The sequence below is a fragment of the Electrophorus electricus genome, chromosome 10 (genome assembly GCF_013358815.1).
Source record: "Electrophorus electricus isolate fEleEle1 chromosome 10, fEleEle1.pri, whole genome shotgun sequence".
NCBI lineage: Eukaryota > Metazoa > Chordata > Actinopteri > Gymnotiformes > Gymnotidae > Electrophorus > Electrophorus electricus.
In genome coordinates this window covers 19,406,781-19,550,959 of record NC_049544.1, presented here as the reverse complement: position 1 = coordinate 19,550,959, position 144,179 = coordinate 19,406,781, and the positions used below count along the sequence as shown (strand labels likewise).

The window sequence follows — 144,179 nt, the reverse complement described above, 5'->3', positions numbered from 1 at the left end:
CAACAAAAAAAAAATTAAATACATACATCTATCTCCTGCATTTATTAAGAACACAGCAGTGTCTGGACGTCTCTTGGTGATAATCCATAAAGCCTTCCATAATACCATCCAATTAGGTTAAACATAATATTTAAAAATATACATGCTCTAATTTGGAGATCATGGGTTTTCTTACAACAGATTGTTGATGGATCTAGCAACAGAAGTACTATTCCTATGAAGAAATGTAGCATTATGGAAGTCTGTGAGCACTCAGAAGTGTGTATGTGTGTCTACAAGTATATGACAGAACAATCACTCCGAGTAGTATAAGTGAGGAACACTTTTGTTTGTTTGTGTGTGTGTGTGTGCGTGTGTGTGTGTGTGTGTGTGTGTGTGTGTGTGTGTGTGTGTGTGTAACTGAGGAATAGGAAAACAGCCCACATCTCTTCCTCTCTGTGCTGATGAATACGTTTTGATAGTGGCCCTGATATGAGTACAAAGTGGAGAGTTCTTATCTTTTCTGTAAAGGAAGTTCAGAATTTGTAAATTATTCCAGTTCTGACAAAGAACCTTAAACATTTTGGTAAAATCTGAAATTGGGAACATGCACAGAGTTATGCCTCACTCTATTTTGTGTGTGTCTGTCATGCAAGGCAAACCTCTACAAAACTGACTCCCATTAACTCATTTTACTTACTATCTCCAATCACAAATAATGTTGACACTGTGACCCACTTCTATAATTAGAGTCACATATACATATCCTGACATCCACCTTTGTGATGTTTGTCATGTTAAAGCTGCCCTGTGATAATTTCATTAGGGGATGAATGACATAGATCATCTCCAGCTCTTGCAATGAACACATTGAAACTACCCTGTTTGGTTTAGTGTTTTCTCTGCTTAGTCAAAAATTACAACAAACCTGTAACAATCCACAGAGCTGTCATAAGTCTTTTCTTCATTGAGACATGTTATACTTTATGACACACTTGTTTTAACCTACTTCAGCTTGTCCTCAACTTGTTGGGTGTTCAAATGTATAACCTGTCTAAGGACAGTCAATTTATAACCTGTCTAAGGACAGTCAATTTAACTTTGACTGGCAATCTGTTTTCCTTGTGAAATAAATACATAGCTTGATATAAATGAATGAAACAGACCCTGCGATTGGCTGTATTAGGTAAAGTTTCACATAAACCTTTTTTTGCCTGTTTAAATAAAATGTCAGATATGTTTGCGTATAAAGATTTACATATCATTACACACAAAAGACCACAATTGCCATCACAATTACCTATGAACAAAATGCAATCTTCAGGTCAGAAATGAAGAATCCAATTCTGTTTTCTGAATGGGTGCAGTACAAAGTGTACAATCACTGAAATTCAGCATACATACAGAGAAAAATGCAATGTGTAAATACAAGTTGCATACACAGATTTAGAATTATTTCTGAAGATGCATAGTTGCATAGTTATTATGCTTAAATGGTATATGGTAATAATTTGCCATTCATTAAAAACCCATTACATTAATTAAAACCTGAGTGTGCATTGTTCATGTTGCTATTTGGAAAGGAGTGTGTGGCATTTGACACAAACCTCCTAACCACAATCCAATCAAAACAAAATGGAGACAGTGAGAGAGAGAGAGAGAGAGAGAGAGAGAGAGAGAGAGAGAGAGAATGCTTAGAATGATGCATTTTCCCATCTTTTGAGTGTTTGGTCACCATTCTAACACACAGGGCTGAGAAAGAGAGAGGTATGCCTACTTGTAAACAAATTCTCTTTCAGACACACACACTCACACAGATTAAGAGACGGCTAACCACACTGATACATGCTATGGCGGATCTGAACAGATTTTGTAACCATCCACACATGCATATGCACCAACATAAACTTACAATGAAAAACAAAATGAATTCAAAACATTCAAGTTGGAAGACATGCCTCAGGTTAAGGAGAGGTCATTTCTATAGCACTAAACCCAGTGTGACCCCACAGCATACACCCTGTCAACAGTATGCCAACCACAGGCACAAAAAGCCACCTGCACAGAAACCGTGGTAAACCCAGTGCAACCTCTTTCTGGCCTGAGCACCCACCCAGTATCATGAACCCGTAACCAAAATCTTCATCCTGTTTCACATTTGCATAGCATATTCAGGGCATTATTCAGTGTCACAGCTTTTCAACGTGTACAACCCCTGCCCCTGAGGTAAAGAACTTTGACTTGAACTCATGAACCTACAATCCCCACCTCAGATGCCACCTCCAAAAAAAAAACAAACCAAGTAACAGAAAAACAACACCCTTGCAAAAAGAAGCTGCTTCTCATGGTTAAATCAGCTTGTGGTCAGGGTGTTTTTTATTTCAAAAGGTTTCATGCTAGGCCAGCTGTGATAGGATGAGAAGAACAGCATATACCTTATGTAAACTTGGGGTACAGAGACCAGACAATCAAAAACAGCGCATGCACTGAATAACCTTGGCACTGCTACTGCAATAATCTACGAACTACTGTACACAGAGGTGAGTCACACCAGTCTCCCAAGAAACTTTGCTTTATGTAATATTATATATGAAATATGACATGTAATATTATATGTAAACATGCATTTATGTAATATTTTATATAAAACTATCTATTACTAAATTGTCTGAAAAGTAATGAATGTTTTTGTACACATTCACAGTAAACATGATGTATATTTTATTGACTGCATGTTGGCAGCAAACTTAAATGTTAGGTAAACATAACTATATAGCACAACGTGTAATCTGAAAAATAAATATTTTGACCAGTAACTTGTGTTTCTGTGGACAGACTCCCTGGATTCAATTTTAGTCGTTTGTTTAAAATATATGCAAAAAGGTGTACAAAGTCTAGATAGTAGCAGAGCTTTATTGATTAATGTTTGATTATTAATGACCTATATTGAAAACCATTCAATGGTGCATGCAGGTGCATGTGCTTCAGCTCATAAAGAAACTGATAAATTAAGCTGTTTAAGATAATGTTTAATATTTAGTGTAACAGCACTAGATATGCATGTTGTGACATTACTGAGTAATAATAGTACATTACAGTCCAATATAATGAAACAGAATCTCCTCCTCCAAGCTTAGCTGTCAATGGTTTGCTTGTCGAATGTAAATGTAAATTTAAAATGAAATCATAAATGTAAATTCAAATTAGCGCGCACAGAAAAATACATTTGATCCTTTGACCAACAATCGAGCCATTCATCTTTATTTGTTACCGTCGGTAGTTCCAGGCAGTTGTTTCTGCGGATGCTACACAAACAGGTTCCTCACTGCTAGAAGTGACGTTAAAGCTAGCTTGCTGCTCCTGGGCCTGCATTTAGTTCTGGATCTAGTTGAAGCTCTGTTGTGTGACCTACGCTTTGCCTTTGTGCACTTTTGGAGCCATCGTTATTTAGCCTTAGAGTCTTAGAGAACGGGAACAGGTGAGCCGCAAGTAGTGCCGCCTGGGTAATGTAGTTTATATATTCGTGATATGGCGGGGGCAGAGAAGAGTACGGGCAGTTGGTGAAAAGTGCCGAAACACAACGACAGGTCACGGTACGCGAACGAATAAAATGTAGAAGTGCTGGTACTGCGTATCCGTGAGTACCGGCCCCCTTCAAGCACTGTATACGTGGCTCGATTACTGCTGATTAACATTTTACTCTTAGGAAAGTTGATCATTCTCATTTTCAGTTCAATTAATTAAATTATAACTGAATCTACAATGTATTTTATTACTGTGTGCTAAAAACGTCTGTGGTCATAAACCTTGTGCTAAAAAATAAAAGCATATTTAATTTTGCGCTTCAGCTGTTTTGGGTACTAAAAAAACCCCCTGTAACAGTCATATTAGAAAATAAGCAAACAAATAAAGAAACAAACAATATTAATATGATAATAATAATAATGATAATAACAATAATAATAAAGACATTTTATGGAATTAATCACCTGACAAAATCCAAAGCACACATTTGAAGAATAAGTCTGGTATTGTTATGTGTTTGGTTTTCAGTAACTGGGGCTTTATTTATTTAATGTTATATACAACAATTATTTCTTTCCAGGAGACTTAAAATGTTAACTTGTCGTGACTGTTTAACCGTACAAAGGGAAAAAAAAAACAGGCAAACCAACCACCTAAGAACTAAATACGTGTATGTAGTCTAAAGTTATGTCACTCGCCTTTGTAGTGACTCTTTGGAAGCTTGTCACGGAACGCTCGCCTCCCGCGAGTCACGAAGTTTGGCCTGCCACGTGCAGTGGGAGGATCTTCGTTTGTGGCCACGCCTGCACCTCGTTTTGTCTATAAGTATCCAAATCCTCGTCAGTGTGTGACCTCTCGTTGGTCATTGATGATGTAGCGGTGTCGTTGTTACATGTATTCGTGTTTATCGTTTTTGCTCCATGTTCACGGTTTCGTGTTTATGTTCATTTGTTGTGTTACGTGTGAGTGCCGCTGTCTTCATGTAACAATAAATGTTCGTCCTCGTCGCTGGAGCCTGTGCGTCCTGTCCCTCACTCTTCGGCACTTGGGCCACACACGTTACAAAGCCTGTATTAACTTCCTTTGATCTGAGTAATTTATTGGTTTAGAGGTCTATTTTAATACAATATAATATAATTTGAAATTTATATTAATAGAATAGAATAGAATGGAATGTAAATTAGTAGTCTGAGGCATTATTCCAGTAGTTTATGCGCATTCATACCTACGTGAGCACCTTCTAAGCAGTTTGGCTGTATTTGATGCTGGTAGTAACGCCACCGCTGTCGGTAAAGCAGTTTACTTTTGCAGGTTTGCTATCGAGTTAGTCTTTAAAAATGGTATTGTATTGTTCGGCATATTAAAATCAAATATAACAGATTCCAACAGTAAAAATCCGATTTGCTATAAACTAGTGTGTTTGTTCTCATAGATGCGATATGTTTTTGATTATCTAGCCTACTACGTGGGATAGCATCCAATCTGAAAGCCTCTCTACTCTAACTCGTTTAAGTTAATAATTTAACTGTTCAATACCTCGCAATCATATTTTGGCAAAGTTTAAGAATTTAATGGAAAGCAGCTTTAATTTCCAACATCCGCAATCTAAGCAATCTAAATTCGTAAGCGAATTTACCTTTCTCGCTACAGATGTGGTCCCGTCGGCGATGTATTAGCCTATGTACACTCCATGGGAATGCAAATATCCAAAGGAGACGACGTAGTATGGTTGGTGTATTTCTCAACAAAAATAACACTGTTAGACGTGAAACTGTTCTTAAAGTTCTGTCGCACGCAATGATGACTGATTTCTGAAGCTATAAGTCATCTCACTGGACACTTCATTTAAAGCAACGGAGCGGTGGCACGCAATGTGTCTCCTTATGAATAAACCTTTTTGCCAAGAGTGCTCAAAGAGTTCCATGTTATCTCTATTTTCGCGTAATTGTAAACCGCAAAACATGTCTAAGAATCACGATAACGATTAACCGTGGTGAGTGTTACCACCATTTTTTTGGATTAGTGTTTTTAATTCTTACAACACTTCTTTTTTATTTTATTTTATTTCATTTTATTTTATACATCTGTATACTATAGTGGTATCGTTTGCTTTAGACATAATAACGCTGTAAGACTGAATACCCGTTTTAAATATAGTTGAATGGTCGAATCACCTTTAAAAAGAAGTTTTACAGACATGTAGATTGAGAGATTGGAAAAAAGAAGAAAAGATAAGACCTTCATGTATACTCTAGTAGTATGATACATCTGCATCACAGAACAGATGCAGAACAGAACAGAACTGCATCACAGAACAGATGCAGATATTGAGATCATAGAACATACTTTTATATATATATATATATATATATATATATATATATATAGTCAGTTCCAGATGAAAAAAAAGTACCACGAATGTGAACAAAGATAACTGAAGAATACAGGCATAGATTGAACATGTAGATAACAACCCAACTTGGCACCAAGGCAAACAGCAGTATGTAATCTGGGCAGATCACAGAGCTCTAAGTGGATAAACAGTGTTATTATGTGACAGCCTATCTAAGTATGTCCACAAATCTAAATTCTGTAACGTATTTTTACACATTTTATGGGTTGTCAGGTCTTGCCTGCAAAGGCTTAGAAAACACTGCTTTTCTCATGGAGGTTTTGGGTTTGAACCTCTTCTGGGTAAGTGCTCTATGCTATACCAATAATAGTCCTTGGGCAAGACTCCTAACACTATATACACTTACCTCTAAAATAGTTAATTGAAGTGAACCAACAAAGAAGAACTTACTAGAATAAATTATGTTTACAATTTCAAAATGATATTCCCTATTTTAAACTATATTTATTAGTTTGTTGGACAGTCTCGCCATCCAAGCCACAGTTACAAAGGACAGATGGTTTCACGGCTTGGGCAGCGCCCAGCCAAAGAGACATGCCCTCACACACACACATGCATACACATTGCTCCAGTTTGCAGCCAATCCCCCTAATCTCAATCATTTAGTTTATTACCTGTTGTCATGCACACCTACTTCTTGTTTCACTTTCATTTAACCCACAGTATTTCAGTCCACAGTTACATGTCTCCAGTGCTTTACATTGCACATAATAATAAATAAACCACCCAAACGCTGAAAGGGTTGCTAAGGGCTTGATTTATTACTGTTTGTTTTTTGAGCCTTTTGCTTTGTTTTGTGAGCATCAATAAAGATACTCTACCACACTCAAGCCTTAAGATGTCACAGATGGCACAACTGAAACAACTGAATGGTACTTTTGTACATGTATATTGAAAAATGGTCATTGGGTATCTGATGCAGTCTGCTGAGCAATAACGTGACTACACTTTTAACAGCTCCTAGCTATGGTTTTAACACATTTCTCAAAGGAGAAATGGGGAGAACTTTGACATTCTCTGTAAGCATTATTACACTCGCTGACACATTTTGCCAGTTTTCTTGTTTACATAGAATGTCTTGATAGACTGGATATGAGTTACTCTATCTTCAACGCCTCATGATTTTACAGGTAGCATTTTAGCCAAGATCTCAGGTATAATAGTTTAAACAGAAGACCAATAAGAAAGGATGTATCGGATTTATAGTCTATACCACGTTTTTTAGTTTGAAAGGGCTTTTATCGTGTATTGGCAATACCTCTCAGCCTACACCAATTTGTACCCCGCTATTGAACTTAGATCATCATGGGTACGTCAATAATCAAAAGATCGTCTAGCCTGGAAGAGCTTTGACAACTGTCTCACTTCAGATATATGTCAGAAGAGCTGGTGCTTTGACAAAGGTAGAGAGGAATATTAGGTAGAGAGGACTTGTATTACCCAATATTACCCATTAGCTGTGATGCACACTGTCATTATTTCAATATAGTTAAAGGCTCCTGGAATGCTTTGAGAGTTTTCTTTCCTACTGAGAATGTGATGGAAGAATGATGCTGTTCCACATTTAAAAATGTACTGGAAACCCCTCTGGAGGTCCACTAATTTGGACCATTCCACATCATGACATAGATCACCTTGTGAACTTCACATGTAACTAATTCATATCTGATTCTCTCTTTCTTTCTCTAAGCAGAGCAATGACAAGCTACAGAAACTCTACGATCCATACCGATGGCAAGTTCCCCAATGATGACAGTTCCACAGGTGATACACAGAGTGACATCATCAGTTTATGGTCAGCAGGGAGTAGTAGTTAATCATCAGTTACTTATTTTCTTTCACATTTAAGTAAAACTTTTAACATCACTTGTTTTTGTATGCTATTTATTTATCCCAATATTCATACATACCATGCAGACTTACAGTGTAATCTTTTATGTGTACAATCTGTAGCACAGTATTTGAAGCATGCCCTGAATTATAGCTACAACACGATGCCCGATGACATCATTTAACATCTGCCATTGAAGTTTAATCAGTAAATAGTAAACAGTAAAAATATTAAGGGAACATATTACATTATGTTCATTTGTCTTAATACACTCCTTCACAAAATGTGACACATATATTCCTTGTAGGTGTTGCAATTCACAACACATAACTGATACCTGGTCTTTGTAACAGTTTAGGCTCCATCTGTACATTTGAGATACACATTCATCTTTATGGTACATGTTTCCCAGTAGCAGATTATCTGAACCATGCTGGGAGTCTTAAGGATCCCAGTACAATGGTCCTTATCCTCTGCCTAGTTGCCCTCCAAGCACTGCAGCATCAGGGCATTTTAGGATGTCAAGGGTATATTATATATACCTCTATATATACCTCCTCTACCATTGTCTCTGCCCTAAAGTGATTCTAAAAATGTATCACTGTGATACAGGATTTCTGGCCTTGCTCATTACGACAGATGACTTCTCTGGTGGTTACACGTATATTTCAAATTCTACGGACGATCTGAATCTGATTGAGATGTGTGAACCCAGCAATAAGCAGGAGGTGACCAATGTGGCCATCCAGGTTGCCCTTTTCTTCATCATCTTCTTCCTCGGTGTGACCGGCAACGGACTGGTCATTGCCACTTTCGGCCAGTACCGCCGCCTGCGTCTGCGCTGCATGACCGACGTCTTCCTCTTCCACCTAGCACTGTCCGACTTGCTGCTCCTGCTGACCCTGCCGCTACGCACAGGTGAGGCCCTCGCTGGCGGCTGGTTCTTTGGAGAGGGTCTGTGCAAGCTGAACCATGGCGTGCACGCGATCAACACATACAGCGGCCTGCTGCTGCTGGCATGCATCAGCGCTGACCGCTACCTAGTGGTGGTCCGCGCGCGGGCGGCACAGAAGCTGCGGCCGGCCATGCTGTGCTACGGTGGGCTGTGTGCCATTGCTGTGGCGATCGCCTCAGTGCTGCTGAGCCTGCCGGAGCTCATCTTCTCCTCTGTGAAGCAGGAAGCTGGCGAAGTGGCACAACGCTGTGGCATGAACATCTGGATGGAGGCCGACAGTGGCTGGGTGAAGAAGTTGGCAAATGTGGCTAAGATTGTGGGCTTCTGTGTGCCCTGCGTGGCCATGCTGGTGTTTTACGGTGCCATCGGGCATGTGCTCCTGCAGGGTAAGGCCAAATGCTGGCGCAGACAGAGGACACTGCGTCTCATGTTGGCATTAGTGCTGCTCTTCCTGCTCTTCCAGCTGCCATACACCCTGGTGCTGTCTTTCCGAGTGTTTATAGCTATGAGTACTTGCGACGAGTGGGGCAGGGCCCACCTGAGCGAGGACGTTACCCGCAGCCTGGCATACGTGCGTTGCTGTCTCAACCCTGTGCTCTATGCCTTCGTGGCCGTGCGCTTCCGTAATGATGTGCTGAGGTTGCTGCAGGACAGGGGATGCATGTGTGCATATCTCTCACATCTGGTGCCACATCCAGAGCCTGGAAGTATGACCACACCTCCTCCCACAACTCTCAAAGCTGTCTCCTCTGTTCACGGACCCCCTAAAAGCCCACCTGTCACCGCCTCACCCCTCATGCCACAGGATAACAAAAGAATCTTGCCTGCCCAATTTGATCTTTTCTGTCCCCAATCCATACAAAGACACTGCGCTCGTGAGCTGCGGACAGCAATGATTCTGCCTACACCTGCCAGCAAATTTTAGATTAGTACCACCTGCAGTTGATTTATGAATTGCATCACTGTCATTTAAATGAGTTTTCTAGGCCGAATTTATGCATGCCTTCTTCAATTGCATATGTGCATTTTTACAGTACCTTTCCTGACTGTATGTTCTGTCTTGATTTAGATTGGTTTAAATGTGTAAAAGATTTAAATGAGTCACCTGATATTATCAAGATGCGAGACCACAGCAAGACCACAGTGAATTTGCCACACATAAAAGTCATACCCATAATGTAAAATTCATCTGAAATGGTTGTAATTTTTGAAGATATTTGTTTTGGGAATTTCATTTTAAAAACAAATGTCTGATTTGTTTTCCCATTATACTGTACAAAACCTTTTTCATCTTCATTTTAATAAGACAGCAGCTCTTGTGAAATAGTTCCCTAAAGAAATGTTTCATAAAGCTGAGATTCTTGTGTGTCTGGTTTGTATTTGGAAAACCATTGTTGATGAGGGGAACCACGCTCAGCCCTGCACTGCCACACCTACTTCTAGTACACACCTCCGATCTGATTCGCCAGAGTACTAGTACATACCTCCGATCTGATTCGCCAGAGTACATACCTGATCATCGTTCTCCTCATCATTGCCCCCCTACTTAAGCTCCCCTCCCTCGCATTCATGTCGCAAAGTATTGCCAACTCAATTCCAGATTCGAGCATACCTCGTCTCCTGCCTGATGCCTGGACACCCCCGTGTTATCGACCTTAGAACAACCTGACTACGAATACCTGCCTGACCCCACTGATCTGTTTGATTTAAAAAATAAAACCTCTTGCGATTGGATCCTCTTCGTTTGTGTGTGCAATCTTTACAGTCAGTTCCCTATTACAGTAAATAACACTGAAAACAGAATTGAAATTCTTACTGTTAAGCAATTCTGAATTAAGGGTTAGACTGTAAGGAGGAGGCTTTAAGGAGGATGCGGGGACGAGTAGCGTGGAACACCAACACACGTTTATTTGACATTCAGACACGCACACTAACAGAAGCGAAAACCGTAAAGGACAGACCTTTATACATATGATAATGACACAATAAGGAGCAGGTGTGAGACACAAGGAGGCCATGGCCACATTGACAAACACACATAGACACGCACGGAGACGTTTGGGGGGAGAGGGGCCATACCGTGACATAGACATATATAACCCCCTCCTGAACAGGCTGGTTTTCAGTATTGCCCGTTTCCCACAGATACAGTGTGTTGCAATCTTTAATCACTTAATTAATTTTAACTTAAATAGTCTCTTTTTTTAATGCCAGGCACACATCTCCCACCCCCAAAAATGTTCAAGGGAATGGAAGGGCTACTTAAAAGGAGCTTGAAACAAGGAACAGGTGAAACACATTAGAACAGGGCTGAGGATGGGAGTGTGACAGGTGAAACACATTAGGGTAGGGCTCAGGATGGAAGTGTTGGTCCAGGGTTCATAGTGCGGGATGACTGCCCGTGGCAATCACCGCCCGTGCAACTCTTAAATGATGTCTCAGGCAGGGATCCAGGATGGATTCACAGTGAACAGAGGTCATTTATCTACTATTTCAGTTAAAGGCGTAGAAACGGCCTGTTTAAAAGGTTGGAAAGAGAAGTTGGAAAATGAATTATGACTGGAACATAAAACCACACAAACATTGTAAGTGGACATCAAGGAAGAATATAAAATCAAGGAAAAATGTAGGATATAGACGATATAAATAAATAATTTAAAGAAAGAAATCACATTACATAATCACATCATTACACCATCTTAATAAATCTCGCTCCTCTCAGTGTACGAGTCTGCCTCAGGATCTCTCCACATTACAGAAAGACCAGTTTACCATGAACGCAGAAAGAGAGAGGGCCTCTGTTAGCTAATGCGCTTCAGTGGTAGCTCAGCAGTTAAGGTACTTGACTTATAATCAGAAGGTTGCTGGTTAAAGCCCCACCACGGCCCCCCAACTGTTGGGCCACTGAGCAAGGCCCTTAACCCTCAATTGCTCAAGTTGTACTCAGTCATAATTGTAAGCAGCTTTACATAAAGGTGTCAGGTAAATGGGACAAAATACTAGCCTTTTCCACACACTCCGAGTATGCTGCGTCTCAGCACCACCAGAGGCTGCAAATCCCCTGCCACTGCAGATATAAGGGCGTCTTGTCAGTCATAGAAAACTCTGCAAGTACTTTCATTTTCAGCTGCTTTTTGTGATGAGACTGCAGGTAAACACTATCTGAGTGTTTTTATCAACACTGGAGGAAGGAGCGACCTGAAGCACAAGACGTGAGTAGGTGGAGTGAATGTACAGATAATCTTTGGTATGATACTTGGTGTGCTCTCAACTGCAAGCTTCCTATAGCTCACATGAGGCTTGGGAGCTGCCGAGTTGCTTCTGTGTCTGTGTTTTCCTCCAGGGTCACCGCACTTGTACCAGTGGCTGTCCTGCAAGCCACTTTGCAAGTTTGTGTTCCCAGCATTGAAGATGCCACCCAGCGAGTTCCTGTTCCCAGCATTAAAGATGCCACTCTACTTGTTACCGGGTCTGTTCCTTGTTTTTGCCTTCACATATGATTTAGTTTTTGCCCCTGTTGTGGTGTCTGATCCTGTGCCTGTTTCTGTGCCCATTCCAGTTCCTTGGTCTCCGTTTGTTTCTGTTTCTGTGCCCATCCGTGTATCTGTGCCTGTTTTTGTTCCTGTCCCATTGTCCTGGCCCAGTCTGTATGGTATTTTTATTTTGCTCATAATTTTGTGTGTGCGGTTTGACATTTCTCATCTTTTGCTGTGTGTCCACATCCTCCCTTTTGTCACCTTCAGTCTGTTGCTATTCAGTGTCCTGTTCCCGCTCCTGCGTTTGTGTCTGTTCCTGGTTGTTGTGCCTGCTCCTGTTGACCCGATTTGTCTGTTTCTGCATCTGTTTTCTTGTCTGCTCCTGTAGTGTCTCCGGTCTCTGTCTCTTCTGCTCCTGTACCTGCTCCTCGTTGTGTCCTATGTTCTGCTCATGTTTCCGATCTGTCTGTTCCTGTGTCTCATCCAGTTTCCATTCCTGCTCCTTTTCTTGCCCAGTTGTTTCTGTCTGTGTCTAGTCTTGGGGCTTGCTGTCATGATTGGCCCTCCCTAGCATCCTAGCTCATGTCTTTGTTTTGGCTGCATTCCTTAATTTCATCTCCTACCGTTCCTGTTCTGGTGCTCATTTTGGTTTTCACAAGTTATCACCTGTTCCTTGTAAGCCCTCATCAGTCCGTTTATTTAAACCCTGTGTCTTTCCCTGCCCTGTTAGTTGCAATCCATGCCTGTTATATTGTGATTCCATGCCTCTATCATGTTTCTGCTGCCTGTTATTGTTATGCATGCCTCTGTAGTTGGATGTATTAAGCTCCGTCATGTTTACTCTTCCCATGATTCTTAACCTGTTCATGTAGTTTGTGTTTTGTATTGTAGCCCATTTCCCTATTCTGTTATTGCGTGTTTGTCTCCTGTAGCATTGAGCGGTAAGGAGGCGGATGCATGTGCTGAGAGGAGCAAGATTTAATAGGGGCAAATCCAAAATCAGAGTCGTTTATACGGTCCAGGCTCACAGAGCCGACACGGAGAGTACTGAGAAACATTACAAAATAAAAACACACGAAGGCTAACTAGGGAAGCAGGCTAGGAACTAACGCTAGGGAACACTCAGGACTAGGAAACACGAAGGCTAAGAAACAAACACAGAGCACAAAGAAATAACCCTCAACCATTAACTCAAACCATGAAACAGCAAAACAAATAGTGAAAAGCCACGACCAAGGCACACAGCAGGGTTTAAATACATGAACTAGAAACGAGTGACAGGTGTACGCAATCAATGTGAGGACAAAACGAAACAATGGAACGGAACCCCACACAAGACATGGAAAACACGGAACATGGAAGGGACTGATCGTGACAACTCCTTTGTCTACTGTGTATTCCTGGACTCTCCATGTTGACTTACTGACCCTGGACCGTACTAACGACTCTGAATATGGATTTGCCCTTAATAAATCTCACTCTTCTCAGCGTATGCCTCCTCCTCGTGATTGCTCCACATTACAGCAACTTCATTATTTTCTCACCACTTTGCCAGGATCTCACTTTAATTTTGGAAAGTAGAAGTATGTATCACACAAAAAATAGGAAGAAATATTTACCTGTAAATTTCCTTTTTTTTTTTTCTACAGCAAAATGGTTTGGGGCAGTAGAATATTAGTATTTCTGTTAGTGAGTGCTGATTGGTTGGTGAGATTACACTGGATTTATGACCATTTACAACACAAGTTTTATTTGGTGGCAACTACAGTTGGCAGCTACATGCCAGCCGGCTACTGCTAAGGCTACGGCTCTGTTCATAATAGCCTACTATAGACCGTATACTGCACTCAGTATACTGCATACGGGTCCCTGTAGTGGTATGCAGTATAGTACCTAGTATCTGCCACATGCAAACCATACTATGTAAATATATGAAGGTTCTGGGAAAGCTTTTCTGCCACCGTTACATCATGGGATACAGTACGCCCTGAAGATAGCTCTAGATTGCATAATGGAAAATTTTATTTTGGTCGCATATTGCATATGGCATACTGATTTAGGGCCCAATCAGTACGTGAATAGTATGTAGTAGGCTATTTCGAACACAGCCTTTGTTAATGTGACTACACGTGCAATGTTAAACATATGTTGCTACATCAGCAAATAAGGATTTAGGACATCAGATTATCATCATTTATTGAACAGCCAACATAAAATAATGATACATAAAATGTTACACAATATTAATTATGTGTATGGTCCATTAATATACAGGTTTTATTACAGTATTATTAGCTACAGGTTTGATTTGTGGCAAAGTGATGTGATATAGTGAAAACAGAACAGGATTAAGCAAGCGACTGATGGAAAGGCGCGTGCACAGAGCCCGCGTAATTAAGGAAAGGGGGAACCCCGTTCCTTATAAGCGCATGTATTTAAATGCGACGAATTGAGCGGTATTGCACATATGTGATGGTAACCATGTTAAATGTTAGTGAAGCCCTTTTGTGCCTAAACTCAGAACCAGATTCTCCACTCGGTGTGTCATAGTTTTTAAATTTTATTAAAGTTGTCTGCGCTGGTACTGGTGGCCTTGCTTTTTAAAGTAGACCTAAGGTGGTGTGTGTTAGGTAGCTAACTAAATCATCAGACATTAACTATTTGGGATCAAAATCCCAAAAATTATATTAATATATCGCCTCTCTGCAAATTCTCTTCTCCATCGTCTCTACATGTATTTGCACAACTTGCATGTGGAATGACTACATACCACGTACCTGTTTCTTAAATACTTCTGTTGTGTTAACAAGGCAGGTGTCTGCAAAATCAGCCGACACAAAATGGTGGCAAAACTGAAAATGACCTCAACTTCCTAATCAGGAATGCTGATGTGTTTCTGATCCAAAAATCTTTGCTCTCTGATCACAGCAGAGGCCGTTAAGTGATTTGCACTCACGAATCACTTGCAGAATCTTAAACTTGGGTTTAAAAAAGCTTTTAAAGTCAGCTGTCACGTCTGTAGCCTGCCTCAGGTGGACTACACTCCCCATAATCCCTCTGTCCGTTCCCGAACCCCAGTTTTAGTGTTACCTGTGTCTAGTTTACTTTAATGTCTTTGTATAATTAAACCTACTTGTGTCTGCTGATTATTGCGAAGTCTCGCTCAGCATTTTCCCAGACTTTGTAAGCCATTCCTTTGTACTGACCTGGTTTTTGAGGTTTTGATCGGTTTTACTCGTTCTCCCTGTTTTTACCCTTTGTCTTGCTCACTGTCGATTTTGTCAGCTTTATTGTTTGCCTACTAGCCCCGCTGGCTGAGTGCCTGAGGTTTTTCTTTTTTTTTTAAAATTGTATTTTACGAAAAATATTAATGTTTGTTCATGTACATACTTTTGTAAATAAATTGGACAACAAAACTGATTGTGTCTGTTTTTATTCTTTCTCTAAAGTAAAACATAGGCATTTACAGATTTTTTTTTAATGGTTGCCATAAATACATACAACCTGCATTACTTTTATCATTATAGACATGTGACTGTCTACGATCGAACTTGAAATGGCGTAACATTCATACCTGAACTGTAACTCTTCAAGCACGCCTTGAAGCTGTGCACAAAAACTTCCCTTGTCTTGCCCTGCAGGCATCGTTAGCTATTTTCAGTATGGTAACTACAAGCTTTCTGTGAATGTGGAAGTCAGAGCTTCTAACACACTTGAACATGTAAGCCAAAAACAAATGAATAAATAAGCGAAATTACTACACTAACCAAGAGTCAAGACTAAACCAATATTTTAAATTTAGAATTTCAGAAAATGCAACTGGAAAAAAAAAACAAAAAAAAAAAAAACGGAGAGTGAGGAAACTACTGAAGAACATGACACTGCGCCAGATCCTAAAAAGTAAATTAGTTGCATTAGGTTGCGTTCATTTATTGTGTTAATTTATTTGCGTGAAGTGCAAATGTCACCATTTGAATTTTTGTCTGCGCCCCGTACCGCTCTTTGTGCAAGAGACACCTGTCGCGATCACTGTCAGTATCAGCTTCCTTTTGTAAAGACTTTTGGTGCAATTTTAAATACGTCAAACCAACACTGTAGTAAAAGCGGCTTTGGCGCCCCGTAAGCAACTAATCAGGGCAAACAAACCAACCAAACGTTCCGAATTACAATTAGAATTCCAGATAGCTATCTAGTAATGCTTAGCTTACCATGATGTCAGACTATAGGTGAAATTGTTTATTATAATTATAAACCACATACCTTACTTTATTAGTGGATTTTGGCCCAAGACGTGTAGCCTGGTTAACGAACAGATGGAGGGTGAGTTGAGTCTAGCTGTGAGTCAAGCATGCTAGCAATGATTAAAGAAATAGGTGATGTACTCAAGACCTAATAATGTGAGTGTGCACTCGGAAAATATGTATCAGATTCTGTACTAAATCTGCTTTAAACATGTGGGAGACCTCCTCTATGGGAAAAAAACTGGTTCATTTCAGGACTACAGAGCAATTTGAGTCATCTTGTGTGAGCAGCACTTTGTAGAAAAATAATCACGCATCATACATGTTTGCTACCTTTTGGTGGTAAAAATAATTTATTGCTCCTTGAAAGTTGATCAGTGGGGCTGTAAGAAACCTGTGCTCTTGATATGTTACGAGCACTAGATGGCACCAAAATATCACAAATATATCAATATCATGATTCAGCCTATTTCATGGGTATGCAGTTTTGGGAAGCTGTTACACTGCAGTTTAGTTTTCAACTAATCTTACAATCTAACTCACCTAATCTAACTCACCAAGGCCTTCAGTAGTGCCTCAATATTAGAGCTAGAAAAATGCATTATATAAGACCAATTTGAGATGTTAATTATAACATGCAATACTAATTTTTGTAATATTTTACTGTAAAAACTAAAACTGGGGTCAAGGTTGAGCTTAAGGTTATACCCTCCTGACTACCAGGGGGGAAAAAGTGTCTCCCAATTAATCTTTTTTAAAATTTCCCCAACTGTTTGGAAGGCAGTGAGCATACAGAAAACAAACACTGTAAAATTCTTTTTTTTTCCCCTCCCCAAAATATGTCCATACAGTGGATATCTGAACACTATGAAACTAAATCATAAAACCTACTGTACAACTCACAGGAATACACATTCAGATGTCTCCAATCACCCCATGCTACATTAGTCATTCCAAAACTCTAATCCCACACAAAAGCATCAATAACTACAGACCAGGGGCAGTCACAACAGTAGTCATAAGGGGCAGCAACAAGCTGGAGTTGTGTGAATAATGACCTCTGCCTCTTTGCAACTGGACTACATCACGCCAATAGAGCAGTGGATGATGCAGCTTTTCTTTAGTCCCTCGAGTTCTCACATAAATGCAATACCTACATAGAGTTGCTTGTCCTAGACTACTGTTCGGTCTTTAATCTAGTTATGCCTACAAGTAACAGCATTTAGGATATCCAGTCTGCAAGATCTCAGGTGGTGGATGTGGACAGTGGAGTTTCTGATGGAATAATCAGCACTGGCCCTTCTCAGCCTCCAGTGCCTAGAGCAATACTTGGTCTGAAAAAGCCAACTAAGTAAAGAAAAGGAGAGTTTAAAGATCACCAGAGGTCCCTTGAAAGAAGTAAACCGAAATAACAGAATGCAGCAACACTGGAAATACTCAGATGTTTTATTGGCATTTCCACACAGGTTTAGTCATGCAACATTAATTGCAAAGGTTATGTTTAACAGAACTAGGAAAACTAGAGTGAAGATAACCAGAAGTAAATGACAGTTTTGACAAAAGGTTTGCCAGCCATTTGTTACTCCCGACAAGCCTCACTGCATGGGACAGTGGTTCTCTCACACACAGCTGCACTGTGTGTGAAACAAACGTGGATGTTCACTTGCAACAGCTAGAATCACAGGCCTCATCCTTGCACACACATCCAGAAGCACACTTGCTGCACCCAGGTGGACAGCAACAGCAGCAGCCTATGAATGAGAAAACAGCAGTATTGGTGAGAAGGTACTTATGGTCAAGGCTTATGCTTGTACTCCAAATGAAGATATTGTGAGCACATATAGATGAACTGAACATACTTTTCTGGCAAGTTGGACACTTGCAATTTTTGCATTTGCAGTTGACACCACACCTGCAAGTTCCAGCTGAAATGTTATGGAAAATAGGTTTAATAGAATGATTAATGAATCATTATTTCAGTTTAATTAAAAGAAATAGGATTAATCACAGATTTATCCCATAACATACCTAATCAGAGACTACAATAAACATGAGATTTAAAAAACAAGAGTAACATTCGATATTATCTTACTGCTGTTGCAATCACAGGGATCCATTTTTTTTTTTCCAGTTGGTCTTTTCAGTTGTGGAGAAATCGGTTCTCTCGAGTGAAAGATAAATATAAACTATTTCTGCATGTGGTTAATTTATAAGGGTGTGGGGAAATTTGGCAACGGGTGCAAAATCACTGACTCCACCTCTACTTGCCTGCACACGGTTTACATTGTTGAATTACAAAATTACACCGCCAATACTGAGTGCAAAGCCTAAAACAAGGACCAACTCTAACGCCTCTCACACACAAATCTTGGAATTTGTATTTACATTTACTGCATCTTTTTGAATTACCTTCAACAGAAGTAACGTGCAGACAAAAAGGAAAAAAGGAAAGCAAACGCGAGTCTCCAACTGGAATGTTTCATGAAAGTAACGAAAACGACACCAAACATAAAAGCGTGCTAACTACGGCAAAAATGAATGATAACAGTAATAATAATAAAAAAACGTAACATTGACAACAACAGTCATGAATACAAATCAAGATTAAAGAAAGCGTATCATAATGGGATAATAACCTCCAGGTGGTGTGACTGACCACTAATGGACGACACACACCACCTGACGTGGATTAACACAAATTAGTGAGAATCAGCACAGGAACAACATAAAGACAAGTCCGCGTGTAGCACCGCCGCTGAGCACAGTGACATGACGGATTTGATTGTTGACGTACTGTAATGGGCTTGGCTATAAAGAAAGGTTCTCTGAAGCAGTGCTAACTGTGAAATGAAATTAAACTATCAAATCCAACATTTCATGATATTTCAAAAGTTTCAAATCTGTGGTAATTATTACCTACCGCAACTTCTCATTGAATTTCATTTTTCATTATTACTTATTTTTTTCGGTTCTGTTTCTTTTTCTTACGCACTATTGTACTGTTTATTTTATTGATTTCTTATCTTAGATTCCACACTACCCTGTAATCTTATTTCCTATTGCAGACGGCACTTTGTGTGATCCACTTACGTCAGCGCCGTATAGTGAACAAGATCATGTGCTCTTAAACCGTGTGCACGGTTGATAGTTACAGGATAGGTTTTTCCAATCACTCCAGTTTGAATTAGCTTTGCGTTAACCGGTTTGACTGTTTGCTTCGAAAGGAGCCACCACTGACCGTAATACTATATAGTAGGGGTGGGACTTGATTAAAACAAATCTAATTAATTAGAAGCTTTGTAATTAATTAATCGAAATTAATCACATTTTAATCACATTTCAATATTTAACATAAGAAATATTAATTTAAGTTTGGATGATGAATGAATCAATGAACATAAGCTTAAACTTCAAAATCTCGTTTATTTTCCCACCAGTCTACTACACAGACCAATAGATGAGTGCAGAAAACACAGAGTAAATACTTTTCAGAACACCGGAAATTCTGACCAAAAATGCCAAAGTACTGATTGACTTCAACTGCTCCCATTATAAATAAAATAAAATAGATAAAATATTGTCTATCATCATCTAAAATGGTATTAAAAACATCCTCTGACTGTTTGCTGCTGATGTAGATCCTCTGTATTGGCAGGGCTATGTTTGAAGTGACCCACTATCTTACGACACTGCTGGATTTTTTTTCGACATCGTCTTTCTGGACGGCAGTTCGTAACTTGCATCAGCTGACGCAATTTGCAGCGTGTCTTGTAACCCTTTATCTTCGACCACAGAGAGCGGTCTACAGTCCACAGCAATCCATCTCGCCAGTGAATTGGTCAATTTGTCTGACGTGGACTTTGACATGTGGTCGAGTGTTGACTGGCGACACTGTTTGCTCGTACTAGGAATACTATCACATTTAGCAGCTAAGTTAACATTACTGACCTGCACGCTAGCCCCAACATGTTTTACGTTGAGGTGGTAGCAAACTCCTTCCTGCATAAAGTGCAAATAACAACATTTTTGTTTGTACTTCCATCTGGAAGTTTCTTGTATTTAAATTTCCCATCCACCAGCGTAGCCTCTTCCGTCATCTGCATCATGCTCATCACATTGTGCGTCAATATAATCTGTATGCCTGGAACTCGTGCACTGAGAAACGTTCCACGGTGCAAAAGTGTGATTAAAATGCGTTATTTTTTTAATTTCGTTATTTTCCCTGTAATTAGTTAATCGAAATTAACGCGTTAAAGTCCCACCCCTAATATATAGATTTTTGAGCACTACAACTAATGGAAAGATCTAATGCTTTGTCATTTTGTCAGTACATGTTAGTGGGAAGGAAAGTTTATTTCTATTGATTTGTATAGCACATTTGATATTTCAGTGTATTTAAAGGTGCTTTACATACAAGAATATGTGCTTATAGAGCATACAAGGATAAAATAACTTCAATATGCATTAACATAAAAAGATAAAAAGGAATAAATATAGATGAACCTCACAGTGGTAATGTCTGATGTGACACTGTCACAAACTATAGATTGAACAAAACCATCCTAATGGACATTGATGTCAGTTTATCTGACAAGTTACATTGTTTTAAAGTCAATTCTAATGCCAACAACTATGACATTACCCTTGAACTCCCTAGCTTTTCATATTTCCTCTTCCTTGAGAAATCCCTCTAGTGTAAACAAAATCCCAGCATGTGTGGGTTGTGCGACTCTTGGGTAGGTTCGGAAAGTGGATTCACTAGAGACGGCCTCTCCAAGTATGTACCAGTGTTATTTTATTGGCATGGACAATAGTTAGAAACTTTTCCCAATCCTGGGGAAATGACAAAAATTATTCACAGCATAGGCCCTGAGTGACTCCATTAGCCACATGGCTAACTTTTAGCAGTCACTGAATTATGCTAGCTCAACTGGAGCATAGGAGATAAGTCCATGGTCAATAAAGTCATAGCTGCCATACATGTTGAGGTTCAGTCTAAAAATACCCCCTCAAACAAACCATGTACCTGTGCTTAGACACAAAAAGCCTCTGATTACCACATATCCTTCTGACGCCTGGAAGATGATGTCCTCGCCAGTACCATCCTTCCTATATGTAAACAAATACTCTGAGGACAGCAAAGGTTTCAGATTTTTTATGAGAAAAGAGGATTTCAAGGAAATATTACAAGAACAGTCTTAGTTCCCACTTTGAAAGTCTTGAGCCACTTTATGGTTAACACTTCCTTGTGTATCAAATATGTATATACTGTATAAGACAAAGAACCCAAAGAAATTAAAACAAATACAATACCAAACAAATAATTCAGTAATGGAAATGTTCAGAGAAAAAAAGAAGCTCTCTGCCTTGTGGATTGTCAAAATTAAAATCTATTGCATTGTCTAATCACATAGGGATGCTGCTTATTTGTGTGTGAAAGGTACTGACGGCGTGTGATAGAGTCACGGATGGTCCCTCCTTGCTTCCATGGTTTCCCTGTCTTGTGTGTTTTGGTTCCATTCCTTTGTTTTGTTTTCTCCACCTCTCGTTTGTTTTCCATGCCTGTCATTACTTTCACGTGTTCCTCGTTTCTAGTTTTGTTAGGTTCATGTATTTAAACCCTGTCTTGGGCCTTTTGTCTTGGCTGTTCATTGAATGTTTGACTTTCTGAAAGCCTGTCTGTATTCTGAAGCCTTCCTTTGTTAGCCTGTTTTGTGATTGTAGCTGTTTGTTTTTCCTTACTTCCGTGTGTTTTTTTTTCCTATCTTCTTTGTTATAGCCTACTTCCCGTTTGCCTTCGTGTACTTTTGTTTTTGGTTCCTCTTTTATCTCTGTACTCTACGTATTGGCTCAATGACCCTGGACCGTTATAACGACTACGCCTCTGGGTTTGCCCCTAATAAATCTCGCCCTTCTCCGCACGTGTTCGCCTCCTTACCACTCACCGTTACAGATAGCATGTTTGTGATTTTGGTTGCATAAGGGTTCCATATCACCCTAATAGCTTCTATAGCAGATGATAACGATTTACCACACATATGCAACAGCAGATGATATGCATGTGGAACAGTAGATGATGGGGGTTTTTCACATGTGTAAGCAAATGTTATCCTGGTTCTTATGCTTTGTTAATGGCGCATGGCCAGCTGTTCTATAACATTCTCACCTCTTATTGCTATGGCCTCAGCATATATTGTATGTGATGGGTCATATTCTGCTTTGAATATTGTATGGGTGCTTGCGATCGCCTCACGGGGGCCCACTCACCTTGAGGGCCCCCACAGCGTGGTCCTGCGTGCTCCTCCACCACAAGTTACTTTTGCAATTAAACGTTGATAAAAAGCCATGCACCTCACACTATAATAGAGATATTCAAAACTGTAGTGAAGTATACAAAGGTTCCAGAGAAACAGGACATTGCAAAGAATACACCGTCTGAGTTTTTGCTTGTCCTCACAATCCCTACCATGAATTACACCCATGCACCTTTAAGAAGCATGACTACTGCCAAATTTTAATACATTTTAATTTTTTATTAGTCAAGTGGCATTAATGGCAATGGTTAAGATTAACAGGACAAGGAAATCTAATTTTAAGATGACCAGAGGTATTTCAGAAGAACCACATAACGCTAAGACAATGGAAGAGTAATGGGATGGAATATTTTTGACAAAATGGTCACCAATAATTTATTACCATTCACTGCATGCGACAATGGCAAAACAGTTCACACACGTTGTTATACTGTGTGTGAAACAATGTATGCTTCTTCACTAGAAACAGCTAGAACCACAGGTTCAGAACTTCAAAAGTAACATTCAATATTGTCTTACTGCTGTTGCAATCACAGAAATCACTGGATGTTTGGTCCTGGATGTTTGGTGAACAAATATGTTCTCCTAAGAAAAAGGTGAACTATTTTTACATGAATGTAGACTAAGGCTGTGGGAAACATTTTAGGAACGGGTGCAAAACAACTGACTCCTCCTCTACTTGCCTGCACCACAGTTTACATTATTGAATTATTAAATTACACCACCAATACTTGGTGCAAAGCCAAAAACAAACAGACATCAATCTACTCCCCCCCCCACACACACACATATTTTAACATTAATGTGAATTCAACAATGAGTTTTCCAATGTAATTCCTAAAATTTTTTCAAAAAGACTTTTGTTGCATTTTATTTCCATTTATTTATGTATTTTTACATTTGATTGGTTTACCCACTTACTCTATCTTATTATTGTAAAGATAGGGGGCTACGCAAGATGCAGGGATGAGTTACAGAAAACAAAAACACATGTTTATTTACACCAAGAACAAGGATTACGTAGCCATTGAGCTAGCGTAACATCAAACACCGACAACAGACAACAGAACCATATGGGTTTATAAACATACATTAATGAAAAGCAATTACAAACAGGTGTGACACACGGGGGGCATGGCCACAAGGACGAACACACACACACACACACACACACACACACACACAGGGAGACACTTGGGAGGAGGCGCCGTCCGTGACAATCATGTAAATGCCAATTTCACCAAAACAAATTCCTTCTACATATATGGATAATAAATTGAATGTAAAATGTAAGTTCTGGCTCTTATATTATTGTTGGTTTAAGATGTCAGTAGAATGTTGTTGTTGTTTTTTTCTATTGTGTCAATGTCTTATTTCATAAAATATAAACAATACCATATTATTGTTGATTGGTTTATTTAAACAATCAATTTTAATAAATTCTCCAACATTTATTTATAAATACAACAATTTGGACCTACAATCTCAACACTCACATGTTGACAACCCCCCCAACTGCACGGTGTCTGTTTTCATATATGATTCCATTGCTAAAATTTCTGCCAATTAGCTGATAGCTTGAATTGTGTGTGACAGCACCAAGAAATAACGAAGAAAAAGACATGAGGGGCCCAGGATTAGGAATACGCCCCCACCCCCATTAACTGTAGTAGCAGAACACAAGTTTACATTTACATGTACATTTATGGTATTTAGCTGATGCTTTTATCCAAAGCGACTTATAATTATGACTGAGTACAACTTGAGTTAATATTATTTTCTGCCACTAACATTTCATTGCAACAATATTGCAAAAGTAATCACATAATCTGTAAAGAAGTCAGAATAAAGGGACAGGGACTGATGCATAACACACATTCTGCTTGTGTAAAAGGTGCAAACACAATATATTAGTAACTGAATGCTGCTGCCATTGGAAAAGAGGAACATGCCAGAGTGTCCAATGTCTAAAGTTTTTATCAAAAAGCAGCATTTAAGCAATAACAAACAAGCCAAGTTATCTGTAACATACTGCTTAGGTTGCTGGCAGGTCTTATTTTCCTGCATAGTAGGGGTACGATGACTAAAAAGAGGTAATAATAAAGTATGTCTCTGCATCCTCAGAATGTATCTCAGTGTAAGATCCAGGGAACACTTGTTTGGAGTTGACTTCCATTTGTTCCTGAATGCTGGGTAATCTAGACTGGAAGAGGGACATTTCTGGTGTACTTATAAAAGAAAAGTACTTTTATTGTTATGGCATATCCAAAGGAAAATGCTTTGGCAATAAAGCAGGAAGCTGCTTCTTCTGGGCTCTGCTTCTTTTCTTTCCAATACATTGTATTGAGGTTACAGTATCACTGTTAACATTGGAGGCGCATGTACTATATTTATAATTTCTATAAATAAATGTATTTAAAAACAAGTGCTTTTTAATCTGATTCAATCCATGAATCCATCCATGAATACATTTCGTTCTTACCCAAGAGAAAATCGTAAGTACAGTTAAACTGGCAAAAATATTTGTATGAGTGATTTATAATCAAATATGCTTTGTAGCAGTGGTTCTTGCTTGATGTATATTGTGTGGTATCGTATCATGTTTTGTACTCAAGGCTGTTTAAGGCTGGATTATGATTGGCTTTTCTTGATCACTTTATGTTGATATATGCAGCACTAGCAATGACCTGGAAATTTAAAAAAAGACCAGTAATTGATTTCTTTATGTTGCCCAAAGTAATCCAAAATAAATGGGGATATGAACGAACAAACAAAGAAAGCTATATTACCAAACATCCAAACTTCCAGAGATGAGTCCTGCCTAAAAGACTATATTAGTCTATATTACTCCTAAATTAATTTAAATTCCAGATTCAAGTGAATTCAAGGAGTTTGTTTATTAATATATGTCATGAGTCATGTAAGCAATACCACAAATGAAATTGAGAGAAACAAAATTACTAGGTATAGGAATGCTGATAGTATGGGACTATTGGGACTATTCAAAATAAAAGCCTCATTCTGAACAACAATATGTAAACTTATGACGCTACAACTTATACGTGAATGTGACAAGTTGTTCTACTTGCTATACTTCCATAAACATAATTATTATACAATTTTGGCTTAATTTTTTAAACAAATGCTCCCAGCTAATGCTGATACCATAGAACCACCATTATTTAGCTAATACAGTTCTACATCTACGCATATAATCTTGACAAGCAATTTAATTTTGACCATTAGTATTTTCAGAAGGCTTTTATATGTTAGCTCAGATCTCTAACAAACATGTAATTTTATGTTCACTAGTTAATTTAATGCTTAAAATTCTTGTACATTATGTCAGCGTTTGACTAGTACTGTAATGAAACTCTGCGTGGTGTTGCACAGTAACCTATTAGATCAGTGTTGTAGCTTTAAGATTAAATCACATGGTTAAGTTTATCTATAAAATGTTATTTAGATCTTGATCCCAATTTCAGTTTTTTTTCCCCAACATCAACATTTACTATCCTAGTGATTTTCTAGTTAAATCAAGTCTTCTCTCTAACTAGATACTCTGTATGTAAAACATTTTAAAAACTATTCTAAAATTCCCATGCTGGAGGAAGAAAAAATGGTTAATTTTAAAAATGCATATTTGATTTAAGATGGAACTTTGATTAAAGTGTAACATTGATCATTTTGGCTCATTTTCAATAAAATAGCACCTTGTTTACACCTGCTATTGTTATTTCAAACATTCCTGAAATATTAAAGATCAGCATCGGTCCTTTAGACAGGTTCCCAGCTTCTGCCAGAAGGTTCTGATCTGGTGCATTGCTTGTGGAAGACGCCAACCGGCACTCCATACCTCTGCGTCAGGTACATTTCCAGGGCGGACAGGGCCATGGTCCGCACGTCATAGCCGAGCTCGGCCTTCTTCCGGCATCGGTCAACCGGCACGATCTCCTCTGAGCTGTCAGGGTCATTCCTCCCGATGGCAGCGAACGATGGGTACATGTTCGCCAGGCTCTTAGGGAGGTCCTGCGTATAGTTCCAGCAGCAGTATGCTGACCACAGGTACTCAGGTACAGCCACCCTGTTCTCATCCTTCAGCCAACGCTCGCTCATGTACGGGATCACCCCTGTCACCACATGGGCGTCGCCCAGACAGTGCGCTGCCAGGCTCTTGCTGACTTTGGCCTCTAGCCTGGCCCAGGGACCATCATTGGAGCCGGCCCTCTGCGGCACAATGTTGGTGAGGGTGAAGGTGGCATTCCGACTCTCACTATCCCTGTGGTGCAGGCTCGGGCTCAGGTGCCCGCGTGTGTAGGTGGAGTTGATGTAGTCCTGCTGCATGGCTTGGCTCTCCACTACATTCTGGTCCACTTTTTCCGGCAGTGGTGGGAACGGGACCATGTTGCCGTCCGAATGAGAGTTAGCCAACTGGAGGGGCAAGAGAGGTGGACATAATCTTATAGGATTGTTTATGATATTTTTGCAAGCAATCTTTATGTGTGCAAGAGAGAGAGAGAGAGAGAGAGAGAGAGAGAGAGAGAGAGAGAGAGAGAGAGAGAGAGAATACCCTGGGGCTACAGGTATGCAATTTCTGGTTGAGTTATGGAGGAATGGAGGAAGTCTTGTCTCTGATGGGAACCATACAGAGAGTGAGCGAACAAGTACATTAACGCAGCATTATTCCTCTCTGTGTCAAACCACAGCAGAGTTCTACTTCTCTCTCAGAGCTGCTTCTTCTCCATTTTGCGTGCTGTTCGATGCTTAAACTCATTAAAACTGCTGACCATTATGTAGTCTGTGTTGGTGCACAACTGTATGAGTAATATTGTCACATGTAGTGGTGATTTGTCTGCATGTATGCATTTATTAAAGGAGTATTCCCTGCAATATCAACACAAAAAGTCAAAAGGGATGCAAAATATACCATTTGTAAATTGTCACCACAGTACTGTTGCCTTCACAGTATTGTCTAATCTGAAGTTGATAAGCATTCCAGATGAATGATCACTATGGCTTTGGTGCCTTCAGGCATTCCTGTAATTTGGCCTAATCACATAATGATACTTTTGTCCATATGTGCCCATCTCAAAGCAGATTCTCCCCAAAAAAAAGATACACCAACTGTCATTAAAACTTTCAAGACAATGAATGAGTGTGGTTAGGTTGCTTGATCAGTCAAAGATAACCCGCTACAATGTCAGTTAATATCACTTTCAATGTCATTAACAAGGTATAGTCCATGGACAACCCCTTAGTAGCTGTGAGATGACATCCTTTCTGGTAAGATTCAGATGGATTTCCATCCAATGTGTTTCCCCTCTTTCCATCTTGGTTACTTTCAAGGTTTCTTTCTAGAGATCTCACCAGGGATGGCATGCCCATTCAAGGGGTGTCATGAGCTTGTGAAATCCACCAGATTTTATATTATATATACATATGAGAGAGAGTGAGAGAGAGAGAGAGAGAGAGAGAGAGAGAGAGAGAGAGAGAGAGAGAGAGGTCACAAACGTATTGCTCAGTTTCTTTCCGAGACCTATTCACAAGTCCTACTCATTATGCCTTTAATGAAACTAATGATAACGTTCGATAAAAGGTACGGTTCTCAAGTACGACTCAGCTCATTTCCTTCTTACCGAAGAGACATTTCAAAGTACTTGTTGCTTAAGTGGTTGGTTAGAGCATCAATCCTGTTTTCAAACGTGTGAAAATGAAATGCAGTTTGTTATACACACTTTGTGCAAATTGCACTTGAAAAATATAGGTATAATTTGTTTTGCAAGGTAGCTGGCTATGGTATCAGCTAAATTTCATTCAGTCCAGTTGTTTAGCCATATATGTATATTATTAAATTTATCCTAATTTAATAAATGTATACAGTATTTATCCTAATATAAAGTGGGACATTACTGAGGTACAGAAATTTTAAAATACCACCCCCTCCCCAAAGACTGAACATATGTCAACTGCAAAAATTGCACTATAATTTTCTCTTTCCCTGCTCTGATTGTGCTCCTGATCTACTGTATAATAAAGAACGTTAAAAAGTTATATTGTATATTATCCATGGTTTAGCTGTGTTGTCACACTACTGACTATAAAGGGCTGACAATATTAACTAACGTGGCTGCGCATGCCTGTAATTGAGTTTACTCATTATTTTTTATTTGCGATAGAAAGTAGGACGTTGTTTTTAAGCTTTTTCTGTCGTTAGTTTCACGTGGACTACCAGTCCAATTTACTAGCACGTAATACTTTTCTTTATTAACAACCGGTAATACGGCAAATAAGTGTCATCCCTGCCCAATAGATGGTCCAGGTGTTATACTCACCTGTGGTTCATATTTCCAGACGCTCTTGGGTCTCTTGTCCTTTGGCGGCGAGTAGACGTACGCCGAAAACCATGGCGTGCGACGCTCATGACTGTACAGTGTCGCGAAGTGATATCGGTTCTCATAGCGTTGACAGATCGGAATTCCTGAGATGCCTCGAGGAGGCCAAGCTCGGCAGAAATAATTTAAACAGGGCGAGAAATCGCCAACATCCCCGCCACAAATACTTAATAATTCGCTTCGGAGCGGCAAAATAAACGTAAAAGAGCGCATTTTTAAACACTCGAGAGTAACGAGTTCTTGTACCGGACAGATCTCTGCAGAAGTGCGGTTGTACGGCCTTGACTCGTTAAATGTTCATCCGTGCACCCTCCTCCTCCATTATCGAACTGGGAAAGGAAAGCAAATTTTGACTTTCATTTCGAACGTTGACGAGTAATTACGCAAAGATCCATGACTGTAGGTCAAGTGTGAAACTGCTGTCATTGGTTTTACCGTAATATCGGGGATATTAACTGTAAACGTAAAACAAACAGCTCTGTGTGACACATCTATGAGTTTCTGCTCGAAGGTCACATTTGTGATCAACATTTGTCATCATTGTAACTTGGACATGTGCTTCAATGATAAGTGATAAAATTAAAATTTTCATGTATATGATATTTTCTCTATATTATCAAGCAATTTGAATCTCTAACATCGTCATTGCAATTAATAAGAAGCACAGGCAGGCTGCATGTACAAAAATGACCTCTCTGCTCTGTTGTCCAGACACAATCCCTCACGGTGGCTCTGGTCTGCCGATGCTCAAGTGGGCTGTTCCTCCTGCCAAACTACACACGTATGGTGATAGTCCTTTTAGCGTTGCAGTCCCAAAGCTCTGGAACTCCGTCCCCTTGCACCGCCACCTCTGCTCAACACTATCCGCCCTCAAAAAGCATTTAAAACTTTTCTCTTTCAGACTGCCTTTCCTGATCTGTAAATCCTTTTTATTTCTATTGCCTCACAGCTTTGTTATTTTATCATAGTGGTGTTTTTGTCCAGTCACTCATTACTGTAACTTTTACCATGTCTTAATCTCTATTTTAATTTTCATTTATCTATTGGGTTGTCATTTTTTTTTATTCTTGTGTTTTACCCTGTTATTTTTTCTTATAATTCTTATCATGTTTTCATTTGCTATTGTGAAATGTCATTGAGTATCCTGAAAGGCGCTTATAAATAAAATGTATTATTATTATTATTATTATTATTATTATTATTATTATCATTATTATTATTATTGTTGTTGTTGTTGTTAGATTACCTATGAACTAAACTCAGTTGGGTCAAGGAATTTATTTTTCCTGTGTCTTACACTGACAAATACATACACACACAAATATATTTGCAGCCATTATAAAAAGTTCGTATTTGTCCATTCTCAGTCTCTCTCTCCCAAATATCGTGGTAATTGCAGGACTTGGGGTCTGTGCCGCTCTCTGGAAACTACCAGTAGAGAGAAAAAACAGAGGGGTGGGGCTACACATAGTTCACTGCACAGCACAGTGGGACTGAGATGCAGGGTAAAATAACAAAACATTATTTTCCTTTGTTCTGATATAAGTTACAGAATATAAACCCTTTCCAAACTGTTTCTGCATTTGTGAAATTGTCTGTTGTATAAACTAAAGCTAACAAGAATATGCATGAAATGAAATGTGGTGTTTTCATATCCTGGAAGAATGCTTCAGTGCATGGTCATGTGTGTCTAGTGTGTAAAACTCAAACTTCAGGGTGTTGTGTTGTGATGTGTTTTGGAACAATGAATTATCGAAGTGAATGCACTATGGATTACGTCTATTACGGTTTCCCTTCACGAGGGCGTAATCATCGAGCACCAAGACTTTTTTGTCTCCTTCCTTAGCAAGATGCTGGAAATTCAGTGAGGAGGGGGCTCTCCTCTGGCATTCATGAAATTCTACTGGCAGATGTTAACCACACTGTCAGAAATTCACTGACAGGCGAGTCAAATGGTAGTGGAGATGTTTGAAAACAAGACCCTGATGGAGCAGAAAAAATCTGCATACTATGATGTTGTTCTGATTGACCCTGGAATTCCTGTGGGGGCGCTCGTGGCCCACAGACTGGGTTTACCTGTAAGGGTTGGTGCCAGGCCGAGACCCCCTCCGGCCACCAGAGGGAGGCATCGAGTCAGGCACGCCACTAATCAGGCTTAACACAGGATGGGCTAGACCTTATATAAGCCCAGTGACCCAGTCATTCAGTGCTGGGTTTTTGCCAAAGTTCTGGGTCAAGCGCCTCAGGTATTGAGGTCTATGTGCCTTCGTGCTACACCTCACTTCTTGTCTGTGAGGGTGTCTGTGTTTTTACATGTCCCCTCCTCTCTCCAGTTTTCCCTCTCGAGTCTGTCTCTCTCCTGAGGCTTCCCTTAGCCATTCAAGTTCCTCCCTGTTTTCTGGTTTTGTTTTGGAAAAACAATTTCTTCCTGTGGCATTCTTTGTTCTCCCTTTTTCCACACTCGGTGTGGTGTTTAGTTTTTTTCATTTTGTTTTACTTGATCCAAGAGCTAACTGTTTTGCACATGGGCCCACCATTGTTAGAGTGTGGTTGCTCACCCAGTAGGCTGTTGGTGTCATCACTTAGCTGACCTGGGTTCGAGCCAATCTTACACTACCGATTGTGTTTAATGTACAGTGGCTCACCAGTGGAGAGGGGCACTTTGTTGCTCATTATCCCAAAGTCAGGCTGTGTCTTCTCAGAACACATGACATTCAGTGAAAGGCTGAAGAACGCATTTCATTATGCTCTGAACGTGTGCATTGACCGCTTCATTGTGAGTTCTCACTATGCTGCACTGATGACATGTTACTTTGGACCCGACACCAGTTTTTATCATTTCCTTCAGGGCGTTGGCATCTGGCTGATGAGGTTGGACTTTATCTTTGAATTCCCTTGGCTCACCATGCCCAATATCATCTACATTGGGGGTTCCAGTGCAAAACTGCAATGCAATTATCAGTGGAGCTGCAGGAGTTTGTGGATGGGTCTGGAGAGTACGGTATCATCATTATGTCATTAGGTACGTGATTGCTGCTGCATTTGCTCAGTTACCCCAGAGGGTGATCTGGGGACATCTGGGTAAGCGCCCCAATAATCCAGGCAACAACACCCTGCTGATTAAATGGCTTCCCCAGAATGACTTGCTTGGTCACCCCAGAACCCGAGTGTTTGTCAGCCATGGTGGGACTAATGGAGTTTGAGTCTATCTACCATGGTGTTCCAGTGCTAGGTCTCCCATTACCATTTGACCAGTTTGAGAACTTACTACATCTTCAGGTATGAGGAGCTGCTGTTGTTCTTGATGTCGTTAAATTGAAAAGCTAGGACTTCCTGAAAGCAGTACAAATTGTCCTACAGCAGCCATCATACAGAGACAATATGCAAAGACTATCTAGACTGCACCAGGACAGGCCCATGCATCCTCTCAACAGGATAAAGTTATAAAGTTATAAAGGGGCTGCACACCAAGTCCTATAAGATGCCCTGGTACTCTTACCACTCTCTGGATGTTGTAAGCTTTCTCTCGGCTTTAATACTAACACTAATGGCTGCTCTAGTATTAATAATCAATTTATTATGCAGGCAACAAAAATCTAAATTGGAATGATGAGAACTACATTTACATTTACATTTACATTTACGGTATTCAGCAGACGCTCTTATCCAGAGGGACTTACAAAAGTGCTTTGTCATTTACTCATAGAATATATCCAAGTACAGTACAGTAGGTTAGAATTAACATACCAATGAACTAGAATACTGTAGAATACAGGAATGAATGCTGATACCTAGAAGTGCAAAATACATAAGGTCTATCTTAAACAGTGATAAGTGCTATAAACAATAAGTGCTAGAGTTTGTTAAACAAGATAAACAGTGCCCTACAATAAGAACTACATAAAAGACTATCTGAAATGAATGCTGTAATAAACTGCTATTGAAGGTGTTTAAATACAACGAGAGGCAACAGTATATTTTGTTATATACATGAATTTTTATATACACAACAAAAGCCTATGATATATTAAATTTCCATATGTACACTTACTTTCTTATGCTGAATACCATATGTTCCTGCTGAATGCTGCATCAGTTGACCAGTTTCATGGAATGTCATTGTCACTGTTTTGTCTTCATATAGTTCATTATTTAATTCTGTGACTGACTCACAAAATTAAATGTTTACAAATACCCCAACACCCTAGCCTCTTCATCCGTACACCCTATCTCCTTTATCCCTACACCTCAGTTTGCACACTCAGGACTTCAAGTACAAGGCTTCTCGTGCTGATGTGGTGGTAGGGTATTCAGTGTCAAACCTCCCAAACCTTGGAACACTGGAGGAAGGAGGAAGAGGAAATGTGCGCACGCACACTCACACACACACACAAACCATCAGAGCATATCTCTTATCTACAAAAAGACAGAAATTCCTGTCCAAAAATCAGAAAAGGCCACTAGTTCCCTGAGTAAATATAATTAGTGATAAGGAACACATTTTAAATTTCAGCCCTTTCTTTACGGGAATGTGACAAGGCTTGCGATGGGACTGGCAATGAACTGCTGTGGGATTTAAAACATTAGGCTGAAGAAAGCAAGTGCTCAAAGAATAAAGCTATGTGTTTTAGTGGTAGAGTTTAGACTTACCATTACCAAGTTTTTATTTTTACAATTACAATTTGAGAGGAAATGTGCCTGTAGTTATTTTTAAATAAATTCAAATGGAAGTTGATTCAAATCTAATGGAATAATTCAAACGAATTTTTCCTTTGACAGGAAAAATGTAAGCAATTAGTGCTTGTCACACAAGTATTTCTACTATTATTTATAATAATTCATTTACATTAAAGCACACTTATATTTTCACTATTTTTGGAGTGTTTTAGTAAAAATGTAGTAAACAACTAGTAAAAATTAAACTTCACAAATCTCCAAACGCTTGTCATGTGTAGCAAATCAATCCAGATCCAGCTGGTTTAAAGCTATATAGCTATAATTTACTCTAAGAAAAAGAGAAAACAATTACAAGAATGATGACAAACACTGATTGATGTATAACTTCCAGTGTTAATCTAGCAGGTTCCAGAAGGAGGAAAAAGTAAAAAAACAAAAAACAATTATATATATATATACCACTTCTGCCATCCCAGTTCCACCATGGACTTATTAAATTTACTCCAGCAGAATGGCTTGATAGCCTTCACCAGTAGCAATACATTGCAACTCTTATAGTGATGATTTTGCTCTTGATCCTGGAAACTCTCTAGGAGAGAAAAAAAGTTTAAGACCTACATAGCAAGTAGTAGTAAGAATAAATCTGTACAACCACATACACACATTTTGCAGCATCATCACTAAACTCAATGTACATACACTACACACACAAATATTTTATACTTTAAAACCAAGCAAACAATATTTAAAAGCCTGTTTAAAAGTTATCACTAACCTCAATGTACACACACACACAAACACAGTCCTACCTTGATCTTCATAAGTCACATTCTGGTTAGTCTCTTCTGAAAAATGGTTAAAAAAAACAAACAAACAAAAAAAAAACATTAATAAAAACAATTCATATTAATCTCCCCCTATCCCTAGTTCTCATTCTATCTTTTGTACCTTAAATATTTGGCGGAATGATAAAATTTCTCTACCACAATATGGAGTCCAATAAGTCTAAAAGAATTTGGTTGGATCTAAGCAGTCTTAACTTTAGAATGATTCATCTTACTGCTGTTGTTGGCTGTTACTTCATCAATATAGCTAGGAAGACAAGGATACATACATGCAGCCATGTTCCCCAGATGACACCATCTGCTTCAGTCCATAATTAGTTCCCTTTTTTCATTCACACTGTCTGCTTTTCCCATTACTTTGGTACAGAAGACCAAAGCTGTTTGTTTTTGCTAAGCTCAACAGGGTATGCTTATTACTAGCAAGGCACCAAACAATCAGTTCTGACACATTCAGTGCTCGAAGACCTCTTTAGTTCTCATGCTTGAAGATAGCAGCAACAGAGTCAAAATGTAAATGGCACATGTGGAATTAACTCGGTACCCTATTTTAGCTCACCTGTGGATCCAATAAAATGGATAGCTCATTTGATCCAATAAAATGTAAGGACAATGTATAACACTGGCTGTATTTGCAACATAGTTTACCTGATGTAGACATACATATCCTTGAACTGAAAGCTTTTATACTGTCCAAAGGTTTTACTAAAGCACATAAATATAACTGAACACTATTGGTCTTAAAGAGAGTGCATTGGTAAATAGAAAAAAAAAGTTAGTGAAGCGTTCATAAACATTTTAAAATTGCTTACCTACAATTGTTTTATTTGGACTAAAATGAAAAGATCTGTGAAGTTGAGCTGTGTTGTTCTCAGTCAGATCTATGCACAAAAAATGTTATTTCAATTTCTACCCCCCACCACACACACCCCAAACAACCTTTTTGCTATCTGCCACATGTTAAGATTATTTTAACTTTAACCTTTGATAGCAGTGTTATTTCCATTCAGAGTTAGAGAATCATTGTGTAAGGGAATTCCTTCTGAAAAAGACATAGTGAGGTTTCATTTTAGACCCAACTGCAAATGAAATTTTAATTGAAATAAAAACAACATAATTAAATAATAGGAGTAACTCTGAGCATGGAATAAAATCATCTTAGTTATAATCAAAATGCATTTAACTGAATTTAAACATTTGTTGATAAGCAGACCACATCTATGACTGGTTTTCAGTAATTTTCTTACCTTTATCTCCCAAAAAGGTGCCTTCCACTGTTTGACCTGAAAAAACAGCCACAGTACCTTCTTTAACAACAACAAAAAAAAATTTAAATACATACATCTATCTCCTGCATTTATTAAGAACACAGCAGTGTCTGGACGTCTCTTGGTGATAATCCATAAAGCCTTCCATAATACCATCCAATTAGGTTAAACATAATATTTAAAAATATACATGCTCTAATTTGGAGATCATGGGTTTTCTTACAACAGATTGTTGATGGATCTAGCAACAGAAGTACTATTCCTATGAAGAAATGTAGCATTATGGAAGTCTGTGAGCACTCAGAAGTGTGTATGTGTGTCTACAAGTATATGACAGAACAATCACTCCGAGTAGTATAAGTGAGGAACACTTTTGTTTGTTTGTGTGTGTGTGTGTGCGTGTGTGTGTGTGTGTGTGTGTGTGTGTGTGTGTGTGTGTGTAACTGAGGAATAGGAAAACAGCCCACATCTCTTCCTCTCTGTGCTGATGAATACGTTTTGATAGTGGCCCTGATATGAGTACAAAGTGGAGAGTTCTTATCTTTTCTGTAAAGGAAGTTCAGAATTTGTAAATTATTCCAGTTCTGACAAAGAACCTTAAACATTTTGGTAAAATCTGAAATTGGGAACATGCACAGAGTTATGCCTCACTCTATTTTGTGTGTGTCTGTCATGCAAGGCAAACCTCTACAAAACTGACTCCCATTAACTCATTTTACTTACTATCTCCAATCACAAATAATGTTGACACTGTGACCCACTTCTATAATTAGAGTCACATATACATATCCTGACATCCACCTTTGTGATGTTTGTCATGTTAAAGCTGCCCTGTGATAATTTCATTAGGGGATGAATGACATAGATCATCTCCAGCTCTTGCAATGAACACATTGAAACTACCCTGTTTGGTTTAGTGTTTTCTCTGCTTAGTCAAAAATTACAACAAACCTGTAACAATCCACAGAGCTGTCATAAGTCTTTTCTTCATTGAGACATGTTATACTTTATGACACACTTGTTTTAACCTACTTCAGCTTGTCCTCAACTTGTTGGGTGTTCAAATGTATAACCTGTCTAAGGACAGTCAATTTATAACCTGTCTAAGGACAGTCAATTTAACTTTGACTGGCAATCTGTTTTCCTTGTGAAATAAATACATAGCTTGATATAAATGAATGAAACAGACCCTGCGATTGGCTGTATTAGGTAAAGTTTCACATAAACCTTTTTTTGCCTGTTTAAATAAAATGTCAGATATGTTTGCGTATAAAGATTTACATATCATTACACACAAAAGACCACAATTGCCATCACAATTACCTATGAACAAAATGCAATCTTCAGGTCAGAAATGAAGAATCCAATTCTGTTTTCTGAATGGGTGCAGTACAAAGTGTACAATCACTGAAATTCAGCATACATACAGAGAAAAATGCAATGTGTAAATACAAGTTGCATACACAGATTTAGAATTATTTCTGAAGATGCATAGTTGCATAGTTATTATGCTTAAATGGTATATGGTAATAATTTGCCATTCATTAAAAACCCATTACATTAATTAAAACCTGAGTGTGCATTGTTCATGTTGCTATTTGGAAAGGAGTGTGTGGCATTTGACACAAACCTCCTAACCACAATCCAATCAAAACAAAATGGAGACAGTGAGAGAGAGAGAGAGAGAGAGAGAGAGAGAGAGAGAGAGAGAGAGAGAGAGAGAGAGAGAGAGAGAGAGAGAGAGAATGCTTAGAATGATGCATTTTCCCATCTTTTGAGTGTTTGGTCACCATTCTAACACACAGGGCTGAGAAAGAGAGAGGTATGCCTACTTGTAAACAAATTCTCTTTCAGACACACACACTCACACAGATTAAGAGACGGCTAACCACACTGATACATGCTATGGCGGATCTGAACAGATTTTGTAACCATCCACACATGCATATGCACCAACATAAACTTACAATGATGAATATGCAAAAAACAAAATGAATTCAAAACATTCAAGTTGGAAGACATGCCTCAGGTTAAGGAGAGGTCATTTCTATAGCACTAAACCCAGTGTGACCCCACAGCATACACCCTGTCAACAGTATGCCAACCACAGGCACAAAAAGCCACCTGCACAGAAACCATGGTAAACCCAGTGCAACCTCTTTCTGGCCTGAGCACCCACCCAGTATCATGAACCCGTAACCAAAATGTTCATCCTGTTTCACATTTGCATAGCATATTCAGGGCATTATTCAGTGTCACAGCATTTCAACGTGTACAACCCCTGCCCCTGAGGTAAAGAACTTTGACTTAAACTCATGAACCTACAATCCCCAACTCAGATGCCACCTCCAAAAAAAAAAAAAACAAGTAACAGAAAAACAACACCCTTGCAAAAAGAAACTGCTTCTCATGGTTAAATCAGCTTGTGGTCAGGGTGTTTTTGATTTTGGTTTCATGCTAGGGCAGCTGTGATAGGATGAGAAAAACAGCATGCCACATATATCTTATGTACATTTCGGGTAGAGAGACCAGACAATCAAAAACAGCGCATGCACTGAATAACCTTGGCACTGCTACTGCAAAAATCTACCAACTACTGTACACAGAGGTGAGTCACACCAGTCTCCCAAGAAACTGTTTTATGTAATATTATATATGAAATATGATAAATGATATTATATGTAAACATGCATGTATGTAATATTTTATATAAAACTATCTATTACTAAATTGTCTGAAAAGTAATTAACGTTTTTGTACACATTCACAGTAAACATGATGTATATTTTATTGACTGCATGTTGGCAGCAAACTTAAATGTTAGGTAAACATAACTATATAGCACAACGTGTAATCTGAAAAATAAATGCTTTGACCAGCAACTTGTGTTTCTGTGGACAGATTCCCTGGATACAATTTTAGTCGTTTGTTTAAAATATATGCAAAAAGGTGTACAAAGTCTAGATAGTAGCAGAGCTTTATTGATTAATGTTTGATTATTAATGACCTATATTGAAAACCATTCAATGGTGCATGCAGGTGCATGTGCTTCAACTCATAAAGAAACTGATAAATTAAGCAAAGTTGCATTAGTGTCGAAAACTAATGCGACAGAATAGATGAAAAAATCACACAAATCACAGACACGAATCAATGGACATAACGGCGACTGTAAATATTCGTTCGGTGACTGTGAATGTTTATGGTTAAGATAATGTTTAATATTTAGTGTAACAGCACTAGTGTAACAGCACTAGATATGCATGTTGTAACATTACTGAGTAATAATAGTACATTACAGTCCAATATAAAGAAACTGAATCTCCTCCTCCAAGCTTAGCTGTCAATGGTTTGCTTGTCGAATGTAAATGTAAATTTAAAATGAAATCATAAATGTAAATTCAAATTAGCGAGCACAGAAAAATACATTTGATCCTTTGACCAACAATCGAGCCATTCATCTTTATTTGTTACCGTCGGTAGTTCCAGGCGGTTGTTTCTGCGGATGCTACACAAACAGGTTCCTCACTGCTAGAAGTGACGTTAAAGCTAGCTTGCTGCTCCTGGGCCTGCATTTAGTTCTGGATCTAGTTGAAGCTCTGTTGTGTGACCTACGCTTTGTCTTTGTGCACTTTTGGAGCCATCGTTATTTAGCCTTAGAGTCTTAGAGAACGGGAACAGGTGATCCGCACGTAGTGCTGCCTGGGTAATTAGTTTTTATATTCCTGATATGGCGGGGCCAGAGAAGAGTACGGGCAGTTGGTGAAAAGTGCCGAAACGCAACGAAAGGTCACGGTACGCGAACGAACAAAATGTAGAAGTGCTGGTACTGCGTATCCGTGAGTACCGGCCCCCTTCAAGCACTGTATACGTGGCTCGATTACTGCTGATTAACATTTTACTCTTAGGAAAGTTGATCATTCTCATTTTCAGTTCAATTAATTAAATTATAACTGAATCTACAATGTAATTTATTACTGTGTGCTCAAAAGGTCTGTGGTCATAAACCTTGTGCTCATAAATAAAAGCATATTTTTATTTTGCGCTTCAGGTGTTTTGGGTACTAAAAGAAAACCCCGTAAATAAGCAAGCAAGCAAACAAAGAAAGAAACAAACAACAACGATATTAATGGGATAATAATAATAATGATAATAACAATAATAATAAAAAAGACATTTTATGGAATTAATCACCTGAAAAAATCCAAAGCACACATTTAAAGAATAAGTCTGGTATTGGTATGTGTTTGGGTTTTACCCAGACACTTATTTCAGCAAATGGTGCTTTATTTATTTAATGTTATATACAACAACTAATCTTTCCAGGAGACTTAAAATGTTAACATTTCGTGACTGTTTAACCGTACAAAGGAAAAAAAAACAGGCAAACCAACCACCTAAGAACTAAATACATGTATGTAGTCTAAACCTATAAGTCTCTCGCTTTTGTAATGTCCACGGTTTCGTGTTTATGTTCATTTCTTGTTTTACGTGTGAGTGCCGCTGTCTTCATGTAACAATAAATGTTCGTCCTCGTCGCTGGAGCCTGTGCGTCCTGTACCTCACCCTTCGGCACTCGGGCCACACACGTTACAAAGCCCGTATTAACTTCCTTTGATCTGAGTAATTTATTTGTTTAGAGGTCTATTTTAATACAATATAATTTAATATGAAATTTATATTAATAGAATAGAATAGAATGGAATGTAAATTAGTAGTCTGAGGCATTATTCCAGTAGTTTATGCGCATTCATACCTACGTGAGCACCTTCTAAGCAGTTTGGCTGTATTTGATGCTGGTAGTAACGCCACCGCTGTCAGTAAAGCAGTTTACTTTTGCAGGTTTGCTATCGAGTTAGTCTTTAAAAATGGTATTGTATTGTTCGGCATATTAAAATCAAATATAACAGATTCCAACAGTAAAAAATCCGATTTGCTATAAACTAGTGTGTTTGTTCTCATAGATGCGATATGTTTTTGATTATCTAGCCTACTACCTGGGATAGCATCCAATCTGAAAGCCTCTCTACTCTAACTCGTTTAAGTTAATAATTTAACTGTTCAATACCTCGCAATCATATTTTGGCAAAGTTTAAGAATTTAATGGAAAGCAGCTTTAATTTCCAACAATTTTCCGCAATCTAAGCAATCTAAATTCGTAAGCGAATTTACCTTTCACGCTACAGATGTGGTCCCGTCGGCGATGTATTAGCCTCTGTACACTCCAAGGGAATGCAAATATCCAAAGGAGACGACGTAGTATGGTTGGTGTATTTCTCAACAAAAATAACACTGTTAGACGTGAAACTGTTCTTAAAGTTCTGTCGCACGCAATGATGACTGATTTCTGAAGCTATAAGTCATCTCACTGGACACGTCATTTAAAGCAACGGAGCGGTGGCACGCGATGAGTCTCCTTATGAATAAACCTTCTTGCCAAGAGTGTTCAAAGAGTTCCATGTTATCTCTATTTTCGTGTAATTGTAAATCGCAAAACATGTCTAAGAATCACGATAAAGATTAACCGTGGTGAGTGTTACCACCATTTTTTTGGATTAGTGTTTTTAATTCTTACAACACTTCTTTTTTATTTTATTTTATTTCATTTTATTTTATACATCTGTATACTATAGTGGTATCGTTTGCTTTAGACATAATAACGCTGTAAGACTGAATACCCGTTTTAAATATAGTTGAATGGTCGAATCACCTTTAAAAAGAAGTTTTACAAACATGCAGATCGAGAGATTGGAAAAAAGAAGAAAAGATAAGACCTTCTTGTATACTCTAGTAGTATGATACATCTGCATCACAGAACAGATGCAGAACAGAACAGAACTGCATCACAGAACAGATGCAGATACTGAGATCATAGAACATACTTTTATATATATATATATATATATATATATATATATATAGTCAGTTCCAGATGAAAAAAAAAGTACCACGAATGTGAACAAAGATAACTGAAGAATACAGGCATAGATTGAATATGTAGATAACAACCCAACTTGGCACCAAGGCAAACAGCAGTATGTAATCTGGGCAGATCACAGAGCTCTAAGTGGATAAACAGTGTTATTATGTGACAGCCTATCTAAGTATGTCCACAAATCTAAATTCTGTAACGTATTTTTACACATTTTATGGGTTGTCAGGTCTTGCCTGCAAAGGCTTAGAAAACACTGCTTTTCTCATGGAGGTTTTGGGTTTGAACCTCTTCTGGGTAAGTGCTCTATGCTATACCAATAATAGTCCTTGGGCAAGACTCCTAACACTATATACACTTACCTCTAAAATAGTTAATTGAAGTGAACCAACAAAGAAGAACTTACTAGAATAAATGATGTTTACAATTTCAAAATGATATTCCCTATTTTAAACTATATTTATTAGTTTGTTGGACAGTCTCGCCATCCAAGCCACAGTTACAAAGGACAGATGGTTTCACGGCTTGGGCAGCGCCCAGCCAAAGAGACATGCCCTCACACACACACATGCATACACATTGCTCCAGTTTGCAGCCAATCCCCCTAATCTCAATCATTTAGTTTATTACCTGTTATCATGCACACCTACTTCTTGTTTCACTTTCATTTAACCCACAGTATTTCAGTCCACAGTTACATGTCTCCAGTGCTTTACATTGCACATAATAATAAATAAACCACCCAAACGCTTAAAGGGTTGCTAAGGGCTTGATTTATTACTGTTTGTTTTTTGAGCCTTTTGCTTTGTTTTGTGAGCATCAATAAAGATACTCTACCACACTCAAGCCTTAAGATGTCACAGATGGCACAACTGAAACAACTGAATGGTACTTTTGTACATGTATATTGAAAAATGGTCATTGGGTATCTGATGCAGTCTGCTGAGCAATAACGTGACTACACTTTTAACAGCTCCTAGCTATGGTTTTAACACATTTCTCAAAGGAGAAATGGGGGAGAACTTTGACATTCTCTGTAAGCATTATTACACTCGCTGACACATTTTGCCAGTTTTCTTGTTTACATAGAATGTCTTGATAGACTGGATATGAGTTACTCTATCTTCAACGCCTCATGATTTTACAGGTAGCATTTTAGCCAAGATCTCAGGTATAATAGTTTAAACAGAAGACTAATAAGAAAGGATGTATCGGATTTATAGTCTATACCACGTTTTTTAGTTTGAAAGGGCTTTTATCGTGTATTGGCAATACCTCTCAGCCTACACCAATTTGTACCCCGCTATTGAACTTAGATCATCATGGGTACGTCAATAATCAAAAGATCGTCTAGCCTGGAAGAGCTTTGACAACTGTCTCACTTCAGATATATGTCAGAAGAGCTGGTGCTTTGACAAAGGTAGAGAGGAATATTAGGTAGAGAGGACTTGTATTACCCAATATTACCCATTAGCTGTGATGCACACTGTCATTATTTCAATATAGTTAAAGGCTCCTGGAATGCTTTGAGAGTTTTCTTTCCTACTGAGAATGTGATGGAAGAATGATGCTGTTCCACATTTAAAAATGTACTGGAAACCCCTCTGGAGGTCCACTAATTTGGACCATTCCACATCATGACATAGATCACCTTGTGAACTTCACATGTAACTAATTCATATCTGATTCTCTCTTTCTTTCTCTAAGCAGAGCAATGACAAGCTACAGAAACTCTACGATCCATACCGATGGCAAGTTCCCCAATGATGACAGTTCCACAGGTGATACACAGAGTGACATCATCTGTCTAGGCAGTTTATGGTCAGCAGGGAGTAGTAGTTAATCATCAGTTACTTATTTTTTTCACATTTAAGTAAAACTTTTAACATTACTTGTTTTTGTATGCTATTTATTTATCCCAATATTCATACATACCATGCAGAATAACAGTGTAATCTTTTATGTGTACAATCTGTAGCACAGTATTTGAAGCATGCCCTGAATTATAGTTACAACACGATGCCCGATGACATGATTTAACATTTGCCATTGGAGTTTAATCAGTAAATAGTAAACAGTAAAAATATTAAGGGAACATATTACATTATGTTCATTTGTCTTAATACACTCCTCCACAAAATGTGACACATATATTCCTTGTAGGTGTTGCAATTCACAGCACATAACTGATACCTGGTCTTTGTAACAGTTTAGGCTCCATCTGTACATTTGAGATACATATTCATCTTTATGGTACATGTTTCCCAGTAGCAGATTATCTGAACCATGCTGGGAGTCTTAAGCATCCCAGTACAATGGTCCTTATCCTCTGCCTAGTTGCCCTCCAAGCACTGCAGCATCAGGGCTAGTCATCATTTTAGGATGTCAAGGGTATATTATATATACCTCCTCTACCATTGTCTCTGCCCTAAAGTGATTCTAAAAATGTATCACTGTGATACAGGATTTCTGGCCTTGCTCATTACGACAGATGACTTCTCTGGTGATTACACGTATATTTCAAATTCTACGGACGATCTGAATCTGATTGAGATGTGTGAACCCAGCAATAAGCAGGAGGTGACCAATGTGGCCATCCAGGTTGCCCTTTTCTTCATCATCTTCTTCCTCGGTGTAACCGGCAACGGACTGGTCATTGCCACTTTCGGCCAGTACCGCCGCCTGCGTCTGCGCTGCATGACCGACGTCTTCCTCTTCCACCTAGCACTGTCCGACTTGCTGCTCCTGCTGACCCTGCCGCTACGCACAGGTGAGGCCCTCGCTGGCGGCTGGTTCTTTGGAGAGGGTCTGTGCAAGCTGAACCATGGCGTGCACGCGATCAACACATACAGCGGCCTGCTGCTGCTGGCGTGCATCAGTGCGGACCGCTACCTAGTGGTGGTCCGCGCGCGGGCGGCACAGAAGCTGCGGCCGGCCATGCTGTGCTACGGTGGGCTGTGTGCCATTGCTGTGGCGATCGCCTCAGTGCTGCTGAGCCTGCCGGAGCTCATCTTCTCCTCTGTGAAGCAGGAAGCTGGCAACGTGGCGCAACGCTGTGGCATGAACATCTGGATGGAGGCCGACAGTGGCTGGGTGAAGAAGTTGGCAAATGTGGCTAAGATTGTGGGCTTCTGTGTGCCCTGCGTGGCCATGCTGGTGTTTTACGGTGCCATCGGGCATGTGCTCCTGCAGGGTAAGGCCAAATGCTGGCGCAGACAGAGGACACTGCGTCTCATGTTGGCATTGGTGCTGCTCTTCCTGCTCTTCCAGCTGCCATACACCCTGGTGCTGTCTTTCCGAGTGTTTATAGCTATGAGTACTTGCGACGAGTGGGGCAGGGCCCACCTGAGCGAGGACGTTACCCGCAGCCTGGCATACGTGCGTTGCTGTCTCAACCCTGTGCTCTATGCCTTCGTGGCCGTGCGCTTCCGTAATGATGTGCTGAGGTTGCTGCAGGACAGGGGATGTATGTGTGCATATCTCTCACATCTGTTGCCACATCCAGAGCCTGGAGGTATGACCACACCTCCTCCCACAACTCTCACAGCTGTCTCCTCTGTTCACGGACCCCCTAAAAGCCCACCTGTCACCGCCTCACCCCTCATGCCACAGGATAACAGCAAAGAATCAGGCCTGCCCAACTTGCTTTTCTGTCCCCAATCCATACAAAGACACTGCGCTCGTGAGCTGCGGACAGCAATGATTCTGCCTACACCTGCCAGCAAATTTTAGATTAGTACCACCTGCAGTTGATTTATGAATTGCATCACTGTCAAATGTGTTTCCTCGGCAGAATTTATGCATGCCTTCTTCTTGCATATGTGCATTTTTACTGTACCTTTCCTGACTGTATGTTCTGTCTTGCTTTAGATTGATTTAAATGTGTAAAAGATTTAAATGAGTCACCTGACATTATCAAGATGCGAGACCACAGCAAGACCACAGTGAATTTGCCACACATAAAAGTCATACCCATAATGTAAAATTCATCTGAAATGGTTGTAATTTTTGAAGATATTTGTTTTGGGAATTTCATTTTAAAAACAAATGTCTGATTTGTTTTCCCATTATACTGTACAAAACCTTTTTCTAAAAAAAAAACAAAAAAACAAAAACTTTGAAATTTTAATATGTGACTCAATAACTGATGTACAGCCGTTCAATTCATTTTTATCAGGAGTAATATTCATTTTGGAGCTGACTGTAATTACTGCGCTATAAATAAAAAAGATTTATTTAATCTTCATTTTAATAAGACAGCAGCTCTTGTGAAATAGTTCCCTAAAGAAATGTTTCATAAAGCTGAGATTCTTGTGTGTCTGGTTTGTATTTGGAAAACCATTGTTGATGAGGGGAACCACGCTCAGCCCTGCACTGCCACACCTACTTCTAGTACACACCTCCGATCTGATTCGCCAGAGTACTAGTACATACCTCCGATCTGATTCGCCAGAGTACATACCTGATCATCGTTCTCCTCATCATTGCCCCCCTACTTAAGCTCCCCTCCCTCGCATTCATGTCGCAAAGTATTGCCAACTCAATTCCAGATTCGAGCATACCTCGTCTCCTGCCTGATGCCTGGACACCGTGTTATCGACCTTAGAACAACCTGACTACGAATACCTGCCTGACCCCACTGATCTGTTTGATTTAAAAAATAAAACCTCTTGCGATTGGATCCTCTTCGTTTGTGTGTGCAATCTTTACAGTCAGTTCCCTATTACAGTAAATAACACTGAAAACAGAATTGAAATTCTTACTGTTAAGCAATTCTGAATTAAGGGTTAGACTGTAAGGAGGAGGCTTTAAGGAGGATGCGGGGACGAGTAGCGTGGAACACCAACACACGTTTATTTGACATTCAGACACGCACACTAACAGAAGCGAAAACCGTAAAGGACAGACCTTTATACATATGATAATGACACAATAAGGAGCAGGTGTGAGACACAAGGAGGCCATGGCCACATTGACAAACACACATAGACACGCACGGAGACGTTTGGGGGGAGAGGGGCCATACCGTGACATAGACATATATAACCCCCTCCTGAACAGGCTGGTTTTCAGTATTGCCCGTTTCCCACAGATACAGTGTGTTGCAATCTTTAATCACTTAATTAATTTTAACTTAAATAGTCTCTTTTTTTAATGCCAGGCACACATCTCCCACCCCCAAAAATGTTCAAGGGAATGGAAGGGCTACTTAAAAGGAGCTTGAAACAAGGAACAGGTGAAACACATTAGAACAGGGCTGAGGATGGGAGTGTGACAGGTGAAACACATTAGGGTAGGGCTCAGGATGGAAGTGTTGGTCCAGGGTTCATAGTGCAGGATGACTGCCCGTGGCGATCACCGCCCGTGGAACTCTTAAATGATGTCTCAGGCAGGGATCCAGGATGGATTCACAGTGAACAGAGGTCATTTATCTACTATTTCAGTTAAAGGCGTAGAAACGGCCTGTTTAAAAGGTTGGAAAGAGAAGTTGGAAAATGAATTATGACTGGAACATAAAACCACACAAACATTGTAAGTGGACATCAAGGAAGAATATAAAATCAAGGAAAAATGTAGGATATAGACGATATAAATAAATAATTTAAAGAAAGAAATCACATTACATAATCACATCATTACACCATCTTAATAAATCTCGCTCCTCTCAGTGTACGAGTCTGCCTCAGGATCTCTCCACATTACAGAAAGACCAGTTTACCATGAACGCAGAAAGAGAGAGGGCCTCTGTTAGCTAATGCTCTTCAGGGCAGTGGTAGCTCAGCAGTTAAGGTACTTGACTTATAATCAGAAGGTTGCTGGTTAAAGCCCCACCACGGCCCCCCAACTGTTGGGCCACTGAGCAAGGCCCTTAACCCTCAATTGCTCAAGTTGTACTCAGTCATAATTGTAAGCAGCTTTACATAAAGGTGTCAGGTAAATGGGACAAAATACTAGCCTTTTCCACACACTCCGAGTATGCTGCGTCTCAGCACCACCAGAGGCTGCAAATCCCCTGCCACCGCAGATATAAGGGCGTCTTGTCAGTCATAGAAAACTCTGCAAGTACTTTCATTTTCAGCTGCTTTTTGTGATGAGACTGCAGGTAAACACTATCTGAGTGTTTTTATCAACACTGGAGGAAGGAGCGACCTGAAGCACAAGACGTGAGTAGGTGGAGTGAATGTACAGATAATCTTTGGTATGATACTTGGTGTGCTCTCAACTGCAAGCTTCCTATAGCTCACATGAGGCTTGGGAGCTGCCGAGTTGCTTCTGTGCCTGTGTTTTCCTCCAGGGTCACCGCACTTGTACCAGTGGCTGTCCTGCAAGCCACTTTGCAAGTTTGTGTTCCCAGCATTGAAGATGCCACCCAGCGAGTTCCTGTTCCCAGCATTAAAGATGCCACTCTACTTGTTACCGGGTCTGTTCCTTGTTTTTGCCTTCACATATGATTTAGTTTTTGCCCCTGTTGTGGTGTCTGATCCTGTGCCTGTTTCTGTGCCCATTCCAGTTCCTTGGTCTCCGTTTGTTTCTGTTTCTGTGCCCATCCGTGTATCTGTGCCTGTTTTTGTTCCTGTCCCATTGTCCTGGCCCAGTCTGTATGGTATTTTTATTTTGCTCATAATTTTGTGTGTGCGGTTTGACATTTCTCATCTTTTGCTGTGTGTCCACATCCTCCCTTTTGTCACCTTCAGTCTGTTGCTATTCAGTGTCCTGTTCCCGCTCCTGCGTTTGTGTCTGTTCCTGGTTGTTGTGCCTGCTCCTGTTGACCCGATTTGTCTGTTTCTGCATCTGTTTTCTTGTCTGCTCCTGTAGTGTCTCCGGTCTCTGTCTCTTCTGCTCCTGTACCTGCTCCTCGTTGTGTCCTATGTTCTGCTCATGTTTCCGATCTGTCTGTTCCTGTGTCTCATCCAGTTTCCATTCCTGCTCCTTTTCTTGCCCAGTTGTTTCTGTCTGTGTCTAGTCTTGGGGCTTGCTGTCATGATTGGCCCTCCCTAGCATCCTAGCTCATGTCTTTGTTTTGGCTGCATTCCTTAATTTCATCTCCTACCGTTCCTGTTCTGGTGCTCATTTTGGTTTTCACAAGTTATCACCTGTTCCTTGTAAGCCCTCATCAGTCCGTTTATTTAAACCCTGTGTCTTTCCCTGCCCTGTTAGTTGCAATCCATGCCTGTTATATTGTGATTCCATGCCTCTATCATGTTTCTGCTGCCTGTTATTGTTATGCATGCCTCTGTAGTTGGATGTATTAAGCTCCGTCATGTTTACTCTTCCCATGATTCTTAACCTGTTCATGTAGTTTGTGTTTTGTATTGTAGCCCATTTCCCTATTCTGTTATTGCGTGTTTGTCTCCTGTAGCATTGAGCGGTAAGGAGGCGGATGCATGTGCTGAGAGGAGCAAGATTTAATAGGGGCAAATCCAAAATCAGAGTCGTTTATACGGTCCAGGCTCACAGAGCCGACACGGAGAGTACTGAGAAACATTACAAAATAAAAACACACGAAGGCTAACTAGGGAAGCAGGCTAGGAACTAACGCTAGGGAACACTCAGGACTAGGAAACACGAAGGCTAAGAAACAAACACAGAGCACAAAGAAATAACCCTCAACCATTAACTCAAACCATGAAACAGCAAAACAAATAGTGAAAAGCCACGACCAAGGCACACAGCAGGGTTTAAATACATGAACTAGAAACGAGTGACAGGTGTACGCAATCAATGTGAGGACAAAACGAAACAATGGAACGGAACCCCACACAAGACATGGAAAACACGGAACATGGAAGGGACTGATCGTGACAACTCCTTTGTCTACTGTGTATTCCTGGACTCTCCATGTTGACTTACTGACCCTGGACCGTACTAACGACTCTGAATATGGATTTGCCCTTAATAAATCTCACTCTTCTCAGCGTATGCCTCCTCCTCGTGATTGCTCCACATTACAGCAACTTCATTATTTTCTCACCACTTTGCCAGGATCTCACTTTAATTTTGGAAAGTAGAAGTATGTATCACACAAAAAATAGGAAGAAATATTTACCTGTAAATTTCCTTTTTTTTTTTTCTACAGCAAAATGGTTTGGGGCAGTAGAATATTAGTATTTCTGTTAGTGAGTGCTGATTGGTTGGTGAGATTACACTGGATTTATGACCATTTACAACACAAGTTTTATTTGGTGGCAACTACAGTTGGCAGCTACATGCCAGCCGGCTACTGCTAAAGCTACGGCTCTGTTCATAATAGCCTACTATAGACCGTATACTGCACTCAGTATACTGCATACGGGTCCCTGTAGTGGTATGCAGTATAGTACCTAGTATCTGCCACATGCAAACCATACTATGTAAATATATGAAGGTTCTGGGAAAGCTTTTCTGCCACCGTTACATCATGGGATACAGTACGCCCTGAAGATAGCTCTAGATTGCATAATGGAAAATTTTATTTTGGTCGCATATTGCATATGGCATACTGATTTAGGGCCCAATCAGTACGTGAATAGTATGTAGTAGGCTATTTCGAACACAGCCTTTGTTAATGTGACTACACGTGCAATGTTAAACATATGTTGCTACATCAGCAAATAAGGATTTAGGACATCAGATTATCATCATTTATTGAACAGCCAACATAAAATAATGATACATAAAATGTTACACAATATTAATTATGTGTATGGTCCATTAATATACAGGTTTTATTACAGTATTATTAGCTACAGGTTTGATTTGTGGCAAAGTGATGTGATATAGTGAAAACAGAACAGGATTAAGCAAGCGACTGATGGAAAGGCGCGTGCACAGAGCCCGCGTAATTAAGGAAAGGGGGAACCCCGTTCCTTATAAGCGCATGTATTTAAATGCGACGAATTGAGCGGTATTGCACATATGTGATGGTAACCATGTTAAATGTTAGTGAAGCCCTTTTGTGCCTAAACTCAGAACCAGATTCTCCACTCGGTGTGTCATAGTTTTTAAATTTTATTAAAGTTGTCTGCGCTGGTACTGGTGGCCTTGCTTTTTAAAGTAGACCTAAGGTGGTGTGTGTTAGGTAGCTAACTAAATCATCAGACATTAACTATTTGGGATCAAAATCCCAAAAATTATATTAATATATCGCCTCTCTGCAAATTCTCTTCTCCATCGTCTCTACATGTATTTGCACAACTTGCATGTGGAATGACTACATACCACGTACCTGTTTCTTAAATACTTCTGTTGTGTTAACAAGGCAGGTGTCTGCAAAATCAGCCGACACAAAATGGTGGCAAAACTGAAAATGACCTCAACTTCCTAATCAGGAATGCTGATGTGTTTCTGATCCAAAAATCTTTGCTCTCTGATCACAGCAGAGGCCGTTAAGTGATTTGCACTCACGAATCACTTGCAGAATCTTAAACTTGGGTTTAAAAAAGCTTTTAAAGTCAGCTGTCACGTTAAGTGTGATTAAAATGCGTTATTTTTTTTTTATTTCGTTATTTTCCCTGTAATTAGTTAATCGAAATTAACGCGTTAAAGTCCCACCCCTAATATATAGATTTTTGAGCACTACAACTAATGGAAAGATCTAATGCTTTGTCATTTTGTCAATACATGTTAGTGAGAAGGAAAGTTTATTTCTATTGAGTTGTATAGCACATTTGATATTTCAGTGTATTTAAAGGTGCTTTACATACAAGAATATGTGCTTATAGAGCATACAAGGATAAAATAACTTCAATATGCATTAACATAAAAAGATAAAAAGGAATAAATATAGATGAACCTCACAGTGGTAATGTCTGATGTGACACTGTCACAAACTATAGATTGAACAAAACCATCATAATGGACATTGATGTCAGTTTATCTGACAAGTTACATTATTTTAAAGTCAATTCTAATGCCAACAACTATGACATTACCCTTGAACTCCCTAGCTTTTCATATTTCCTCTTCCTTGAGAAATCCCTCTAGTGTAAACAAAATCCCAGCATGTGTGGGTTGTGCGACTCTTGGGTAGGTTCGGAAAGTGGATTCACTAGAGACGACCTCTCCAAGTATGTACCAGTGTTATTTTATTGGCATGGACAATAGTTAGAAACTTTTCCCAATCCTGGGGAAATGACAAAAATTATTCACAGCATAGGCCCTGAGTGACTCCATTAGCCACATGGCTAACTTTTAGCAGTCACTGAATTATGCTAGCTCAACTGGAGCATAGGAGATAAGTCCATGGTCAATAAAGTCATAGCTGCCATACATGTTGAGGTTCAGTCTAAAAATACCCCCTCAAACAAACCATGTACCTGTGCTTAGACACAAAAAGCCTCTGATTACCACATATCCTTCTGACGCCTGGAAGATGATGTCCTCGCCAGTACCATCCTTCCTATATGTAAACAAATACTCTGAGGACAGCAAAGGTTTCAGATTTTTTATGAGAAAAGAGGATTTCAAGGAAATATTACAAGAACAGTCTTAGTTCCCACTTTGAAAGTCTTGAGCCACTTTATGGTTAACACTTCCTTGTGTATCAAATATGTATATACTGTATAAGACAAAGAACCCAAAGAAATTAAAACAAATACAATACCAAACAAATAATTCAGTAATGGAAATGTTCAGAGAAAAAAAGAAGCTCTCTGCCTTGTGGATTGTCAAAATTAAAATCTATTGCATTGTCTAATCACATAGGGATGCTGCTTATTTGTGTGTGAAAGGTACTGACGGCGTGTGATAGAGTCACGGATGGTCCCTCCTTGCTTCCATGGTTTCTCTGTCTTGTGTGTTTTGGTTCCATTCCTTTGTTTTGTTTTTGCCACCTCTCGTTTGTTTTCCATGCCTGTCATTACTTTCACGTGTTCCTCGTTTCTAGTTTTGTTAAGTTCATGTATTTAATCCCTGTCTTGGGCCTTTTGTCTTGGCTGTTCGTTGAATGTTTGACTTTCTGAAAGCCTGTCTGTATTCTGAAGCCTTCCTTTGTTAGCCTGTTTTGTGATTGTAGCCGTTTGTTTTTCCTTACTTCTGTGTGTTTTTTTCCTATCTTCTTTGTTATAGCCTACTTCCCGTTTGCCTTCGTGTACTTTTGTTTTTGGTTCCTCTTTCTGTGATATTAACTAAACGTAAAACAAACAGCTCTGTGTCACACATCTATGAGTTTCTGCTCGAAGGTCACATTTGTGATCAACATTTGTGATCATTGTAACTTGGACATGTGCTTCAATGATAAGTGATAAAATTAAAATTTTCATGTATATGACATTTTCTCTATATTATCAAGCAATTTGAATCTCTAACATCATCATTGCAATTAATAAGAAGCACAGGCAGGCTGCATGTACAAAAATGACCCCTCTGCTCTGTTGTCCAGACACAATCCCTCACGGTGGCTCTGGTCTGCCGATGCTCAAGTGGGCTGTTCCTCCTGCCAAACTACACACGTATGGTGATAGTCCTTTTAGCGTTGCAGTCCCAAAGCTCTGGAACTCCGTCCCCTTGCACCGCCACCTCTGCTCATCACTATCCGCCCTCAAAAAGCATTTAAAACTTTTCTCTTTCAGACTGCCTTTCCTGATCTGTAAATCCTTTTTATTTCTATTGCCTCACAGCTTTGTTATTTTATCATAGTGGTGTTTTTGTCCAGTCACTCATTACTGTAACTTTTACCATGTCTTAATCTCTATTTTAATTTTCATTTATCTATTGGGTTATTTTTTTTATTCTTGTGTTTTACCCTGTTATTTTTTTCTTATAATTCTTATCATGTTTTCATTTGCTATTGTGAAGTATCATTGAGTATCCTGAAAGGCGCTTATAAATAAAATGCCATTTCCAAACTGTTTCTGTTGTATAAACTATAGCTAACAAGAATATGCATGAAATGAAATGTGGTGTTTTCATATCCTGGAGTTGTCTGCGCTGGTACTGGTGGCCTTGCTTTTTAAAGTAGACCTAAGGTGGTGTGTGTTAGGTAGCTAACTAAATCATCAGACATTAACTATTTGGGATCAAAATCCCAAAAATTATATTAATATATCGCCTCTCTGCAAATTCTCTTCTCCATCGTCTCTACATGCATTTGCACAACTTGCATGTGGAATGACTACATACCACGTACCTGTTTCTTAAATACTTCTGTTGTGTTAACAAGGCAGGTGTCTGCAAAATCAGCCGACACAAAATGGTGGCAAAACTGAAAATGACCTCAACTTCCTAATCAGGAATGCTGATGTGTTTCTGATCCAAAAATCTTTGCTCTCTGATCACAGCAGAGGCCGTTAAGTGATTTGCACTCACGAATCACTTGCAGAATCTTAAACTTGGGTTTAAAAAAGCTTTTAAAGTCAGCTGTCACGTCTGTAGCCTGCCTCAGGTGGACTACACTCCCCATAATCCCTCTGTCCGTTCCCGAACCCCAGTTTTAGTGTTACCTGTGTCTAGTTTACTTTAATGTCTTTGTATAATTAAACCTACTTGTGTCTGCTGATTATTGCGAAGTCTCGCTCAGCATTTTCCCAGACTTTGTAAGCCATTCCTTTGTACTGACCTGGTTTTTGAGGTTTTGATCGGTTTTACTCGTTCTCCCTGTTTTTACCCTTTGTCTTGCTCACTGTCGATTTTGTCAGCTTTATTGTTTGCCTACTAGCCCCGCTGGCTGAGTGCCTGAGGTTTTTCTTTTTTTTTTTAAATTGTATTTTACGAAAAATATTAATGTTTGTTCATGTACATACTTTTGTAAATAAATTGGACAACAAAACTGATTGTGTCTGTTTTTATTCTTTCTCTAAAGTAAAACATAGGCATTTACAGATTTTTTTTTAATGGTTGCCATAAATACATACAACCTGCATTACTTTTATCATTATAGACATGTGACTGTCTACGATCGAACTTGAAATGGCGTAACATTCATACCTGAACTGTAACTCTTCAAGCACGCCTTGAAGCTGTGCACAAAAACTTCCCTTGTCTTGCCCTGCAGGCATCGTTAGCTATTTTCAGTATGGTAACTACAAGCTTTCTGTGAATGTGGAAGTCAGAGCTTCTAACACACTTGAACATGTAAGCCAAAAACAAATGAATAAATAAGCGAAATTACTACACTAACCAAGAGTCAAGACTAAACCAATATTTTAAATTTAGAATTTCAGAAAATGCAACTGGAAAAAAAAAACAAAAAAAAAAAACGGAGAGTGAGGAAACTACTGAAGAACATGACACAGTGCGCCAGATCCTAAAAAGTAAATTAGTTGCATTAGGTTGCGTTCATTTATTGTGTTAATTTATTTGCGTGAAGTGCAAATGTCACCATTTGAATTTTTGTCTGCGCCCCGTACCGCTCTTTGTGCAAGAGACACCTGTCGCGATCACTGTCAGTATCAGCTTCCTTTTGTAAAGACTTTTGGTGCAATTTTAAATACGTCAAACCAACACTGTAGTAAAAGCGGCTTTGGCGCCCCGTAAGCAACTAATCAGGGCAAACAAACCAACCAAACGTTCCGAATTACAATTAGAATTCCAGATAGCTATCTAGTAATGCTTAGCTTACCATGATGTCAGACTATAGGTGAAATTGTTTATTATAATTATAAACCACATACCTTACTTTATTAGTGGATTTTGGCCCAAGACGTGTAGCCTGGTTAACGAACAGATGGAGGGTGAGTTGAGTCTAGCTGTGAGTCAAGCATGCTAGCAATGATTAAAGAAATAGGTGATGTACTCAAGACCTAATAATGTGAGTGTGCACTCGGAAAATATGTATCAGATTCTGTACTAAATCTGCTTTAAACATGTGGGAGACCTCCTCTATGGGAAAAAAACTGGTTCATTTCAGGACTACAGAGCAATTTGAGTCATCTTGTGTGAGCAGCACTTTGTAGAAAAATAATCACGCATCATACATGTTTGCTACCTTTTGGTGGTAAAAATAATTTATTGCTCCTTGAAAGTTGATCAGTGGGGCTGTAAGAAACCTGTGCTCTTGATATGTTACGAGCACTAGATGGCACCAAAATATCACAAATATCACAAATATATCAATATCATGATTCAGCCTATTTCATGGGTATGCAGTTTTGGGAAGCTGTTACACTGCAGTTTAGTTTTCAACTAATCTTACAATCTAACTCACCTAATCTAACTCACCAAGGCCTTCAGTAGTGCCTCAATATTAGAGCTAGAAAAATGCATTATATAAGACCAATTTGAGATGTTAATTATAACATGCAATACTAATTTTTGTAATATTTTACTGTAAAAACTAAAACTGGGGTCAAGGTTGAGCTTAAGGTTATACCCTCCTGACTACCAGGGGGGAAAAAAGTGTCTCCCAATTAATCTTTTTTAAAATTTCCCCAACTGTTTGGAAGGCAGTGAGCATACAGAAAACAAACACTGTAAAATTCTTTTTTTTTCCCCTCCCCAAAATATGTCCATACAGTGGATATCTGAACACTATGAAACTAAATCATAAAACCTACTGTACAACTCACAGGAATACACATTCAGATGTCTCCAATCACCCCATGCTACATTAGTCATTCCAAAACTCTAATCCCACACAAAAGCATCAATAACTACAGACCAGGGGCAGTCACAACAGTAGTCATAAGGGGCAGCAACAAGCTGGAGTTGTGTGAATAATGACCTCTGCCTCTTTGCAACTGGACTACATCACGCCAATAGAGCAGTGGATGATGCAGCTTTTCTTTAGTCCCTCGAGTTCTCACATAAATGCAATACCTACATAGAGTTGCTTGTCCTAGACTACTGTTCGGTCTTTAATCTAGTTATGCCTACAAGTAACAGCATTTAGGATATCCAGTCTGCAAGATCTCAGGTGGTGGATGTGGACAGTGGAGTTTCTGATGGAATAATCAGCACTGCCCCTCTCAGCCTCCAGTGCCTAGAGCAATACTTGGTCTGAAAAAGCCAACTAAGTAAAGAAAAGGAGAGTTTAAAGATCACCAGAGGTCCCTTGAAAGAAGTAAACCGAAATAACAGAATGCAGCAACACTGGAAATACTCAGATGTTTTATTGGCATTTCCACACAGGTTTAGTCATGCAACATTAATTGCAAAGGTTATGTTTAACAGAACTAGGAAAACTAGAGTGAAGATAACCAGAAGTAAATGACAGTTTTGACAAAAGGTTTGCCAGCCATTTGTTACTCCCGACAAGCCTCACTGCATGGGACAGTGGTTCTCTCACACACAGCTGCACTGTGTGTGAAACAAACGTGGATGTTCACTTGCAACAGCTAGAATCACAGGCCTCATCCTTGCACACACATCCAGAAGCACACTTGCTGCACCCAGGTGGACAGCAACAGCAGCAGCCTATGAATGAGAAAACAGCAGTATTGGTGAGAAGGTACTTATGGTCAAGGCTTATGCTTGTACTCCAAATGAAGATATTGTGAGCACATATAGATGAACTGAACATACTTTTCTGGCAAGTTGGACACTTGCAATTTTTGCATTTGCAGTTGACACCACACCTGCAAGTTCCAGCTGAAATGTTATGGAAAATAGGTTTAATAGAATGATTAATGAATCATTATTTCAGTTTAATTAAAAGAAATAGGATTAATCACAGATTTATCCCATAACATACCTAATCAGAGACTACAATAAACATGAGATTTAAAAAACAAGAGTAACATTCGATATTATCTTACTGCTGTTGCAATCACAGGGATCCATTTTTTTTTTTCCAGTTGGTCTTTTCAGTTGTGGAGAAATCGGTTCTCTCGAGTGAAAGATAAATATAAACTATTTCTGCATGTGGTTAATTTATAAGGGTGTGGGGAAATTTGGCAACGGGTGCAAAATCACTGACTCCACCTCTACTTGCCTGCACACGGTTTACATTGTTGAATTACAAAATTACACCGCCAATACTGAGTGCAAAGCCTAAAACAAGGACCAACTCTAACGCCTCTCACACACAAATCTTGGAATTTGTATTTACATTTACTGCATCTTTTTGAATTACCTTCAACAGAAGTAACGTGCAGACAAAAAGGAAAAAAGGAAAGCAAACGCGAGTCTCCAACTGGAATGTTTCATGAAAGTAACGAAAACGACACCAAACATAAAAGCGTGCTAACTACGGCAAAAATGAATGATAACAGTAATAATAATAAAAAAACGTAACATTGACAACAACAGTCATGAATACAAATCAAGATTAAAGAAAGCGTATCATAATGGGATAATAACCTCCAGGTGGTGTGACTGACCACTAATGGACGACACACACCACCTGACGTGGATTAACACAAATTAGTGAGAATCAGCACAGGAACAACATAAAGACAAGTCCGCGTGTAGCACCGCCGCTGAGCACAGTGACATGACGGATTTGATTGTTGACGTACTGTAATGGGCTTGGCTATAAAGAAAGGTTCTCTGAAGCAGTGCTAACTGTGAAATGAAATTAAACTATCAAATCCAACATTTCATGATATTTCAAAAGTTTCAAATCTGTGGTAATTATTACCTACCGCAACTTCTCATTGAATTTCATTTTTCATTATTACTTATTTTTTTCGGTTCTGTTTCTTTTTCTTACGCACTATTGTACTGTTTATTTTATTGATTTCTTATCTTAGATTCCACACTACCCTGTAATCTTATTTCCTATTGCAGACGGCACTTTGTGTGATCCACTTACGTCAGCGCCGTATAGTGAACAAGATCATGTGCTCTTAAACCGTGTGCACGGTTGATAGTTACAGGATAGGTTTTTCCAATCACTCCAGTTTGAATTAGCTTTGCGTTAACCGGTTTGACTGTTTGCTTCGAAAGGAGCCACCACTGACCGTAATACTATATAGTAGGGGTGGGACTTGATTAAAACAAATCTAATTAATTAGAAGCTTTGTAATTAATTAATCGAAATTAATCACATTTTAATCACATTTCAATATTTAACATAAGAAATATTAATTTAAGTTTGGATGATGAATGAATCAATGAACATAAGCTTAAACTTCAAAATCTCGTTTATTTTCCCACCAGTCTACTACACAGACCAATAGATGAGTGCAGAAAACACAGAGTAAATACTTTTCAGAACACCGGAAATTCTGACCAAAAATGCCAAAGTACTGATTGACTTCAACTGCTCCCATTATAAATAAAATAAAATAGATAAAATATTGTCTATCATCATCTAAAATGGTATTAAAAACATCCTCTGACTGTTTGCTGCTGATGTAGATCCTCTGTATTGGCAGGGCTATGTTTGAAGTGACCCACTATCTTACGACACTGCTGGATTTTTTTTCGACATCGTCTTTCTGGACGGCAGTTCGTAACTTGCATCAGCTGACGCAATTTGCAGCGTGTCTTGTAACCCTTTATCTTCGACCACAGAGAGCGGTCTACAGTCCACAGCAATCCATCTCGCCAGTGAATTGGTCAATTTGTCTGACGTGGACTTTGACATGTGGTCGAGTGTTGACTGGCGACACTGTTTGCTCGTACTAGGAATACTATCACATTTAGCAGCTAAGTTAACATTACTGACCTGCACGCTAGCCCCAACATGTTTTACGTTGAGGTGGTAGCAAACTCCTTCCTGCATAAAGTGCAAATAACAACATTTTTGTTTGTACTTCCATCTGGAAGTTTCTTGTATTTAAATTTCCCATCCACCAGCGTAGCCTCTTCCGTCATCTGCATCATGCTCATCACATTGTGCGTCAATATAATCTGTATGCCTGGAACTCGTGCACTGAGAAACGTTCCACGGTGCAAAAGTGTGATTAAAATGCGTTATTTTTTTAATTTCGTTATTTTCCCTGTAATTAGTTAATCGAAATTAACGCGTTAAAGTCCCACCCCTAATATATAGATTTTTGAGCACTACAACTAATGGAAAGATCTAATGCTTTGTCATTTTGTCAGTACATGTTAGTGGGAAGGAAAGTTTATTTCTATTGATTTGTATAGCACATTTGATATTTCAGTGTATTTAAAGGTGCTTTACATACAAGAATATGTGCTTATAGAGCATACAAGGATAAAATAACTTCAATATGCATTAACATAAAAAGATAAAAAGGAATAAATATAGATGAACCTCACAGTGGTAATGTCTGATGTGACACTGTCACAAACTATAGATTGAACAAAACCATCCTAATGGACATTGATGTCAGTTTATCTGACAAGTTACATTGTTTTAAAGTCAATTCTAATGCCAACAACTATGACATTACCCTTGAACTCCCTAGCTTTTCATATTTCCTCTTCCTTGAGAAATCCCTCTAGTGTAAACAAAATCCCAGCATGTGTGGGTTGTGCGACTCTTGGGTAGGTTCGGAAAGTGGATTCACTAGAGACGGCCTCTCCAAGTATGTACCAGTGTTATTTTATTGGCATGGACAATAGTTAGAAACTTTTCCCAATCCTGGGGAAATGACAAAAATTATTCACAGCATAGGCCCTGAGTGACTCCATTAGCCACATGGCTAACTTTTAGCAGTCACTGAATTATGCTAGCTCAACTGGAGCATAGGAGATAAGTCCATGGTCAATAAAGTCATAGGTGCCATACATGTTGAGGTTCAGTCTAAAAATACCCCCTCAAACAAACCATGTACCTGTGCTTAGACACAAAAAGCCTCTGATTACCACATATCCTTCTGACGCCTGGAAGATGATGTCCTCGCCAGTACCATCCTTCCTATATGTAAACAAATACTCTGAGGACAGCAAAGGTTTCAGATTTTTTATGAGAAAAGAGGATTTCAAGGAAATATTACAAGAACAGTCTTAGTTCCCACTTTGAAAGTCTTGAGCCACTTTATGGTTAACACTTCCTTGTGTATCAAATATGTATATACTGTATAAGACAAAGAACCCAAAGAAATTAAAACAAATACAATACCAAACAAATAATTCAGTAATGGAAATGTTCAGAGAAAAAAAGAAGCTCTCTGCCTTGTGGATTGTCAAAATTAAAATCTATTGCATTGTCTAATCACATAGGGATGCTGCTTATTTGTGTGTGAAAGGTACTGACGGCGTGTGATAGAGTTACGGATTGTCCCTCCTTGCTTCCATGGTTTCCCTGTCTTGTGTGTTTTGGTTCCATTCCTTTGTTTTGTTTTCTCCACCTCTCGTTTGTTTTCCATGCCTGTCATTACTTTCACGTGTTCCTCGTTTCTAGTTTTGTTAGGTTCATGTATTTAAACCCTGTCTTGGGCCTTTTGTCTTGGCTGTTCATTGAATGTTTGACTTTCTGAAAGCCTGTCTGTATTCTGAAGCCTTCCTTTGTTAGCCTGTTTTGTGATTGTAGCTGTTTGTTTTTCCTTACTTCCGTGTGTTTTTTTCCTATCTTCTTTGTTATAGCCTACTTCCCGTTTGCCTTCGTGTACTTTTGTTTTTGGTTCCTCTTTTATCTCTGTACTCTACGTATTGGCTCAATGACCCTGGACCGTTATAACGACTACGCCTCTGGGTTTGCCCCTAATAAATCTCGCCCTTCTCCGCACGTGTTCGCCTCCTTACCACTCACCGTTACAGATAGCATGTTTGTGATTTTGGTTGCATAAGGGTTCCATATCACCCTAATAGCTTCTATAGCAGATGATAACGATTTACCACACATATGCAACAGCAGATGATATGCATGTGGAACAGTAGATGATGGGGGGTTTTTCACATGTGTAAGCAAATGTTATCCTGGTTCTTATGCTTTGTTAATGGCGCATGGCCAGCTGTTCTATAACATTCTCACCTCTTATTGCTATGGCCTCAGCATATATTGTATGTGATGGGTCATATTCTGCTTTGAATATTGTATGGGTGCTTGCGATCGCCTCACGGGGGCCCACTCACCTTGAGGGCCCCCACAGCGTGGTCCTGCGTGCTCCTCCACCACAACAGTTACTTTTGCAATTAAACGTTGATAAAAAGCCATGCACCTCACACTATAATAGAGATATTCAAAACTGTAGTGAAGTATACAAAGGTTCCAGAGAAACAGGACATTGCAAAGAATACACCGTCTGAGTTTTTGCTTGTCCTCACAATCCCTACCATGAATTACACCCATGCACCTTTAAGAAGCATGACTACTGCCAAATTTTAATACATTTTAATTTTTTATTAGTCAAGTGGCATTAATGGCAATGGTTAAGATTAACAGGACAAGGAAATCTAATTTTAAGATGACCAGAGGTATTTCAGAAGAACCACATAACGCTAAGACAATGGAAGAGTAATGGGATGGAATATTTTTGACAAAATGGTCACCAATAATTTATTACCATTCACTGCATGCGACAATGGCAAAACAGTTCACACACGTTGTTATACTGTGTGTGAAACAATGTATGCTTCTTCACTAGAAACAGCTAGAACCACAGGTTCAGAACTTCAAAAGTAACATTCAATATTGTCTTACTGCTGTTGCAATCACAGAAATCACTAACAGTGATCTTTTCTGTCCTGGATGTTTGGTGAACAAATATGTTCTCCTAAGAAAAAGGTGAACTATTTTTACATGAATGTAGACTAAGGCTGTGGGAAACATTTTAGGAACGGGTGCAAAACAACTGACTCCTCCTCTACTTGCCTGCACCACAGTTTACATTATTGAATTATTAAATTACACCACCAATACTTGGTGCAAAGCCAAAAACAAACAGACATCAATCTACTCCCCCCCCCCCCACACACACATATTTTAACATTAATGTGAATTCAACAATGAGTTTTCCAATGTAATTCCTAAAATTTTTTCAAAAAGACTTTTGTTGCATTTTATTTCCATTTATTTATGTATTTTTACATTTGATTGGTTTACCCACTTACTCTATCTTATTATTGTAAAGATAGGGGGCTACGCAAGATGCAGGGATGAGTTACAGAAAACAAAAACACATGTTTATTTACACCAAGAACAAGGATTACGTAGCCATTGAGCTAGCGTAACATCAAACACCGACAACAGACAACAGAACCATATGGGTTTATAAACATACATTAATGAAAAGCAATTACAAACAGGTGTGACACACGGGGGGCATGGCCACAAGGACGAACACACACACACACACACACACACACACACACAGGGAGACACTTGGGAGGAGGCGCCGTCCGTGACAATCATGTAAATGCCAATTTCACAAAAACAAATTCCTTCTACATATATGGATAATAAATTGAATGTAAAATGTAAGTTCTGGCTCTTATATTATTGTTGGTTTAAGATGTCAGTAGAATGTTGTTGTTGTTTTTTTCTATTGTGTCAATGTCTTATTTCATAAAATATAAACAATACCATATTATTGTTGATTGGTTTATTTAAACAATCAATTTTAATAAATTCTCCAACATTTATTTATAAATACAACAATTTGGACCTACAATCTCAACACTCACATGTTGACAACCCCCCCAACTGCACGGTGTCTGTTTTCATATATGATTCCATTGCTAAAATTTCTGCCAATTAGCTGATAGCTTGAATTGTGTGTGACAGCACCAAGAAATAACGAAGAAAAAGACATGAGGGGCCCAGGATTAGGAATACGCCCCCACCCCCATTAACTGTAGTAGCAGAACACAAGTTTACATTTACATGTACATTTATGGTATTTAGCTGATGCTTTTATCCAAAGCGACTTATAATTATGACTGAGTACAACTTGAGTTAATATTATTTTCTGCCACTAACATTTCATTGCAACAATATTGCAAAAGTAATCACATAATCTGTAAAGAAGTCAGAATAAAGGGACAGGGACTGATGCATAACACACATTCTGCTTGTGTAAAAGGTGCAAACACAATATATTAGTAACTGAATGCTGCTGCCATTGGAAAAGAGGAACATGCCAGAGTGTCCAATGTCTAAAGTTTTTATCAAAAAGCAGCATTTAAGCAATAACAAACAAGCCAAGTTATCTGTAACATACTGCTTAGGTTGCTGGCAGGTCTTATTTTCCTGCATAGTAGGGGTACGATGAGTAATAAGAGGTAATAATAAAGTATGTCTCTGCATCCTCAGAATGTATCTCAGTGTAAGATCCAGGGAACACTTGTTTGGAGTTGACTTCCATTTGTTCCTGAATGCTGGGTAATCTAGACTGGAAGAGGGACATTTCTGGTGTACTTATAAAAGAAAAGTACTTTTATTGTTATGGCATATCCAAAGGAAAATGCTTTGGCAATAAAGCAGGAAGCTGCTTCTTCTGGGCTCTGCTTCTTTTCTTTCCAATACATTGTATTGAGGTTACAGTATCACTGTTAACATTGGAGGCGCATGTACTATATTTATAATTTCTATAAATAAATGTATTTAAAAACAAGTGCTTTTTAATCTGATTCAATCCATGAATCCATCCATGAATACATTTCGTTCTTACCCAAGAGAAAATCGTAAGTACAGTTAAACTGGCAAAAATATTTGTATGAGTGATTTATAATCAAATATGCTTTGTAGCAGTGGTTCTTGCTTGATGTATATTGTGTGGTATCGTATCATGTTTTGTACTCAAGGCTGTTTAAGGCTGGATTATGATTGGCTTTTCTTGATCACTTTATGTTGATATATGCAGCACTAGCAATGACCTGGAAATTTAAAAAAAGACCAGTAATTGATTTCTTTATGTTGCCCAAAGTAATCCAAAATAAATGGGGATATGAACGAACAAACAAAGAAAGCTATATTACCAAACATCCAAACTTCCAGAGATGAGTCCTGCCTAAAAGACTATATTAGTCTATATTACTCCTAAATTAATTTAAATTCCAGATTCAAGTGAATTCAAGGAGTTTGTTTATTAATATATGTCATGAGTCATGTAAGCAATACCACAAATGAAATTGAGAGAAACAAAATTACTAGGTATAGGAATGCTGATAGTATGGGACTATTGGGACTATTCAAAATAAAAGCCTCATTCTGAACAACAATATGTAAACTTATGACGCTACAACTTATACGTGAATGTGACAAGTTGTTCTACTTGCTATACTTCCATAAACATAATTATTATACAATTTTGGCTTAATTTTTTAAACAAATGCTCCCAGCTAATGCTGATACCATAGAACCACCATTATTTAGCTAATACAGTTCTACATCTACGCATATAATCTTGACAAGCAATTTAATTTTGACCATTAGTATTTTCAGAAGGCTTTTATATGTTAGCTCAGATCTCTAACAAACATGTAATTTTATGTTCACTAGTTAATTTAATGCTTAAAATTCTTGTACATTATGTCAGCGTTTGACTAGTACTGTAATGAAACTCTGCGTGGTGTTGCACAGTAACCTATTAGATCAGTGTTGTAGCTTTAAGATTAAATCACATGGTTAAGTTTATCTATAAAATGTTATTTAGATCTTGATCCCAATTTCAGTTTTTTTTCCCCAACATCAACATTTACTATCCTAGTGATTTTCTAGTTAAATCAAGTCTTCTCTCTAACTAGATACTCTGTATGTAAAACATTTTAAAAACTATTCTAAAATTCCCATGCTGGAGGAAGAAAAAATGGTTAATTTTAAAAATGCATATTTGATTTAAGATGGAACTTTGATTAAAGTGTAACATTGATCATTTTGGCTCATTTTCAATAAAATAGCACCTTGTTTACACCTGCTATTGTTATTTCAAACATTCCTGAAATATTAAAGATCAGCATCGGTCCTTTAGACAGGTTCTCAGCTTCTGCCAGAAGGTTCTGATCTGGTGCATTGCTTGTGGAAGACGCCAACCGGCACTCCATACCTCTGCGTCAGGTACATTTCCAGGGCGGACAGGGCCATGGTCCGCACGTCATAGCCGAGCTCGGCCTTCTTCCGGCATCGGTCAACCGGCACGATCTCCTCTGAGCTGTCAGGGTCATTCCTCCCGATGGCAGCGAACGATGGGTACATGTTCGCCAGGCTCTTAGGGAGGTCCTGCGTATAGTTCCAGCAGCAGTATGCTGACCACAGGTACTCAGGTACAGCCACCCTGTTCTCATCCTTCAGCCAACGCTCGCTCATGTACGGGATCACCCCTGTCACCACATGGGCGTCGCCCAGACAGTGCGCTGCCAGGCTCTTGCTGACTTTGGCCTCTAGCCTGGCCCAGGGACCATCATTGGAGCCGGCCCTCTGCGGCACAATGTTGGTGAGGGTGAAGGTGGCATTCCGACTCTCACTATCCCTGTGGTGCAGGCTCGGGCTCAGGTGCCCGCGTGTGTAGGTGGAGTTGATGTAGTCCTGCTGCATGGCTTGGCTCTCCACTACATTCTGGTCCACTTTTTCCGGCAGTGGTGGGAACGGGACCATGTTGCCGTCCGAATGAGAGTTAGCCAACTGGAGGGGCAAGAGAGGTGGACATAATCTTATAGGATTGTTTATGATATTTTTGCAAGCAATCTTTATGTGTGCAAGAGAGAGAGAGAGAGAGAGAGAGAGAGAGAGAGAGAGAGAGAGAGAGAGAGAGAGAGAGAGAGAGAGAATACCCTGGGGCTACAGGTATGCAATTTCTGGTTGAGTTATGGAGGAATGGAGGAAGTCTTGTCTCTGATGGGAACCATACAGAGAGTGAGCGAACAAGTACATTAACGCAGCATTATTCCTCTCTGTGTCAAACCACAGCAGAGTTCTACTTCTCTCTCAGAGCTGCTTCTTCTCCATTTTGCGTGCTGTTCGATGCTTAAACTCATTAAAACTGCTGACCATTATGTAGTCTGTGTTGGTGCACAACTGTATGAGTAATATTGTCACATGTAGTGGTGATTTGTCTGCATGTATGCATTTATTAAAGGAGTAGTCCCTGCAATATCATCACAAAAAGTCAAAAGGGATGCAAAATATACCATTTGTAAATTGTCACCACAGTACTGTTGCCTTCACAGTATTGTCTAATCTGAAGTTGATAAGCATTCCAGATGAATGATCACTATGGCTTTGGTGCCTTCAGGCATTCCTGTAATTTTGCCTAATCACATAATGATACTTTTGTCCATATGTGCCCATCTCAAAGCAGATTCTCCCAAAAAAAAAGATACACCAACTGTCATTAAAACTTTCAAGACAATGAATGAGTGTGGTTAGGTTGCTTGATCAGTCAAAGATAACCCGCTACAATGTCAGTTAATATCACTTTCAATGTCATTAACAAGGTATAGTCCATGGACAACCCCTTAGTAGCTGTGAGATGACATCCTTTCTGGTAAGATTCAGATGGATTTCCATCCAATGTGTTTCCCCTCTTTCCATCTTGGTTACTTTCAAGGTTTCTTTCTAGAGATCTCACCAGGGATGGCATGCCCATTCAAGGGGTGTCATGAGCTTGTGAAATCCACCAGATTTTATATTATATATACATATGAGAGAGAGTGAGAGAGAGAGAGAGAGAGAGAGAGAGAGAGAGAGAGAGAGAGAGAGAGAGAGGTCACAAACGTATTGCTCAGTTTCTTTCCGAGACCTATTCACAAGTCCTACTCATTATGCCTTTAATGAAACTAATGATAACGTTCGATAAAAGGTACGGTTCTCAAGTACGACTCAGCTCATTTCCTTCTTACCGAAGAGACATTTCAAAGTACTTGTTGCTTAAGTGGTTGGTTAGAGCATCAATCCTGTTTTCAAACGTGTGAAAATGAAATGCAGTTTGTTATACACACTTTGTGCAAATTGCACTTGAAAAATATAGGTATAATTTGTTTTGCAAGGTAGCTGGCTATGGTATCAGCTAAATTTCATTCAGTCCAGTTGTTTAGCCATATATGTATATTATTAAATTTATCCTAATTTAATAAATGTATACAGTATTTATCCTAATATAAAGTGGGACATTACTGAGGTACAGAAATTTTAAAATACCACCCCCTCCCCAAAGACTGAACATATGTCAACTGCAAAAATTGCACTATAATTTTCTCTTTCCCTGCTCTGATTGTGCTCCTGATCTACTGTATAATAAAGAACGTTAAAAAGTTATATTGTATATTATCCATGGTTTAGCTGTGTTGTCACACTACTGACTATAAAGGGCTGACAATATTAACTAACGTGGCTGCGCATGCCTGTAATTGAGTTTACTCATTATTTTTTATTTGCGATAGAAAGTAGGACGTTGTTTTTAAGCTTTTTCTGTCGTTAGTTTCACGTGGACTACCAGTCCAATTTACTAGCACGTAATACTTTTCTTTATTAACAACCGGTAATACGGCAAATAAGTGTCATCCCTGCCCAATAGATGGTCCAGGTGTTATACTCACCTGTGGTTCATATTTCCAGACGCTCTTGGGTCTCTTGTCCTTTGGCGGCGAGTAGACGTACGCCGAAAACCATGGCGTGCGACGCTCATGACTGTACAGTGTCGCGAAGTGATATCGGTTCTTATAGCGTTGACAGATCGGAATTCCTGAGATACCTCGAGGAGGCCAAGCTCGGTAGAAATAATTTAAACAGGGCGAGAAATCGCCAACATCCCCGCCACAAATACTTAATAATTCGCTTCGGAGCGGCAAAATAAACGTAAAAGAGCGCATTTTTTAACACTCGAGAGTAACGAGTCCTTGTACCGGACAGATCTCTGCAGAAGTGCGGTTGTACGGCCTTGACTCGTTAAATGTTCATCCGTGCACCCTCCTCCTCCATTATCGAACTGGGAAAGGAAAGCAAATTTTGACTTTCATTTCGAACGTTGACGAGTAATTACGCAAAGATCCATGACTGTAGGTCAAGTGTGAAACTGCTGTCATTGGTTTTACCGTAATATCGGGGATATTAACTGTAAACGTAAAACAAACAGCTCTGTGTGACACATCTATGAGTTTCTGCTCGAAGGTCACATTTGTGATCAACATTTGTGATCATTGTAACTTGGACATGTGCTTCAATGATAAGTGATAAAATTAAAATTTTCATGTAAATGATATTTTCTCTATATTATCAAGCAATTTGAATCTCTAACATCGTCATTGCAATTAATAAGAAGCACAGGCAGGCTGCATGTACAAAAATGACCTCTCTGCTCTGTTGTCCAGACACAATCCCTCACGGTGGCTCTGGTCTGCCGATGCTCAAGTGGGCTGTTCCTCCTGCCAAACTACACACGTATGGTGATAGTCCTTTTAGCGTTGCAGTCCCAAAGCTCTGGAACTCCGTCCCCTTGCACCGCCACCTCTGCTCAACACTATCCGCCCTCAAAAAGCATTTAAAACTTTTCTCTTTCAGACTGCCTTTCCTGATCTGTAAATCCTTTTTATTTCTATTGCCTCACAGCTTTGTTATTTTATCATAGTGGTGTTTTTGTCCAGTCACTCATTACTGTAACTTTTACCATGTCTTAATCTCTATTTTAATTTTCATTTATCTATTGGGTTGTCATTTTTTTTTATTCTTGTGTTTTACCGTTATTTTTTCTTATAATTCTTATCATGTTTTCATTTGCTATTGTGAAGTGTCATTGAGTATCCTGAAAGGCGCTTATAAATAAAATGTATTATTATTATTATTATTATTATTATTATTATTATCATTATTATTATTATTGTTGTTGTTGTTGTTGTTGTTGTTAGATTACCTATGAACTAAACTCAGTTGGGTCAAGGAATTTATTTTTCCTGTGTCTTACACTGACAAATACATACACACACAAATATATTTGCAGCCATTATAAAAAGTTCGTATTTGTCCATTCTCAGTCTCTCTCTCCCAAATATCGTGGTAATCGCAGGACTTGGGGTCTGTGCCGCTCTCTGGAAACTACCAGTAGAGAGAAAAAACAGAGGGGTGGGGCTACACATAGTTCACTGCACAGCACAGTGGGACTGAGATGCAGGGTAAAATAACAAAACATTATTTTCCTTTGTTCTGATATAAGTTACAGAATATAAACCCTTTCCAAACTGTTTCTGCATTTGTGAAATTGTCTGTTGTATAAACTAAAGCTAACAAGAATATGCATGAAATGAAATGTGGTGTTTTCATATCCTGGAAGAATGCTTCAGTGCATGGTCATGTGTGTCTAGTGTGTAAAACTCAAACTTCAGGGTGTTGTGTTGTGATGTGTTTTGGAACAATGAATTATCGAAGTGAATGCACTATGGATTACGTCTATTACGGTTTCCCTTCACGAGGGCGTAATCATCGAGCACCAAGACTTTTTTGTCTCCTTCCTTAGCAAGATGCTGGAAATTCAGTGAGGAGGGGGCTCTCCTCTGGCATTCATGAAATTCTACTGGCAGATGTTAACCACACTGTCAGAAATTCACTGACAGGCGAGTCAAATGGTAGTGGAGATGTTTGAAAACAAGACCCTGATGGAGCAGAAAAAATCTGCATACTATGATGTTGTTCTGATTGACCCTGGAATTCCTGTGGGGGCGCTCGTGGCCCACAGACTGGGTTTACCTGTAAGGGTTGGTGCCAGGCCGAGACCCCCTCCGGCCACCAGAGGGAGGCATCGAGTCAGGCACGCCACTAATCAGGCTTAACACAGGATGGGCTAGACCTTATATAAGCCCAGTGACCCAGTCATTCAGTGCTGGGTTTTTGCCAAAGTTCTGGGTCAAGCGCCTCAGGTATTGAGGTCTATGTGCCTTCGTGCTACACCTCACTTCTTGTCTGTGAGGGTGTCTGTGTTTTTACATGTCCCCTCCTCTCTCCAGTTTTCCCTCTCGAGTCTGTCTCTCTCCTGAGGCTTCCCTTAGCCATTCAAGTTCCTCCCTGTTTTCTGGTTTTGTTTTGGAAAAACAATTTCTTCCCGTGGCATTCTTTGTTCTCCCTTTTTCCACACTCGGTGTGGTGTTTAGTTTTTTTCATTTTGTTTTACCTGATCCATGAGCTAACTGTTTTGCACATGGGCCCACCATTGTTAGATTGTGGTTGCTCACCCAGTAGGCTGTTGGTGTCATCACTTAGCTGACCTGGGTTCGAGCCAATCTTACACTACCGATTGTGTTTAATGTACAGTGGCTCACCAGTGGAGAGGGGCACTTTGTTGCTCATTATCCCAAAGTCAGGCTGTGTCTTCTCAGAACACATGACATTCAGTGAAAGGCTGAAGAACGCATTTCATTATGCTCTGAACGTGTGCATTGACCGCTTCATTGTGAGTTCTCACTATGCTGCACTGATGACATGTTACTTTGGACCCGACACCAGTTTTTATCATTTCCTTCAGGGCGTTGGCATCTGGCTGATGAGGTTGGACTTTATCTTTGAATTCCCTTGGCTCACCATGCCCAATATCATCTACATTGGGGGTTCCAGTGCAAAACTGCAATGCAATTATCAGTGGAGCTGCAGGAGTTTGTGGATGGGTCTGGAGAGTACGGTATCATCATTATGTCATTAGGTACGTGATTGCTGCTGCATTTGCTCAGTTACCCCAGAGGGTGATCTGGGGACATCTGGGTAAGCGCCCCAATAATCCAGGCAACAACACCCTGCTGATTAAATGGCTTCCCCAGAATGACTTGCTGGGTCACCCCAGAACCCGAGTGTTTGTCAGCCATGGTGGGACTAATGGAGTTTGAGTCTATCTACCATGGTGTTCCAGTGCTAGGTCTCCCATTACCATTTGACCAGTTTGAGAACTTACTACATCTTCAGGTATGAGGAGCTGCTGTTGTTCTTGATGTCGTTAAATTGAAAAGCTAGGACTTCCTGAAAGCAGTACAAATTGTCCTACAGCAGCCATCATACAGAGACAATATGCAAAGACTATCTAGACTGCACCAGGACAGGCCCATGCATCCTCTCAACAGGATAAAGTTATAAAGTTATAAAGGGGCTGCACACCAAGTCCTATAAGATGCCCTGGTACTCTTACCACTCTCTGGATGTTGTAAGCTTTCTCTCGGCTTTAATACTAACACTAATGGCTGCTCTAGTATTAATAATCAATTTATTATGCAGGCAACAAAAATCTAAATTGGAATGATGAGAACTACATTTACATTTACATTTACATTTACATTTACGGTATTCAGCAGACGCTCTTATCCAGAGGGACTTACAAAAGTGCTTTGTCATTTACTCATAGAATATATCCAAGTACAGTACAGTAGGTTAGAATTAACATACCAATGAACTAGAATACTGTAGAATACAGGAATGAATGCTGATACCTAGAAGTGCAAAATACATAAGGTCTATCTTAAACAGTGATAAGTGCTATAAACAATAAGTGCTAGAGTTTGTTAAACAAGATAAACAGTGCCCTACAATAAGAACTACATAAAAGACTATCTGAAATGAATGCTGTAATAAACTGCTATTGAAGGTGTTTAAATACAACGAGAGGCAACAGTATATTTTGTTATATACATGAATTTTTATATACACAACAAAAGCCTATGATATATTAAATTTCCATATGTACACTTACTTTCTTATGCTGAATACCATATGTTCCTGCTGAATGCTGCATCAGTTGACCAGTTTCATGGAATGTCATTGTCACTGTTTTGTCTTCATATAGTTCATTATTTAATTCTGTGACTGACTCACAAAATTAAATGTTTACAAATACCCCAACACCCTAGCCTCTTCATCCGTACACCCTATCTCCTTTATCCCTACACCTCAGTTTGCACACTCAGGACTTCAAGTACAAGGCTTCTCGTGCTGATGTGGTGGTAGGGTATTCAGTGTCAAACCTCCCAAACCTTGGAACACTGGAGGAAGGAGGAAGAGGAAATGTGCGCACGCACACTCACACACACACACAAACCATCAGAGCATATCTCTTATCTACAAAAAGACAGAAATTCCTGTCCAAAAATCAGAAAAGGCCACTAGTTCCCTGAGTAAATATAATTAGTGATAAGGAACACATTTTAAATTTCAGCCCTTTCTTTACGGGAATGTGACAAGGCTTGCGATGGGACTGGCAATGAACTGCTGTGGGATTTAAAACATTAGGCTGAAGAAAGCAAGTGCTCAAAGAATAAAGCTATGTGTTTTAGTGGTAGAGTTTAGACTTACCATTACCAAGTTTTTATTTTTACAATTACAATTTGAGAGGAAATGTGCCTGTAGTTATTTTTAAATAAATTCAAATGGAAGTTGATTCAAATCTAATGGAATAATTCAAACGAATTTTTCCTTTGACAGGAAAAATGTAAGCAATTAGTGCTTGTCACACAAGTATTTCTACTATTATTTATAATAATTCATTTACATTAAAGCACACTTATATTTTCACTATTTTTGGAGTGTTTTAGTAAAAATGTAGTAAACAACTAGTAAAAATTAAACTTCACAAATCTCCAAACGCTTGTCATGTGTAGCAAATCAATCCAGATCCAGCTGGTTTAAAGCTATATAGCTATAATTTACTCTAAGAAAAAGAGAAAACAATTACAAGAATGATGACAAACACTGATTGATGTATAACTTCCAGTGTTAATCTAGCAGGTTCCAGAAGGAGGAAAAAGTAAAAAAACAAAAAACAATTATATATATATATACCACTTCTGCCATCCCAGTTCCACCATGGACTTATTAAATTCACTCCAGCAGAATGGCTTGATAGCCTTCACCAGTAGCAATACATTGCAACTCTTATAGTGATGATTTTGCTCTTGATCCTGGAAACTCTCTAGGAGAGAAAAAAAGTTTAAGACCTACATAGCAAGTAGTAGTAAGAATAAATCTGTACAACCACATACACACATTTTGCAGCATCATCACTAAACTCAATGTACATACACTACACACACAAATATTTTATACTTTAAAACCAAGCAAACAATATTTAAAAGCCTGTTTAAAAGTTATCACTAACCTCAATGTACACACACACACAAACACAGTCCTACCTTGATCTTCATAAGTCACATTCTGGTTAGTCTCTTCTGAAAAATGGTTAAAAAAAACAAACAAACAAAAAAAAAAACATTAATAAAAACAATTCATATTAATCTCCCCCTATCCCTAGTTCTCATTCTATCTTTTGTACCTTAAATATTTGGCGGAATGCTAAAATTTCTCTACCACAATATGGAGTCCAATAAGTCTAAAAGAATTTGGTTGGATCTAAGCAGTCTTAACTTTAGAATGATTCATCTTACTGCTGTTGTTGGCTGTTACTTCATCAATATAGCTAGGAAGACAAGGATACATACATGCAGCCATGTTCCCCAGATGACACCATCTGCTTCAGTCCATAATTAGTTCCCTTTTTTCATTCACACTGTCTGCTTTTCCCATTACTTTGGTACAGAAGACCAAAGCTGTTTGTTTTTGCTAAGCTCAACAGGGTATGCTTATTACTAGCAAGGCACCAAACAATCAGTTCTGACACATTCAGTGCTCGAAGACCTCTTTAGTTCTCATGCTTGAAGATAGCAGCAACAGAGTCAAAATGTAAATGGCACATGTGGAATTAACTCGGTACCCTATTTTAGCTCACCTGTGGATCCAATAAAATGGATAGCTCATTTGATCCAATAAAATGTAAGGACAATGTATAACACTGGCTGTATTTGCAACATAGTTTACCTGATGTAGACATACATATCCTTGAACTGAAAGCTTTTATACTGTCCAAAGGTTTTACTAAAGCACATAAATATAACTGAACACTATTGGTCTTAAAGAGAGTGCATTGGTAAATAGAAAAAAAAAGTTAGTGAAGCGTTCATAAACATTTTAAAATTGCTTACCTACAATTGTTTTATTTGGACTAAAATGAAAAGATCTGTGAAGTTGAGCTGTGTTGTTCTGTCAGATCTATGCACAAAAAATGTTATTTCAATTTCTACCCCCCACCACACACACCCCAAACAACCTTTTTGCTATCTGCCACATGTTAAGATTATTTTAACTTTAACCTTTGATAGCAGTGTTATTTCCATTCAGAGTTAGAGAATCATTGTGTAAGGGAATTCCTTCTGAAAAAGACATAGTGAGGTTTCATTTTAGACCCAACTGCAAATGAAATTTTAATTGAAATAAAAACAACATAATTAAATAATAGGAGTAACTCTGAGCATGGAATAAAATCATCTTAGTTATAATCAAAATGCATTTAACTGAATTTAAACATTTGTTGATAAGCAGACCACATCTATGACTGGTTTTCAGTAATTTTCTTACCTTTATCTCCCAAAAAGGTGCCTTCCACTGTTTGACCTGAAAAAACAGCCACAGTACCTTCTTTAACAACAACAACAAAAAATTTAAATACATACATCTATCTCCTGCATTTATTAAGAACACAGCAGTGTCTGGACGTCTCTTGGTGATAATCCATAAAGCCTTCCATAATACCATCCAATTAGGTTAAACATAATATTTAAAAATATACATGCTCTAATTTGGAGATCATGGGTTTTCTTACAACAGATTGTTGATGGATCTAGCAACAGAAGTACTATTCCTATGAAGAAATGTAGCATTATGGAAGTCTGTGAGCACTCAGAAGTGTGTATGTGTGTCTACAAGTATATGACAGAACAATCACTCCGAGTAGTATAAGTGAGGAACACTTTTGTTTGTTTGTGTGTGTCTGTGTGCGTGCGTGTGTGTGTGTGTGTGTGTGTGTGTGTGTGTGTGTGTGTGTGTGTGTAACTGAGGAATAGGAAAACAGCCCACATCTCTTCCTCTCTGTGCTGATGAATACGTTTTGATAGTGGCCCTGATATGAGTACAAAGTGGAGAGTTCTTATCTTTTCTGTAAAGGAAGTTCAGAATTTGTAAATTATTCCAGTTCTGACAAAGAACCTTAAACATTTTGGTAAAATCTGAAATTGGGAACATGCACAGAGTTATGCCTCACTCTATTTTGTGTGTGTCTGTCATGCAAGGCAAACCTCTACAAAACTGACTCCCATTAACTCATTTTACTTACTATCTCCAATCACAAATAATGTTGACACTGTGACCCACTTCTATAATTAGAGTCACATATACATATCCTGAGATCCACCTTTGTGATGTTTGTCATGTTAAAGCTGCCCTGTGATAATTTAATTAGGGGATGAATGACATAGATCATCTCCAGCTCTTGCAATGAACACATTGAAACTACCCTGTTTGGTTTAGTGTTTTCTCTGCTTAGTCAAAAATTACAACAAACCTGTAACAATCCACAGAGCTGTCATAAGTCTTTTCTTCATTGAGACATGTTATACTTTATGACACACTTGTTTTAACCTACTTCAGCTTGTCCTCAACTTGTTGGGTGTTCAAATGTATAACCTGTCTAAGGACAGTCAATTTATAACCTGTCTAAGGACAGTCAATTTAACTTTGACTGGCAATCTGTTTTCCTTGTGAAATAAATACATAGCTTGATATAAATGAATGAAACAGACCCTGCGATTGGCTGTATTAGGTAAAGTTTCACATAAACCTTTTTTTGCCTGTTTAAATAAAATGTCAGATATGTTTGCGTATAAAGATTTACATATCATTACACACAAAAGACCACAATTGCCATCACAATTACCTATGAACAAAATGCAATCTTCAGGTCAGAAATGAAGAATCCAATTCTGTTTTCTGAATGGGTGCAGTACAAAGTGTACAATCACTGAAATTCAGCATACATACAGAGAAAAATGCAATGTGTAAATGCAAGTTGCATACACAGATTTAGAATTATTTCTGAAGATGCATAGTTGCATAGTTATTATGCTTAAATGGTATATGGTAATAATTTGCCATTCATTAAAAACCCATTACATTAATTAAAACCTGAGTGTGCATTGTTCATGTTGCTATTTGGAAAGGAGTGTGTGGCATTTGACACAAACCTCCTAACCACAATCCAATCAAAACAAAATGGAGACAGTGAGAGAGAGAGAGAGAGAGAGAGAGAGAGAGAGAGAGAGAGAGAGAGAGAGAGAGAGAGAGAGAGAGAGAATGCTTAGAATGATGCATTTTCCCATCTTTTGAGTGTTTGGTCACCATTCTAACACACAGGGCTGAGAAAGAGAGAGGTATGCCTACTTGTAAACAAATTCTCTTTCAGACACACACACTCACACAGATTAAGAGACGGCTAACCACACTGATACATGCTATGGCGGATCTGAACAGATTTTGTAACCATCCACACATGCATATGCACCAACATAAACTTACAATGATGAATATGCAAAAAACAAAATGAATTCAAAACATTCAAGTTGGAAGACATGCCTCAGGTTAAGGAGAGGTCATTTCTATAGCACTAAACCCAGTGTGACCCCACAGCATACACCCTGTCAACAGTATGCCAACCACAGGCACAAAAAGCCACCTGCACAGAAACCGTGGTAAACCCAGTGCAACCTCTTTCTGGCCTGAGCACCCACCCAGTATCATGAACCCGTAACCAAAATGTTCATCCTGTTTCACATTTGCATAGCATATTCAGGGCATTATTCAGTGTCACAGCATTTCAACGTGTACAACCCCTGCCCCTGAGGTAAAGAACTTTGACTTAAACTCATGAACCTACAATCCCCAACTCAGATGCCACCTCCAAAAAAAAAAAACAAGTAACAGAAAAACAACACCCTTGCAAAAAGAAGCTGCTTCTCATGGTTAAATCAGCTTGTGGTCAGGGTGTTTTTGATTTTGGTTTCATGCTAGGCCAGCTGTGATAGGATGAGAAAAACAGCATGCCACATATATCTTATGTACATTTCGGGTAGAGAGACCAGACAATCAAAAACAGCGCATGCACTGAATAACCTTGGCACTGCTACTGCAAAAATCTACCAACTACTGTACACAGAGGTGAGTCACACCAGTCTCCCAAGAAACTGTTTTATGTAATATTATATATGAAATATGATAAATGATATTATATGTAAACATGCATGTATGTAATATTTTATATAAAACTATCTATTACTAAATTGTCTGAAAAGTAATGAACGTTTTTGTACACATTCACAGTAAACATGATGTATATTTTATTGACTGCATGTTGGCAGCAAACTTAAATGTTAGGTAAACATAACTATATAGCACAACGTGTAATCTGAAAAATAAATGCTTTGACCAGCAACTTGTGTTTCTGTGGACAGATTCCCTGGATACAATTTTAGTCGTTTGTTTAAAATATATGCAAAAAGGTGTACAAAGTCTAGATAGTAGCAGAGCTTTATTGATTAATGTTTGATTATTAATGACCTATATTGAAAACCATTCAATGGTGCATGCAGGTGCATGTGCTTCAACTCATAAAGAAACTGATAAATTAAGCAAAGTTGCATTAGTGTCGAAAACTAATGCGACAGAATAGATGAAAAAATCACACAAATCACAGACACGAATCAATGGACATAACGGCGACTGTAAATATTCGTTCGGTGACTGTGAATGTTTATGGTTAAGATAATGTTTAATATTTAGTGTAACAGCACTAGTGTAACAGCACTAGATATGCATGTTGTAACATTACTGAGTAATAATAGTACATTACAGTCCAATATAAAGAAACTGAATCTCCTCCTCCAAGCTTAGCTGTCAATGGTTTGCTTGTCGAATGTAAATGTAAATTTAAAATGAAATCATAAATGTAAATTCAAATTAGCGAGCACAGAAAAATACATTTGATCCTTTGACCAACAATCGAGCCATTCATCTTTATTTGTTACCGTCGGTAGTTCCAGGCGGTTGTTTCTGCGGATGCTACACAAACAGGTTCCTCACTGCTAGAAGTGACGTTAAAGCTAGCTTGCTGCTCCTGGGCCTGCATTTAGTTCTGGATCTAGTTGAAGCTCTGTTGTGTGACCTACGCTTTGTCTTTGTGCACTTTTGGAGCCATCGTTATTTAGCCTTAGAGTCTTAGAGAACGGGAACAGGTGATCCGCACGTAGTGCTGCCTGGGTAATTAGTTTTTATATTCCTGATATGGCGGGGGCAGAGAAGAGTACGGGCAGTTGGTGAAAAGTGCCGAAACGCAACGAAAGGTCACGGTACGCGAACGAACAAAATGTAGAAGTGCTGGTACTGCGTATCCGTGAGTACCGGCCCCCTTCAAGCACTGTATACGTGGCTCGATTACTGCTGATTAACATTTTACTCTTAGGAAAGTTGATCATTCTCATTTTCAGTTCAATTAATTAAATTATAACTGAATCTACAATGTAATTTATTACTGTGTGCTCAAAAGGTCTGTGGTCATAAACCTTGTGCTCATAAATAAAAGCATATTTTTATTTTGCGCTTCAGGTGTTTTGGGTACTAAAAGAAAACCCCGTAAATAAGCAAGCAAGCAAACAAAGAAAGAAACAAACAACAACGATATTAATGGGATAATAATAATAATGATAATAACAATAATAATAAAGACATTTTATGGAATTAATCACCTGACAAAATCCAAAGCACACATTTAAAGAATAAGTCTGGTATTGGTATGTGTTTGGGTTTTACCCAGACACTTATTTCAGCAAATGGTGCTTTATTTATTTAATGTTATATACAACAACTAATCTTTCCAGGAGACTTAAAATGTTAACATTTCGTGACTGTTTAACCGTACAAAGGAAAAAAAAAAACAGGCAAACCAACCACCTAAGAACTAAATACATGTATGTAGTCTAAACCTATAAGTCTCTCGCTTTTGTAATGTTCACGGTTTCGTGTTTATGTTCATTTCTTGTTTTACGTGTGAGTGCCGCTGTCTTCATGTAACAATAAATGTTCGTCCTCGTCGCTGGAGCCTGTGCGTCCTGTACCTCACCCTTCGGCACTCGGGCCACACACGTTACAAAGCCCGTATTAACTTCCTTTGATCTGAGTAATTTATTTGTTTAGAGGTCTATTTTAATACAATATAATTTAATATGAAATTTATATTAATAGAATAGAATAGAATGGAATGTAAATTAGTAGTCTGAGGCATTATTCCAGTAGTTTATGCGCATTCATACCTACGTGAGCACCTTCTAAGCAGTTTGGCTGTATTTGATGCTGGTAGTAACACCACCGCTGTCAGTAAAGCAGTTTACTTTTGCAGGTTTGCTATCGAGTTAGTCTTTAAAAATGGTATTGTATTGTTCAGCATATTAAAATCAAATATAACAGATTCCAACAGTAAAAAATCCGATTTGCTATAAACTAGTGTGTTTGTTCTCATAGATGCGATATGTTTTTGATTATCTAGCCTACTACCTGGGATAGCATCCAATCTGAAAGCCTCTCTACTCTAACTCGTTTAAGTTAATAATTTAACTGTTCAATACCTCGCAATCATATTTTGGCAAAGTTTAAGAATTTAATGGAAAGCAGCTTTAATTTCCAACAATTTTCCGCAATCTAAGCAATCTAAATTCGTAAGCGAATTTACCTTTCACGCTACAGATGTGGTCCCGTCGGCGATGTATTAGCCTCTGTACACTCCAAGGGAATGCAAATATCCAAAGGAGACGACGTAGTATGGTTGGTGTATTTCTCAACAAAAATAACACTGTTAGACGTGAAACTGTTCTTAAAGTTCTGTCGCACGCAATGATGACTGATTTCTGAAGCTATAAGTCATCTCACTGGACACGTCATTTAAAGCAACGGAGCGGTGGCACGCGATGTGTCTCCTTATGAATAAACCTTCTTACCAAGAGTGTTCAAAGAGTTCCATGTTATGTCTAATTTCGTGTAATTGTAAACCGCAAAACATGTCTAAGAATCACGATAACGATTAACCGTGGTGAGTGTTACCACCATTTTTTTTGGATTAGTGTTTTTAATTCTTACAACACTTCTTTTTTATTTTATTTTATTTCATTTTATTTTATACATCTGTATACTATAGTGGTATCGTTTGCTTTAGACATAATAACGCTGTAAGACTGAATACCCGTTTTAAATATAGTTGAATGGTCGAATCACCTTTAAAAAGAAGTTTTACAGACATGCAGATTGAGAGATTGGAAAAAAGAAGAAAAGATAAGACCTTCTTGTATACTCTAGTAGTATGATACATCTGCATCACAGAACAGATGCAACAGAACAGAACTGCATCACAGAACAGATGCAGATACTGAGATCATAGAACATACTTATATATATATATATATATATATATATATATATATATATATATATATATATATATATATATATATATATATATATATATATTCAGTTCCAGATGAAAAAAAAGTACCACGAATGTGAACAAAGATAACTGAAGAATACAGGCATAGATTGAATATGTAGATAACAACCCAACTTGGCACCAAGGCAAACAGCAGTATGTAATCTGGGCAGATCACAGAGCTCTAAGTGGATAAACAGTGTTATTATGTGACAGCCTATCTAAGTATGTCCACAAATCTAAATTCTGTAACGTATTTTTACACATTTTATGGGTTGTCAGGTCTTGCCTGCAAAGGCTTAGAAAACACTGCTTTTCTCATGGAGGTTTTGGGTTTGAACCTCTTCTGGGTAAGTGCTCTATGCTATACCAATAATAGACACTATATACACTTACCTCTAAAATAGTTAATTGAAGTGAACCAACAAAGAAGAACTTACTAGAATAAATTATGTTTACAATTTCAAAATGATATTCCCTATTTTAAACTATATTTATTAGTTTGTTGGACAGTTTCGCCATCCAAGCCACAGTTACAAAGGACAGATGGTTTCACGGCTTGGGCAGCGCCCAGCCAAAGAGACATGCCCTCACACACACACATGCATACACATTGCTCCAGTTTGCAGCCAATCCCCCTAATCTCAATCATTTAGTTTATTACCTGTTATCATGCACACCTACTTCTTGTTTCACTTTCATTTAACCCACAGTATTTCAGTCCACAGTTACATGTCTCCAGTGCTTTACATTGCACATAATAATAAATAAACCACCCAAACGCTGAAAGGGTTGCTAAGGGCTTGATTTATTACTGTTTGTTTTTTGAGCCTTTTGCTTTGTTTTGTGAGCATCAATAAAGATACTCTACCACACTCAAGCCTTAAGATGTCACAGATGGCACAACTGAAACAACTGAATGGTACTTTTGTACATGTATATTGAAAAATGGTCATTGGGTATCTGATGCAGTCTGCTGAGCAATAACGTGACTACACTTTTAACAGCTCCTAGCTATGGTTTTAACACATTTCTCAAAGGAGAAGTGGGGAGAACTTTGACATTCTCTGTAAGCATTATTACACTCGCTGACACATTTTGCCAGTTTTCTTGTTTACATAGAATGTCTTGATAGACTGGATATGAGTTACTCTATCTTCAACGCCTCATGATTTTACAGGTAGCATTTTAGCCAAGATCTCAGGTATAATAGTTTAAACAGAAGACTAATAAGAAAGGATGTATCGGATTTATAGTCTATACCACGTTTTTTAGTTTGAAAGGGCTTTTATCGTGTATTGGCAATACCTCTCAGCCTACACCAATTTGTACCCCGCTATTGAACTTAGATCATCATGGGTACGTCAATAATCAAAAGATCGTCTAGCCTGGAAGAGCTTTGACAACTGTCTCACTTCAGATATATGTCAGAAGAGCTGGTGCTTTGACAAAGGTAGAGAGGAATATTAGGTAGAGAGGACTTGTATTACCCAATATTACCCATTAGCTGTGATGCACACTGTCATTATTTCAATATAGTTAAAGGCTCCTGGAATGCTTTGAGAGTTTTCTTTCCTACTGAGAATGTGATGGAAGAATGATGCTGTTCCACATTTAAAAATGTACTGGAAACCCCTCTGGAGGTCCACTAATTTGGACCATTCCACATCATGACATAGATCACCTTGTGAACTTCACATGTAACTAATTCATATCTGATTCTCTCTTTCTTTCTCTAAGCAGAGCAATGACAAGCTACAGAAACTCTACGATCCATACCGATGGCAAGTTCCCCAATGATGACAGTTCCACAGGTGATACACAGAGTGACATCATCTGTCTAGGCAGTTTATGGTCAGCAGGGAGTAGTAGTTAATCATCAGTTACTTATTTTTTTCACATTTAAGTAAAACTTTTAACATTACTTGTTTTTGTATGCTATTTATTTATCCCAATATTCATACATACCATGCAGAATAACAGTGTAATCTTTTATGTGTACAATCTGTAGCACAGTATTTGAAGCATGCCCTGAATTATAGTTACAACACGATGCCCGATGACATGATTTAACATTTGCCATTGGAGTTTAATCAGTAAATAGTAAACAGTAAAAATATTAAGGGAACATATTACATTATGTTCATTTGTCTTAATACACTCCTCCACAAAATGTGACACATATATTCCTTGTAGGTGTTGCAATTCACAGCACATAACTGATACCTGGTCTTTGTAACAGTTTAGGCTCCATCTGTACATTTGAGATACATATTCATCTTTATGGTACATGTTTCCCAGTAGCAGATTATCTGAACCATGCTGGGAGTCTTAAGCATCCCAGTACAATGGTCCTTATCCTCTGCCTAGTTGCCCTCCAAGCACTGCAGCATCAGGGCTAGTCATCATTTTAGGATGTCAAGGGTATATTATATATACCTCCTCTACCATTGTCTCTGCCCTAAAGTGATTCTAAAAATGTATCACTGTGATACAGGATTTCTGGCCTTGCTCATTACGACAGATGACTTCTCTGGTGATTACACGTATATTTCAAATTCTACGGACGATCTGAATCTGATTGAGATGTGTGAACCCAGCAATAAGCAGGAGGTGACCAATGTGGCCATCCAGGTTGCCCTTTTCTTCATCATCTTCTTCCTCGGTGTAACCGGCAACGGACTGGTCATTGCCACTTTCGGCCAGTACCGCCGCCTGCGTCTGTGCTGCATGACCGACGTCTTCCTCTTCCACCTAGCACTGTCTGACTTGCTGCTCCTGTTGACCCTGCCGCTACGCACAGGTGAGGCCCTCGCTGGCGGCTGGTTCTTTGGAGAGGGTCTGTGCAAGCTGAACCATGGCGTGCACGCGATCAACACATACAGCGGCCTGCTGCTGCTGGCGTGCATCAGTGCGGACCGCTACCTAGTGGTGGTCCGCGCGCGGGCGGCACAGAAGCTGCGGCCGGCCATGCTGTGCTACGGTGGGCTGTGTGCCATTGCTGTGGCGATCGCCTCAGTGCTGCTGAGCCTGCCGGAGCTCATCTTCTCCTCTGTGAAGCAGGAAGCTGGCAACGTGGCGCAACGCTGTGGCATGAACATCTGGATGGAGGCCGACAGTGGCTGGGTGAAGAAGTTGGCAAATGTGGCTAAGATTGTGGGCTTCTGTGTGCCCTGCGTGGCCATGCTGGTGTTTTACGGTGCCATCGGGCATGTGCTCCTGCAGGGTAAGGCCAAATGCTGGCGCAGACAGAGGACACTGCGTCTCATGTTGGCATTGGTGCTGCTCTTCCTGCTCTTCCAGCTGCCATACACCCTGGTGCTGTCTTTCCGAGTGTTTATAGCTATGAGTACTTGCGACGAGTGGGGCAGGGCCCACCTGAGCGAGGACGTTACCCGCAGCCTGGCATACGTGCGTTGCTGTCTCAACCCTGTGCTCTATGCCTTCGTGGCCGTGCGCTTCCGTAATGATGTGCTGAGGTTGCTGCAGGACAGGGGATGTATGTGTGCATATCTCTCACATCTGTTGCCACATCCAGAGCCTGGAGGTATGACCACACCTCCTCCCACAACTCTCACAGCTGTCTCCTCTGTTCACGGACCCCCTAAAAGCCCACCTGTCACCGCCTCACCCCTCATGCCACAGGATAACAGCAAAGAATCAGGCCTGCCCAACTTGCTTTTCTGTCCCCAATCCATACAAAGACACTGCGCTCGTGAGCTGCGGACAGCAATGATTCTGCCTACACCTGCCAGCAAATTTTAGATTAGTACCACCTGCAGTTGATTTATGAATTGCATCACTGTCAAATGTGTTTCCTCGGCAGAATTTATGCATGCCTTCTTCTTGCATATGTGCATTTTTACTGTACCTTTCCTGACTGTATGTTCTGTCTTGCTTTAGATTGATTTAAATGTGTAAAAGATTTAAATGAGTCACCTGACATTATCAAGATGCGAGACCACAGCAAGACCACAGTGAATTTGCCACACATAAAAGTCATACCCATAATGTAAAATTCATCTGAAATGGTTGTAATTTTTGAAGATATTTGTTTTGGGAATTTCATTTTAAAAACAAATGTCTGATTTGTTTTCCCATTATACTGTACAAAACCTTTTTCTAAAAAAAAAACAAAAAAACAAAAACTTTGAAATTTTAATATGTGACTCAATAACTGATGTACAGCCGTTCAATTCATTTTTATCAGGAGTAATATTCATTTTGGAGCTGACTGTAATTACTGCGCTATAAATAAAAAAGATTTATTTAATCTTCATTTTAATAAGACAGCAGCTCTTGTGAAATAGTTCCCTAAAGAAATGTTTCATAAAGCTGAGATTCTTGTGTGTCTGGTTTGTATTTGGAAAACCATTGTTGATGAGGGGAACCACGCTCAGCCCTGCACTGCCACACCTACTTCTAGTACACACCTCCGATCTGATTCGCCAGAGTACTAGTACATACCTCCGATCTGATTCGCCAGAGTACATACCTGATCATCGTTCTCCTCATCATTGCCCCCCTACTTAAGCTCCCCTCCCTCGCATTCATGTCGCAAAGTATTGCCAACTCAATTCCAGATTCGAGCATACCTCGTCTCCTGCCTGATGCCTGGACACCGTGTTATCGACCTTAGAACAACCTGACTACGAATACCTGCCTGACCCCACTGATCTGTTTGATTTAAAAAATAAAACCTCTTGCGATTGGATCCTCTTCGTTTGTGTGTGCAATCTTTACAGTCAGTTCCCTATTACAGTAAATAACACTGAAAACAGAATTGAAATTCTTACTGTTAAGCAATTCTGAATTAAGGGTTAGACTGTAAGGAGGAGGCTTTAAGGAGGATGCGGGGACGAGTAGCGTGGAACACCAACACACGTTTATTTGACATTCAGACACGCACACTAACAGAAGCGAAAACCGTAAAGGACAGACCTTTATACATATGATAATGACACAATAAGGAGCAGGTGTGAGACACAAGGAGGCCATGGCCACATTGACAAACACACATAGACACGCACGGAGACGTTTGGGGGGAGAGGGGCCATACCGTGACATAGACATATATAACCCCCTCCTGAACAGGCTGGTTTTCAGTATTGCCCGTTTCCCACAGATACAGTGTGTTGCAATCTTTAATCACTTAATTAATTTTAACTTAAATAGTCTCTTTTTTTAATGCCAGGCACACATCTCCCACCCCCAAAAATGTTCAAGGGAATGGAAGGGCTACTTAAAAGGAGCTTGAAACAAGGAACAGGTGAAACACATTAGAACAGGGCTGAGGATGGGAGTGTGACAGGTGAAACACATTAGGGTAGGGCTCAGGATGGAAGTGTTGGTCCAGGGTTCATAGTGCAGGATGACTGCCCGTGGCGATCACCGCCCGTGGAACTCTTAAATGATGTCTCAGGCAGGGATCCAGGATGGATTCACAGTGAACAGAGGTCATTTATCTACTATTTCAGTTAAAGGCGTAGAAACGGCCTGTTTAAAAGGTTGGAAAGAGAAGTTGGAAAATGAATTATGACTGGAACATAAAACCACACAAACATTGTAAGTGGACATCAAGGAAGAATATAAAATCAAGGAAAAATGTAGGATATAGACGATATAAATAAATAATTTAAAGAAAGAAATCACATTACATAATCACATCATTACACCATCTTAATAAATCTCGCTCCTCTCAGTGTACGAGTCTGCCTCAGGATCTCTCCACATTACAGAAAGACCAGTTTACCATGAACGCAGAAAGAGAGAGGGCCTCTGTTAGCTAATGCTCTTCAGGGCAGTGGTAGCTCAGCAGTTAAGGTACTTGACTTATAATCAGAAGGTTGCTGGTTAAAGCCCCACCACGGCCCCCCAACTGTTGGGCCACTGAGCAAGGCCCTTAACCCTCAATTGCTCAAGTTGTACTCAGTCATAATTGTAAGCAGCTTTACATAAAGGTGTCAGGTAAATGGGACAAAATACTAGCCTTTTCCACACACTCCGAGTATGCTGCGTCTCAGCACCACCAGAGGCTGCAAATCCCCTGCCACCTGCAGATATAAGGGCGTCTTGTCAGTCATAGAAAACTCTGCAAGTACTTTCATTTTCAGCTGCTTTTTGTGATGAGACTGCAGGTAAACACTATCTGAGTGTTTTTATCAACACTGGAGGAAGGAGCGACCTGAAGCACAAGACGTGAGTAGGTGGAGTGAATGTACAGATAATCTTTGGTATGATACTTGGTGTGCTCTCAACTGCAAGCTTCCTATAGCTCACATGAGGCTTGGGAGCTGCCGAGTTGCTTCTGTGCCTGTGTTTTCCTCCAGGGTCACCGCACTTGTACCAGTGGCTGTCCTGCAAGCCACTTTGCAAGTTTGTGTTCCCAGCATTGAAGATGCCACCCAGCGAGTTCCTGTTCCCAGCATTAAAGATGCCACTCTACTTGTTACCGGGTCTGTTCCTTGTTTTTGCCTTCACATATGATTTAGTTTTTGCCCCTGTTGTGGTGTCTGATCCTGTGCCTGTTTCTGTGCCCATTCCAGTTCCTTGGTCTCCGTTTGTTTCCTGTTTCTGTGCCCATCCGTGTATCTGTGCCTGTTTTTGTTCCTGTCCCATTGTCCTGGCCCAGTCTGTATGGTATTTTTATTTTGCTCATAATTTTGTGTGTGCGGTTTGACATTTCTCATCTTTTGCTGTGTGTCCACATCCTCCCTTTTGTCACCTTCAGTCTGTTGCTATTCAGTGTCCTGTTCCCGCTCCTGCGTTTGTGTCTGTTCCTGGTTGTTGTGCCTGCTCCTGTTGACCCGATTTGTCTGTTTCTGCATCTGTTTTCTTGTCTGCTCCTGTAGTGTCTCCGGTCTCTGTCTCTTCTGCTCCTGTACCTGCTCCTCGTTGTGTCCTATGTTCTGCTCATGTTTCCGATCTGTCTGTTCCTGTGTCTCATCCAGTTTCCATTCCTGCTCCTTTTCTTGCCCAGTTGTTTCTGTCTGTGTCTAGTCTTGGGGCTTGCTGTCATGATTGGCCCTCCCTAGCATCCTAGCTCATGTCTTTGTTTTGGCTGCATTCCTTAATTTCATCTCCTACCGTTCCTGTTCTGGTGCTCATTTTGGTTTTCACAAGTTATCACCTGTTCCTTGTAAGCCCTCATCAGTCCGTTTATTTAAACCCTGTGTCTTTCCCTGCCCTGTTAGTTGCAATCCATGCCTGTTATATTGTGATTCCATGCCTCTATCATGTTTCTGCTGCCTGTTATTGTTATGCATGCCTCTGTAGTTGGATGTATTAAGCTCCGTCATGTTTACTCTTCCCATGATTCTTAACCTGTTCATGTAGTTTGTGTTTTGTATTGTAGCCCATTTCCCTATTCTGTTATTGCGTGTTTGTCTCCTGTAGCATTGAGCGGTAAGGAGGCGGATGCATGTGCTGAGAGGAGCAAGATTTAATAGGGGCAAATCCAAAATCAGAGTCGTTTATACGGTCCAGGCTCACAGAGCCGACACGGAGAGTACTGAGAAACATTACAAAATAAAAACACACGAAGGCTAACTAGGGAAGCAGGCTAGGAACTAACGCTAGGGAACACTCAGGACTAGGAAACACGAAGGCTAAGAAACAAACACAGAGCACAAAGAAATAACCCTCAACCATTAACTCAAACCATGAAACAGCAAAACAAATAGTGAAAAGCCACGACCAAGGCACACAGCAGGGTTTAAATACATGAACTAGAAACGAGTGACAGGTGTACGCAATCAATGTGAGGACAAAACGAAACAATGGAACGGAACCCCACACAAGACATGGAAAACACGGAACATGGAAGGGACTGATCGTGACAACTCCTTTGTCTACTGTGTATTCCTGGACTCTCCATGTTGACTTACTGACCCTGGACCGTACTAACGACTCTGAATATGGATTTGCCCTTAATAAATCTCACTCTTCTCAGCGTATGCCTCCTCCTCGTGATTGCTCCACATTACAGCAACTTCATTATTTTCTCACCACTTTGCCAGGATCTCACTTTAATTTTGGAAAGTAGAAGTATGTATCACACAAAAAATAGGAAGAAATATTTACCTGTAAATTTCCTTTTTTTTTTTCTACAGCAAAATGGTTTGGGGCAGTAGAATATTAGTATTTCTGTTAGTGAGTGCTGATTGGTTGGTGAGATTACACTGGATTTATGACCATTTACAACACAAGTTTTATTTGGTGGCAACTACAGTTGGCAGCTACATGCCAGCCGGCTACTGCTAAGGCTACGGCTCTGTTCATAATAGCCTACTATAGACCGTATACTGCACTCAGTATACTGCATACGGGTCCCTGTAGTGGTATGCAGTATAGTACCTAGTATCTGCCACATGCAAACCATACTATGTAAATATATGAAGGTTCTGGGAAAGCTTTTCTGCCACCGTTACATCATGGGATACAGTACGCCCTGAAGATAGCTCTAGATTGCATAATGGAAAATTTTATTTTGGTCGCATATTGCATATGGCATACTGATTTAGGGCCCAATCAGTACGTGAATAGTATGTAGTAGGCTATTTCGAACACAGCCTTTGTTAATGTGACTACACGTGCAATGTTAAACATATGTTGCTACATCAGCAAATAAGGATTTAGGACATCAGATTATCATCATTTATTGAACAGCCAACATAAAATAATGATACATAAAATGTTACACAATATTAATTATGTGTATGGTCCATTAATATACAGGTTTTATTACAGTATTATTAGCTACAGGTTTGATTTGTGGCAAAGTGATGTGATATAGTGAAAACAGAACAGGATTAAGCAAGCGACTGATGGAAAGGCGCGTGCACAGAGCCCGCGTAATTAAGGAAAGGGGGAACCCCGTTCCTTATAAGCGCATGTATTTAAATGCGACGAATTGAGCGGTATTGCACATATGTGATGGTAACCATGTTAAATGTTAGTGAAGCCCTTTTGTGCCTAAACTCAGAACCAGATTCTCCACTCGGTGTGTCATAGTTTTTAAATTTTATTAAAGTTGTCTGCGCTGGTACTGGTGGCCTTGCTTTTTAAAGTAGACCTAAGGTGGTGTGTGTTAGGTAGCTAACTAAATCATCAGACATTAACTATTTGGGATCAAAATCCCAAAAATTATATTAATATATCGCCTCTCTGCAAATTCTCTTCTCCATCGTCTCTACATGTATTTGCACAACTTGCATGTGGAATGACTACATACCACGTACCTGTTTCTTAAATACTTCTGTTGTGTTAACAAGGCAGGTGTCTGCAAAATCAGCCGACACAAAATGGTGGCAAAACTGAAAATGACCTCAACTTCCTAATCAGGAATGCTGATGTGTTTCTGATCCAAAAATCTTTGCTCTCTGATCACAGCAGAGGCCGTTAAGTGATTTGCACTCACGAATCACTTGCAGAATCTTAAACTTGGGTTTAAAAAAGCTTTTAAAGTCAGCTGTCACGTCTGTAGCCTGCCTCAGGTGGACTACACTCCCCATAATCCCTCTGTCCGTTCCCGAACCCCAGTTTTAGTGTTACCTGTGTCTAGTTTCCTTTAATGTCTTTGTATAATTAAACCTACTTGTGTCTGCTGATTATTGCGAAGTCTCGCTCAGCATTTTCCCAGACTTTGTAAGCCATTCCTTTGTACTGACCTGGTTTTTGAGGTTTTGATCGGTTTTACTCGTTCTCCCTGTTTTTGCCCTTTGTCTTGCTCACTGTCGATTTTGTCAGCTTTATTGTTTGCCTACTAGCCCCGCTGGCTGAGTGCCTGAGGTTTTTCTTTTTTTTTTTTTTAATTGTATTTTACGAAAAATGTTAATGTTTGTTCATGTACATACTTTTGTAAATAAATTGGACAACAAAACTGATTGTGTCTGTTTTTATTCTTTCTCTAAAGTAAAACATAGGCATTTACAGATTTTTTTTTAATGGTTGCCATAAATACATAGAACCTGCATTACTTTTATCATTATAGACATGTGACTGTCTACGATCGAACTTGAAATGGCGTAACATTCATACCTGAACTGTAACTCTTCAAGCACGCCTTGAAGCTGTGCACAAAAACTTCCCTTGTCTTGCCCAGCAGGCATCGTTAGCTATTTTCAGTATGGTAACTACAAGCTTTCTGTGAATGTGGAAGTCAGAGCTTCTAACACACTTGAACATGTAAGCCAAAAACAAATGAATAAATAAGCGAAATTACTACACTAACCAAGAGTCAAGACTAAACCAATATTTTAAATTTAGAATTTCAGAAAATGCAACTGGAAAAAAAACAAAAAAAACAAAAAAAAAAAACGGAGAGTGAGGAAACTACTGAAGAACATGACACAGTGCGCCAGATCCTAAAAAGTAAATTAGTTGCATTAGGTTGCGTTCATTTATTGTGTTAATTTATTTGCGTGAAGTGCAAATGTCACCATTTGAATTTTTGTCTGCGCCCCGTACCGCTCTTTGTGCAAGAGACACCTGTCGCGATCACTGTCAGTATCAGCTTCCTTTTGTAAAGACTTTTGGTGCAATTTTAAATACGTCAAACCAACACTGTAGTAAAAGCGGCTTTGGCGCCCCGTAAGCAACTAATCAGGGCAAACAAACCAACCAAACGTTCCGAATTACAATTAGAATTCCAGATAGCTATCTAGTAATGCTTAGCTTACCATGATGTCAGACTATAGGTGAAATTGTTTATTATAATTATAAACCACATACCTTACTTTATTAGTGGATTTTGGCCCAAGACGTGTAGCCTGGTTAACGAACAGATGGAGGGTGAGTTGAGTCTAGCTGTGAGTCAAGCATGCTAGCAATGATTAAAGAAATAGGTGATGTATTCAAGACCTAATAATGTGAGTGTGCACTCGGAAAATATGTATCAGATTCTGTACTAAATCTGCTTTAAACATGTGGGAGACCTCCTCTATGGGAAAAAAACTGGTTCATTTCAGGACTACAGAGCAATTTGAGTCATCTTGTGTGAGCAGCACTTTGTAGAAAAATAATCACGCATCATACATGTTTGCTACCTTTTGGTGGTAAAAATAATTTATTGCTCCTTGAAAGTTGATCAGTGGGGCTGTAAGAAACCTGTGCTCTTGATATGTTACGAGCACTAGATGGCACCAAAATATCACAAATATATCAATATCATGATTCAGCCTATTTCATGGGTATGCAGTTTTGGGAAGCTGTTACACTGCAGTTTAGTTTTCAACTAATCTTACAATCTAACTCACCTAATATAACTCACCAAGGCCTTCAGTAGTGCCTCAATATTAGAGCTAGAAAAATGCATTATATAAGACCAATTTGAGATGTTAATTATAACATGCAATACTAATTTTTGTAATATTTTACTGTAAAAACTAAAACTGGGGTCAAGGTTGAGCTTAAGGTTATACCCTCCTGACTACCAGGGGGGAAAAAGTGTCTCCCAATTAATCTTTTTTAAAATTTCCCCAACTGTTTGGAAGGCAGTGAGCATACAGAAAACAAACACTGTAAAATTCTTTTTTTTCCCCTCCCCAAAATATGTCCATACAGTGGATATCTGAACACTATGAAACTAAATCATAAAACCTACTGTACAACTCACAGGAATACACATTCAGATGTCTCCAATCACCCCATGCTACATTAGTCATTCCAAAACTCTAATCCCACACAAAAGCATCAATAACTACAGACCAGGGGCAGTCACAACAGTAGTCATAAGGGGCAGCAACAAGCTGGAGTTGTGTGAATAATGACCTCTGCCTCTTTGCAACTGGACTACATCACGCCAATAGAGCAGTGGATGATGCAGCTTTTCTTTAGTCCCTCGAGTTCTCACATAAATGCAATACCTACATAGAGTTGCTTGTCCTAGACTACTGTTCGGTCTTTAATCTAGTTATGCCTACAAGTAACAGCATTTAGGATATCCAGTCTGCAAGATCTCAGGTGGTGGATGTGGACAGTGGAGTTTCTGATGGAATAATCAGCACTGGCCCTTCTCAGCCTCCAGTGCCTAGAGCAATACTTGGTCTGAAAAAGCCAACTAAGTAAAGAAAAGGAGAGTTTAAAGATCACCAGAGGTCCCTTGAAAGAAGTAAACCGAAATAACAGAATGCAGCAACACTGGAAATACTCAGATGTTTTATTGGCATTTCCACACAGGTTTAGTCATGCAACATTAATTGCAAAGGTTATGTTTAACAGAACTAGGAAAACTAGAGTGAAGATAACCAGAAGTAAATGACAGTTTTGACAAAAGGTTTGCCAGCCATTTGTTACTCCCGACAAGCCTCACTGCATGGGACAGTGGTTCTCTCACACACAGCTGCACTGTGTGTGAAACAAACGTGGATGTTCACTTGCAACAGCTAGAATCACAGGCCTCATCCTTGCACACACATCCAGAAGCACACTTGCTGCACCCAGGTGGACAGCAACAGCAGCAGCCTATGAATGAGAAAACAGCAGTATTGGTGAGAAGGTAATTATGGTCAAGGCTTATGCTTGTACTCCAAATGAAGATATTGTGAGCACATATAGATGAACTGAACATACTTTTCTGGCAAGTTGGACACTTGCAATTTTTGCATTTGCAGTTGACACCACACCTGCAAGTTCCAGCTGAAATGTTATGGAAAATAGGTTTAATAGAATGATTAATGAATCATTATTTCAGTTTAATTAAAAGAAATAGGATTAATCACAGATTTATCCCATAACATACCTAATCAGAGACTACAATAAACATGAGATTTAAAAAACAAGAGTAACATTCGATATTATCTTACTGCTGTTGCAATCACAGGGATCCATTTTTTTTTTCCAGTTGGTCTTTTCAGTTGTGGAGGAATCGGTTCTCTCGAGTCAAAGATAAATATAAACTATTTCTGCATGTGGTTAATTTATAAGGGTGTGGGGAAATTTGGCAACGGGTGCAAAATCACTGACTCCACCTCTACTTGCCTGCACACGGTTTACATTATTGAATTACAAAATTACACCGCCAATACTGAGTGCAAAGCCTAAAACAAGGACCAACTCTAACGCCTCTCACACACAAATCTTGGAATTTGTATTCACATTTACTACATCTTTTTTGAATTACCTTCAACAGAAGTAACGTGCAGACAAAAAGGAAAAAAGGAAAGCAAACGCGAGTCTCCAACTGGAATGTTTCATGAAAGTAACGAAAACGACACCAAACATAAAAGCGTGCTAACTACGGCAAAAATGAATGATAACAATAATAATAATAAAAAACGTAACATTGACAACAACAGTCATGAATACAAATCAAGATTAAAGAAAGCGTATCATAATGGGATAATAACCTCCAGGTGGTGTGACTGACCACTAATGGACGACACACACCACTTGACGTGGATTAACACAAATTAGTGAGAATCAGCACAGGAACAACATAAAGACAAGTCCGCGTGTAGCACCGCCGCTGAGCACAGTGACATGACGGATTTGATTGTTGACGTACTGTAATGGGCTTGGCTATAAAGAAAGGTTCTCTGAAGCAGTGCTAACTGTGAAATGAAATTAAACTATCAAATCCAACATTTCATGATATAATTTCAAAAGTTTCAAATCTGTGGTAATTATTACCTACCGCAACTTCTCATTGAATTTCATTTTTCATTATTACTTATTTTTTTCGGTTCTGTTTCTTTTTCTTACGCACTATTGTACTGTTTATTTTATTGATTTCTTATCTTAGATTCCACACTACCCTCTAATCTTATTTCCTATTGCAGACGGCACTTTGTGTGATCCACTTACGTCAGCGCCGTATAGTGAACAAGATCATGTGCTCTTAAACCGTGTGCACGGTTGATAGTTACAGGATAGGTTTTTCCAATCACTCCAGTTTGAATTAGCTTTGCGTTAACCGGTTTGACTGTTTGCTTCGAAAGGAGCCACCACTGACCGTAATACTATATAGTAGGGGTGGGACTTGATTAAAACAAATCTAATTAATTAGAAGCTTTGTAATTAATTAATCGAAATTAATCACATTTCAATATTTAACATGGGAAATGTTAATTTAAGTTTGGATGATGAATGAATCAATGAACATAAGCTTAAACTTCAAAATCTTGTTTATTTTCCCACCAGTCTACTACACAGACCAATAGATGAGTGCAGAAAACACAGTAAATACTTTTCAGAACGCTGGAAATTCTGACCAAAAATGCCAAAGTACTGATTGACTTCAACTGCTCCCATTATAAATAAAATAAAATAGATAAAATATTGTCTATCATCATCTAAAATGGTATTAAAAACATCCTCTGTATTGGCAGGGCTATGTTTGAAGTGACCCACTATCTTACGACACTGCTGGATTTTTTTTCGACATCGTCTTTCTGGACGGCAGTTCGTAACTTGCATCAGCTGACGCAATTTGCAGCGTGTCTTGTAACCCTTTATCTTCGACCACAGAGAGCGGTCTACAGTCCACAGCAATCCATCTCGCCAGTGAATTGGTCAATTTGTCTGACGTGGACTTTGACATGTGGTCGAGTGTTGACTGGCGACACTGTTTGCTCGTACTAGGAATACTATCACATTTAGCAGCTAAGTTAACATTACTGACCTACACGCTAGCCCCAACATGTTTTACGTTGAGGTGGTAGCAAACACCTTCCTGCATAAAGTGCAAATAACAACATTTTTGTTTGTACTTCCATCTGGAAGTTTCTTGTATTTAAATTTCCCATCCACCAGCGTAGCCTCTTCCGTCATCTGCATCATGCTCATCACATTGTGCGTCAATATAATCTGTATGCCTGGAACTCGTGCACTGAGAAACGTTCCACGGTGCAAAAGTGTGATTAAAATGCGTTATTTTTTTAATTTCGTTATTTTCCCTGTAATTAGTTAATCGAAATTAACGCGTTAAAGTCCCACCCCTAATATATAGATTTTTGAGCACTACAACTAATGGAAAGATCTAATGCTTTGTCATTTTGTCAGTACATGTTAGTGGGAAGGAAAGTTTATTTCTATTGATTTGTATAGCACATTTGATATTTCAGTGTATTTAAAGGTGCTTTACATACAAGAATATGTGCTTATAGAGCATACAAGGATAAAATAACTTCAATATGCATTAACATAAAAAGATAAAAAGGAATAAATATAGATGAACCTCACAGTGGTAATGTCTGATGTGACACTGTCACAAACTATAGATTGAACAAAACCATCCTAATGGACATTGATGTCAGTTTATCTGACAAGTTACATTGTTTTAAAGTCAATTCTAATGCCAACAACTATGACATTACCCTTGAACTCCCTAGCTTTTCATATTTCCTCTTCCTTGAGAAATCCCTCTAGTGTAAACAAAATCCCAGCATGTGTGGGTTGTGCGACTCTTGGGTAGGTTCGGAAAGTGGATTCACTAGAGACGGCCTCTCCAAGTATGTACCAGTGTTATTTTATTGGCATGGACAATAGTTAGAAACTTTTCCCAATCCTGGGGAAATGACAAAAATTATTCACAGCATAGGCCCTGAGTGACTCCATTAGCCACATGGCTAACTTTTAGCAGTCACTGAATTATGCTAGCTCAACTGGAGCATAGGAGATAAGTCCATGGTCAATAAAGTCATAGCTGCCATACATGTTGAGGTTCAGTCTAAAAATACCCCCTCAAACAAACCATGTACCTGTGCTTAGACACAAAAAGCCTCTGATTACCACATATCCTTCTGACGCCTGGAAGATGATGTCCTCGCCAGTACCATCCTTCCTATATGTAAACAAATACTCTGAGGACAGCAAAGGTTTCAGATTTTTTATGACAAAAGAGGATTTCAAGGAAATATTACAAGAACAGTCTTAGTTCCCACTTTGAAAGTCTTGAGCCACTTTATGGTTAACACTTCCTTGTGTATCAAATATGTATGTACTGTATAAGACAAAGAACCCAAAGAAATTAAAACAAATACAATACCAAACAAATAATTCAGTAATGGAAATGTTCAGAGAAAAAAAGAAGCTCTCTGCCTTGTGGATTGTCAAAATTAAAATCTATTGCATTGTCTAATCACATAGGGATGCTGCTTATTTGTGTGTGAAAGGTACTGACGGCGTGTGATAGAGTTACGGATTGTCCCTCCTTGCTTCCATGGTTTCTCTGTCTTGTGTGTTTTGGTTCCATTCCTTTGTTTTGTTTTCTCCACCTCTCGTTTGTTTTCCATGCCTGTCATTACTTTCACGTGTTCCTCGTTTCTAGTTTTGTTAGGTTCATGTATTTAAACCCTGTCTTGGGCCTTTTGTCTTGGCTGTTCATTGAATGTTTGACTTTCTGAAAGCCTGTCTGTATTCTGAAGCCTTCCTTTGTTAGCCTGTTTTGTGATTGTAGCCGTTTGTTTTTCCTTACTTCTGTGTTTTTTTCCTATCTTCTTTGTTATAGCCTACTTCCCGTTTGCCTTCGTGTACTTTTGTTTTTGGTTCCTCTTTCTGTGATATTAACTAAACGTAAAACAAACAGCTCTGTGTCACACATCTATGAGTTTCTGCTCGAAGGTCACATTTGTGATCAACATTTGTGATCATTGTAACTTGGACATGTGCTTCAATGATAAGTGATAAAATTAAAATTTTCATGTATATGACATTTTCTCTATATTATCAAGCAATTTGAATCTCTAACATCATCATTGCAATTAATAAGAAGCACAGGCAGGCTGCATGTACAAAAATGACCCCTCTGCTCTGTTGTCCAGACACAATCCCTCACGGTGGCTCTGGTCTGCCGATGCTCAAGTGGGCTGTTCCTCCTGCCAAACTACACACGTATGGTGATAGTCCTTTTAGCGTTGCAGTCCCAAAGCTCTGGAACTCCGTCCCCTTGCACCGCCACCTCTGCTTATCACTATCCGCCCTCAAAAAGCATTTAAAACTTTTCTCTTTCAGACTGCCTTTCCTGATCTGTAAATCCTTTTTATTTCTATTGCCTCACAGCTTTGTTATTTTATCATAGTGGTGTTTTTGTCCAGTCACTCATTACTGTAACTTTTACCATGTCTTAATCTCTATTTTAATTTTCATTTATCTATTGGGTTATTTTTTTTATTCTTGTGTTTTACCCTGTTATTTTTTTCTTATAATTCTTATCATGTTTTCATTTGCTATTGTGAAGTATCATTGAGTATCCTGAAAGGCGCTTATAAATAAAATGCCATTTCCAAACTGTTTCTGTTGTATAAACTATAGCTAACAAGAATATGCATGAAATGAAATGTGGTGTTTTCATATCCTGGAAGAATGCTTCAGTGCATGGTCATGTGTGTCTAGTGTGTAAAACTCAAACTTCAGGGTGTTGTGTTGTGATGTGTTTTGGAACAATGAATTATCGAAGTGAATGCACTATGGATTACGTCTATTACGGTTTCCCTTCACGAGGGCGTAATCATCGAGCACCAAGACTTTTTTGTCTCCTTCCTTAGCAAGATGCTGGAAATTCAGTGAGGAGGGGGCTCTCCTCTGGCATTCATGAAATTCTACTGGCAGATGTTAACCACACTGTCAGAAATTCACTGACAGGCGAGTCAAATGGTAGTGGAGATGAAAACAAGACCCTGATGGAGCAGAAAAAATCTGCATGCTATGATGTTGTTCTGATTGACCCTGGAATTCCTGTGGGGGCGCTAGTGGCCCACAGACTGGGTTTACCTGTAAGGGTTGGTGCCAGGCCGAGACCCCCTCCGGCCACCAGAGGGAGGCATCGAGTCAGGCACGCCACTAATCAGGCTTAACACAGGATGGGCTAGACCTTATATAAGCCCAGTGACCCAGTGCTGGGTTTTTGCCAAAGTTCTGGGTCAAGCGCCTCAGGTATTGAGGTCTATGCGCCTTCGTGCTACACCTCACTTCTTGTCTGTGAGGGTGTCTGTGTTTTTACATGTCCCCTCCTCTCTCCAGTTTTCCCTCTCGAGTCTGTCTCTCTCCTGAGGCTTCCCTTAGCCATTCAAGTTCCTCCCTGTTTTCTGGTTTTGTTTTGGAAAAACAATTTCTTCCCGTGGCATCCTTTGTTCTTCCTTTTTCCACACTCTGCGTGGTGTTTAGTTTTTTTCATTTTGTTTTACCTGATCCAAGAGCTAACTGTTTTGCACATGGGCCCACCATTGTTAGAGTGTGGTTGCTCACCCAGTAGGCTGTTGGTGTCATCACTTAGCTGACCTGGGTTTGAGCCCATCTTACACTACCGATTGTGTTTAATGTACAGTGGCTCACCAGTGGAGAGGGGCACTTTGTTGCTCCTTCTCCCATTCTCCCAAAGTCAGGCTGTGTTGTCTCAGAACACATGACATTCAGTGAAAGGCTGAAGAACGTGTGCATTGACCGCTTCATTGTGAGTTCTCACTATGCTGCACTGATGACATGTTACTTTGGACCTGACACCAGTTTTTATCATTTCCTTCAGGGCGTTGGCATCTGGCTGATGAGGGTGGACTTTATCTTTGAATTCCCTTGGCTCACCATGCCCAATATCATCTACATTGGGGGTTCCAGTGCAAAACTGAAATGCCATTATCAGTGGAGCTGCAGGAGTTTGTGGATGGGTCTGGAGAGCACGGTATCATCATTATGTCATTAGGTACGTTGCTTTAAGGCCATCCTGTGGGACATCACATCTGGGATTGCTGCTGCATTTGCTCAGCTACCCCAGAGGGTGATCTGGGGACATCTGGGTAAGCGACCCAATAATCTGGGCAACAACAACCTGCTGATTAAATGGCTTCCCCAGAATGACTTGCTGGGTCACCCCAGAACCCGAGTGTTTGTCACCCATGGTGGGACTAATGGAGTTTGAGTCTATCTACCATGGTGTTCCAGTGGTAGGTCTCCCATTACTGTTTGACCAGTTTGAGAACTTACTACATCTTCAGGTACGAGGAGCTGCTGTTGTTCTTGATGTCGTTAAATTGAAAAGCCAGGACTTCCTGAAAGCAGTACAAATTGTCCTACAGCAGCCATCATACAGAGACAATATGCAAAGACTATCTAGACTGCACCAGGACAGGCCCATGCATCCTCTCAACAGGATAAAGTTTGTAATGCACTATAAAGGGGCTGCACACCAAGTCCTATAAGATGCCCTGGTACTCTTACCACTCTCTGGATGTTGTAAGCTTTCTCTCGGCTTTAATACTAACACTAATGGCTGCTCTAGTATTAATAATCAATTTATTATGCAGGCAACAAAAATCTAAATTGGAATGATGAGAACTACATTTACATTTACATTTACATTTACATTTACGGTATTCAGCAGACGCTCTTATCCAGAGGGACTTACAAAAGTGCTTTGTCATTTACTCATAGAATATATCCAAGTACAGTACAGTAGGTTAGAATTAACATACCAATGAACTAGAATACTGTAGAATACAGGAATGAATGCTGATACCTAGAAGTGCAAAATACATAAGGTCTATCTTAAACAGTGATAAGTGCTATAAACAATAAGTGCTAGAGTTTGTTAAACAAGATAAACAGTGCCCTACAATAAGAACTACATAAAAGACTATCTGAAATGAATGCTGTAATAAGCTGCTATTGAAGGTGTTTAAATACAACGACAGGCAACAGTATATTTTGTTATATACATGAATTTTTATATACACAACAAAAGCCTATGATATATTAAATTTCCATATGTACACTTACTTTCTTATGCTGAATACCATATGTTCCTGCTGAATGCTGCATCAGTTGACCAGTTTCATGAAATGTCATTGTCACTGTTTTGTCTTCATATAGTTCATTATTTAATTCTGTGACTGACTCACAAAATTAAATGTTTACAAATACCCCAACGCCCTAGCCTCTTCATCCGTACACCCTATCTCCTTTATCCCTACACCTCAGTTTACACACTCAGGACTTCAAGTACAAGGCTTCTCGTGCTGATGTGGTGGTAGGGTATTCAGTGTCAAACCTCCCAAACCTCGGAACACTGGAGGAAGGAGGAAGAGGAAATGTGCGCACGCACACTCACACACACACACACAAACCATCAGAGCATATCTCTTATCTACAAAAAGACGGAAATTCCTGTCCAAAAATCAGAAAAAGGCACTAGTTCCCTGAGTACATATAATTAGTGATAAGGAACACATTTTAAATTTTAGCCCTTCCTTTACGGGAATGTGACGAGGCTTGCGATGGGACTTGCAATGAACTGCTGTGGGATTTAAAACATTAGGCTGAAGAAAGCAAGTGCTCAAAGAATAAAGCTATTTGTTTTAGTGGTAGAGTTTAGACTTACCATTACCAAGTTTTTATTTTTACAATTACAATTTGAGAGGAAATGTGCCTGTAGTTATTTTTAAATAAATTCAAATGGAAGTTGATTCAAATCTAATGGAATAATTCAAACGAATTTTTCCTTTGACATGAAAAATGTAAGCAATTAGTGCTTGTCACACAAGTATTTCTACTATTATTTATAATAATTCATTTACATTAAAGCACACTTATATTTTCACTATTTTTGGAGTGTTTTAGTAAAAATTTAGTAAACAACTAGTAAAAATTAAACTTCACAAATCTCCAAACGCTTGTCATGTGTAGCAAATCAATCCAGATCCAGCTGGTTTAAAGCTATGTAGCTATAATTTACTCTAAGAAAAAGAGAAAACAATTACAAGAATGATGACAAACACTGACTGATGTATAATTTCCAGTGTTAATCTAGCAGGTTCCAGAAGGAGGAAAAAGTAAAAAAAAAAAAATTTTTATATATATATATATATATATATATATATATATATATATATATATATATATATATATATATATATATACACAAATAATATACACATACACACATAGTTTAATAGTGGAAGAACTGTTGGCTTACCTGAGCACCAACTCCCACTCACACCACTTCTGCCATCCCAGTTCCACCATGGACTTATTAAATTCACTCCAGCAGAATGGCTTGATAGCCTTCACCAGTAGCAATACATTACAACTCTTATAGCGATGATTTTGCTCTTGATCCTGGAAACTCTCTAGGAGAGAACAAAAGTTTAAGACCTACATAGCAAGTAGTAGTAAGAATAAATCTGTACAACCACATACACACATTTTGCACCATCATCACTAAACTCAATGTACATACACTACACACACAAATATTTTATACTTTAAAACCAAGCAAACAATATTTAAAAGCCTGTTTAAAAGTTATCACTAACCTCAATGTACACACACACACAAACACAGTCCTACCTTAATATTCATAAGTCACATTCTGGTTAGTCTCTTCTGAAAAATGGTTAAAAAACCAAAACAAACAAAAAAAGCAACATTAATAAAAACAATTCATATTAATCTCCCCCTATCCCTAGTTCTCATTCTATCTTTTGTACCTTAAATATTTGGCGGAATGATAAAATTTCTCTACCACAATATGGAGTCCAATAAGTCTAAAAGAATTTGGTTGGATCTAAGCAGTCTTCACTTCAGAATGATTCATCTTACTGCTGTTGTTGGCTGTTACTTCATCAATATAGCCAGGAAGACAAGGATACATACATGCAGCCATGTTCCCCAGATGACACCATCTGCTTCAGTCCATAATTAGTTGCCTTTTTTCATTCACACTGTCTGCTTTTCCCATTACTTTGGTACAGAAGACCAAAGCGGTTTGTTTTTGCTAAGCTCAACAGGGTATGCTTATTACTAGCAAGGCACCAAACAATCAGTTCTGACACATTCAGTGTTCCAAGACCTTAGAGTTAGAGAGTCATTGTGTAAGGGAATTCCTTCTGAAAAAGACATAGTGAGATTCCATTGTAGACCCAACTGCAAATGCAATTTTAATTGAAATAAAAATGACATAATTAAATAATAGGAGTAACTCTGAGCATGGAATAAAATCATCTTAGTTATAATCAAAATGCAATTAACTGAATTTAAACATTTGTTGATAAGCAGACCACATCTATGACTGGTTTTCAGTAATTTTCTTACCTTTATCTCCCAAAAAGGTGCCTTCCACTGTTTGACCTGAAAAAACAGACAAACACAGTACCTTCTTTAACAAAAAAATAAAAAATAAAAAAACATTTAAATACAAACATCTATCTCCTGCATTTATTAAGAACACAGCAGTGTCTGGACGTCTCTTGGTGGTAATCCATAAAGCCTTCCATAATACCATCCAATTAGGTTAAACATAATATTTAAAAATATACATGCTCTAATTAGGAGATCATGGGTTTTCTTACAACAGATTGTTGATGGATCTAGCAACAGAAGTACTATTCCTATGAAGAAATGTAGCATTATGGAAGTCTGTGAGCACTCAGAAGTGTGTATGTGTGTCTACAAGTATATGACAGAACAAGCACTCAGAGTAGTATAAGTGAGGAACACTTCTGTGTGTGTGTGTGTGTGTGTGTGTGTGTGTGTGTGTGCGTGCGTAACTGAGGAATAGTAAAACAGCCCACATCTCTTCCTCTCTGTGCTGATGAATAAGTTTTGATAGCGTCCCTGATATGAGTACAAAGTGGAGAGTTCTTGTAAATTTTCTGTAAAGGAACTTCAGAATTTGTAAAGAAATTATTCCAGTTCTGACAAAGAACCTTAAACATTTTGGTAAAATCTGAAATTGGGAACATGCACAGAGTTATGCCTCACTCTATTTTGTGTGTGTCTATCATGCAAGGCAAACCTCTACAAAACTGACACCCATTAACTCATTTTACTTACTATCTCCAATCACAAATAATGTTGACACTGTGATCCACTTCTATAATTAGAGTCACATATACATATCCTGACATCCACCTTTGTGATGTTTGTCATGTTAAAGCTGCCCTGTGATAATTTCATTAGGGGATGAACGACATAGATCATCTCCAGCTCTTGCAATGAACACATTGAAACTGCCCTGTTTGGTGTAGTGTTTTCTCTGCTTAGTCAAAAATTACAACAAACCTGTAACAATCAACAGAGCTGTCATAAGTCTTTTCTTCATTGAGACATGTTATACTTTATGACACACTTGTTTTAACCTACTTCAGCTTGTCCTCAACTTGTTGGGTGTTCAAATGTATAACCTGTCTAAGGACAGTCAATTTATAACCTGTCTAAGGACAGTCAATTTAACTTTGACTGGCAATCTGTTTTCCTTGTGAAATAAATACATAGCTTGATATAAATGAATAAAACAGACCCTGCGATTGGCTGTATTAGGTAAAGTTTCACATAAACCTTTTTTTGCCTGTTTAAATAAAATGTCAGATATGTTTGCGTATAAAGATTTGTATTTCATTACACACAAAAGACCACAATTGCCATCACAATTGCCTATGAACAAAATGCAATCTTCAGGTCAGAAATGAAGAATCCAATTCTGTTTTCTGAATGGGTGTTTTCTGATTGTACACTCTGTACAAAGTGTACAATCACTGAAATTCAGTATACATACAGAGAAAAATGCAATGTGTAAATACAAGTTGCATACACAGATTTAGAATTAATTCTGAAGATGCATAGTTGCATAGTTATTATGCCTAAATGGTATATGGTAATACTTTGCCATTCATTAAAAACTCATTACATTAATTAAAACCTAAGTGTGCATTGTTCATGTTGCCTTTTGGAAAGGAGTGTGTGGCATTTGACACAAACCTCCTAACCACAATCCGATCAAAACAAAATGGAGACAGTGAGAGAGACAGAATAGAGAGATAAATACAAATTGAAACATACACACAGAGAGAGAGCGAGAGAGAGGGAGAATGCTTAGAATGATGCATTTTTCCAACTTTTGAGTGTTTGGTCACCACTCTAACACACAGGGCTGAGAAAGACAGAGGTATGCCTACTTGTAAACAAATTCTCTTTCAGACACACACACACAGATTAAGAGACGACTAACCACACTGATACATGCTATGGTGGATCTGAACAGATTTTGTAACCATCCACACAAGCATATGCACCAACATAAACTTACAATGATGAATATGCAAAAGACAAAATGAATTCAAAACATTCAAGATGGAAGACATGCCTCAGGTTAAGGAGAGGTCATTTCTATAGCACTGTCAACAGTATGCCAACCACAGGCACAAAAAGCCACCTGCACAGAAACCTTGGTAAACCCAGTGCAACCTCTTTCTGGCCTGAGTACCCACCCAGTATCATGAACCCGTAACCAAAATGTTCATCCTGTTTCACATTTGCATAGCATATTCAGGGCATTATTCAGTGTCACAGCATTTCAACGTGTACAACCCCTGTCCCTGAGGTAAAGAACTTTGACTTGAACTCATGAACCTACAATCCCCAACTCAGATGCCACCTCCAAAAAAAAAAACAAGTAACAGAAAAACAACACCCTTGCAAAAAGAAGCTGCTTCTCATGTTTAAATCAGCTTGTGGTCAGGGTGTTTTTGATTTTGGTTTCATGCTAGGCCAGCTGTGATAGGATGAGAAAAACAGCATGCCACATATATCTTATGTACATTTCGGGTAGAGAGGCCAGACAATCAAAAACAGCGCATGCACTGAATAACCTTGGCACTGCTACTGCAAAAATCTACCAACTACTGTACACAGAGGTGAGTCACACCAGTCTCCCAAGAAACTGTTTTAGGTAATATTATATATGAAATATGATAAATAATATTATATGTAAACATGCATGTATGTAATATTTTATATAAAACTATCTATTACTAAATTGTCTGAAAAGTAATGAACGTTTTTGTACACATTCACAGTAAACATGATGTATATTTTATTGACTGCATGTTGGCAGCAAACTTAAATGTTAGGTAAACATAACTATATAGCACAACGTGTAATCTGAAAAATAAATGCTTTGACCAGCAACTTGTGTTTCTGTGGACAGATTCCATGGATACAATTTTAGTCGTTTGTTTAAAATATATGCAAAAAGGTGTACAAAGTCTAGATAGTAGCAGAGCTTTATTGATTAATGTTTGATTATTAATGACCTATATTGAAAACCATTCAATGGTGCATGCAGGTGCATGTGCTTCAACTCATAAAGAAACTGATAAATTAAGCAAAGTTGCATTAGTGTCGAAAACTAATGCGACAGAATAGATGAAAAAATCACACAAATCACAGACACGAATCAATGGACATAACGGCGACTGTAAATATTCGTTCGGTGACTGTGAATGTTTATGGTTAAGATAATGTTTAATATTTAGTGTAACAGCACTAGTGTAACAGCACTAGATATGCATGTTGTAACATTACTGAGTAATAATAGTACATTACAGTCCAATATAATGAAACTGAATCTCCTCCTCCAAGCTTAGCTGTCAATGGTTTGCTTGTCGAATGTAAATGTAAATTTAAAATGAAATCATAAATGTAAATTCAAATTAGCGAGCACAGAAAAATAAATTTGATCCTTTGACCAGCAATCGAGCCATTCATCTTTATTTGTTATCGTCGGTAGTTCCAGGCAGTTGTTTCTGCGGATGCTACACAAACAGGTTCCTCACTGCTAGAAGTGACGTTAAAGCTAGCTTGCTGCTCCTGGGCCTGCATTTAGTTCTGGATCTAGTTGAAGCTCTGTTGTGTGACCTACGCTTTGTCTTTGTGCACTTTTGGAGCCATCGTTATTTAGCCTTAGAGTCTTAGAGAACGGGAACAGGTGATCCGCACGTAGTGCTGCCTGGGTAATTAGTTTTTATATTCCTGATATGGCGGGGGCAGAGAAGAGTACGGGCAGTTGGTGAAAAGTGCCGAAACGCAACGAAAGGTCACGGTACGCGAACGAACAAAATGTAGAAGTGCTGGTACTGCGTATCCGTGAGTACCGGCCCCCTTCAAGCACTGTATACGTGGCTCGATTACTGCTGATTAACATTTTACTCTTAGGAAAGTTGATCATTCTCATTTTCAGTTCAATTAATTAAATTATAACTGAATCTACAATGTAATTTATTACTGTGTGCTCAAAAAGTCTGTGGTCATAAACCTTGTGCTCATAAATAAAAGCATATTTTATTTTGCGCTTCAGGTGTTTTGGGTACTAAAAGAAAACCCCGTAAATAAGCAAGCAAGCAAACAAAGAAAGAAACAAACAACAACGATATTAATGGGATAATAATAATAATGATAATAACAATAATAATAAAGACATTTTATGGAATTAATCACCTGACAAAATCCAAAGCACACATTTGAAGAATAAGTCTGGTATTGGTATGTGTTTGGGTTTTACCCAGACACTTATTTCAGCAAATGGTGCTTTATTTATTTAATGTTATATACAACAACTAATCTTTCCAGGAGACTTAAAATGTTAACATGTCGTGACTGTTTAACCGTACAAAGGAAAAAAAAAAAACAGGCAAACCAACCACCTAAGAACTAAATACATGTATGTAGTCTAAACCTATAAGTCTCTCGCTTTTGTAATGTTCACGGTTTCGTGTTTATGTTCATTTCCTGTGTTACCGCTGTCTTCATGTAACAATAAATGTTCGTCCTCGTCGCTGGAGCCTGTGCGTCCTGTACCTCACCCTTCGGCACTCGGGCCACACACGTTACAAAGCCTGTATTAACTTCCTTTGATCTGAGTAATTTATTTGTTTAGAGGTCTATTTTAATACAATATAATATAATATGAAATTTATATTAATAGAATAGAATAGAATGGAATGTAAATTAGTAGTCTGAGGCATTATTCCAGTAGTTTATGCGCATTCATACCTACGTGAGCACCTTCTAAGCAGTTTGGCTGTATTTGATGCTGGTAGTAACGCCACCGCTGTCAGTAAAGCAGTTTACTTTTGCAGGTTTGCTATCGAGTTAGTCTTTAAAAATGGTATTGTATTGTTCGGCATATTAAAATCAAATATAACAGATTCCAACAGTAAAAATCCGATTTGCTATAAACTAGTGTGTTTGTTCTCATAGATGCGATATGTTTTTGATTATCTAGCCTACTACGTGGGATAGCATCCAATCTGAAAGCCTCTCTACTCTAACTCGTTTAAGTTAATAATTTAACTGCTCAATACCTCGCAATCATATTTTGGCAAAGTTTAAGAATATAATGGAAAGCAGCTTTAATTTCCAACATCCGCAATCTAAGCAATCTAAATTCGTACCTTTCTCGCTACAGATGTGGTCCCGTCGGCGGTGTATTAGCCTCTGTACACTCCAAGGGAATGCAAATATCCAAAGGAGATGACGTAGTATGGTTGGTGTATTTCTCAACAAAAATAACACTGTTAGACGTGAAACTGTTCTTAAAGTTCTGTCGCACGCAATGATGACTGATTTCTGAAGCTATAAGTCATCTCACTGGACACTTCATTTAAAGCAACGGAGCGGTGGCACGCGATGTGTCTCCTTATGAATAAACCTTCTTACCAAGAGTGTTCAAAGAGTTCCATGTTATGTCTATTTTCGTGTAATTGTAAACCGCAAAACATGTCTAAGAATCACGATAACGATTAACCGTGGTGAGTGTTACCACCATTTTTTTTGGATTAGTGTTTTTAATTCTTACAACACTTCTTTTTTATTTTATTTTATTTCATTTTATTTTATACATCTGTATACTATAGTGGTATCGTTTGCTTTAGACATAATAACGCTGTAAGACTGAATACCCGTTTTAAATATAGTTGAATGGTCGAATCACCTTTAAAAAGAAGTTTTACAGACATGCAGATTGAGAGATTGGAAAAAAGAAGAAAAGATAAGACCTTCTTGTATACTCTAGTAGTATGATACATCTGCATCACAGAACAGATGCAGAACAGAACAGAACTGCATCACAGAACAGATGCAGATACTGAGATCATAGAACATACTTATATATATATATATATATATATATATATATATATATATATATATATATATATATATATATATATATATATATATATATATTCAGTTCCAGATGAAAAAAAAGTACCACGAATGTGAACAAAGATAACTGAAGAATACAGGCATAGATTGAATATGTAGATAACAACCCAACTTGGCACCAAGGCAAACAGCAGTATGTAATCTGGGCAGATCACAGAGCTCTAAGTGGATAAACAGTGTTATTATGTGACAGCCTATCTAAGTATGTCCACAAATCTAAATTCTGTAACGTATTTTTACACATTTTATGGGTTGTCAGGTCTTGCCTGCAAAGGCTTAGAAAACACTGCTTTTCTCATGGAGGTTTTGGGTTTGAACCTCTTCTGGGTAAGTGCTCTATGCTATACCAATAATAGTCCTTGGGCAAGACTCCTAACACTATATACACTTACCTCTAAAATAGTTAATTGAAGTGAACCAACAAAGAAGAACTTACTAGAATAAATGATGTTTACAATTTCAAAATGATATTCCCTATTTTAAACTATATTTATTAGTTTGTTGGACAGTTTCGCCATCCAAGCCACAGTTACAAAGGACAGATGGTTTCACGGCTTGGGCAGCGCCCAGCCAAAGAGACATGCCCTCACACACACACATGCATACACATTGCTCCAGTTTGCAGCCAATCCCCCTAATCTCAATCATTTAGTTTATTACCTGTTATCATGCACACCTACTTCTTGTTTCACTTTCATTTAACCCACAGTATTTCAGTCCACAGTTACATGTCTCCAGTGCTTTACATTGCACATAATAATAAATAAACCACCCAAACGCTGAAAGGGTTGCTAAGGGCTTGATTTATTACTGTTTGTTTTTTGAGCCTTTTGCTTTGTTTTGTGAGCATCAATAAAGATACTCTACCACACTCAAGCCTTAAGATGTCACAGATGGCACAACTGAAACAACTGAATGGTACTTTTGTACATGTATATTGAAAAATGGTCATTGGGTATCTGATGCAGTCTGCTGAGTAATAACGTGACTACACTTTTAACAGCTCCTAGCTATGGTTTTAACACATTTCTCAAAGGAGAAATGGGGAGAACTTTGACATTCTCTGTAAGCATTATTACACTCGCTGACACATTTTGCCAGTTTTCTTGTTTACATAGAATGTCTTGATAGACTGGATATGAGTTACTCTATCTTCAACGCCTCATGATTTTACAGGTAGCATTTTAGCCAAGATCTCAGGTATAATAGTTTAAACAGAAGACTAATAAGAAAGGATGTATCGGATTTATAGTCTATACCACGTTTTTTAGTTTGAAAGGGCTTTTATTGTGTATTGGCAATACCTCTCAGCCTACACCAATTTGTACCCCGCTATTGAACTTAGATCATCATGGGTACGTCAATAATCAAAAGATCGTCTAGCCTGGAAGAGCTTTGACAACTGTCTCACTTCAGATATATGTCAGAAGAGCTGGTGCTTTGACAAAGGTAGAGAGGAATATTAGGTAGAGAGGACTTGTATTACCCAATATTACCCATTAGCTGTGATGCACACTGTCATTATTTCAATATAGTTAAAGGCTCCTGGAATGCTTTGAGAGTTTTCTTTCCTACTGAGAATGTGATGGAAGAATGATGCTGTTCCACATTTAAAAATGTACTGGAAACCCCTCTGGAGGTCCACTAATTTGGACCATTCCACATCATGACATAGATCACCTTGTGAACTTCACATGTAACTAATTCATATCTGATTCTCTCTTTCTTTCTCTAAGCAGAGCAATGACAAGCTACAGAAACTCTACGATCCATACCGATGGCAAGTTCCCCAATGATGACAGTTCCACAGGTGATACACAGAGTGACATCATCTGTCTAGGCAGTTTATGGTCAGCAGGGAGTAGTAGTTAATCATCAGTTACTTATTTTTTTCACATTTAAGTAAAACTTTTAACATTACTTGTTTTTGTATGCTATTTATTTATCCCAATATTCATACATACCATGCAGAATAACAGTGTAATCTTTTATGTGTACAATCTGTAGCACAGTATTTGAAGCATGCCCTGAATTATAGTTACAACACGATGCCCGATGACATGATTTAACATTTGCCATTGGAGTTTAATCAGTAAATAGTAAACAGTAAAAATATTAAGGGAACATATTACATTATGTTCATTTGTCTTAATACACTCCTCCACAAAATGTGACACATATATTCCTTGTAGGTGTTGCAATTCACAGCACATAACTGATACCTGGTCTTTGTAACAGTTTAGGCTCCATCTGTACATTTGAGATACATATTCATCTTTATGGTACATGTTTCCCAGTAGCAGATTATCTGAACCATGCTGGGAGTCTTAAGCATCCCAGTACAATGGTCCTTATCCTCTGCCTAGTTGCCCTCCAAGCACTGCAGCATCAGGGCTAGTCATCATTTTAGGATGTCAAGGGTATATTATATATACCTCCTCTACCATTGTCTCTGCCCTAAAGTGATTCTAAAAATGTATCACTGTGATACAGGATTTCTGGCCTTGCTCATTACGACAGATGACTTCTCTGGTGATTACACGTATATTTCAAATTCTACGGACGATCTGAATCTGATTGAGATGTGTGAACCCAGCAATAAGCAGGAGGTGACCAATGTGGCCATCCAGGTTGCCCTTTTCTTCATCATCTTCTTCCTCGGTGTAACCGGCAACGGACTGGTCATTGCCACTTTCGGCCAGTACCGCCGCCTGCGTCTGCGCTGCATGACCGACGTCTTCCTCTTCCACCTAGCACTGTCCGACTTGCTGCTCCTGCTGACCCTGCCGCTACGCACAGGTGAGGCCCTCGCTGGCGGCTGGTTCTTTGGAGAGGGTCTGTGCAAGCTGAACCATGGCGTGCACGCGATCAACACATACAGCGGCCTGCTGCTGCTGGCGTGCATCAGTGCGGACCGCTACCTAGTGGTGGTCCGCGCGCGGGCGGCACAGAAGCTGCGGCCGGCCATGCTGTGCTACGGTGGGCTGTGTGCCATTGCTGTGGCGATCGCCTCAGTGCTGCTGAGCCTGCCGGAGCTCATCTTCTCCTCTGTGAAGCAGGAAGCTGGCAACGTGGCGCAACGCTGTAGCATGAACATCTGGATGGAGGCCGACAGTGGCTGGGTGAAGAAGTTGGCAAATGTGGCTAAGATTGTGGGCTTCTGTGTGCCCTGCGTGGCCATGCTGGTGTTTTACGGTGCCATCGGGCATGTGCTCCTGCAGGGTAAGGCCAAATGCTGGCGCAGACAGAGGACACTGCGTCTCATGTTGGCATTGGTGCTGCTCTTCCTGCTCTTCCAGCTGCCATACACCCTGGTGCTGTCTTTCCGAGTGTTTATAGCTATGAGTACTTGCGACGAGTGGGGCAGGGCCCACCTGAGCGAGGACGTTACCCGCAGCCTGGCATACGTGCGTTGCTGTCTCAACCCTGTGCTCTATGCCTTCGTGGCCGTGCGCTTCCGTAATGATGTGCTGAGGTTGCTGCAGGACAGGGGATGCATGTGTGCATATCTCTCACATCTGGTGCCACATCCAGAGTCTGGAGGTATGACCACACCTCCTCCCACAACTCTCACAGCTGTCTCCTCTGTTCACGGACCCCCTAAAAGCCCACCTGTCACCGCCTCACCCCTCATGCCACAGGATAACAGCAAAGAATCTTGCCTGCCCAATTTGATCTTTTCTGTCCCCAATCCATACAAAGACACTGCGCTCATGAGCTGCGGACAGCAATGATTCTGCCTACACCTGCCAGCAAATTTTAGATTAGTACCACCTGCAGTTGATTTATGAATTGCCTCACTGTCAAATGTGTTTCCTCGGCAGAATTTATGCATGCCTTCTTCTTGCATATGTGCATTTTTACTGTACCTTTCCTGACTGTATGTTCTGTCTTGATTTAGATTCATTTAAATGTGTAAAAGATTTAAATGAGTCACCTGACATTATCAAGATGCGAGACCACAGCAAGACCACAGTGAATTTGCCACACATAAAAGTCATACCCATAATGTAAAATTCATCTGAAATGGTTGTAATTTTTGAAGATATTTCTTTTGGGAATTTCATTCTAAGTGACTCTTTTAAAAACAAATGTCTGATTTGTTTTCCCATTATACTGTACAAAACCTTTTTCTAAAAAAAAAAAAACTTTTGAAATTTTAATATGTGACTCAATAACTGATGTACAGCAGTTCAATTCATTTTTATCAGGAGTAATATTCATTTTGGAGCTGACTGTAATTACTGCGCTATAAATTAAAAAGATTTATTTAATCTTCATTTTAATAAGACAGCAGCTCTTATGAAATAGTTCCCTAAAGAAATGTTTATAAAGCTGAGATTCTTGTGTGTCTGGTTTGTATTTGGAAAACCATTGTTGATGAGGGGAACCACGCTCAGCCCTGCACTGCCACACCTACTTCTAGTACACACCTCCGATCTGATTCGCCAGAGTACTAGTACATACCTCCGATCTGATTCACCAGAGTACATACCTGATCATCGTTCTCCTCATCATTGCCCCCCTACTTAACCTCCCCTCCCTCGCATTCATGTCGCAACGTATTGCCAACTCTATGTTTCATGCTGAGCATTCCAGATTCGAGCATACCTCGTCTCCTGCCTGATGCCTGGACACCCCCGTGTTATCGACCTTAGAACAACCTGACTACGAATACCTGCCTGACCCCACTGATCTGTTTGATTTAAAAAATAAAACCTCTTGCGATTGGATCCTCTTCGTTTGTGTGTGCAATCTTTACAGTCAGTTCTCTATTACAGTAAATAACACTGAAAATAGGATTTAAATTCTTACTGTTAAGCAATTCTGAATTAAGGGTTAGACTGTAAGGAGGAGGCTTTAAGGAGGATGCGGGGACGAGTAGCGTGGAACACCAACACACGTTTATTTGACATTCAGATACGCACACTAACAGAAGCGAAAACCGTAAAGGACAGACCTTTATACATATGATAATGACACAATAAGGAGCAGGTGTGAGACACAAGGAGGCCATGGCCACATTGACGAACATACATACACACGCACGGAGATGTTTGGGGGCAGAGGGGCCGTACCGTGATATAGACATATATAACCCCCTCCTGAACAGGCTGGTTTTCAGTATTGCCCGTTTCCCACAGATACAGTGTGCTGCAATCTTTAATCACTTAATTAATTTTAACTTAAATAGTCTCTTTTTTTAATGCCAGGCACACATCCCCCACCCCACAAAAAATGTTCAAGGGAATGGAAGGGCTACTTAAAAGGAGCTTGAAACAAGGAACAGGTGAAACACATTAGAACAGGGCTGAGGATAGGAGTGTGACAGGTGAAACACATTAGGGTAGGGCTCAGGATGGAAGTGTTGGTCCAGGGTTCATAGTGCGGGATGACTGCCCGTGGCGATCACCGCCCGTGGAACTCTTAAATGATGTCTCAGGCAGGGATCCAGGATGGATTCACAGTGAACAGAGGTCATTTATCTACTATTTCAGTTAAAGGTGCAGAAACGGCCTGTTTAAAAGGTTGGAAAGAGAAGTTGGAAAATGAATTATGACTGGAACATAAAACCACACAAACATTGTAAGTGGACATCAAGGAAGAATATAAAATCAAGGAAAAATGTAGGATATGGACCATATAATTAAATAATTTTAAGAAAGAAATCACATTACATAATCACATCATTATACCATCTTAATAAATCTCGCTCCTCTCAGTGTATGAGTCTGCCTCAGGATCTCTCCACATTACAGAAAGACCAGTTTACCAAGGACGCAGAAAGAGAGAGGGCCTCTGTTAGCTAATGCTCTTCAGGGCAGTGGTAGTTCAGCGGTTAAGGTACTTGAATTGTAATCAGAAGGTTGCTGGTTAAAGCCCCACCACGGCCCCCCACTGTTGGGCTGCTGAGCAAGACCCTTAACCCTCAATGGCTCAAATTGTACTCAGTCATAATTGTAAGTAGCTTTGGATAAAAGTGTCAGGTAAATGGGACAAAACACTAGCCTTTTCCACAGTCCCAGTATGCTGCGTCTCAGCACCACCAAGCCAGAGGCAGCAAATCCCCTGGCACTGCAGCTATAAGGGCGTATTGTCAGTCATAGAAAACTCTGCAAGTACTTTCATTTTCAGCTGTTTTTTGTGATGAGACCGCAGGTACACACTATCTGCCTGTTTTTATCAACGCTGCAGGAAGGAGCGACCTGCAGCACAAGACGTGAGTAGGTGGAGTGAATGTACAGATAATCTTCGGTATGATACTTGGTGTGCTCTCAACTGCAAGCTTCCTATAGCTCACATGAGGCTTGGGAGCTGCCGAGTTGCTTCTGTGTCTGTGTTTTCCTCCAGGGTCACCGCACTTGTACCAGTGGCTGTACCGCAAGCCACTTTGCCAGTTTGTGTTCCCAGCATTGAAGATGCCACCCAGTGAGTTCCTGTTCCCAGCGTTAAAGATGCCACTCTACTTGTTACCGGGTCTGTTCCTTGTTTTTGCCTTCACATATGCCTGATTTAGTTTTTGCCCCTGTTGTGGTGTCTGATCCTGTGCCTGTTTCTGTGCCCATTCCAGTTCCTTGGTCTCCCTTTGTTTCTGTCTCTGTGCCCATCTGTGTGTCTGTGTTTCTGTGCCTGTGTGTTTTTGTTCCTGTCCCATTGTCCTGGCCCAGTCTGTGTCACCCTCAGTCTGTTGCTATTCAGTGTCCTGTTCCCGCTCCTGCGTTTGTGTCTGTTCCTGATTGTTGTGCCTGCTCCTGTTGACCCGGTTTGTCTGTTTCTGCATCTGTTTTCTTGTCTGCTCCTGTAGTGTCTCCGGTCTCTGTCTCTTCTGCTCCTGTACCTGCTCCTCGTTGTGTCCTATGTTCTGCTCATGTTACTCACCTGTTTTTTCCTGTGTCTCATCCAGTTTCCATTCCTGCTCCTTTTCTTGCCCAGTTGTTCCTGTCTGTGTCTAGTCTTGGGGCTTGCTGTCATGATTGGCCCTCCCTAGCACCCTAGCTCATGTCTTTGTTTTGACTGCGTTCCTTAATTTCATCTCCTACCGTTCCTGTTCTGGTGCTTGTTTTGGTTTTCCCTGTTTTCACGAGTTATCACCTGTTCCTTGTAAGCCCTCATCAGTCCATGTATTTAAAGCCTGTGTCTTTCCGTTAGTTGGCTGGTCTTTGTAATCCATGCCTGTCATGTTTTCTCTTCCTGTATTGTAATTTCATGCCTCTATCGTGTTTGTGCTGCCTGCTATTGTTATGCATGCCTCTGTGTCCTCTGTAGTTGGATGTATTAAGCCCTGTCATGTTTACTCTGCTCATGATTCTTAGCCTGTTCATGTAGTTTGTGTTTTGTTTTGTAGCCCGTTGCCCTATTCTGTTATTGCGTGTTTTTTGTCTCCTTGTTTTTTGTCTCCTTGCGTGTTTTGTCTACTGTGTATTCCTGGACTCTCCATGTTGACTCACTGACCCTGGACCGTACTAACGACTCTGAATATGGATTTGCCCTTAATAAATCTCACTCTTCTCAGCGTATGCCTCCTTGTGATTGCTCCACATTACAGCCATTTCATTATTTTCTCACCACTTTGCCAGGATCTCACTTTAATTTTGGAAAGTAGAAGTATGTATTACACAGAAAATACAAGAAGGAAGAAACATTTACCTGTAAACTTACTTTTTTTCTACAGCAAAATGGTTTGGTGCAGAATGTTAGTATTTCTGTTAGTGAGTGCTGATTGGTTGATGAGATTACACTGGATTTATGACCATTTACAACACAAGAGATTTATTTGGTGGTGCTGAGTTATGGTTTTTAAATTGTATTAATAAACTGGTCTGCCCTGGTACTGGTGGCCTTGCTTTTTAAAGAAGGCCTAAGGTGGTGTGTGTTAGTTAGTTATCTAGCTAAATAATCTGATATTAACTATTTGGGATCAAAATATTATATTAATAAATCGCCTCTCTGCAAATTCTCTGCTCAAATTATTTTCTCCATTATCTCTACATGTTTGAGAAACACATGGTTAATATTGTGAACTGCATGAAAGAAAAATCCTAATTAGCAACAGGCAAATGCTCTAGTAATAACAAAGCTGTTTGCTAGTAAGTACATGATCTGAGACATGGGGGGGGGGGGGGGGTTGTATATTAACAACTTGCATGTTGAATGACTATATACCACGTACCTGTTTCTTAAATACTTCTGTTGTGTTAACAAGGCAGGTGTCTGATAAATCAGCCAACACAAAATAGTGGCAAAACTGAAAATTACTGCAGCTTCCTAATCAGGAATCCTGTGATTCTGATCCAAAAATATCTCTGCTCTCTGATCACAGCAGATGTCGTTAAGTGATTTGCACTCAGACATAATCATTATACACGAGTCACTTGCAGAATCTTAAACTTAAGTAAAAAAAAAAAAGTTAATTAGTGTCACCTGTGTCGTTTCCCTTAATGTCTTTGTACAATTAAACTTACTTGTGTCTGCTGATTATTGCGAAGTCTTGCTCAGCATTTTCCCAGACTTTCTAAACCATTCCTTTGTACTTACCTGATTTTAGAAGTTTTTATCATTTTACTTGTTCTCCCTGTTTTTGCTTTTTGTCTTGCTCCCTGTCGGTTTATGATGAAAACTACCAACTACCAATCTATATGTAACTTTTCTAGTGTATGTCTAGTGTTTGTATTTTGATGTTATGGACTTATGTTTATGGAGTATGATATTTCAAAAAGCAATTCCCTTTCTTTGAAACACAGAGGAAGATCTTGCACTTTGTACACATCACATACGTTTTGCTTGTTGCAACCAGACCTGCGACACCTTGATGCCTGTGTTTCATCCACCATCTGTGGGAGATGGATGGCCCCATAGTGTCTCCGAGCTGCATTTGGCTGAGGTTTCCACTTTTGATGTGGGGGAGTGTAGTCATCTTCACTCTCACTGGAGATTCCTACTTGGACCTGAGTAATCATCTGCTCACCAAGGAGCAATTTGAATTCAAGGAATCTCAGTGGTTTCTTTCCCAGAACTTGGCAGTCAGTCTTATACTGAAGCCATGCATTGGTGACTGCCAAATAAAAAAAAAAGTGAAAAAAAAGTGGAAAATTGTACGCACTGTTCATTTCCGAGTGCGAGTGGCCATCCTATAGAAACTTAGCATCCTGTCGTCCATGTCCACACCACCCATGTTTTTTTTTATACTCAGCAATTGCCACTGGTCTTGACACCTGGACATACCTTTTCTCTTTCTTAAATAACATTAATTAACATCTATTTCATGTGTCCTGTGGCTCAATGAGATAGGCAGAGGATGCCATGACCACTGGTTTGTTGTCAAACCACTTGATGACACAAAGTTCAGGATCTTACCTGACCACCATCTCAGATACCCCTCTTCCATTCTTTTTGATAGCCTGATCCCCTATAATGTTGCACTCCTTTGGAATTCTGTTCTTCATGAGAGTTCCTGTACCTTCCAAGCCTTTCTCCATCATGGTGTGCAGGAGATTGACAGCTGTAACGAACCTGTCAAAAAACAGGTGGGTTCCTCTGGGAACAGTCTCTGCCAAATGAAGGACAGCTTGTTCTCCAATGCCCAATCCCTCTGTGACTCTGAAGGTGGTCTTACCTGGGTAAACCACAAAATCTAAGACCATACCACTTGGTGTGGCCAAGACAAACACCTTCAATCCAGTCGGGTATGGTTTGCCCGGTACATACTGGTGAATTGGGCAGCGACCAATAAATGGAATAATTTGCTCATCAATGGACAATTTTCCTGTTGTAAGCTGATTTAGACATCCTTACCTCACTTTGTTCAGAAGGGGCCTGACTTTCCACAAGGTCTCTGCTTTTGTCCTCATCTGAAATATCAAGGTCATTGACAATCTTAATGGAATTTCTTAGTTTATAGAATTGATTTTTGATCATGGATTCTGCCACTACTTGAACTCTGGTGTTTGAGGCCAAATACATCTGTATATTTGGATAAACTAGACAGGCCATGTAGACAGAACTGCCAAAGAATGTTTTCAACTCTTCAGAAGTGGTGTTTAGTGCTGCTCCAGACACAAGGACACACAGCCATTTCTTCAAACACAGAGTCATCAATGTACTGATGAAAATAATTAATTGGGGTCCAATTCTGGCATGTTATGGCATCATTACTCTGAATAATGAGAAAATTTTCCAGTTGAGGGTTGAATCTTAGGAAAATAATAAACGTAGAAAAAGAATATTAGTCTCAATTATTGTTACAATGAATTATCAGAATAAATCATTTTTGTGAAAAAAAAATGTAAGTAAATATCTCTATGTATATATGTAAATGGTAATACACTGCCTGGCCAAAAGAAAAAGGTCACCACCTGGATTTAACTATGCAAATGGGTAAGAGCCTCACATTGGATAATAACTGCATGGGTGACTATGTTTCAGCTGGCAACAAGTTATTTATCTCTAACTGAGGCAGTGAGTAGCTTCTCATTTGTTAAACAACCATGTTGAAAGACATCCTGTAGTTGTGGAAAAGATGTTAATCTGTTTCAGAAGGGTCAAATTATCAAGCAGAGAAAACATCTAAGGAGATTGCTGAAACTACTAAAATCAGGTTAAGAACTGTCCAATGCATTATTAAAAAGTGGAAGGACATTGGGGAAACATCATCTTCAAGGAAGGAATGTGGTCAGAAAAAAATCTTGAATGATCGTGATCGGCGATCACTTAAACGTGTGGTGAAATCAAATCGTAGAAAAACAGTAGAACTCAGGGATATGTTTAATAGTGAAAGTAAGAGCATTTCCACACGCACAATGCGAATGGAACTCAAGGGATTGTGACTAAACAGCTGTGTAGCTTTAAGAAAACAACTTGTCAGTTAGGCTAACCAGCAAAAATGGCTTCAATTTGCTAGGGAGCATAAAGATTGGACTCTGGAGCAATGGATGAAGGTCATGTGGTCTGATGAGTCCAGATTTACCCTGTTCCAGAGTGATGGGCACATCAGGTTAAGAAGAGAGGCAACTGAAGTGCTATGTACCCATCATGTCTCATGTCAAGCCTGTGGAGGCAGTGCTATGATCTGGGGTTGCTGCAGTTGGTCAGGTCTAGGTTCAGCAACATTATGTGCCCAAAGAATGAGGTCAGCTGACTACCTGAATATACTGAATGAACAGACTATTCCATCAATGGATTTTTTCTTCCCTGATGGCACGAGCATATTCCAAGATGACAATGCCAGGATTCACTGGGCTCAAATTGTGAAAGAGTGGTTCAGGGAGCATGAAACATCATTTTCACAGATGGATTGGCCACCACAGAGTTCAGACCTCAACCCTATTGAGAATCTTTGGGATGTGCTGGAGAAGACTTTGTGCAGTGGTCCAAATCTCCCATCATCAATACAAGATCAATACAAGATTATTGCATCTCTGGACAGAAATAAATGTTGTGACATTGCAGAAGCTTGTGGAAATGATGCCACAGCGAATGTGTGCCATAATCAAAGCTAAAGGCGGTCCAACGAAATATCAGAGTGTGTAAACTTTTTTTTGGCCAGGCAGTGTATATTATCTTGAAAATACAAAGTAAATGTGTACATTGTAGTCTTGCCCCAGAGTGTACGGAGACTGGATGTGGATGGTTTTGCTTGCTCTGACTTTTCTGCCTCTGTTTGCCCTATCTTAGTTTCATCCTCTGAGCTCTCTGAGTCCTCTGCCTCTGCCTCAAAAACTGCATCTTGATCTTCCACATCAGACAACTCAATATCTGAGTTTTCATCAACAATTAGCAGTAACACTCTCTCTGCCTCTGACAATGAATCCCCTCCTTCGCAGTTGAAAATACAGAGAACAAAATGTAGGTAATAAGTACAAATGTCCACTGTGGAGGACATTTTTTAAACACTCTCCTATCATCATAACATATTGTTATATTACTTTAGAAAATGGTTTAAAGTGTTCTTAGGAGATTCATATAAAACAACATTTCAAGACAGAATTTGGTCAATGATAATTAATAAGCACTTACTTTTCTTCTTTCCATAAAAGCAGCTTGTGCTGATGGATGCCATATTCTTTAAAAAGTAAGCGGAAGTTGCCAAAACCCCACCCCCATAACATTGGTATTATTTAAAAGTTCTAAATGTCCTCTTTAAAGAACAAAAGGAGTTAGTGCTTTAGTATGTTTGCTGTGGGAGATATTTAAGTCTAAATATGTACTCTAGAGAGGACAAAACTGAACTGCTGGTAGTCAGGAGGATTTATGTGTAGACCCATAATGGCCCAACAGAGGACCCAGCAGAGGATCTTGCTATCTGAACTGACATTCCCAGCCTCTTCTTGCTCTGTCCTGTCTTCTGCAGTAGGAATTGCTATTTGCTGAACTGGACATAGGATGGCTGTAGTGTGCTTCCACTGGTGAGCTATTTCTAATTAATTTAAGTGTCTCTCTGTCTCTCTCCTCTCATGATTTTTCCAATTCCTGGATCTCTGCTAGCCTGGTGTATTCTTTTAAATAATTTATTTGCAACTTCATTCCTTCATTGTCCAACGGCAGACTGTAACAGCCTGGGTGCCGCAGGGCAAGGAGCAGGCCGTACAGACTCCCTCGACGGAGACAGACATTTATTAACTTACAAAAGCTAATGGCACTCACATATAACATAAACAATGAAAATGAATACAAACGCCGCTAACATGAACAATGATATTCACAACAACAGTGGTTTAAATACATACAGACATAATGAGACTAACTAGGTGCAGATGTGTGTTAAACAACGTAGGTGTGGCTACAACGTGAGACAACGTGAATTTCCACTGCACGCAGCGGGCCGTACCACTAGACCAGCAGTAAGGGTCGTGTTCAGTGATACAGACTAAATGAGAAGAATTCAGGATATAATTTTTGAGGGACTAACAAGTCACAAAAATTTTGCTACCACATAAAGCAGAGATAATATTATCTTGGAAGAGCAAGAGTTAAGATTCAGCCTTGTTCTGGTGAGTAGTGGACAGTCTCATCAAACGAATACAAAGGAGTATAAACAAATCTCTATATAAATTCCCAAAACATAATGTGCTATGTACCAATTACTCCAGCTAGCACACTGAGGATATTGTCTTTTGTTATATGTCTGTCTTCGTTTCAGTATCAGAACTCAAGCCTTGTTTTTTTTTACATTGGTCACCATTACAGATTGTGCTAGTCAGGCACAGGTAGACCTAAACTTTAGTTTGTGAAGAATATTTATTCTCTCTCATCTCTAGTCTTTACCAGTGATGTGTGTGTCTATGCATGCACCAGTAAGACAGACTGAGGAAATCAGATTCACTAAAGATGATTGATGATCAGTAGATCTCCTTTAGTATGTACAATGTGCATCACAGTGATGTAGGGACATCAATATCTTTGTTCACATACCAGTGAGGTCATTTGCAAGTGCTTTAATTATCATCTCCAACTCTCTTGTGATTTGTATGCTCTTGGTATACACTATAAGGTTAAAGTGCTGATAATCAGTTTGAGGATAGTTAGAGGATAATTATATGCATATAGTTTTTGGATAATTAGATGCACATTGAATGGAGTGTGCAGGAAATAAAGGTCATTTTATACACAATCCTTCCATTTCAGGGAATCCAGGGTAATTGGATAACTGGCTCTTCGATTGTTTCTTGGACAGCTGTGTTGTTTCCTATTAGTGTATGCACAGGAGAGCTATCAAAAAGATTACAGCTGACTCTAGAATCCTGGATGCCACATGAGGGCGTTTACATGTGAAGTCTCTTGCTACTGTCGCTCAACATAAGGATCAAAGAAGTGTTTATGACAGTAAATAAGCCCAACATGAGGCTAAAGTAAACTGATTTAAACCATTATGTCTACTCAAAGTATCAGATGTGTCAAAATGAACTGTTTGGTACATTGTTAAGAAACAAGAATGCAGTGAATAGCAAACTGAGAAAGGCTCACTTCAGGCAGAAACTGGCAACCAAATTAGCTGATAACCAAAGAATATTTTCACAACTACTCCTCTGCAGTATGTAGGCATAAAAGATGATCATATGCCAGTATAACCCCAGAGGGGTGAGGTAAACCATTGCTGGGAACAGCAAACAACAATTGATATTTAAGGGCCAGAGACTGCAGTATTCCTGTCTGGCCATGTAAATCACTCAGTCTGCACCCTGTTCAGTACACACTTACCACATCTAAGGACAAAGCACCTCTGAGAACAAGAAATGGAGAACAACTGGACATGTCTACATTGCCAGGGAGGATTCCCATCTGGTAATGTCTACAGGTCTTCATTTAGACAACTATTGCAAAGTGTGAACTATACAACCATGAAATTAAGTTTGTAAATGTATTAGTCCAAATACTTTGGTATCCTGAAAAGGCAGGATTACTGTGAGACAAACTGTATATTATTTATAGGCAGGGAGTAAGGCGCAACTAGCTACAGTTGCTGTAAATGGTATGGTAGTAAATCAGAATCAGAATAACTTTATTCTGCCAAGTATGTATATACACATACAAGGAATTTGTCTTGGTGAGTGCCCACAAGTATGATATAACCTACTAAAACAACTGGACAGCACATATACTCCAACAATATTTGACTTAAAAAAAAAAAGATATAAAATAAGGAACAAATAAATAATAAAAAAAACTTAGAATTACAAAAACTAAGGCTATCTGTACATGTGAGATATGCATGTTAACATGTATATCAAAAAATAATACAGAATAATGTGAACATTGAATACTAACGTATTGTTCAGTTGTGCAAAATGAGCATTATGCCACAGGAGGAGGTGGATTTGTAAGTTCAATTTAAAGTGCAAAGTCCACTGTGGTTCGTGAGTGCTACAGCTCTGGGGAAAAGCTGTTAGCATATCTAGTAGTGCTGACTCTGATAGCCCTGAATCTTCTACCAAAGGGCAGTAACTAAAAAAGTTGATGTCCAGGATGAGAAGGGTCAGCAATTATTTTGCTGGCGCATTTCACCGCCCTGCTGGCATAAATGTCCTCAAGTGGTGGCAGGCTACATCCAATGATCTCTGCCATCCTGATTATACACTGAAGTTTGGATCATTCCTGTGAGGTAGACGAACCAAACCAGATGATTATAGATGTAAGCATGGACTCGATGATCACTGTGTAGAACTGGATCATCAGACTCTGAATTTCTTTAACTGTCTTAGAAAGTACACTCTTTGCTGTGCTTTCTTAATGATGGAAATTATGTTCTCCTCCCACTTCTGATCCTTGGACATAGTAGTACCCAGGAATTTGAGTGACTCCACAGTAGAAACCACAGATCCATTTATGGTGAGGACAGGTAGGATGGAGGGGTGACGTCTAAAGTCAATCACGAACTGCAGCGTCTTTTCTGTGTTCAGATGCAGATGGTTGCTGCTGCACCATGAAACCAGATGTTCGACTTCTTTTCTGTAGGCACACTCATCTCTGTTGGTTATAAGACCCATCACGGTGGTGTCATCTGCAAACTTCAGGATTTTCACAGCTGGTTCATTAGAAACACAGTCGTTGGTATACAGACTAAAAAGGAGAGGTGAAGGCACACAACCTTGTGGTACTTCTGTGCTTAGGGTCCGAGAATCTGATGTGTGCTTCCCTAGTCACACCTGCTGGCTCCTGTCAGTCAGGAAATCCATGATCCACCTGCAGAGGGAATCTGGCACCAACAGCTGGGACAGCAGCAACTCTGGCACTACAGTGTTGAATGCCGAGCTGAAGTCCACAAACAGCGTAGGTTCTAGGGCTGTCAAGGTGTTGTAGCATAAAGTGCAGGGCCAAATTGACTGTATCGTTGACAGACCTGTTTGCTCTGTATGCGAACTGTGGGGGCTTGAGCAGAGGGTTTGTTATAATCTTCAGGTGAGCTAGGACCAGACATTCAAATACCTTCATGACTACAGAGGTCAAGCACTACCAGCCTGTAGTTTAGTTATGGATTCCATAATCCATAGGGACTGGAATAGTAGTGGATGTCTTGAAACAAGTTGGAACAGAGCAGATTTGCAGTGATTTATTGAATATGCCAGTAAAAATAGGTGCTAGCTGTTCACAGCAGTGTTTTAGAGTGGATGGAGACACTAAGTCCACACCGGGGGGCTTTTCTCACCTTTTGTTCGCGGAAAAGGTTCTTGACATCCTGCTCGTTGATGATAAGATTAGCAGGGGGCAAAGGTGAGAGAGCCATGGTGGAGGAGGAGAGCTGATGGCTAAGAGCTAAAGGCTGAACAAAGTCTTTTCTGTATTCAAATCTACAGTAGAACTCATTCAGGTCATTGGTAATCTGGCGGTCATTAAAGAGGAGGGATGTCCTTGCCTTGTAGTTGGTTATCTCTTGAAGGCCTTTCCAGACTGACGATGGGTTGTTAGCAGTAAAGTAGCTTTTCAGTTTTTCAGAGTATTCCTGCTTTGCTGCTCCTTTCTCCAGCTTGTATTTGGCCTGTATATAGAGAATTCTATCCCCACTCTTAAAAGCAGCCTCCTTTTCCATCCGAAGCTATTTGAATTCAGCTGAAAACCAGGGTTTATTGTTGCTGTATTTCACGTGTTGAAACTGAAATGCAACTGTCTTCAGAAAAACTGATGTATGACGTTACAATATGTGTATTCGTCTGGGCTCTTTGCCGCCTCTTCAAAAACAGACCAGTATGTAGTTTCAAAGCAGCTCTGTAGCTTTTCAATGTCTTCACTAGTCCATCTCTTCACTGTTGTGATAACAGGCTTGCTGGTTTTGAGTTTCTGCCTGTATGTAGGTATGAGGTGGAGGAGACAGTAGTGGTCAGAAAGACCGAGAGCTGCGCATGTAACTGCATGAGAGGTGTCCTTAATAGTGGTGTAACAATGATCAAAAATGTTCCCCTCTCTTGTGGCACAGGAGACATGCTGCCTGTATTTAGGCATTTCTTTAGAAAGATTCATGATGTTAGTGTCCCAGAATAATGAGTAGTGAGTCCAAATACTGTCTTTCTGCTTTCATTATCTGATCTGCTAGCTGTTTTTCCATATCGCTCGTGTAAGTACTCAACGAAATATAAACAGCGACCAGAATGAAAGAAAAAATCTCTCTCAGGGAGTAGAAAGGGTTACATTTAATAAAAAGAGTCTATAGATGAGGAGAAAATGATTTTAACAGTACCGTGACATCTTTACACCAGCGTTTGCTGATATAAAAGCAGATTCCTCCTCTATTATTGCCGCTAAGCTCCATGTTTCTATCTGCGCTATACAGCTGGAAACCGGGGAGGTGTAGCGCGCTGTACGGGGTCAGCTCAGTGACCCATGTCTAAGTAAAACAAAAGGCATATACATTTAAAAACTCCTTGTTGGTTTGATTAGGCAGAAGTAGTTCATTCAGTTTATTGTGTAGAGATCACAGATTTGAAAGGAATAAAGATGGTAAAGGTGTACGAAAACCACGCCGTCTCAGCCGCACGAGTGCTCCAGCTCTCCTGCCTCTCCCAGGTCAGGTTAAGCAGAGCCAGGGCACTCGTTGTCACAATTTCTAGAAACTCCGGAACAGAACCAGACGAAATGTTTTCTCTACAGGCCAGTAAACATTCTTTACTCCAACTGAGTGTAATTGACTTGCCAAATCCAACAAAAAAACAACAAAACCAAACACAAGACATACAGAACTCTCACCGAGGCTGACATCCACGGCGCCATCTTTACATAACATGGTATCTATGGTAAATGCATGCTAAGGGGAGGTCTCTGGTAAATGCACACTAAGGGAAGGTCTCTGTGGTAAAAGCACGCTAAGGGGAGGTCTCTGTGGTAAAAGCACAATAAGGGGAGGTCTCTGTGGTAAAAGCACAATAAGGGGAGGTCTCTGTGGTAAAAGCACAATAAGGGGAGGTCTCTGTGGTAAAAGCACAATAAGGGGAGGTCTCTGTGGTAAATGCACGCTAAGGGGAGGTCTCTCTATGGGACATTAGTTCTTTTTTCAAAGACCGTCTGAGGTGCAAGTCCTTTGCATACAAATCAGCATAACATGCCTCCACTTTCCTACTCTCTCTCACACACACACACACACACACACACACACACACACACACACACACACACACTCACACTCTCTTTCTCTCTCTCACACACACATACACACACACACACACACACACACACACACACACACACACACACACACACACACTCACTCACACTCTCTTTCTCTCTCTCACACACACATACACACACACACACACACACACACACACACACACACACACACACACACACACACACACACACACTCACTCACACTCTCTTTCTCTCTCTCACACACACATACACTCTTCTGGGAGTATACTATAAATACGAACATATGCTCCGCCCCCTTTAATTACCACTTCATTGGCTCCCCTCCTGAAATCACCACTGCTGTCAGCATCAGAGTGCAGATCTGTTATGTCAAAAGTGTTGTCATCTGGGCAAATCTCTATCTCCACATCAGGCATAAAATCTTCCAAAACTAAAATAATCAAAAAGCGCTCTTTGCAACTTCTTTAACTCAAGTGTCCTTGTCCAACCAGCTTCACTTACTCCTGTTATTGATTCATTTGTGTCTTGTATGTATGATGACTTGCTTGACTTTTATCTGAGTATGTCTGCGGGTAAAAAAAAAAGTAAACTTTGACTAAGAGAACAAAATGGTGACCCAAAAATCACTAACCACATTTAAAAATCACAGTGAAATGTAAAAAGTTTACAGATACTTTCTGCAGAACATGTATGTCTTCACAGTGTCGTTGGAATAAACTATAATTCCATACCTGAGTGATGTGCGCTTTATATGGTCATAGAATATGCTTGACAATCTTTGGGTAACACCTATAACAATATTGTTTGATTAGCAGCTGTTATGCTTTCATACATGAGATTTAAAAGCTCAGTCGAGTTCTGGGAAGGTCAGTGGTGGCCACAACATTTCTATGCAGATATTGAAAAGTAGAATTTCTATAAAAGCTGGAACTTGAATGTAGGAGATGGAAAGAATAGAGCCAGAAGGAAACGCAGGCATAAGGGGACCCTGGAACATCAGCACTCTTCTGCTCTCAGTCAACAAACTTGAACTCACAGCATCATAACATTCCAGTTTACCATAACTCTCAATGCCCATGGACCCCCCAGATCTACACCTTTACCTAAGGTGGGAAATAGTTAATAAAATGCCTGACTGTACAGAGAGGTTTTCAGCCTAGCGTTAAATATTAAGGCTGTGTCTGAGTCTCAAACATTTACAAGAAGGTTATTCCATAGTGTGGGAGCTTTATAGGAAAAGGTTTTGCCTCCTTCGGTAGATTTTCTTGGTACTAGTAAAGAGCCTGCACCTTATGATCTAAGCAGACATGGTGGATCATAATGCACTAAGAGTTCTGTGCTAAGGGTACTGTGGGGCAAGACCATTCAGTGCTTTGTAGGTTATTAGAAGTATTTTATAATCAATACAAAACTTTACTTGGAGCCAGTGTAAAGCAGCTAAGAAAGGAGTGATGTGATCAAATGTTCTTGTTCTAGAAAGAACTCTGGCTGCTGCATTTTGAACTAGCTGGAGCCTGTTTGGGCACTTAATGGTACAGCCAGATAGTAAGGAATTACAGTAATCCAATCTTGAAGTAATACATTCATGGAGTAGCTTTTCTGCATCATGTGAGGAGAGAATGTTCCTAAGGTAGAGAAAGGCAATCCTAGAAATATTAGTTACATGAGCTTCCAACGAGTGACTGGAATCCATAATAACTCCAAGATCTTTAACTGCTAGAGAAGATGTGATTGGGAGACCACTGAGGTTCACTGAGTAATTAGAGAGTGAGGAACTAGCTGTCTCTGGCCCTAATAGAAGCACCTCTGTTTTGTCAGGATTAAGTGAGAGAAAGTTCCTCAACATGCAGTGTCTGATGTCCTTTATGCATTAGTGAATAAGATGATATATGTCCTCCAGTTTGGCTGAGACATATAGCTGAGTATCATCAGCGTAGCAGTGGAAACTGGCACAGTGTTTACATATAATGTCACCTAGAGGTAGCATATATAAAGAAAAAGCAGAGGCTCTAGAACAGATCCATGTGGGACACCATAGCTAACCTTGTATGCTGAGAAGTCTCCATTTATGTTACCAAACTGGAAGTGACTAGCTAGATAAGATTTAAACCAGGAAAGGGCTATTTCCATAATTCCACATTCTGTCTAGAATAATCCATAATTCTATCTAGCAAAATGTTGATCTATAGTGTCAAAGGGTGCACTCAGATCAAGCAAGATAAGCAAAGGGACATAACCCTGGTCAGAAGCCAACAAAAGTTCACTAACTACTTTAAATAGTGCTGTTTCCATACTGTGATTAGGCCTAAACCCTGAGTGAAAGACTTCATGTATCTAGTTCTGATTCAGATATGAACTTGGCTGCTGAGCTACAGCTTTTTCTAGAATCTTGAAAATAAATGGAAGGTTTAAGATCGGCCTGTAGTTTGACAGCTGACATGAGTCAAGGTTAGATTTTTTTGATAAGTGGTCTGATTACAGCAAATTTGAATGAATTAGGAATGTAGCCAAGGTTCAAGGAGGAGTTTATTAAATTTCTATTTAATTTCAATTCAATAAAGGTTCAATTACTTCAGGTAGGATTTCCTTAAGAAAGTGTGTGGGCAGTGAATCTAGTAAGCAAGTGGAGGATTTTGAGCATGAGATCAGAGCTGTAAGTTCTGAATTTTGGATAGGTGTAAAGGATTCTAGAGTCATTTTTGGCTTGGTTGTTCTGATCTCTAAGTAGCTGCCGGATGTCATGTTAATACTCTTAATGTTATCTCTAATGCGCTGAATCTTCTAATTAAAGAAATTCATGAACTCATTACTACTGTGTTTTAATCTGAGCATTGGTGTCAGTTTTATTCCTAGTTAGATGTGCAATTTTACTAAAAATAAATCTATGATTATTTTTGTTATTTTTTATTAGTGTTGAGAGATAAGATGCTCAAGCGGTAATAAGTGCTTTTCTAAACTTGAGAAGGCTCTGCTTCCATGCAAGCTGAAAGACTACAAGCTTAGTGTGGCACCATTTATGTTCTATTTTTGGAGTGTTTTGTTTTAAATTGTGAATATGGTCACTATACCAAGGTACAAATGTTTTGTCCCTAATTTTTTTACTCTTAAGTGGAGCAGAATATTGATTCTAAGCATTGTTATTTGAAAAGTTCCGTGGGGTTTGAGGGTATTCTAGTCGCAAATGATAAGTCCGGGAGATTTGCAATAAATATAGGTGCACTGGCTGACGTGATCACGCATCTGGTATGATGGTGAGGTGAGGTTACTATATTGTGGCTGTTTACTTTTATAATAAAGTAAAAAGTGGTATTTATTTGTAGAGGGGTGTACTTTGGGAGATGACAATGCCAAAATAACAAACAAACAATTCTGGAATGAAAACAGATGAAAACTTGCCTAAGGAGAAAAAGAACAAACAAATGAACAACAAAAATGTGCCCTGTACAGACATAACCGAACTAAGCACACAACCTTCGTATACTCACAACCAAAAAAAAAAAAAAGTTCAGTAACAAAGGTACAAAACATACACAATGCAATGTATGCGAAGGTGGGTTCTGGGCTCTTCTCCTCGAACAGGCTATATGTGAGGTGGTGTAAGGTAGGATAACCAGTCAGGCCAGGGCACGTTGCAATCACCATCAATCGTCAGCACCTGGCCATCAGGCTTGCCCTTGAATATGTTCCCATTATCTATAAACCCCACATTGTTTTGTATATTGCTGAGCCACATTGGGATGGGACCAGAGCATACTACTGCATCGGACATCGCCTTTACTAATTGACACAACTCTTCAATATTATTTTTAGTAATTTCTGACTGACTAAGGTATATATCATTAGCTCCTACATGAATAACTATCTTGGAGAACCTAAGCTTGCCTAAAACTTTAAGATTACCGGCAATGTCTGGCGCCATGGCCCCTGGTATACAGCTAACTACTGCTGCTGGTGTCCCTAAAGGCCTAGCAAACTTCAGGTGTCACAAAATAGAGTCCCATATAACCAGAGCTCTTTCAACAGGCTTCTCAGCGGGTGCTTCGCTGAGTGGGGCAAACATGTTGGACAAATTGCTAACTTCCCCTAAGAGCTTGTACTTCTAGTTCCTTGATGGGTCTAACACTTTCTAAGGTTTGGATGAGCACTTCTAGTGCTAGAATCTTCTTTGTCAGACTAGCAATAAATCTACACTTCTCACAGATGAAGCTATCGCAAACAACGGACAAAAAATAGCAAATCCTGTTGCACTTAATGCACTGAAGGAGAATGTAAGCTGCCAGGAGTAGTGCTCCCATGGCCGGGTCGAAGCTCAAGTATTTTTGCCATAACCTCACCTATTCGCCCCACTGTGAGGGCTGTAGTGCTGGAGTTGAGGGCTTGCTAACTTCCCCTAAGGCATCCAGAGTTTGTACTTCTAGTTCCTTGATAGGTCTAACACTTTCTAAGGTCTGGATGCACACTTTTAGTGCTAGAATCTTCTCTGTCAGACTAGCAATAAATTTACACTTCTCACAGATAAAACTATTGCTAACGACGGGCAAAGAATAGCTATTCATGTTGCACTCAGCGTACCAAAGGAGAATTGAAGCATTCCTTGATGGAAAAAATGTTAACGTTACTTACATTTTTTGTAGTTCTTTGGATATAGTTTGTGATGATAAAGTAGTTTTCGATGTCTGATGGAAGCTGCCGGTTTCCAGGTAGAATGTAGTTAAGTCCAAGGAAAAAATTTATAAACAGCTAGTGAGCTTTAAGGGCTAGTATGCTGAAACTGTGGTGTTGGCGTTAAACAGTCCCAAAAACAGGAAGCAGCATCACCGAATAAAGCAGCGAATCTCTCCTTAATGATCAAGTTCATCTGCAATTCTCTACCACAAGAGCATCTTATTGGCTTACTTAGATCAGCAAGATGTTGAATTCATAACTGATACTAAAGCATCTTTCTGATGGGGGTCACTGTATTGATCACAACATCAGTCAGTGTTATGATGGTGCAGCTGTAATGAGTGGGGTGAAAGGTGGACTGCAGGGCAGTTTCAAAGAAACCTCCCTTTATTCACTAATCACAGTGTTGCATGCAATGGAAGTAGATTCATGTGTTAAATCTTTTTTTGTGTGTGCTTTCTAGCACATTTCATTATTTTTCCAGCAGCACTATGTGGTTAGGCATTATGACACACCCCCTCTCAAAAGGCTTCTTGAGAGCCAGTGGACCAGTCATTATGATGTAAACAAGTGTTTAGAGGAGAACCAAAATATCATTTTAAATGTCCTGTCTGATGTGTCTGACGGTTCTGATGTACCTGTAGATTTATGCAGAGGCATCAGGGCTCTTGGTGTAGATGAGAAAACAATTGCTTTGAAATAGGAAAGTTCCATTTGAAAGATTTGGTATTTTGAAGCCAGCCAATTTGATCTTGTAAGCCCATTCTGTAGATCTGTGTGGGGCTGGGGAGGTAATCAGTGTGTCTTTGGCAGATTTAAAAGAGTTGCAAACTGATGATTCCCTGGGTCATCTGGCTATGTCAGAGCCAAAGTCTTAGATGGGGAAAAAGGCTGGGAACACACAACTGACTGAGAGCTTGGTACTTTCCACTGTAGGTCACAGACCTGCTGGCTCTGCCCATAGACCAAGTTAGTCTTTGAAAAGGTCTCTTCTGTAAATTTTAGACAAAGCCATTGCTGAAATGGAGAACAAATTCCATAAAAGAAATTGGCTCTGATGATATCTAGTAATGGTCTCCTTCCCCAACTCTAGCTCCTCTTGACCTGGCTTTATTAGACCCCCTGCAGCAACTTGCATGCATTCACAACAGAAAGCCTGAGAAATTAATGTGGTAAGGCCTGTTGCTGAAGAAGTACTTGACAGAATCAGCAAACCTTTCAACAGTGTGTAGCCACTGATGAAAAAACCTCTTGTGATTCTGGCCCAAGAGAAGTCAATAGCCAATAGCCCTGATATCAGGGATATGAGTTTGTGAGGGTATTTCCCAAAAGAAACAAAAGACTGCTTTTGTAATTTTTTTTGTTGTTGTTGTTCTGAGTTCTTTTTAGAAAACAGGTTGTTTAGGGCCAGTTGAAAGTTAAGATGTCACGATTGGCCACCCTCACTGGCATCCCTGTTTCCATGGTTTCCATGTCGCGTCTCTGTTCTCCTTTACTTCCTTGTTGTTCCATTAATTAGTTTCGTTTTCTCTATGCCTGTCATTGCTTTCTGTTCCTCTTTTCTAGTCCTTGTTTTAGTTTCGTTCTGTTTCACCCCCTGGTTTGTATCCCTGCCTGTACTTATATTCACCTATCTGGTTAGTTTTCATCAGTCTTGGTTATTTAAGCCCTGGGTTTTGTCTTCCAGTTAGTCTGTTATTTTGGTATGTTTGGTCACATTTAAAGCTGATGTTGCTATCACTGGCCTTATTTTGCCGTTTGCTTGGTTTGTGTGTTAATTTGCCTCAGTGTTTTCCCCGTGTCTCTGTTTGTTAGCCTTAGTTGTTGCTCATTAAAGTACCCCATGCACTTGCATTCTGCCTCTCATCTCATCCTTGCTGGAAACGTTATAGTAAGATATTTGCATCCACACTTTGCAAATATAGAGTTCATTTTTGTTTACGTATATATGAGTTGGGTTAACGGAAATTAGGATTATGTTATCACACATGGGTGATGGCGCCAGTGAGGTCGGCTGCCGTCACGACTGCTCCGTCCACACCTGGCAATTTTTTCTCTCTTTTCACTATCTTTTTAGCTCTTTTCGCTCTTCCCGCTACCCCTGATTTCTCCGCAGCCCTTCTCTCTACACCTTGGCGCGTATCTCATACAGCAGACACGCTCTTATTTCTCTTAATCTACATAGCACTCACCTCAAGCCGTCTCTAACCCCGGACCCAAGATGGCGGACGGAGATCCTGAGGAAGAACAAAGGACGCGACGCGAGGAAAAGGCCTCGAGGGAAGCGAGCCGGTGTCAGGAACAGGCTGAGGGCTCGGGCACACCGAGCTCCCTTACCCAGCATCCTGCTAGCCAATGTCCAGTCTCTGGACAACAAGCTTGACGACCTCCGGGCCAGGATAAACTTCCAGAGGGACATTCGGGACTGCAACCTCCTCTGCTTCACCGAGTCATGGCTGAACCCAGTGGTACCAAACCATGCCATCCAGCCGGCCGAGTTCTTCTCGGTTCACCGTATCGACAGGATGGCAGATTCGGGGAAGTCGAGAGGCGGTGGAGTGTGTGTGATGGTAAACAACAGCTGGTGCAATAATGCCAATGTTGTTACTCTCGCCCGCTCCTGCTCACCCAACCTGGAGCTGCTCGCCCTCAAGTTTCATCCTTTCTACCTTCCTCGGGAGTTCACTTCGGTCATCATCAACACCGTGTACATCCCACCTCAGGCCAACATAGACACTGCACTGTGTGAACTTCATGAGGCTCTCACATAGTTTCAGACACAGCACCGGGACACTGCACATATTGTGGTTGGGTATTTCAACAGTGCTAACCTCAAGCGTGCAGTGCCCAACCTTTACCAGCACGTAACCTTCCCCACCAGGGGAAATAGGACACTTGAACACTGCTACACCCCATACAAAGACAGTTACAAGGCACTAGCTCATCCACCGTTTGGTAAGTCGGACCACCCCGCCATCTTCCTCTTACCAAAATATAAACAAAGTCTGAAACGGGAAGCTCCGGTTCAGAGGGAGGTCGTGCGCTGGACAGACCAATCGGTGGCCGCTGTGCAGGACGCTCTGGATGACGCAGACTGGGACATGTTCTGGTGCAGTACTGATAATTTCAGCGAGTTTATGGAGGCAGTAGTAGGGTTTATTGGGAAACTGGTGGACGACATGATTCCAAGAATCACCATCAAGAAGTTTCCCAACCAGAAGCCCAGGGTGGACAAAACCATCCACGAGGCTCTGAACTCTCGCACTGCTGCCTACAACGCGGGGATCATCAGCGGGAACATGGACGAGTACATGTCTGCAGCATATGGAGTGCGCAGGGCAGTGAGGGAGGCGAAGCAGCGCTAATGCTAACAGCGCTAATGCTAGCAGTGCCAATGCTAACAGCACTAGTGCTAATGGTACTATCAGCGCAGCTAACGGCACATGCGCAGAGCCCACCATAGAACAGCGGCCTCTCATCATCACGGAGAGTGACGTGAGGAGAGTATTTAAAAGGGTGAATACCAGGAAGGCAGCAGGACCAGACGGTATCTGTGGAAGAGTCCTCAAAGCCTGCGCAGACCAGCTAGCACCGGTATTCACCGACATCTTCAATCGCTCCCTGACGCTCGGTATCGTCCCGTCCAGCTACAAGCAATCCACCATCGTCGACCCTCCGGCTTCAATGACTACCGCCCTGTTGCCCTTACATCAGTCGTGATGAAGTGCTTTAAAAAGCTAGTCAGAGATTTCATCATCTTCACTGCCAACCTCCATGGACCCACTGCAGTTTGCATACCGCCACAACTGCTCCACTGATGATGCAATTGCACATCTGCTCCAAACCACACTGACCCACCTGGACAAAGGGAGGGGTAATTATGTTAAAATGCTGTTTGTCGACTACAGTTCAGCATTTAACACTATCATCCCCTCCCTACTCACTACTAATTTGGAGGATCTAGGACTGCATACATCCCTGTGCGACTGGATCTCCAACTTCCTAACAAACAGACCACAATCAGTACGGGTGGGCAACTGTGCCTCATCCACCCTCACCCTCAGCACTGGAGTTCCTCAGGGTTGTCCTAAGCGCCCTGCTCTACTCACTGTACACCTATGACTGCACAGGCACTTCCAGCTCCACCATCATTGTCAAGTTTGCTGACGACACCGTTGTCATGGGCCTGATCTCAGACAACGATGAGAGGGCCTACCTGAAGGAGATTAAACGCCTGGAAAACTGGTGCCAGGAAAATAATCTCCTCCTAAACGTCAGTAAGACAAAGGAGCTGATCGTGGATTGCAGCAAGAAGCAGAAGCGGCACTACCAACCTGTGAGGATCAGTGGAACCATGGTGGAGAGAGTAGATAGTTTCAGGTACCTTGGTGTTCACATCTCGCAGGACCTGTCCTGGTCCCGCCATACCAACTCCCTGGCAAAGAAGGCTCGTCAGCATCTTTACCATCTCAGACGCCTAAGAGACTTCAGACTGCCCTCCAAGGTACTGCAGAGCTTCTGCACCTGCACTATCGAGAGCATCCTCATGGGGAACATCACAGTCTGGTTTGGGAACAGCACCAAGCAGGACAGACAACACTCCAAAGGGTGGTGTGTTCAGCAGAGCGCATCACTCATACGGAACTTCCTGACCTGCAGACCATTTACTACAAGCGGTGCCAGACCAAGGCCAGGAGGATTGTGAAGGACCTCACCCATTCCAACAATAGGCTCTTCTCTCTGTTGAGGTCAGGGAAGCGCTTTCGCTCCCTGAAGACCAAGACAGAGAGACTGAAGAGGAGCTTCTTCCCACAGGCCATTGGGGCCCTGAATCAGGGAAACTGATAAACTGTGGGGACCACCAGCACCATGTAACATAACTGTAAATATGTTCAATTACCACCATGTAACATATAACTGTAAATATGTCAATTACAAGAAGGAACTTTACATTCTGTACATTGTGTACATACATATATACATATCCATATATACATTATACATTGTGTATATAAACATAATATACATATATTGTACATACTTGGTTAATATATTTTTGTATATATATAGAATATAGATTTCTCTATGCAACCCTGTTTTTCTTTTTTCAGTTTGGACAGAACACTCTCAACCATTTCACTCGAGTTATACTGTGTATGACTATGTATGTGACAAGTTCAACCAAACTTGAACTTGAACTTGTTCACCAATTTGCCCTTGTATTTTTGTACCATTTCCATCTCAATACAGTAGAATGATTTTTATGCTTTTTTCAAGTTGTCTTGAAATGATCAAATGTTTGCTTTATGTCTTCATTTCTAAGTATTATTCTTCCTTTTTTGCCTAGCCCTTTTGTATTGATGTCTGTCTCTGATCCCGGTATATTCTGACCCTCGCACTTCTAACCTGTGATTCCTGCCTCAGGCCCTTGTCTGGATTGTTAATAATATTCCTTGCACATGGCTCACTCTTCTGTGTCAGTCTAAATCATTACATGTACATTGCCAACCATTTTTAAGAGCTGTAGTTGGTTAAGTAGGATCAGATATAGATCACATCTTGCACATTAAGAGACACTTGATTTGTGAAGCCAGAAAACCACTTAGTTGTTGCTATGAAAGGGCATTCCACTAAAGTACATCACTTGGCTAACATCTTCCAACAGGAAAGGATATATTGATTGTCATGGTTGGTCCCTCCCAGCTTCCTTGTTCCATGTTTTGCCTGTCTTGCGTATTTTAGTTTCATTCCATAGTTTAATTTTCTCCGCTCCTCGTTCTGAAAAACAAAAAACAAAACAGTTTGTCATAAAAACGAGTTTTGAGAAAAATGCTAGATAATATAGATGAAAATCTCGATTATGGGCAATTTAATTTTTTATAATGACTTACAAAGTCTCAGCTTTCATACCTAGTTACCAATATTGCTAACATTAGTTATTAGGCAGATTAGTCATACTATTATCTAGCTAGCTAGTTGTTGGCAAACTGGGCTTGTTAGCTGGCTAGCTCGCAACATAATATTATAATGTCCAAATAAAAATAAATAAATAAAAGATTTTTGTCCATTGTCACCTGGGAAAGGTGATTCCCTACACTGCTCGGGCACCTTTTCTGCAGTCCAGTTTTCCGAGTGTTATGACAAGTTGCCTGGATCAATATGGAGACGTTGACACACGATGCAGTGCCGAATGAGGCAGTTAATAGGAGCCTGTCCACTTCCACTCAAATTCTCTTCTCCATCTACATGTTTGTGAGAGACATGGTTAACGTTATAAACTGCATGAAACAAAAATCCTAATTTGCTACAAGCAAGTGCTCTTGCTTGTTCGCTAGTAAAAAGTGCTCTTGCTTGTTCGCTAGCAAAGCTGTTCGCTAGTAACTACATGATCTGATGTGGGAAAAATATATATGAACATGTGGAATGACTTAACATACCTGTTCCTAAAATACCTCTGTTGTGATTTGTTTTTAAAATTCAGCTGACACAAAAAAAGTGGCAAAACTGGTTTGCCTTATGAACATGTACACCAACAGTATAAAAAACGAATAAATAAGCGAACTTGATTATTATACTAACGAAGTGTCAAGACTAAACCAATATTTCATATTTATAATTTCGTACAAACCAGAAAATGCCACAGGAAAATAAACAAAATGGACAGTGTGGAAGATACGCATGGTGCCTGATCTTAAAAACTAATTTAGCCACATTAGCTTGTTGTGTTCATTTATTATGCAAATGTCACCATTCTGGGGTTTTTGTGCGTGTCTGTGCCCTGTACTGCCCCGGTACTAATTAACTGCTTCCTTTTGCAATGACTCAACGGTCTTTTGGCATGCTTTCAGTAGGTGGAACCAAGGTTTCCAAAATGTTTCAATTGGTCTTTGGTGTTGGTATTTATTTATCTGGTCTAGCATAAGACGCCTTCCTCTTTAAACTACACACGTAAGTAGCTTTGTTATACTTGATAGTTATTCGTGGAATGTGGTACATCAGTCATATGAAATCGACAGATATCTTTTTTGATTATGAATACACAGTTCATTTAAGGGTATTTTTGTAGGTTAGGCAATTTTGGCTAATCTTGGTTTTAAAAAAATCAGGAAGCAGAAAGATTAGCTAGCCTCACTGAGCTTTCCACTGGTTGATTCATTGTCTGTAAATACTCATTACCAATTTGAATAAATAAACTTTTTCCCCCTCAGTATTTAAAATCTCTTAACATTTAAGAAGCAGTCATTGACATCTATAAATTGAGTTGTATTAGATATCTAATACTAATAATGCTTAGCTTGTCAACGTTTCAGACTATAGGTGAAAATTGTTTTTTTATTATTATAATTATAAACCATATACGCCACTTTATCTATGGATTTTGGCCGATCTTGTTTCAACAAGACGAGTAGCCTGGCTAACACAGAGACAGGAACTACTTGGGTCTAGCTGTGAGTCATGCATGCTAGCAATGATTAAAGAAGTAGGTGATGTACTCAGGACCCAGAAATGTGAGGGTGTACTTGGAAAATGTTCCGTTTAATTCACAGCATTTGGGAGATGCAGCTGTGTAGAGTGACTTACACCAGAAAATTCTGTTGCATTTCTTGTCTGTTTATGGAAGTTGGTTTGAGTAGGAAGGGGAGGTCTGGCATGCTATGACACTGACTCAACTTGTTTGGCTGGATCCATGTTCATGTTCATCCAGAGAGAGAGAGCCAGCCAGCCAGCCAACAGTCACTGTGGTATGGTCCACTAATTGGAGTGATGTAGTCTATACCTGCCCAACCTTCCAGACGCCCACGCTCACAATCCCCCATCGGCATACCTGCAGAAACTCAAAAGCTTAGAACAAGGAGGAAGGAAGGTGAGAGAGAGGTGGAGAGAGACCGTGAGACTTGACTCTACTACATAGAACTAGGTTCGAGAGAGAGAGAGAGACACTAAGGGGGAATAAGAGAGAGTGTGAGACCGAGAGTGATTAAGGGGGGATAAGAGAGAGTGTGTGAATGGGACAATATCTTTAGCGTGATGTGTCGTTTATGTTTGTCAATCTTATTTGTGTGTCAGTTTAAGAGGTGTCCCAGAGATCACACAAGTCTTGAGAGAGCTGGAAATATCCTTAAGGACCAAGCACATCAGGTAAGAGAAAATGTGCACACACAAGGACCTTAAGGAAGACAGTACCTTAAGCAATAAGGTTGAGTTTACTGCAGCCAATCAGAATCCACCCCAGACCTCCAGTGTAGGCGTGGTCTCCTATGCAATATGCCCACAAGAAAGACACTGTTAGTAAAAAGGCCTGCCATTGAACTCTGAGCAGCTCTCCACCTACTGAGGAACCGTGGTAACGGACCTCCAACCATGACTGGTAAATCAGTCTTGAACGAGTCCCATCTGCCAGGACGTCGGAATAGAAGTAAACAGGGACTAATTACTTCATAGAGGACTTTAGATTCTCAATTTTAGTAGGAGTGAAACTAAAAACCTTTTTGACTGATTTGCATTTAACCTGTAATAGTGAAAAACATAACCATGGCTGAGTAAACATCCTGCATTCAAAACACTGTGTTTTGGAATATAACCACTGTCTTGGAGATCTAACAGATTTTCCATCCACAGAATGTTGAACAAGGACTAGCAAAATCCCATATTTGTTACTACACTAACGAGACTCAGGAATTTTGTGCCATTTTTGCTGAGTAGTTTTATTTTTATGTATCTTATGTTCTGTTACACCTAAAAAATCCCATCTAGGAGTTTAAACAAATCTACTATGTTAGGCTAAATAGAATTTCAAGCTTCCAAGGTCTCTTCTGAATAATTTGATGCACTGTTGTTAAAATGACTTATTACCTGATAACCTGACCATATCTGTCTCAGTGTTTGAAATGTTGGAATGTAGTGTACTGTGAGTGAATATGATGTTCAATGTGTTCAAGGCCTTAGCAGAGGAAAGGTGAAGTACAGGTGTTGGTAATCTCATTCTCATTTGTCTCATTCGTATTGCTCAAGGGTGCTGAAAGGAACAATAAATGAGAATGGAGGTGTTTGTGGGGGAGATTGGCATGGGAAGCTTTAAAGAACTTTCCAGTAGTCCCGATTTAGAGACTTAATCTTTCAGCTCCCTGCCACAGTCTTTCAGTACTCCTGCCACAAAGGAGGAGTTTGTGTTTTGCCTCTGTCAAAACAACCTCCGGAAGTAAGCCATCTTCAACACACATTACTCAGGATGGCATTCTGGGGAAACAAATGTGTAATGTACCCCCAGATGTACGTTTCTGCCAACATTTGTGCATGCAAGAAAGGAAAATGTGTCAAACTTCAAAATACTTTTACAACAGGATGGTGTCTGGCATAACAAATGTTTAGGATGACAGATGTTTAGGTAGGAGGTTTTAAGCACAAACAGGACCTATGAAGGTTTACAGGGCATGTAAAGTTAACACATCAAGACTACAATTCCACCAACATGTTTAGGAAGGTTGTTTATGAGCATGCTTTTAAATGCCCACATAGTTCCTGAGAAGAAAAATGTTCATAAAGCAAGTTCTATAGGGATTTAAATTAACAGTTAGAATAGTTGAATTTTCTCTAAAAGCTCAGCATGCATGGAAAAGAGAAACTTTTTGTTGTATCTTAACTAAACTTCATAGTACATTTATAATAGGATAGTGTTTGGAGAAAAGAGAGTTTTATGGCAGTTATAAACTAATTAACACATTAAAGATACAATACCCCTAAAAGTTCTACAACATGTATAGACATGTACACACACGTTTGAACCCCAGAAAGTAATTTTATTACAACCCTAATAAAGAGCAGATGTCTGTACATGGGGGGCAGGGGTAGGAGTCATAAAACTGGCAAAAAGCAGCCTGTTCATATTTTTAATGGTGTTACTTTTAAAAATGTCCCTCCCTTCCCCTACTTCTTTTAGAAGAACAATGACTGCAGCAGTCCCTGCAGCCATGGCATTCTCTGTTGTTGAAGATATAAAAGTCAGTTGCTTTACAGCTTCTGCTGATAACCTGAAAAATAACTTGCTGGAACCGGTCCCTGCCTTCAGCTTTGTTTATGACTTTGATGAGAAACTGATCTCCTTGGAGTTGGCACAGAAGGTTTCTGTATACATTTCCCTTGCACAACTGTCTAGTTTAGAATATGCCTCTCCCCTGCATCTTCTGATATACCCTTAGATTTGTCAATCTCTCTTTGAAGGTGGGTCCTAGATTCTTCTGCAATTCTCATATTTTTTTTTCTATTTAGGTGAACTACCACAAGCTTTGTTTGAAGAAGATCTTGAGATCAAAATTAACAAAGATGGGATGGATTGCAGATATATGTGTTTACGTTTTGAAGATCAGCAATGAACAGGTTAAGAGAGCTCTGATTCTGTATAATTTCAGATTAACTCATTCTGCTGATTGTCATCTGGAAAATTTATATGGGAAACTTTAAATGTTGCTACTTGCAATGCCTTCATTGAAAATAAGCATCTGTCAATCAAAACACATTAATATAGTTTTCTTAACTGATTGACTGATTGTTCTCTCTGTCTCTGTCTCTGTCTCAGTGGGATTCCAATAAAACCAAGCTTGTGGATGCAGCAATGAACACAGCTCCTGTTCACTACTACTTTATTAGTTTTAAAGTATCACTTAAACATATATTATACCATAGTGTGCTCCATAACGATACTAGAACAGATGCAGCAATGAGGATGGTATACTCAGATGTAGCTGTCAAACTAAAATCAATACTTGGCCCAGTTTTTTATCAAAATGGAACATTTACTGAATGCATTCCTGAAGATTTGACAAAATTATTAAATGAAGTGCTATGCAATATCACAATCATACAAGGAAAAAATATCATCAGTGGTCTCGGTTACTATTATGGAAGTGGTCATATCATGACCGCCTTTCATGTTTTAAAAAATATATGTAATTCTGAAATATATGTTAATTTCCACACACCATATGGTATGCTAATCTATAAGGCTGAGTTTACAAAATGTTGTAACATATACCATGGCAGAGATCAAGCTTTTGTTAAACTGATGGGCAATTGCAATCCTCTAGGTAACGGTTTATGTGATCACATTTCTTATGAAGTGACTGATCAAAATAATATATATTTTTACACTAGGACAGACTCGAGCCATTTCCAAAAGCATGAAAATTGTAAACTCATTACTCCCAGTAAAAGCATGAAGGCCCAAATGTATGATGATGAGTTTCTGATCTCTGAAGCAGGCAGGAGTGGTGACAGTGGGACACCTGTTTTCTGTAATGGGAAACTAGTTGGCATATATATTGGTTGTTTTGAAGTTCAAAAACAAGTATATGGCCGCTGTACAAAAATTGATAGTCATGTAACCATCTGGAGCTCATCTAAAACTATGTCACACATGCATACACGCTACATTATAGATAATTGTAGATGTTCGTGGGCAGTGGTAGCTCAGTGGTTAAGGTGCTTGACTTGTAATCGGAAGGTTGCTGCTTCAAGCCCTACCACTTTGCCGCTGTTCGGCCCCTGAGCAAGGTGTTTAACTATTAATCATAATTAATAATACTCATAATTGTATGTCACTTTGGATAAAGGTGTCAGCTAAATGTAGATGCATAGTATATTATCAGTTGCTGCTGGTGAAAAATATTCTATGTGGGGCTGGAATATTTGAATTGCTTTTTAACTAAAGAGATTTTTCATTAATGGAGTCTTAGTCAATGATTCTTGTGCATGTTTTTCTTATCTCATCTTAACCAAGGTATGTTTATTGAATATTACGTCTGTGAGCCTGAGTGACAATGTTTGGTAGACGAAAAATAATCATGTATTGAATTGCGGACTTTCATTATTATTAGTCATTAATACATTAATTAAAATGATTATATTTCCCCTGTTAATCAGAGTGGTGCCCCAATTAAATTTACCAACTGTAATTGACAATTCATTAAAAGTGCCTGGGTCACTCCTGAAAACAAGTTTCACAAGTTGTTTATATATTTATATATACATAATATACAGAAATATCTGAAATATTGTGGTCTTTTTTTAGTTTTTTCCTTTTCCACATAATTGATAGCTATTTTACCTCACTACTCTTGTAACAGTTTTGTTGTCTAGACAAGGCAAAACAAAACAGGCAAAACAAAGTTTCATTTGTTCACAGAATTTTGATTGAATATTGCAAAGGGTGATTAAGAGAGTACTAAGTCATTTTTCTTTGATTCTTCATTTTATGAAACCACATTAATATAAACACCCAGTGGCCTGGATTTTTCAGAGATTCTGTACTAAATCTACTTTAAACATGGCTGCCTCCATGTCTTGAATCTGCTCTATGTAGCATACACTGGTTCATTTGAGGACTACAAAGCAATTTGAGCCTTCATTTTGTGTGAGCTTCACTTTGTAGAAAAATTGTAAAAATGATTACTTTCATACATATTGCTACTTTTTGGTGGTAAAAATTATTTATTGTTGGTCAGTGGGGCTGTAAGAAACCCATGCTCTTGATATTTTCTGTTACTAGCACTAGATGGCACTAAAATATAAATATATCAATATCATCATGATTTGGCCTATTCCATGGGTATGCAGTTTTGGGAAGCTGTTACACTACAGTTTAGTTTTTAACT

General features: G+C 39.5%; 6 protein-coding genes, 5 long non-coding RNA genes and 3 pseudogenes across 11 annotated transcripts; 7 read left to right on the top strand and 7 right to left on the bottom strand.

Moving 5' to 3' along the window:
• Positions 1–7,614: 7,614 nt before the first annotated feature.
• On the top strand, positions 7,615–9,628 carry LOC118242142 (C-C chemokine receptor type 7-like). Its single transcript, XM_035530753.1, has 2 exons — positions 7,615–7,681; positions 8,361–9,628. The coding sequence occupies exons 1-2, from the start codon at positions 7,615–7,617 to the stop codon at positions 9,626–9,628; spliced, it is 1,335 nt and encodes a 444-aa protein (XP_035386646.1).
• Positions 9,629–17,850: 8,222 nt separating this feature from the next.
• LOC118242147 lies at positions 17,851–19,071 on the bottom strand. Its single transcript, XR_004776581.1, has 4 exons — positions 19,057–19,071; positions 18,513–18,889; positions 18,280–18,345; positions 17,851–18,171 (listed from the first exon to the last, which is right to left on the bottom strand). It is a non-coding gene; the product is annotated as an uncharacterized LOC118242147 (long non-coding RNA).
• A 5,058-nt stretch (positions 19,072–24,129) lies between these two features.
• Positions 24,130–29,450, bottom strand: LOC118242182 (endonuclease domain-containing 1 protein-like). The gene is made up of 2 exons (XM_035531186.1): positions 29,067–29,450; positions 24,130–27,165 (listed from the first exon to the last, which is right to left on the bottom strand). The coding sequence occupies exons 1-2, from the start codon at positions 29,337–29,339 to the stop codon at positions 26,512–26,514; spliced, it is 927 nt and encodes a 308-aa protein (XP_035387079.1). The 5' UTR covers positions 29,340–29,450; the 3' UTR covers positions 24,130–26,511.
• Positions 29,451–31,696: 2,246 nt separating this feature from the next.
• Positions 31,697–32,765, top strand: LOC118242183 (annotated as a pseudogene).
• A 5,677-nt stretch (positions 32,766–38,442) lies between these two features.
• Positions 38,443–46,479, top strand: LOC113569230 (C-C chemokine receptor type 7-like). The gene is made up of 3 exons (XM_035531185.1): positions 38,443–38,521; positions 43,556–43,626; positions 44,310–46,479. The coding sequence occupies exons 2-3, from the start codon at positions 43,560–43,562 to the stop codon at positions 45,575–45,577; spliced, it is 1,335 nt and encodes a 444-aa protein (XP_035387078.1). The 5' UTR covers positions 38,443–38,521; positions 43,556–43,559; the 3' UTR covers positions 45,578–46,479.
• Positions 46,480–56,854: 10,375 nt separating this feature from the next.
• LOC118242148 lies at positions 56,855–57,623 on the bottom strand. Its single transcript, XR_004776582.1, has 3 exons — positions 57,517–57,623; positions 57,284–57,349; positions 56,855–57,175 (listed from the first exon to the last, which is right to left on the bottom strand). It is a non-coding gene; the product is annotated as an uncharacterized LOC118242148 (long non-coding RNA).
• A 5,517-nt stretch (positions 57,624–63,140) lies between these two features.
• Positions 63,141–68,470, bottom strand: LOC118242186 (endonuclease domain-containing 1 protein-like). The gene is made up of 2 exons (XM_035531191.1): positions 68,090–68,470; positions 63,141–66,176 (listed from the first exon to the last, which is right to left on the bottom strand). The coding sequence occupies exons 1-2, from the start codon at positions 68,360–68,362 to the stop codon at positions 65,535–65,537; spliced, it is 915 nt and encodes a 304-aa protein (XP_035387084.1). The 5' UTR covers positions 68,363–68,470; the 3' UTR covers positions 63,141–65,534.
• A 2,259-nt stretch (positions 68,471–70,729) lies between these two features.
• Positions 70,730–71,773, top strand: LOC113568052 (annotated as a pseudogene).
• A 208-nt stretch (positions 71,774–71,981) lies between these two features.
• On the bottom strand, positions 71,982–75,263 carry LOC118242187. Its single transcript, XR_004776628.1, has 6 exons — positions 75,169–75,263; positions 74,925–74,960; positions 74,660–74,719; positions 74,492–74,558; positions 73,646–73,681; positions 71,982–73,425 (listed from the first exon to the last, which is right to left on the bottom strand). It is a non-coding gene; the product is annotated as an uncharacterized LOC118242187 (long non-coding RNA).
• A 2,213-nt stretch (positions 75,264–77,476) lies between these two features.
• On the top strand, positions 77,477–85,532 carry LOC118242185 (C-C chemokine receptor type 7-like). The gene is made up of 3 exons (XM_035531190.1): positions 77,477–77,555; positions 82,609–82,679; positions 83,363–85,532. Exons 2-3 carry the CDS (start codon positions 82,613–82,615, stop codon positions 84,628–84,630), a joined length of 1,335 nt encoding a protein of 444 aa, XP_035387083.1. The 5' UTR covers positions 77,477–77,555; positions 82,609–82,612; the 3' UTR covers positions 84,631–85,532.
• A 7,474-nt stretch (positions 85,533–93,006) lies between these two features.
• On the bottom strand, positions 93,007–94,226 carry LOC118242149. The gene is made up of 4 exons (XR_004776593.1): positions 94,212–94,226; positions 93,669–94,045; positions 93,436–93,501; positions 93,007–93,327 (listed from the first exon to the last, which is right to left on the bottom strand). It is a non-coding gene; the product is annotated as an uncharacterized LOC118242149 (long non-coding RNA).
• Positions 94,227–99,205: 4,979 nt separating this feature from the next.
• LOC118242141 lies at positions 99,206–100,665 on the top strand (annotated as a pseudogene).
• A 2,000-nt stretch (positions 100,666–102,665) lies between these two features.
• LOC113569465 lies at positions 102,666–103,237 on the bottom strand. The gene is made up of 3 exons (XR_003409778.1): positions 103,143–103,237; positions 102,886–102,921; positions 102,666–102,680 (listed from the first exon to the last, which is right to left on the bottom strand). It is a non-coding gene; the product is annotated as an uncharacterized LOC113569465 (long non-coding RNA).
• Positions 103,238–105,406: 2,169 nt separating this feature from the next.
• LOC118242140 (C-C chemokine receptor type 7-like) lies at positions 105,407–112,529 on the top strand. Its single transcript, XM_035530752.1, has 3 exons — positions 105,407–105,485; positions 110,535–110,605; positions 111,289–112,529. Exons 2-3 carry the CDS (start codon positions 110,539–110,541, stop codon positions 112,527–112,529), a joined length of 1,308 nt encoding a protein of 435 aa, XP_035386645.1. The 5' UTR covers positions 105,407–105,485; positions 110,535–110,538.
• The last annotated feature ends 31,650 nt before the right edge of the window (positions 112,530–144,179 follow it).

Bases quoted from the DNA above. Each gene is read 5' to 3' on its own strand.
- LOC118242142 (XM_035530753.1), top strand. From the start codon at position 7,615: ATGACAAGCTACAGAAACTCTACGATCCATACCGATGGCAAGTTCCCC. The intron at 7,682-8,360 runs GTGATACACAGA...ACTGTGATACAG, and splicing joins CAATGATGACAGTTCCACAG to GATTTCTGGCCTTGCTCATT.
- LOC118242182 (XM_035531186.1), bottom strand. From the start codon at position 29,339: ATGCGCTCTTTTACGTTTATTTTGCCGCTCCGAAGCGAATTATTAAGT. The intron at 27,166-29,066 runs GTGAGTATAACA...TTGCCCCTCCAG, and splicing joins TCTGGAAATATGAACCACAG to TTGGCTAACTCTCATTCGGA.
- LOC113569230 (XM_035531185.1), top strand. From the start codon at position 43,560: ATGACAAGCTACAGAAACTCTACGATCCATACCGATGGCAAGTTCCCC. The intron at 43,627-44,309 runs GTGATACACAGA...ACTGTGATACAG, and splicing joins CAATGATGACAGTTCCACAG to GATTTCTGGCCTTGCTCATT.
- LOC118242186 (XM_035531191.1), bottom strand. From the start codon at position 68,362: ATGCGCTCTTTTACGTTTATTTTGCCGCTCCGAAGCGAATTATTAAGT. The intron at 66,177-68,089 runs GTGAGTATAACA...TTGCCCCTCCAG, and splicing joins TCTGGAAATATGAACCACAG to TTGGCTAACTCTCATTCGGA.
- LOC118242185 (XM_035531190.1), top strand. From the start codon at position 82,613: ATGACAAGCTACAGAAACTCTACGATCCATACCGATGGCAAGTTCCCC. The intron at 82,680-83,362 runs GTGATACACAGA...ACTGTGATACAG, and splicing joins CAATGATGACAGTTCCACAG to GATTTCTGGCCTTGCTCATT.
- LOC118242140 (XM_035530752.1), top strand. From the start codon at position 110,539: ATGACAAGCTACAGAAACTCTACGATCCATACCGATGGCAAGTTCCCC. The intron at 110,606-111,288 runs GTGATACACAGA...ACTGTGATACAG, and splicing joins CAATGATGACAGTTCCACAG to GATTTCTGGCCTTGCTCATT.